The 125,174-nt window shown below is 42.3% G+C and overlaps 5 protein-coding genes and 1 pseudogene across 7 annotated transcripts; 2 read left to right on the top strand and 4 right to left on the bottom strand.

The window, feature by feature from the left end:
• Window positions 1–4,923: 4,923 nt before the first annotated feature.
• Window positions 4,924–11,183, bottom strand: LOC129814093 (uroporphyrinogen decarboxylase-like). Its single transcript, XM_055866877.1, has 10 exons — window positions 10,998–11,183; window positions 10,294–10,406; window positions 10,061–10,140; window positions 9,906–9,968; window positions 9,475–9,672; window positions 9,139–9,300; window positions 8,294–8,428; window positions 7,635–7,735; window positions 7,320–7,386; window positions 4,924–6,642 (listed from the first exon to the last, which is right to left on the bottom strand). Exons 1-10 carry the CDS (start codon window positions 11,018–11,020, stop codon window positions 6,481–6,483), a joined length of 1,104 nt encoding a protein of 367 aa, XP_055722852.1. The 5' UTR covers window positions 11,021–11,183; the 3' UTR covers window positions 4,924–6,480.
• Window positions 11,184–11,546: 363 nt separating this feature from the next.
• Window positions 11,547–26,273, bottom strand: LOC129814088 (tyrosine-protein kinase Lyn-like). The gene is made up of 13 exons (XM_055866872.1): window positions 24,723–26,273; window positions 21,596–21,732; window positions 21,376–21,430; window positions 21,105–21,210; window positions 20,825–20,923; window positions 20,552–20,655; window positions 20,271–20,420; window positions 19,890–20,042; window positions 18,079–18,261; window positions 17,838–17,914; window positions 15,088–15,241; window positions 12,870–13,001; window positions 11,547–12,448 (listed from the first exon to the last, which is right to left on the bottom strand). Exons 2-13 carry the CDS (start codon window positions 21,725–21,727, stop codon window positions 12,246–12,248), a joined length of 1,548 nt encoding a protein of 515 aa, XP_055722847.1. The 5' UTR covers window positions 21,728–21,732; window positions 24,723–26,273; the 3' UTR covers window positions 11,547–12,245.
• A 986-nt stretch (window positions 26,274–27,259) lies between these two features.
• Window positions 27,260–45,669, bottom strand: LOC129814091 (trimethylguanosine synthase-like; annotated as a pseudogene).
• Window positions 45,670–45,687: 18 nt separating this feature from the next.
• LOC129814092 (transmembrane protein 68-like) lies at window positions 45,688–46,625 on the top strand. Its single transcript, XM_055866876.1, has 2 exons — window positions 45,688–45,940; window positions 46,114–46,625. The coding sequence occupies exons 1-2, from the start codon at window positions 45,790–45,792 to the stop codon at window positions 46,623–46,625; spliced, it is 663 nt and encodes a 220-aa protein (XP_055722851.1). The 5' UTR covers window positions 45,688–45,789.
• A 725-nt stretch (window positions 46,626–47,350) lies between these two features.
• LOC129814089 (transmembrane protein 68-like) lies at window positions 47,351–50,920 on the top strand. 3 transcript variants are annotated; one of them, XM_055866874.1, is made up of 7 exons: window positions 47,351–47,385; window positions 47,836–47,890; window positions 48,885–49,052; window positions 49,226–49,419; window positions 49,636–49,696; window positions 49,794–49,933; window positions 50,050–50,920. In XM_055866874.1, the coding sequence occupies exons 3-7, from the start codon at window positions 48,902–48,904 to the stop codon at window positions 50,152–50,154; spliced, it is 651 nt and encodes a 216-aa protein (XP_055722849.1). In that variant the 5' UTR covers window positions 47,351–47,385; window positions 47,836–47,890; window positions 48,885–48,901; the 3' UTR covers window positions 50,155–50,920. The 3 variants fall into 3 exon arrangements, with proteins under 3 accessions (XP_055722849.1, XP_055722848.1, XP_055722850.1); XM_055866873.1 differs by lacking the exons at window positions 47,351–47,385; window positions 47,836–47,890 and adding an exon at window positions 48,202–48,560; XM_055866875.1 differs by lacking the exons at window positions 47,351–47,385; window positions 47,836–47,890 and adding an exon at window positions 48,470–48,710.
• Window positions 50,921–52,713: 1,793 nt separating this feature from the next.
• LOC129814085 (XK-related protein 4-like) lies at window positions 52,714–120,283 on the bottom strand. The gene is made up of 3 exons (XM_055866870.1): window positions 119,094–120,283; window positions 71,028–71,227; window positions 52,714–60,522 (listed from the first exon to the last, which is right to left on the bottom strand). Exons 1-3 carry the CDS (start codon window positions 119,783–119,785, stop codon window positions 59,564–59,566), a joined length of 1,851 nt encoding a protein of 616 aa, XP_055722845.1. The 5' UTR covers window positions 119,786–120,283; the 3' UTR covers window positions 52,714–59,563.
• Between the last annotated feature and the right edge of the window lie 4,891 nt (window positions 120,284–125,174).

Genomic DNA, 125,174 nt, shown 5'->3' with positions numbered 1-125,174 from the left:
CCCAGATTGATTGCCTCTCTAAATGAGCTTATTAATTATCGCAGCAGACCGCTCACAACTGTCTGATTCCCATTCTGTTCTTAATATAACACCACCTCAATTTGTTCTGTTACCTCCTACACATGGGATTGGACTGACAGTGAATTCTATGAATTGGTTTTGGGATTCAGTGGTGACCAAAAAACGGTATATACGTTGGCTGATATTGAACGTGCTGCACGTGCATGTTGACTGACAGGTTGGTTTAGCTCTAATTTTATCCTGGGTTAAAGGCAGGGGTGTTTTTTTTGCTGCTGCTGTACGAGCCAATCTGTTACAACTGTAAACACCATGAAGACCAAATGTCAGAGTGATTGGTAGCGCTGGTTGGTGATGCTGTCAACAAACCCAATACTCTTCGGACCTGCTTGTACAAACTACACGGCTTCTCCCCTGGCCTATCCATGGGGGAGTGCTTCACAGATGGGCTCTGTCATTGTGTTTTGGACAGGGAGCACAGAGTTTGCCTGCTGAAATATGGATGGCTGCTGGGCCCACCCCCCTCTGCTCCACTGGGGAGTGTTTGTGCTCCTGTAGAGGGGGGTGATTTAGCTGAAGTGACATGTAGGGAAGAGACAGACGAGTAATTGGCTCCCCCACCTTGCTGTGTGGTTCCTGTGTCGGCTGCTGAGGCTGTCAGCTGGGGGAAAGAGTGGAGAGAACAGGCATCGATGTGAGACGAACGCTGGGATGCACAGACATAGCACCAGATTGCTTATGTGGTCCTGAAGGTAGGTGCTTCGTTCGAACACTAGAGCTGCACTGTATGTTTATTAGTAGACAATTGGTCAGTCGAACCCCAGCAAGGACCAACAGGTGGAGGAAATTCCTCCGGTGGTCAAGTCCACTTCCAAATTGGCACACACTCATGCTTCGAGAGCACTCTGACTGTCTGTCCACGAACTGTTTGGCAGTTGAGTCTTAAGTTCTCTCTCTCTCTCTCTCTGCACCTTGGATGGTAGGTTGTGCTGTCAGCATTATCAAACATCTCGTTCTTCAGGGAGCTGATTTGGAGAGCTTTGTCCTGCCGCTCTGGCTTTCTAACATCCCTCAGTAATTGGGGTGTGTGAGGGGCTGGGCAGGGAGGGTGGGGTGAAGGAGGGATCAGAAGGAAGGGAGCTTGGGGGAGAGCTAATGAAAAGGAGTAACTGCAGTGGCCCTATGATTCTATCCATTCCAAATGATTCTTTCTTTGGATCATTTTGGATTGGATTGAATCTTTTATTGAGAAATGCTGGGGTGTGGGGACTGGGGAGATGAATGACTGTGGTCTTAGCTGTGGAACAATAGAGATGATGGTGATGGATGAATCAAGGCTGGACCACAGGGAGTTAGGCTCCCTCTGATAGTATCTGTGTCATCCAGCTCCACTATCATTTGGCTCCATGTTAACTAGTGATAAGGTGACAGGAACAAACAGCACATTACTCTCTGACCTAGTTGGGGACTGACAAGCATATTTCTTTCAACACCCACTTTGTGTAATGGCACAACTCATACAGTGTGGATATATTACAAAGGTTAAGGTTTACAAGTGACAGTGACCTTAACACAACGACATGGACATGTCAGTGGCTTTCTAAAGCACAGGTCCCAAGATGCAATCCACACAAAGGCTGTGTAGCGACAGTGCCAATATCACATTCCCACAAAATATTGTCTTCACTTTTTCCATAGCAGCTACAGTATGAAACATTGGAGCCAGCCAGCAACTCCTCACTGAGAAGTCTGATTTGGGTTTCTCCATTGCCCTATGTTAATATTTCAAATCAATCACAGTCAACGGCAGCCCATACGATAAAGTGCTGATGGTGCCAGTCCCTGACAAATGATGTACAGCCTGCTGTCTCCAGGAGCAGATTGGATTTTCAGGCCTGCTGATTTGCTGAGAGATTGTGCCTGAGACCCCCACAATCCATCCCCCTGGTCCTCTTTGTAAGAAGGCCTTGAGTTTTTTTTAAGCACCGGATTCATTGTTGCATTTAAAAAATAATGCCTGAAAAGTGACGTAACGCACGCACATGGGGAGAAACAAGAAAACATAGCCTTGCTCTACTTGGTCCTTAAACAGCGAAGTGTAAAATGACAGCACCTTTAGAAACCTAAAGCACTAATCAGCAAATTAATTGTTTTTTGTGTTGAATTCTTTTTTTTTCACATCGGCTTACAGGGAACAGCACCTAACAGCAAAGTCGGGCCAATCCTGCATTGTCACAACAATTTACCGTTTGGGTCCAGCTGAAAAGGAGTGCGCCACCGCCACGGTTTGAGGGTCAGACATCCAGCCAATCAGGAGACTCTTAGGCAGAGCTACTTCCTCCTTCCTCTATCAATGTTTCACACAGCAAATCAAGGAGCATCCGTAAAGGACAACTAACCAAAACATGATGCATTTTTGTGGAATCCTATTCCCACAATTCCAACAACAAAATCAACTGGATTTGAACCGCTCTACTTATCTCTAGTGCTTAGCTTCCTTTCAGAGAAAAACACCCGTTGGGATCAACTGTCTTTATTCCTCGTGTAAATATCAGTCTGTAATGACAATCATTTCCTTTAAAGCCAAAAGAAGTAATAAAATGAAGCCATTTTTTATATGTATGTTCAAAATGGAAACAAATGAAGTCTGGATAGATTTGTTCTGGTACTGGTTTGAACAAAATCATGTACAGTATGCCAACCATACCCATCTCCGACTCCCAGTCCCTCACTACATCCCCGACTCCCAGTCCCTCACTACATCCCCGACTCCCAGTCCCTCACTACATCCCCGACTCCCAGTCCCTCACTACATCCCCGACTCCCAGTCCCTCACTATATCCCCGACTCCCAGTCCCTCACTACATCCCCGACTCCCAGTCCCTCACTACATCCCCGACTCCCAGTCCCTCACTACAGTCGTGGCCAAAAGTTTTGAGAATGACACAAATATTAATTTTCACAAAGTCTGCTGCCTCAGTGTCTTTAGATATTTTTGTCAGATGTTACTATGGAATACTGAAGTATAATTACAAGCATTTCACAAGTGTCAAAAGCTTTTATTGACAATTACTTGAAGTTGATGCAAAGAGTCAATATTTGCAGTGTTGACCCTTCTTTTTCAAGAAATCTGCAATCCGCCCTGGCATGCTGTCAATTAACTTCTGGGCCACATCCTGACTGATGGCAGCCCATTCTTGCATAATCAATGCTTGGAGTTTGTCAGAATTTGTGGGTTTTTGTTTGTCCACCCGCCTCTTGAGGATTGACCACAAGTTCTCAATGGGATTAAGGTCTGGGGAGTTTCCTGGCCATGGACCCAACATATTGATGTTTTGTTCCCCGAGCCACTTAGTTATCACTTTTGCCTTATGGCAAGGTGCTCCATCCTGCTGGAAAAGGCATTGTTCGTCACCAAACTGTTCCTGGATGGTTGGGAGAAGTTGCTCTCGGAGGATGTGTTGGTACCATTCTTTATTCATGGCTGTGTTCTTAGGCAAAATTGTGAGTGAGCCCACTCCCTTGGCTGAGAAGCAACCCCACACATGAATGGTCTCAGGCTGCTTTACTGTTGGCATGACACAGGACTGATGGTAGCGCTCACCTTGTCTTCTCCGGAACAGCTTTTTTCCGGATGCCCCAAACAATCGGAAAGGGGATTCATCAGAGAAAATGACTTTACCCCAGTCCTCAGCAGTCCAATCCCTTTACCTTTTGCAGAATATCAGTCTGTCCCTGATGTTTTTCCTGGAGAGAAGTGGCTTCTTTGCTGCCCTTTTTGATGTAACCGATGTGAAATGGCTAGCTAGTTAGCGGTGGTGCGCGCTAATAGCATTTCAATCGGTGATGTCACTCGCTTTGAGACCTTGAAGTAGTGGTTCCCCTTGCTCTGCAAGGGCCGCGGCCTTTGTGGAGCGATGCTTCGTGGGTGACTGTTGTTGATGTGTGCAGAGCGTCCCTGGTTCACGCATGGGTCGGGGCGACGGACTAAAGTAATACTGTTACATTGACACCAGGCCATCCTCCAAAAGTCTTCGCCTCACTGTGCGTGCAGATGCACTCACACCTGCCTGCTGCCATTCCTCAGCAAGCTCTGTACTGGTGGTGCTCCGATCCCGCAGCTGAATCAACTTTAGGAGACGGTCCTGGCGCTTGGTGGACTTTCTTGGGTGTCCTGAAGCCTTCTTCACAACAATTGAACCGCTCTCCTTGAAGTTCTTGATGATCCAATAAATGGTTGATTTAGGTGCAATCTTAATGGCAGCAATATCCTTGCCTATGAAGCCCTTTTTGTGCAAAGCAATGATGACGGCACATGTTTCCTTGCAGGTAACCATGGTTGACAGAGGAAGAACAATGATTCCAAGCACCACCCTCCTTTTGAAACTTCCAGTCTGTTATTCGAACTCAATCAGCATTACAGAGTGATCTCCAGCCTTGTCCTCATCAACTCACACCTGTGTTAATGAGAGAATCACTGACATGTTAGCTGGTCCTTTTGTGGCAGGGCTGAAATGCAGTGGAAATGTTTTTGGGGGATTCTTGGGGTTCATTTGCATGGTAAAGAGGGACTTGCAATTCATCTGATCACTCATAACATTCTGGAGTATATGCAAATTGCCATCATACAAACTGAGGCAGCAGACTTGTGAATTTATATTTGTGTCATTCTCAAAACTTTTGGCCACGACTGTACATCTCATTTGTAATTTAAGAGTTTCCCCTGATAATCTCAAGCACCAGTGGTATAGTGGTAAACGTGTGGACATAGGATTGCTAATTCATCTCAAATTGGGAGCTTCCCTTGAGAGCTTTGGTGAACTGCAGAGGTCAAAATCTATGGAGCACAACAAGCTGAACCAACAGTCCTGAATGAAGGCTTTACCAAGGCAAAAACAACCAATATAAATCCAATATATAATTTATTCGATCTCATTTCAAATACAGGTCCAATTCCAAACACAATCATTCTTAAATTTGACTGAATAAAAATAAACAGGGAAATAAACACTAGTGCTTATGCTTTAGTACATGTCACAGTCAAACAACAGTGTTTTCCATGAGACCAACACACAACCTTTCAAGATAATCACATTAAACCCTTCATGTTGTTGTAAGATGAACTACCTGATGAAAAAACGGAGCAGAGGTACACATAGGAAATATTACAAGGTCGTGCACTACTTCAATGTCTTTCTTTTGTCCAATGATTATCTATAGAATATAACCAAAATATTATTTACAAAAGAAAAATCACATACACTACCGTTCAAAAGTTTAGGGTCACTTGAATGTCCTTGTTTTTGAAAGCACATTTTTTGCCAATTAAAATAACATCAAATTGATCAGTAATACAGTGTAGACATTGTTAATGTTGTAAATGACTATTGTAGCTGGAAACTGCAGGTTTTTAATGGAATATCTACATGCAACCATCACTCCTGTGTTCCAATGGCACAACGTGTTAGCTAATCCATTTTATCATTTTAAAAAGGCTAATTGATCATTATAAAACCCCTTTGAAATGATGTTAGCACAGCTGAAAACTGTTGTTCTGATTAAAGAAGCAATAAAACTGGCCTTCTTTAGACTAGTTGAGGATCTGGAGCATCAGAAGAATTTGTGTGTTTGATTACAGGCTCAAAATGGCCAGAAACAAAGACCTTTCTTCTGAAACTCGTCAGTCTATTCTTGTTCTGAGAAATGAAGGCTATTCCATGCGAGAAATTGCCAAGAAACTGAAGATCTCGTACAACACTGTGTACTACTCCCTTCACAGAATAGAACAAACTGGCTCTAACCAGAATAGAAAGAGGAGTGGGAGGCCCCGGTGCAAAAGTGAGCAAGAGGACAAGTACATTAGAGTGTCTAGTTTAAGAAACAGACACTTCACAAGTCCTCAACTGTCAGCTTCATTAAATAGTACCTGCAAAACACCAGTCTCAACGTCAACAGTAAAGAGGCGAATCCGGGATGCTGGCCTTCTAGGCAGAGTTGCAAAGAAAAAGCCATATCTCAGACTGGCCAATAAAAATAAAAGATTAAGATGGGCAAAAGAACACAGACACTGGACAGAGGAACTCTGCCTAGAAGGCCAGCATCCCGGAAACTTGTATTAGCTAACACAACGTAGTGATGGTTGCTGATAATGGGCCTCTATACGCCTATGTAGATATTCCATTAAAAATCTGCCGTTTCCAGCTACATTAGTCATTTACAGCATTAACAATGTCTACACTGTATTTCTGATCAATATGATGTTATTTTAATGGACAAAAAATTAGTAGCGTAAGTCTGGATTTGTCCTGGGATAACATACTTGATAAGACCTGTTGGTAGATTGGTTTTCTGTGAATACATGATACATTGTCTCTATAATCCAATGCAATGTTGCTTAGTTCTTTGGGTGCTGCTCTCTGCTAGTATGATGACTGTGGTCAATGTTGCCAGGTGACGGGGGAGTTACTTGAGGTTGAGGTGGCGAGAGTGAGTGTGGACAGCTTCTACAAAGGCAGCCACATTCTCTGGGTCCATGTCAGGGTACAGCCCGTGGCCCAGGTTGGCTATGTACCCTCTGGTCCCAAAGCCTTCCAGCATCTTCTTCACTATCTCCGATATACGCTCCTGCAGAAACAAAGACAAATGAGCATGACTTTTGAAAGTGTGCCGTATAAGTAAGAGCAGCAGTTTTGGGGTTAACAAGTGCCTGGTTCAAGAACACAACAGTTGCTGGGTCATGTGCTTGTACTGTACAGTACCTTTGTACTCAAACATCTCTCTGTACCATGTGTTTTCTATTGTCAATATTATAGATTTATTTTTAAAATAATATAATAAAATAATTTTCGGACGTTTTCAGTGTAAACTTAAACGACTAAAACCAGATATGAAGTATGTAGAAAAGATATTGGACTTATATATTTTTTAAATAAGATCATCTTTGAGAACAAACAATCTCCAAAACAAAAAACTAGACAGTCAGGGAGAATCAAGAATTCAAAAAAATGATGCATTCAGGAGTATTTTTGTCATGGGGCCCCCATTGATTTTGAGTCACTCATATAGCGTAAGAACACAGCATTAGTCATGGCAAGACGTGTATAATTGCAGGAAATTTGCTTTAAAACTGTAAAATGTTCTCTTCACCCCATGGCAAAATGTATAAAAAGGCAGGAAATTAGCTTTAAAACAGCAAAAAGTTTGTCTCTGCGGCAAAGAGGGCGGCTCTTAAATGTTCAGTTGGCGACTGCACCATTGGCCACGCCCGCCCCATTTTGATCCAGAAAAAACCCAGTGCTTACCTTGGGGGCATAGAGTGCACAGGGGTCCATGTTCCCCTGGAGACTAACCTTTCCTCCCGTCCGTTCTCTGAAATCACAGAGACAATAAGCTCATTAGGAAGAGTTCATTTACAAGGTGTTCAGTGGACAAAGCCAGGCATCCCCATTTTTATTGTTGACAGGATAAAATTTTATAAGAGTGATTCCAATACAATTTAAACATATGACACAAAACGTCTTTTGCAAACGTTGGCTCGGCCATTGACTGTCTAGGAAGCTAACTCTCTGGGAATTATTCATAAATTGCTTTCTGTGAAAAGGGTTCATGTCCATTACCGTGCTGAGCGTGGATCGATGGTCCAATCCAAACCAACAACCTCATAGTGGGACTGAGAGAGGTCCTCCAGACCATAGTGGCCGTCCTTGGCAAACACAATCTGGAACAGAACATACAGGACACAGGGGGGTTACAGAATGGTCCAGGGAACTTAAAAGACACACCCGTGAAAAACTAAAATTACAAAACAATTGTGAAATATTTAATTATGAGCAGTGATGTACAGAAAAAAAAGGCTTCAGGTCGGCGTGAAAAAAAAGGTAACTGTTTCAATGCGTTTTTCGGCAAAAAGTGGGTTAACTGTTGGGCAATAAAAAGTTGGGTGAACTGTGTTAACTTGCATTTACCCACCACTACACTGCTGATTATGAGACCTATGACATGCTATATAATGATTCAAGGCATAAAAAAAACCTCTAATGTATTTCTGACTATTCAAGATGATGTCTGTAGAGAAAAATCTTTGACCGTATAGTGCCATCTAATGGTGAAATATCACATCACACTGGCCAACATATCTCACTGCAATAAAGGCAAGCCTTTTATAAGGACAACGTAGAAGATGATAAACAAAAGCTTGTCTTGAAAATCTAGTGACATAAAATCCACAAAAAGGAGGTCTGTGTTGTTTTGTGAATGACAGTCTGTGTGGGCTCACCATGGGGACATCCTGGCCTGACTCCTTCAGCTGGTCTTTGACCTTACGGGCGATGTCTCGGAGGTAGGGCAGGGAGAACTCCTGGAACTCCACTGGGCCCAGACAGCCAGCATGGGACTCAAACACCTGCAAGGCCTGGGGAAACACAGGGATGGGGGATGTATCTACGTAGCACTACACTGAGTGTACAAAGCATTTGGAACACCTGATTTTTCCATGACACAGACTGACCAGGTGAATCCAGGTGAAAGCTATGATCCCTTTTGATGTCACTTGTTATATCCACTTCAATCAGTCTAGATGAAGAGGAGACAGGTCAAAGAAGGACTTTTTAGTCTTGAGACGACAGACATGGCTTGTGTGCCATTCCGAGGGTGAATGGCCAAGACAAACAATTTGACTGCCTTTGAACGGGGTATGGTAGTAGGTGCCAGGTGCACCGGTTTGAAAACTGCAACGCTGCTGGGTTTTTCACACTCAACAGCTTCCCGTGTGTATCAAGAATGGTCCACCACCCAAAGGACATCCAGCCAACTTGACACAACTGTGGGAAGCATTGGAGTCAACATGGGCCAGCATCCATGTGGAACGCTTTCAACACCTTGTAGAGTCCATGCCCTGACGAACTGAGGCTGGGGGGTTCAACGCAATAGGAAGGTGTTCATAATGTTTGGTACACTCAGTGTATGTCTTTTGTATAACTTTAAGTGTTGTAAATAAAATGATCTACCTTCTATTCACCTGATAATTTTCCCATGTGCAAGAACTCTGAGCTAGCAGTGCACCTGAGGATAAGCTGTAGTAAGATACAGCTGGAACTCAATCTCCCATGATGCCTAGCTTACCTGTGCCCCAGCAGCCACCTGTCCCAGCAAGTACTCTACGATGACATCAGTCAGCATCTTTAGCAGCTTGTGGCTGGCCTCAGGGTGGCGGTACAGCCAGCGCTTAGCCTTGGAGTGGGTTGTTGAGCCTCCCCCCTCAATCATATAGGCCATTAGGGTCCACTACAGGGGGAAACAGATGATGATATGGGCCACTTTACCGAAGCCACTAGTCTAAGAAAACCAAAATACAACACATTTTCTTCTTCTGACTATTGAAGCAACCAATAGATTCTTTATTGAAAAGTGTTGTCTCTCTCTGTGTGTGTGTGTATGTGTGTGTGTGTGCCATCTCACCGGGGCACCAGTGAAGCCGATCAGAGGGACCTTGCCATCCAGTTTGTGGCGTGTCAATGTGATGGCCTTGAAGACATAGCCCAGCTCCTTGTTGACGTCCACCTTGTGCTGCAGGAGCAGCAGGTCTTCTGGCTCCTTTAGGGGCTCTGGGAACGTAGGGCCCTTTCCTGCCACCATCTGGACATCCATACCCATGGCCTGGTAGCAGGAGCACACATAAACCCAGACATTCATTGGGCAGTTCCATTCCTCATACTGTATCTGAGTTATGTATTTCCTCCTCTGCACATACTACACAAAGAGATGACCTTCTTACTGTACCTCATGTCATCTCTTTATCTAGTATGTAGAGAGGAGGAAGAACACTTGTAACTGAATTGAGTAAAGTAATGGCAAATAAAAATATTTGTCAGACAAGGACTATTTTTTACCTGTGGGATAACCAGGATATCTGAGAAGATGATGGCAGCATCAAATGGGAAACGTCTCAATGGCTGTGAGAAGACAACAACAAAAAATAGGTGAATGTTATCAATCAAGGCTAAGATGTTTTGTAGATCGTTTTATACCTGTACTGCTTAGCTACCTGGAGAGTGAGTTCACAGCAGGCTGCAGGTGACCGACACGTTTCAAAGAAGTCCTTCCCAGCTCTGAACTCACGGAACTCTACAAACAGACATGTCAATACCAGCAACTCATTAAAAGATGGATGGGTCCAGTCAAACAATAACAACTTACTCATATTTGATTTAGCCTAGTGCTTGTTAATGTTAGTCTCTTATGTCAATGAAGAGAATATGAGGGTGTAGTGAGGCCCACCTGGCAGGTAGCGTCCAGCCTGTCTCATACACCACACAGGAACATGGTTGGTCTCCTGGCCTTGGCATGCACGGAGGAATGCATCATTCTTCAACTTAGGGAAGTCTTTGGGGCTAAAAACGAAATATCATGTCAAAGATGGAATGAGACCATATGAGGTCATATTCTTATCAGAGGCAAGGCCTACTCCTCCCCTTATCCTAGTTATCGTGTTGGCCACCCACTATAGCGTGCTGTAGGAGCATGTGATCGAAAAAGATAAGTCCCCCCTCTCTGTTCTCAGCTGCACATTGTGAAACGGTTGAATGAAATTATGCAGGTTCTCTCTTTCTCATGCAACTTCATAGTGACACTGTCACAAATGCTTTATGTACCAAGCCTAACCCCTGACAATACTTCAATGTGACATGCTGCAAGTCTTCATCGTGTTCCTTTAGTGCCTCAGTCAGCTGTTAGCAGTTAACTAGCTAGCTTCTTAGCACACAATTAAAAAAAGAACTAGCTAGCTACAATCAAGCATTAGAAGAACACAAACAACACTGCATGCACTTGAATGTCGACGTAATAGATAGATAGCTAATGGTTCAGTGTTTTGTAACGCTACGAATAAAATGTATATTATTCTATACAAGCTAAATGGTAAGCTAGCTAGTCGGCTAACAATTGCTTGCTTTAGAGTATCTAGGTATACAGAATATACGTACAGTATTAGATCGTCATTTTCCATGATGGGACAGATGATACAATGGTTGAGAAAGTGTAGAAATGATGTTTACTTGTCCTAGATGTCAGTGGCACAATGCTGTCTGCTTCTTAACTGTCATCCAGAATGTTGTACAACTAAAATTATGTCACACCCCTCGATTACAGGGCGCGGCCATCTTTAGAAAGTCACGTGACCACTATGGTTACGTTTCAACTTTTTGCCTCGCGATCCCCGAATATTGAATGTTGCGCACTGTGATATCGGTAGTTGTCCGTTTATAACATCTTTTGATTGATATTTTTCATGTTTTGTAAGTTAATTCACTGACTCAAATGATCTGATTTTAAATCAGATCTCACATCGCATGGAGAAGTGAATTAACTGAAAAGCGCTAGTACAAAAAGAGGACATGGAACGCCACTTGTCTTGTCTGAAGATAAATACTTATTTTTCTGGCATAGATAGTATATAATATAACTTTCTAATGCTGATGACACTTTTCAAATGACTTATTATGGGCCAAAATTATGAAATATCTGCAAATAAGTATTTTTATTGATACTTATCATTTGCATTTATTCAGGTTAATACAATCACAAACACGTGATGTCACACATCAATATCTCATTGCAAATAAAACTAAAATACAACAAATATACATGAAATAAATCATTAGTCTCATTATTTTCGTAATTCAGAAAATAACCCAAAAGACCAGCTCCTAAAATAAATCAATGTACCTTGAAATATAAAGAAAAATAGAAATGTAATAGATGAAAAGGTAAGCATCTGTACTGGTAAAATGTATGCTTGAATTCAACATGGCAAACAGATATGGCTAAAGTGATAATAAATATGTGGTAGAATGTCTATTTTGTGCTGTTCAATGTGATAATTATTCTACAGGTTTGATCAGAGTCAGTCAACAGTAAGCCATTTGTTATTCGATCATTTTCCGTGAAATGCTGAAATGCACAAGCAGGTCTATACTTCAATATGAAGTTGAATTCATAGATTCATCTTTAGCTTGCTTAACAAATAAACAAGCAGTCAACTTGTCCGACAATATCTACTTCCGCTGAATAGCTGATATTGTTGCTGGTGGATTGACTATTTCATAATGAAACTAGCACATTGGCAGATGTATGCACATTGGCAGATGTATGTACATCCCAAATGACACCCTATCCCCTACATAGTGCACTACTTTTGGCCAGAGCCCTATTGGGACTCAAACATTGACTTCCTAGGGCTGCTGTTGGTACTGGCCCTCTGTGGCGGTGTAAAAGTCATCTAGGACACTCTGGATGTAGTCAAATGTAGGCCTGTCATCTGGCTTGCTCTTCCAACAGCTGGTCATGATGTCATAGAGCTCGTTGGGACAGTTCTCAGGGCGGGGCATTCTATAACCTCTCTGCACGGAAGTCATCACCTCACCATTACTCATCCCTTGAAAAGGAAAAAGGAAACAGAAAGATTCAGAAGTGAGGCGAAGCAGATACTCTGAAATGCAGGTCGACCCAAATTGAAAAAAGCAAATATGAACAATTCTATTTTCTGTGGGGAAAATGGTTGATCAATAGCGGAAAAAATACAAATAAAGTCAGCAGGTATTTGGTATTTCCTGACGCATCACAATAAATACCATCAAACCAAATACTGGGTCCTTCTCTGGAGAATACCCCTCAACGATCTCATGCAATATCTGTCATTAACCAGCAGATGGCGATAAATATATGTTAACGCCTATTATTTCGTTCATTCAAGCTCTATATTTGGCAGCATATCGTGGGGAAATCAGGCTTGAGTAGCTAGTCTTAAATATGAAAGTATTGTGTGTGTTTATGTGTATACGGTTGCATGTAATTACCTGGGTACGGTATTTTTCCATAGGTAATGATTTCATACAGGAGGACTCCAAAGGACCACATGTCTGATTTGATAGTGAAGGAGCCATAGTTGATGGCCTCTGGTGCTGTCCACTTGATGGGAAACTTTGCACCTGTAATGGGCAAACAATCACATATTCAGAGGACGGAATAGTTTGACACTTATCTGCCTAACCAACCAACCAAGGTACAATTATATACACTAGTACATGTTTGGACTGCTGACAGAAGCATTCTTGTACAAACCAATATGCAATGATAACCAGTTTGCTTCTAGCATGTTTACATTGCTGAAATGTACCTCTACTTCCTCATTGGCATAACAAAAAACAAACACACTATGCAAAGCCTGATCCAAGTCCCTTAGATAAACATCAACATCATGTCCCTCAACAGTACTGGTCTCTACAGATACGATCTTACAAAATATACACAATTACACTACTGTAATAACTCTAGAGAGCAACAGGGAATTTCTCTATACTGTCGTGCTCAGCCAAAGATGCGACACTAGACAAATCGTTTTGGGAAAAACTCACGATGCATGATTAATCAGTCACAGAACTGATTAACAGTAGTTACAGAACTACCCACCACAAGCGGACCAAGCAGCGTGGTATGGAGGAGCAGAGGGTTCAGGACTCCTGGACATGGGAGGAGATATTGGACGGACAGGGACCCTGGAGACAGGCTGGGTAATATCGCCGCCCGAAAGAAGAACTGGAGGCAGCTAAAGCTGAGAGGCGGCGATATGAGGCAAGGCAGCGCAGCAGGCACGAGAGGCAGCCCCAAAACATGTTTTGGGGGGGCACACGGGGAGATTGGCGGAGTCAGGCGATAAACCTGAGCCAACTCCCCGTGCTTACCGGAAGCAGCGTGCTACTGGTCAGGTACCGTGTTATGCGGTAAAGCGCACGGTGTCTCCAGTGCGCACTCATAGTCCGGAGCGCTATATGCCAGCCCCCCCCCCCCAAGTGCAATGCGAGAGTGGGCATCCAGCCAGGGCGGATTGTGCCAGCTCAGCGCGCTTGTCTCCGGTGCGCCGTTTCGGCCCAGGGTATCCTGCGCCGGCCCTGCGTACTGTGTCTCCGGGGCTCTGGAAACGTTCAGGTCGTCCTATGCCTGCGCTCCGCCCTAAAGTGGGCATTGAGCCAAATGGAGAGGTGCGAGTGGTAAGCACCAGATCTCCAGTGCTCCCCCACAGCCCGTTTCGACCTGTGCCTGCACTCTGGAGGGGCCGGGCTAAAGTGGACATTCAGCCTGGAGGAGTGGTGCCAAGGGTGCGCACCAGGGCTCCAGTGCACCCCACAGCCAGGTTCATCCGGTGCCTCCTCTACGCACCAGGCCTCCTGTAGGTCTCCCCAGCCTGGTGGGCCCTGTGGCAGCTCCACGCACCAAGCTGTCTCTGTGTCTCCTCCCTCCAGAGTCTTCCTCCAGTCCGGACCCTCCAGCGACGCCCTCCAGTCCGGACCCTCCAGTCCGGCGCCTCCAGCGTCGCCCTCCAGTCCGGAGCTCCCAACAAGGGTCCCCAGTCCGGGGCCCGCTACGAGGGTCCCCAGTCCGGGGTCGGCGGCGAGGGTCCCCGCTCTAGAGGCGCCACCCAAGTGGGCCAAGCCAGAGGTGGAGCGGGGTCTATGTCCCGCACCAGAGTCGCCACCGCGGAGAAATGCCCACCCAGACCCTCCCCTATAGGTTCAGGTTTTGCGGCCAGAGTCCGCACCTTTGGGGGGATGTACTGTCACGCCCTGACCGTAGAGAGCTTTTTATGTCTCTATTTTGGTTTGGTCAGGGTGTGATTTGGGTGGGCATTCTATGTTCATTTTCTATATTTTGTATTTCTTTGTGTTTGGCCGGGTGTGGTTCTCAATCAGAGGCAGCTGTCTATCGTTGTCTCTGATTGAGATTCATACTTAGGCAGCTTTTTCCCACCTGTGTTTTGTGGGTAGTTTTCTGTTTTGTGTCTGCACCAGACAGAACGGTTTTGTGTTCCATTTTATTATTTTGTCTCAGTGTTCAGTTTAAATAAATAATCATGAGCACTTACCACGCTGCGCTTTGGTCCGATCCTTCTCATTGCGACGACGAACATTACAGTTATGAATATTATCACATGAATCACACATATGTATAACAGTATGGCCAAAGTACAGTATTAATATTGTACTAACTAATTCTAGCATGCAAATATGGAAGGCTCACCCTCTCTGGCTGTGTACTGGTCATCTTCTATAACTCTAGCAAGGCCAAAGTCAGCTATTTTACACAGCAAACTCTCAGACACCAGGACATTGGCTGTTCTCAGGTCACGGTGGATGTAGTTCTTCTTCTCAATGTAAGCCATTCCCTCTGCAATCTGAAAAATGATGAAAGTTCCCCTCAGGGATTAATAAAGTACCTATCTATCTGAAATGAAACTCAGTTCAGCATTCGACCCAAATCAGTAAAACTTTACGACTCTGACTTGTGTCGTTTTGTTCCCATAAAACAGCACTGAAAATGCTTAATAACTAGACTTCTCTTCTGAAAAAAATGCAGTATGGCAAATGTGCAATGCTGCACAACATGCACCACATGACCAAAAGTCTTTGGACACCTGCTCGTCGAACATCTCATTCCCCGTTCTGCCAGTCACATTCTCTTAAAGTTCCCCAAAGCACACATCCCTGGGTCGCTCCTCTTTTCAGTTCGCTGCAGCTAGTGACTGGCACGAGCTGAAAAAAACACTCAAACTGGACCGTTTTATCTCCATCTCTTCAATCATGGACACTCTTACTGACTGTTGTGGCTGCTTCGCGTAATGTATTGTTATCTCTACCTTCTTGCCATTTGTGCTGTTGTCTCTGCCCAATAATGTTTCTACCATGTTTTGTGCTGCTACCATGTTGTGCTGCTGCCATGTTGTGTTGCTACCATGCTGTGTTTTCATGTGTTGCTGCCATGCTATGTTGTTGTCTTAGGTCTCGCTTTATGTAGTGTTGTGGTGTCTCTCTTGTCGTGATGTGTGTTTTGTCCTATGTTTAAAAAATAAATACAAAAATGTATCCCTGTCCCCACAAGAGGCTTTTTGCCTTTTGGTAGACCACCATTGTAAATAATAATTTGTTCTTATTAACTGACTTTCCTAGTTAAATAATGGTTTTAATTTTTTCTTTAACATTCTCCAATCTTCTGGGAAGGCTTTCCGCTAGATGTTGGAACATTTCTGCGGGGACTTGCTTCCATTAAGCCACAAGAGCATTAGTGAAGTTGGGCACTGATGTTGGGCGATTAGGCCTGGCTCACAGTCAGCGTTCCAATTCATCCCAAAGGTGTTCGATGGGGTTGAGATCAGGGCTCTGTGCAGGCCAGTCAAGTTCTTCCACACAGATCTCAACAAAACATTTCTGTATGGACCTCGCTTTGCGCATGTCTGCATTGTCATGCTGAAACAGGAAAGGACCTTCCCCAAACTGTTGCCACATAGCCGGTAGCACAAAATCGTCTAGATTGTCATTGTATGCTGTATCATTAAGATTTCCCTTCACTGGAACAAAGGGGCCTAGCCCGAACCATGAAAAACAGTCCCAGACCATTATTCCTCCTCCATCAAACTTTACAGCTGGCACTATGCATGTGGGGAGGTAGCGTTCTCATGGCATCCGCTAAACTCAGATTCATACAGAATCTGCCAGATGGTGAAGCGTGATTCAGCACTCCAGAGAACACATTTCCACTGATCCAGAGTCCAATAGCGGTGAGCTATACAACACACCAGCCGACGCTAGGCATTGCATATGGTGATCTTAGGCTTGTGTGCGGCTGCTTGGCCATAGAAACCTATTTCATGAAGCTCCCGACGAACAGTTATTGTGCTGATGTTGCTTCCAGTGGCAGTTTGGAACTCGGTAGTGAGTGTTACAACCGAGGACAGGTGATTTTTACACGCTACAAACTTCAGCACTCTGTGGTCCCGTTCTGTGAGCTTGTGTGGCCTACCACTTCGCGGCTGAGCCGTTGTTGCTCCTAGACATTTCCACTTCGCAATAACAGCACTTACAGTTGACCGAGGCAGCTCTAGCAGGGCAGAATTTTGATGAACTAACTTGTTGGAAAGGTGGCATCCTATGACGGTGCCATGTTGAAAGTCTCTGAGCTCTTCAGTAAGGCCATTCTACTGCCAATGTTTGTCTATGGAGATTGCATGGCTGTGTGCTCAATTTTATACACCTGTCAGCAACTGGTGTGGCTGAAATAGCCGAATCCACTCATTTGAAGGGGTGTCCACATACTTTTGTATACATAGTGTAGGTAATGTTTGTATTTTACCTCTTGGTAGAATTGAATTAGCTAACAAATATTTGACTTGGTTATTACTCAACAGGTTTAAGTGAGCTGGCTGAGTCCATTCTGGGAAAGGGTTGATCTGGTAATCAGACAATTGTTTCATTTCCCCAACTGCATCCTCTTTCACTTTGTCTCACACGTTGTGCAACTGTGGCTAGATGCAGTTTTCCCAAGCCAGAACTGACCACACCTCTCAGTCAATCCACAAAGACCTGATTAGGAATTTCTATTGAACTAATCAGTATCTCAAGTGTACTGACCTACATGGAATGAGGTATTTTCCTTTCAAAATGTGTGACCTTTTTTAGGTAGTTTACTTCTTTGGGGAGGCATGTTATCAATGGTACCTTATGAATCATCATTTCTTATACTTCCATGAGACTCATACTTTAATAGGCGTGTGAGGCACCACTGGATGGTCTTCACTTGTCACTTCTATGTTCTTAGTTGGTTGCAACTCATTTGGAAAGTGTGTCACAAAATAGTATTTAGTTGCTATTCCTCTTTCTGGTTTACCAATGGAAAAACTGACATCATCATCTATTTCTTAAGTGGAAATGTCTGTAAAGTTGAGCAATAATCTTAATCCTTGTGACATATAGAGATGTAAGAAGAACATGAATTACCTGTGCAGAGAAATCGATGAGCTTAGGTAGCTGAACTTTGCAGCCTACCTCACTTTTTAGGAAATCTAAGAGGCTACCTAAAAAAGGAAAGAAACAAAATGTAGGAATAGAAACCAAACCAATGAAAATGTGCAAAGGTGACATACAGAACACTTATATAACTTATGTAACATCAAATGGTGTGTATTGATGAAAACATGTCGGCAAAATGATTAGGAATTGGACTTGAAGTGTGTGTTACCGTTGGACATGTACTCTGTGATGATGTAGATAGGCTCGACCTTGGTGACGACGGCGTAGAGGCGCACCAGTCTGTCGTGTTGCAGGGTCTTCATCAGGTTAGCCTCCTCAATGAAGGCCTCAGCTGACATGGTGCCTGGCTTCAGCGTCTTCACTGCCACCTTGGTCGTGTTGTTGTAGAACGCTGTAACAAGGAGGGGTTTACACAGTATGAAGTATTTAAAAATGTCTTCTGATCTCTAGGGCTACCTACTGTATTTTTTTGTCTTTTTATTTGAATGACATTTTGATTGGAAGATTTCACATAAACAGGTGACAGTGATTGCATGCAGTTTCACACGATTAAGTAACAAGGGAACCAATGGCAGTGACATAGAGTAGTGAAGCGTAGTTCATACTCAATAAATAGAACAAAGGAATTAAGCTGTAACAGTTCAGAAAAAAACTGTTTGTTTGAGAGAGCTAAAAGTAGACAGCAGGAGCCTTGAGACAGATACATTTTCATGTTTCAGCTTCACTGCCCTCTGAACAAACATCAACTGTAAGATGCCTCAGGGGAATGATGATAGAACTGCTAGAGAGACCATTGATTCAAAACAATAACTCTAAGTGTGCGTCCCAAATGACAGCATATTCCCAATATAGTGTATTACTTCTGACCAGGGCCCATAGAGCTTTGGTCAAAAGTAGTGCACTATGTAGGGAATAGGGTGCTATTTGGGATGTACATAATAAAATACAAGCTAGGGAGTTTCTCTGGATATATTACTGATTAACAAGTGGAGTTTCAGTACAAGTTTGAGCATTTTGAACCCTCTGTCCAGAATAGCATTTCTTTATCACATAAGTCTCCAACAATTGTATTGTTTCCACTGTGCTAGGTGAACAAGCCCTGAACTTCATCCTAATCTAAGCCTCTTAATTCCTCGTATTTATAGAGAAGAGGGGACTAAACTCTACAGAGACATAACAAATGCAAGGAGGTGAATGAGAGGAAACAGGACTGTCGACGGCTCCATCTGGCTGGCTCACTGTGCCATAGGAAAAGCCCTTAAAGCCAATGAGTTCAGAGAAAACAAAGGAAACATCTTGAGCGCCGTACAGGAGCCCCACAGTCCATTTGGATATTTGCAAAGATGACAACTTCCTGCAATTCATCAAGGCTGAGGTGCGTGAAGGGAGGACTTGAATAATAACAAAATCCAATGCAAATTCGAAGTCAGACATACTCACATTTCCTCTACAGATGCCTCTGATAACAGCGCCAACAGTTCCTTGTACCAGTCCCATCCCTCCACTCTCTAAGGCTGCTCACAATCTCATAGAGACAGTAGGATCAACATTTGACTGTCTGTCTGTCTGTCTCAACCGCCCTACCCCTGATACAATTACACCACAATAAAGTGATAATATTCAAAAACAATGGAGAATTCTGACCAAAGGCCTTCCATGACTCATGCATCCACTTACATTACAATAAAGATGACTTACTAATTTGGGATATCTGATAATCACCACTACTATGTTCTTGGTGAAATGACACACAGTCACATACTGTACAACCGTGGTTCCTAACCAGGGGTACTAGGACCCCTGGGGGTACTTGGCCTATCCACAGGGGGTACTTAGGAAGACTCATGAGACCATAGGCCTACTGATAAAATGTACATGAAGGGGTACTTCAGGGGTGCTCCAGGCAGAGCAAAATTCAGTTGGCGATACAGTAACCAAAAAAGGTTGGGAACCACTGCTGTACACTCACACACACAACACACTCCTCCAACAGACAGGGAGCATCTTTCGTTGACTCACCCATCCACACTTCACCAAATTGTCCTGCTCCTAGTTTCTTCACCATCTTGATGGACTCCTTGGAGATCTCCCAGGCATCTTTGTCCCATGGCTTCTGAGCTTTGGGTTTATCACACAGCTTCTCCAGCTTTCGACAGAGACCATCCGATTGTTCTGACAAGCACACAACAAACCAATGTTGAGACATAGCAGAGTGACATTACTATATTCTTCAGACAAGATATTCTTTATTTACTTTTAGTGAATAGAGAAGTTGAAAGTTTACATTTGAAAGAAGCCAAGAAAAGTTTAAGGTCATAAATGGTCAAAGAGAAGAGTAACCAAGCAAGATGTTTAAGTTGGTGTAATATTACAGGTGGGCTCAAATACAGTGGTACTCACTGTGATAATGATTTATCATGCTGCCAATATCAGGGAATGTGATCTTAGGAGAGATGTAGAAGCCTCCGTTATCCAGCATGCGGATCTTATAATGTTTCACAGTGTCCGTCCCTTGGGCATCCACATCTCTGATAGACATGGAATAACTTCCTGATAAAGAGAAAAAAACGATCACAATTATACTCATATATTCAGACATCCAAATACAATAGAGTGATTCATGCACCATCTATTTTCATTAGAAAGACTTTCTCCAGTGAGTTTCTCCAGTGGGTCCTTACCCTTTGATGTCTCACTCTCACGAATGAGGTAAGATCCTGCTTTGTTAGCAGGCGCCAAAAGTTGTCTCTCTGCGTCCTTCCTTGTAATTTCCTTAAAAAACCATCTACACAGAACAGAAAAACAATACTATAGTGACACAAATTAAAAATCCACTCTTCACCTGAAATGAACGAAAAATAACAGCTACAGAATGTGCATCTATTAAAAGTGAATAGAAAACCTTGTTGGCTCTGAGAGAAATGTGTAAAAGTAATTGTGATGACGACACTCACTCCTCTGTCTCCATGGTATTGGCCTCAGCAACATAATTGGAGGGTATGAACCCTTCTTTCTTAGAGGTCAGAGACTTAGCCTTCCACCATTCACCATGCCTGAAAACAGTTTTGATACATATGATGTCAATAAAGGGGCACAACAAGAATATACCTATTCAATGATGACACTATTATCTTTTTATAAAATGCTTGAACAAACAAAATTCCTCTTAGTCCTACATTGGATTGGTTTATGTATAAAATCCAACACACTCAAATATGGAGAACAGGCACTTACTCTTCAAGAACCTTAAGCCTTTCCCCCTTCTTGAATCCCAAATCATCTTTGTGTTTTGCATCATATGGGTATAGTGCAATAACTATTTTACCAGACTCAGATTGCTCTGTGTGAGATAAGAGGGACAGTGGGAACATTTGTCTGCAATCAAATAGTATTGGAATAATGCACTGCACAATGCACTGCAGAAGAAATGGAACCACCATACAATATTTGCTCTGCATCAAATATTACTGTAATAATGTGCAATAAAGAAATAAAACAAGCATACCTTCCATTTTCATGAATACCTGACCAGGCAGGAGACCTCCAGGAGGTGAGTTACTCTGTATCAAAAGATGATTTCAAATCACTACTCTGAACAGTAGTTTTTCAAATGTTGTCATGGTTTCATTGTGCTAATCTATGAACAGTAGTTTGGATCAAATGATAATCACTACAAGAATAATCACTACAAAAGAAATACTGTTTCCCCTGACAGTACTACTTACTGTAGCATTTGGTTTACTGGAGGTGGGATCTCTCACATATACAGTTTGGTCAGGACGTACTGGCCGTTGGTTCTTGCCATCAAGCACACCTCCATTCAGACCGTCATTTAGCTTGGATTTTTTACAACCCATGTTGTCTGTTGGAAAAGACACAGAAGTTAACTTTAATGTATTGACCTCGTCTTTTCCATTGGTTAAAACCACAGATGGCACATAGAATTTTGAGCAAAGCTTGCTATTCATGATTTCAATATTCCAACAAAACGGCCATGAAGGAATGAGTGTCGAGAAACGTAACCCAGATGATTATCAAGACACTAATATCAAACATAGATAAACATTGACAGTGTGGCTGTGTGTGTGAGACCTACTGTACACATGAGCACTGCTCATAAACACAAATGACTTGTTAATACATACAGTAGCTGAGAAGTCCTGATAAATGTAATGGCTTGGTTCTATGTCATAATGACAGTGCACAATAGAGTTGATAATTAATCAAAGTGCACTGATCAGGATTCAACTGTGTCAATACACTATAAATATAGACCTATTTATTTGCCTTAACATTAACAGCACTACAACCTAACACAGATCAAACCTCACTCGCTAATTTAACATTTATATATTCACAAACATTAACAGTGTTTGTACATTGTCAAGTCCTGTTAAGTCCTGATTTGTTAGGCTTGGAAATGAAAAAGGGTTTCATATTCAGACCATGTACACATATCTGAGCAACAAGCCTGTAGGAACTAACTATGGATATTTGAGTTAGGCTCTTTCTGTCTCAACAGCTGGGATCAGTTAGACATGAAAGCTCAGGGGAGTTGAGGTCTTCACTGTACTACACTACAACACCACTTGATTCAGCAGGGATTGAAAATTAAATTACATCTCAAAATAGAAGAGAGTGGGTTATTGTATATATACAACCAGCAGTGGTTGCAAATCAGTATCTTTCACTCACTCACTCACTCACTCTTTCTCTCACACACACACACACACACACACACACACACACACACACACACACACACACACACACACACACACACACACACACACACACACACATGTGCGTGGAGTTTGGAGCAGCAGTGGTTGAGTATAACAACAATACTGTGAAGGTAAAAATCTTAGATCTGTACATGTTTTGTTATGTACAGTACATTAATAGAATAGACATACGATACAAGCGGCGGTTTGCTATTACCGGCAGGAAACAGGGTTGTACAGCTGGTTCACTGATACCAGGGGCAACACATGATTTCCTGTGTCAAAACACATTTACTCACTCCAAAGACACTCCAATGCTCAGTATCCAGGAGAATTCTCCAATGATTTCAGTTATAAGTTACAGATATCGTCTTATATCAAGAGCTACAAAATAATCTAATTAACACAATAGGCCTATTGTTTGATCTTAAACCAGTGTGTCACTAAAACTGAGGGAGGGAAAACATTAATTTGTTATTATCTATTCCAGTCAAAATTAAAATTGATTTGATCAGAGTGTGAGGTATTTTTCTTCCTTTACTTTTTCCTCAAACTTTGGATCCCTAAAAAAATATTGATCAGTTTTTCTTTCTGGCCAACTAACAGCTTAAAGGCACACCATTCATTTGTCCTAGTCTTGTATTTAATTTACCCCAAATGGAAACCAGATCAGAAACTATACTGAACAAAAATATAAATGCAACATGCAACAATTGAGTTACAATTCATAGAAGGAAATCAGTACATTTAAATAAACTCATTTGGCCCTAATCTATGGATTTCACATGACTCGGCAAGGACACAGCCATGTGTGGGCCTGGGAGGGCTAAGGCCCACCCACTTGGGAGCCAGGCCCAGTCAATAAGAATGAGTTTTTCCACACAAAAGAGCTTTATTACAGACAGAAATACTCCTCAGCACCCCCTCAGACTATACCGCAGGTGAAGAAGCCGGATCGGGAGGTCCTGGGCTGGCGTGGTTACATGTTTGTCTGGGTTGAGAGAAATAAGCTTTTTGTGCATGTGGAACATTTCTAGGATCTTTTATTTCAGCTCATGAAACATGGGACCAACACTTTACTTGTTGCATTTATATAATGGATGTCTGATTGTGAACCATAGCATTTGTTTGTACTAATGCACTGTTGTTGGATGATATGGACAATGCATTAGACCATTAAGCAAGATATCTGTCATAAAAAGAACACATTCAACTCCTCTAGTGCTCTCTATCAAATGCTGAAAAACAAACCCAACCCTGTTGGGTCCTTTGGGTCTCAGGCTCTGGCTGTCACAAGTGTTGAGGCTGATCTTGCTTGGTTATTTATATGACAGCCAGGAAACGGCTGCAGACAACTTAGAAGAAGACAAATACAGAGGCTATGTGCTACTGTGGCTTCTGTACACTTCCTCATTTGACCAGCCACTGTCTTTTGTCAGACAAGCGAGAAACCCTATCTGCATGTATTTCTGTCTGGTGTTATTTAGGTCAAGGAATATTCCATTTTCTTTAGGAGTTAAGTTGGTTAAACAATACAGAAAATGCAATTCCATTTAGTAATGTTGAATACATAAAAATACACTTAGACCATGTCTCATACACTTTAGAGGGCACAGCCCATGTGGGCGTGCACACGTCAGGAATGTCCATCACACCATTGTGAAGTGTGAGCGGGGTGGTGATAGGAACCTATCGCATAGAAGTCTCCCACCGCAGACTGGTTGCCTCGCGCAATGTATCAACGCTACTAGGATCAGGTTTACGAGACTAGCTGCATAGTGCAGTCTACAGTTGAAATGATTTATTTAAAACACATACTTTGGGGTAATAATATGTCCACTCTTAAAACATCCCAAATTGAAAATATAGGCTACGCCAAGTTTGTACACACACCAATTTCTTTAGACAAAGGTTTCAGAACAATTTAAACTTGCGCCCTAAACTGTGGATCGTATCCCGATTTTTTAAAAGAGAAAATGTGGACTATTTTGCCAAATAAACGGACTAGCCTAATGTCTATAGAAATAAAAATGAAGTCATGCTTGATTTAAAAAAAACTACTGATAACTTTAAAAGACAGCTAGGCTATAGAATAGAGGTGCAATGCCATAATATAGGCTAGACTTACCTGTCAAATGTCACTAGGTATAGATGCGTTTTAGCCAAATAAAGAAAAATTGTTGTAATCCACAAATTTCGTATATCTTGCTCTTCATTAGAGCCGAGACTGGACTGTCATAGACTGTTACATTCACCGAACAGAATGAGGAACTTCATATGCTAAATTGTCGGGATTTTTTTTTTTACTGTAACTTCCTGGTACAATGTTCATTCGTCCAAAGTATTTGCATAATAGCGCACAACTGAACACATTTGAAAGTCCAACACCTTCAAACATCATGCTAATTACACAGGTAATTTGAGGTCAAAGTCATATATTTACTACATACCTTTTACCTTACATTGGGTTATTTATTTTATAAAGTCAGAGGCACTACAATTTATGAGGTGGACAGAAGGGACATTGTGGAACTACTGCCTGTGTGTTGTTATTAGTGAGAAGCAGTATGATGAAAAGTCAGCCAAAACAAGATATTTATTTCCCAAAAAGATACTAGAAATAAGGATGTGGCCATGTGTCTCTTGCAATTCTGCAGGGGCCAATATTATCATAAGACATACTGTATAATATAATAGCTGTCTGTATAACATGATAGTGTGATATGTGATTTTTATTGTCTGCTTAGATACGCATGCTGTCACGCCCTGACCGTAGAGAGCGTTTTATGTCTCTATTTTGGTTTGGTCAGGGTGTGATTTGGGTGGGCAGTCTATGTTCTATGTTCTATGATTTTCTATTTCTATGTGTTTGGCCGGGTGTGGTTCTCAATCAGAGGCAGCTTTCTATCGTTGTCTCTGATTGAGAACCATACTTAGGTAGCCTTTTCCCACCTGTGTTTTGTGGGTAATTATTTTCCGTGTGTGTTTGTGTGCACCTCGGTTGCGTCACGTTCTTTGCTGTTTACCTGTTTGTTTTTTGGTTGTTTCACTTTCATTAAAAGATGTGGAACTACATGCACGCTGCGCCTTGGTCGATTTATGACAGGGAGTTTGGGGATAGCGAGCGTGACAGAATTACCCACCACAAGAAGACCAAGCAGCGTGCGCCAACCTGGAGGAAGAGTTGGACCGGGGAGGAGAGAATGGTAGAGGACAAGACCCGGTCACTGAAGCCCTAGAGGCAGCTCCAAAACATTTTTGTGGGGCGGCACACGGGGAGTGTGGCACAGTCAGGTTGGAGACCTGAGCCAACTCCCCATGCTTACCGTGGCGAGCATGGGACTGGTCAGGCCCCGTGCTATGGGGTGATGCTCACGGTGTCGAGGCGGAGCATTCACACGCCGGTGTGCTCGGTGCCAGCGTCCCGCATTTGCCGGGTGGAAGCAGAACGGGTGGGGCCAGCTCTGCGCTCGAGACCGCCAGTGCGCCTCCACGGCCCAGTGTATCCGGTGCCTCGGCCAAGGAAGAGGCCTCCTGGATGTCTCCCCAGCCCGGTGAGTCCTGTGCCTGCTCCCAGAGCCAGGGCTCCTGCCCGGAGCTGCCAGAGTCGCCCTCCTGCCCGGAGCTGCCAGAGGGCCCGCTACGAGGGTCCTCAGTCCGGGGTCTACGTCCCTCGCCAGAGCGGCCACCGCGGAGAAATGCCCACCCAGACCCTCCCCTATAGGTTCAGGTTTTGCGGCCGGAGTCCGCACCTTGGGCAGTCTATGTTCTATGATGTTCTATTTCTATGTTTTTGGCCGGGTGTGGTTCTCAATCAGAGGCAGCTGTCTATTGTTGTCTCTGATTGAGAACCATACTTAGTTAGCCTTTTCCCACCTGTGTTTTGTGGGTAATTATTTTCCGTTTGTGTGCACCTCGGTTGCGTCACGTTCTTTGTTGTTTACCTGTTTGTTTTTTGGTTGTTTCACTTTCATTAAAAGATGTGGAACTACATGCACGCTGCGCCTTGGTCGATTTATGACAGGGAGTTTGAGGATAGCGAGCGTGACACATGCACTCTTCTTCGGGAAAGGCAGGCCCAGCCCACTGAGGACATACTGGTTGAATCAACGTTATTTCCACGTCATTTCAATTAAATTACGTTGAACCAACGTGGACTAGATGTTGAATTGACGTCTATGCCCAGTGGGAGGCTTGGGTGTCAGTGTGACAGAGATATCATAATAGCTATCAGCTCAACTGAAGCAGAATCAATAGGGCTTAACTGTTGGCCGGGCTGCAAACAGCAGGTCTGGTCACTGCTGTGATGCAGGGTGCCTGCCCAGCAGGTGCTGAGCTCACTAAGAGAGAAAGAGTCGCATATGTGGACCCAAGCATCACTGAGGCCAACTTCAGCAGGTCCTCACTCAGCTGACTGTCTATTTTCTGAAGCCTGATGACCATGTCATATTTTCCAAGCACTGACTATGCTGTTAAATACTTTGAGGGAAAATGTACTTGATGCAATTTTTATGTGTTGCCTCATCTAGCTATCTTAAGATGAATGCACTAATTGTAAATTGTTCTGGATAAGAGTGTCTGCTAAATGACTAAAATGTATATCCAGTGTGTAGCTAACATGTAAACAAATGTCCACACAAAAAAAGGCCAATGTTGAGACCAGGGCAAAGTAAGATGGCATGGTTAGCTTTAATACAACAATAGATCATCCAAGAAAATGTGTTCTTCGATCAGAATAGTAAAACATGTCTCACCGCAAAACTGCCAAGGCTATTCTTGACAGAGTAGCCAGCACGTCTTCAAAATAGAGAACTATTCTGTGCAGTGACATGTAAGCTTTCTTTTGGCTAGACCACAGTGGTCTGACAGTAACAGTTAAGGCCAAACACAGAGCCAGACTCCCCTAGAATGAAACAGACAAAGAACTAGACTCACTAACTCTAATAACAAATAAATAGGGGCCTAGTGCCATTATCTAATGTCAAGTAGTATCAATTGATCAACTGATGACTTGGGCCAATGTAGCTAGCTCTATATACAGTGGCAAGAAAAAGTATAGTTCGGCCTAAATTGGTCATAAAATGTGATCTTATCTTCATCTAAGTCACAACAGACAAACACAGTCTGCTTAAACTAATAACACACAAACAATTATACATTTTCATGTCTCTATTGAACACACCGTGTAAACATTCACAGTGCAAAAAGTATGTGAACCCTTGGATACATTTTCTTTTTTTAAATTCACCTTTATTTAACCAGGTAGGCCAGTTGAGAACAAGTTCTCATTTACAACTTCGACCTGGCCAGGATAAAGCAAAGCGACAAACAACAACACAGAGTTACACATGGAATAAACAAACGTATAACACAATCGAAAAAAGTCTATATACAGTGTGTGCAAATGGCGTGAGGTGGTAAGGCAATAAATACGCAATAGTAGCGAAGTAATTACATGTTAGCAAATTAACACTGGAGTGACAGATGTACAGAAGATGATGTGCAAGTAGAAATACTGGTGTGCAAAAGAGCAAAAATGTAAATAAAAACAATATGGGGATAAGGTAGGTAGATTGGATGGGCTATTTACAGATGGGCTGTGTACAGCTGCAGCGATCGGTTAGCTGCTCAGATAGCTGATGTTTAAAGTTAGTGAGGGAAATATAAGTTTCCAACTTCAGCAATTTTTTCAATTCGTTCCAGTCATTGGCAGCAGAGAACTGTAAGGAAAGGCGGCCAAAGGAAGTGTTGGCTTTGGGGATGACCAGTGAGATATACCTGCTGGAGCACGTGCTATGGGTGGGTGCTATGGACTCTGTACTATGGGTGGGTGTTATCGTGACCAGTGAGCTGAGATAAGGCGGAGCATTACCTAGCAAAGAGTTATAGATGACCTGGAGCCAGTGGGTCTGGCGACCAATATGTAGCGAGGGCCAGCCGACGAGAGCATACAGTGGTGGGTGGTATATAGGGCTTTGGTGACAAAATGGATGGCACAGTGATAGACTGCATCCAGTTTGCCGAGTAGTGTTGGAGGCTATTTTGTAAATGACATCGCCGAAGTTGAGGATCGGTAGGATAGTCAGTTTTACGAGGGTATGTTTGGCGGCGTGAGTGAAGGAGGCTTTGTTGCGAAATAGGAAGCCGATTCTCGATTTAATTTTGGATTGGAGATGTTTAATATAAGTCTGGAAGGAGAGTTTACAGTCTAGCCAGACACCTAGGTATTTGTAGTTGTCCACATATTCTAAGTCAGAACCATCCAGAGTAGTGATGCTAGACGGGCGGGCGGGTACGGGCAGCGATCGTTTGAAAAGCATGCATTTAGTTTTACTAGCGTTTAATAACTGGTTGACCATCCTTTGGCAGCAATAACCTCAACCAAACACTTTCTGTAGTTGCGGATCAGACCTGTACAACGGTCAGGAGGAATTTTGGACCATTCCTCTTTACAAAACTGTTTCAGTTCAAGAATATTCTTGGGATGTCTGCTGTGAACTGCTCTCGAGGTCATGCCACAGCATCTCAACTGGGTTGAAGTCAGGAGTATTTTCTTCTGTTGAAGCCATTTTGTTGTTGATTTACGTCTGTGTTTTGGGTCGTTGTCCTGTTGTATCACCCAACTTCTGTTGAGCTTCAATTCACAGACAGATAGCCTAACATTCTCCTGCAAAATGTCTTGATAAACTTGGGAATTAATTTTTCTGTCGATGATAGCAAGCTGTCCAGACCCTGAGGCAGCAAAACAGCCCCAAACCATGATGCTCCATCCACCATATTTTACAGTTGGGATGAGGTTTTGATGTTGGTGTGCTGTGCCTTTTTTCCTCCAAAGTGTTGTTTTCCTTCCAATTTTAGTTTAATCTGTCCACAGAATATTTAGCCAGTAGCGTTATGGAACGTCCAGGTGCTCTTTTGCGAACTTCAGACGTGCAGCAGTTTTTGGGGACAGCAGTGGCTTCTTCCTTGGTGTCCTCCCATGAACACTAACCTTGTTTAGTGTTTTACGTATCGTAGACTCGTCAACAGAGACGTTAGCATGTTCCAGAGATTTCTGTAAGTCTAGCTGACACCTCATTGAGCATTCTGCGCTGTGCTCTGCAGTCCTCTTTGCAGGACGGCGACTCCTAGGGAGAGTAGCAACAGTGCTGAACTTTCTCCATTTAAAGACAATTTGTCTTACCGTGGACTGATGAACATCAAGGATTTTAGAGATACTTTTGTATCCCTTCCCAGCTTTATGCATGTCTTCTGAGATCTATTTTGTTTGAGGCATGGTTCACATCAGGCAATGCTTCTTGTGAACAGCAAATTCAAAATTTGTGAATGTTTTTTATAGGGCAGGACAGCTCTAACCAACATCTCCAATCTCGTCTCACTGATTGGACTCCAGGTTAGCTGACTCCTGACTAGTCATTAGCCTAGGGGTTCACCTACTTTTTCCAACCTACACTGTGAATGTTTAAATTCCATATAGACAAGAAAAATACAATAATTTGTGTGTTATTAGTTTAAGCACACTGAGTTTGCCTACTGTTGTGACTTAGATGAAGATCAGATCAAATGTTATGACCAATTTATGCAGAAATCCAGGTAATTCCAAAGGGTTCACATACTATTTCTATGCTCAGTATACTTCTTATCTTCTAATAACAGCAAACACGGACTTACATTTTTATAGTAGTAGATATGCAATAAAAGGCTATAGCTAGATCTGCCACTGCTAAGTAACCAGGTCAATGTGTTACCAAATAGGTGATGGCCTGCTTTGTTACACTGCTGATAAAATACATGATGGTGGCAGAATACAATATCATTGAGGTCTACAGTATGAGGCCTGTTCCTGCTCTGGGAGCCTGTGATCTGACAGTGTGAACACATACAGCCCCAGGCCACTGGATAGCACAGAGCACAGAAATGGGAAGTCATCTAAATAAAGGAGAAGTATGGGTATTCCCAAGAACACGTTCAGTACAGGCTCAGCAGGGCAGGCTGACGCCTGGCATCATCAGCTCTGACTACAGCTAAGTCCCAATTCTCCACACTTCAGCCAAACTATGCACTTGCACACTCCCCGTCATGGATTTAAAAGCAATGGATTGGTGTAAGCATTGTCTGGAGGGAGTTCCCACCATTGTTAAATTGGAAGTGTGCAAGTGCACACTTTAGGAGAAGGGTGGAGAATTGGGACGTAGCCTTTATCCTCCTCCAGATAAGAGGCCCTGCAGAAACCTCACACCTCTATAGGCCTTCAGACTATTACTGTTATGTAATTTACACTGAAATATCAACAAATACAGTACATTCGGAAAGTATTCAGACCCCTTAAATTTTTCCACATTTTGTTACATTACAGCCTTATTTTGGAAGGATTAAACTCCAAACATCCTCATCAATCTACACCCAACACCACATAATGACAAAGCAAAAACATGTTTTTCGAAATGTTTGCATTTCTGAATACTTTCGAATGCACTGTACATCTTGACTCAATGGTAGACGATTAGCCAAGCATGACTAGCATGCACAAAGACTGTAAATCAAAATAAGATGCAAACAACCAATACTCCTCTACTTGTCTATCAGGGCACAAGGCGAGACCCAGATGCAGACACAGGAGGCAGATGGTTGGACTCTTAGATGTTTATTGATCCAAAAAGGGGTCAGCAAGAGAATGGTCGTGGACAGGCAAAAGGTCAAAACCAGTTCAGAGTCCAGGAGGTTCAGAGTGGCAGGCAGGCTCGAGGTCAAGGCAGGCAGAATGGTCAGGCAGGCGGGTACAGAGTCCAGAAACATGCACGGGTCAAAACCGGGAGGACTAGCAAAAAGAGAATAGAGAAGGCAGGAGCACGGGAAAAACACGGTGGTTGACTTGGACATACAAGACAAACTGACTGCTCTGCCATGGAAACCTATTTCATGAAGCTCCCGATGAACAGTTCTTGTGCTGACGTTGCTTCCAGAGGCAGTTTGGAATTTGGTAGTGAGTGTTGCAACCGAGGTCAGACAATTTTTACGCTCTATGCGCTTGTGCACTCGGCGGACCCGTTCTGTGAGCTTGTGTGGTCTACCACTTTGCGGCTAAGGAGTTGTTGCTCCTAGACATTTCCACTTCACAATAACAGCACTTACCGTTGACGGGGCAGCTCAAGCAAGGGCAGAAATTTGACAAACTGACTTGTTGGAAAGGTGGCATCCTATGACAGTTCCCGGTTGAAAGTCAGAGCTCTTCAGTATGGGCCATTCTACTGTCAATGTTTGTCTATGGAAATTGCATGGCCGTGTGCTCGATTTTATACACCTGTCTGCAACAGGTGTGGCTGAAATAGCTGAATCCACTAATCTGAAGGGCTGTCCACATACCTTTGTATATATAGGGTATATTAGCCACTTCTGAGACTCAATCAGATAATTAATTTGATGACAAAGCAGGAGCAATACAAGGATATAACATCTATTGAAAATACAGGAATGCTTATGGGGGAGGTGTTTCTGTATATATTCAGAGCCATATCCCTGTAATGCTTAGAGATGATCTTATGTAAAGTGTTATTGAAGTGTTGTGGTTGCAGGTTCACCTGGCACATCTAAAGCTTTTTATTTTAGGGTGTTGCTATAGGCCAGTGCTCACATTCAGTATCTAAATAATCTGTGTGAAATGCTTGATAGTGTATGCGATGTAAACAGAGAGGTCTACTTTCTTGGGGACCTGAATATTGACTGGTTTTAATCTGTAACCAGTGCCTGTAACCTGGTTCAGGTTATTAAACAACCTACCAGGGTGTTTACAAACACTACAGGAACAAGATCATCCACATGTATTGATCACATTTTTACTAATACTGTAGAACTTTGTTCTAAAGCTGCATCCATACCCATTGGATGCAGTGATCACAATATAGTGGCTACAGTATATCCAGGAAAGCCAAAGTTCCAAAAGCTAAGCTAAAATAGTGTATAAGAGATCGTACAAATTAATTAGCTGTGACTCTTATGTAGATGATATTTGTTGGTCTGATGTGATTAATAAGGAGCATCCAGACGCTGCACTGAATAAAGTTATGGAATAACTTCTTCCAATTATTGATTAACATGCACCTGTTTTGAAACTGACTGTTAGAACTGTTAAGGCTCCATGGATTGACGAGGAATTGAAAAACTGTATGGTTGAAAGAGATTGGGCAAAAGGAGTGGCTATTAAGTCTGTCTGCACATCTGACTTACTGCAAATTGAGAAATTATGTGACTAAACTCAACAAAAAGAAGAAGAAACGGTATTATGAAGCCAAGATCAATGATATAAAGATTGATGGGAAAAAAACTGTGGCCTACTTTAAATGAAATTATCGGCACAAAGACAAATTGAACTCCATCTTTCATCGAATCAGATGATTTACTCATCACAAAACCATTTGATGTTGCCAATTATTTTAACGATTACTTCATTGGCAAAGTGGGCAAACTTAAGCAGGAAATGCCAACAACGAACAGAGAGTAATCGTACTCATGCATAAAAAAACATATAATCAAAAGAAAAGCAGAGTTAGTGTGGGAGAGGTGGAAAAATTATGAATAATGACAAACCTCCTGGAATTGACAACCTAGATGGAAAGCTATTGGGGATGGTAGCTGACTCTATACCCACTCCTATCTGTCATATCTTTAATCGGAGTCTAGAGGAAAGTATTTGTCCTCAGGCCTGGAGGGAAGCCAAAGTCATTCCACTACCCAAGAGTGGTAAAGCCCCCTTCACTGGTTCTAACAGCAGACCTATCAGCTTGGTGCCACCTCTTGGCAAACTGTTAGAAAAAATTGTGTTTGACCAAATACAATGCTATTTCTCAGTAAACAAATTAATAACAGACTTTCAGCATGCTTATAGAGTAGGGCACTCAACATGTGCTGCACTGACACAAATGACTGATGATTGGCTGAAACAAATTGATAATAAGAAGATTGTGGGCGCTAGCTGTACTGTTAGATTTCAGAGCAGCCTTCGATATTATTTACCATAACCTGTTGTTGAGAAAACTAGCTAACACATGAGTTTTCTCAATCTCAGCCATATCATGGATTCAGAGCTTTCTTTAATGTAAGCTTCTTCAAATGTCAAACATGCAAAGTGTGGTGTACCTCAGGGCAGCTCTCTAGGCCCTCCACTCTTTTCTATTTTTACCAATGACCTGCCACTGGCATTAAACAAAGCATGTGTGTCCATGTATGCTGATGATTCAACCATATACGCATCGGCAACCACAGCTAATGAAGTCACTGAAACCATTAACAAAGAGTTGCATTTGGTTTTGGAATGGGTGGCCAGTAATAAACTGGTCCTGAACATCTCTAAAACTAAGAGCATTGTATTTGGTACAAATATTTCCATAAGTTTTATACCTCAGCTGAATCTGGTAATGAATGGTGTGGCTGTTAAACAAGTTGAAGAGACTAAATAACTTGGTGTAACCTTAGATTGTAAACTGTCATGGTCAAAACATATAGATTCAAAGGTGGGGGAGTAGTCTGTCCGTAATTAAGAGATGCTCTGCTTTTTTGAAACCACACTCCACAAAGCAAGTCCTGCAGGCTCCTGTTTTATCTTATCTTGATTATTGTCCAGTCATATTGTCAAGTGCTGCAAAAAAAGACCTAGTTAAGCTGCAGCTGACCCAGAATAGAGAGGCATGTCTTGCTCTTCATCTGTCCCGGTCTCTACCGCTCTGCCCTGGCCTCAACCACTCTGCCCTGTTCTCAAAAGCCTTGCCTCGGTCTCTACCGCTCTGCCTCTACCTCTACCCCTCTGCCTCTACCCTGCCCTGCCCTGAGTGCTGGAGTCTGGCCCGTTGCCTGACTATAAAAGCCTGAGAGCAGCTATAACGAGAGGAATAAAGGATATCCATCTGAAGTCATCATACTCTTGATATCGAAGATGTCTGCGCTGAGGTAGTCTGAACACCACATCCCCCCTAAGACGTGGTGCCAGCTTTAGGAAGTCTCCCTGCACAAAGTCGATGCGCTCGGCCACCTCATAGACCTGGGCATTGTGCAGGGCCAGACGCACTGGGTCGATGTCAATGGCTAGCACTACAAGGGGGAAGGGACAGGGAGGACAGAGAGTCAGACACACAGGGAGTACCACTCAGGACAATAATTGTTAACCTATAGGATATAACAAGTGCCCAGAGGTTTTCCTGGTCACATCACAGAATCAGGAAAAACTCTCTTCACAGTGAGGACAAACTGGATGGCATTGCCTCCTACTCCACAGAAGGTGTCTATGAGTGGAAACTGTGGTCGGCTATCTTCTCTGGGGTGATGGAGAACCAGCCCTCGACAGACAGACAGGACAGGACGGGACGGGACGGGACGGGACGGGACCAGACAGACAGACAGACAGGCAGACAGGCAGACAGGCAGACAGGCAGACATGCAGACAGGCAGACAGACAGACAGGAGTAAAAGGCTTTAACAAACTGAATACAAAGATACAATTAATATATATTCTAATTTCTGTCATTTTACTATAATACAAGGCAAATTAAGTGCATTTTAATAGTCACATTTTAATAAATCAGAATTTATCTGATTTGGGAGGTTTTGCAAAGAGAAATACTGTGGTCCCCAATGCAAAGCATAGCCACCAGGGGTCAGACAAGTGTCAAATGGTTTTGTTCAAACTGCCATTCTGATATTCAAGCCAAGTCCAGAAATATAATATATAATCTAGTTGATTTATTTTGTGGGCTTATGAAGTTATGCTAGTGCCATGCGCAACTTCACCAAAAGAACCAGAACACTATCAGTGACAGTTACATTTCAAAACAGCTGTCATTCACAACATTTTACTGCAGGCAAAATACTAATATTAGGCCTGCTGGAATATAAAGTAGATGTGGGTTTCACATCACACCAGGAAAAGCCTAGTTATGATTATACTATACAAGACAACACAAAAAGTATTCAAGAAGTATGCTGTGGATATTGAGATATATGAAACTATGTGGAGAGACTGGGATGCTTCATAGACCACGTCCTCCTGTCTCCCCTCGGAGACCCCTAGACCATCTGCCATCATTCTCTAACTGAGTCTAGCAGTCATTGCTGTTTTCTGTTCCGCTGCTTGTTTTCACAGCCTCCTCAGAGAATAAACACCTGTTAAGGCAAACAATGATGGGAGTGGTCTCTACTCTTTTAGCGCTTCACGTCTCTCACACTCTTTTATTATGCCTTCCTTCCCTCCATTCTGAGAAAAGTGACTGAGGAGAGGACAGATTTTCCAATGCTAATTTTACTAGGGCTCAAGGGAGGGTCCAACAAAATATTGAGCTCATGCATTCCCCTAATGTCTATTAGCAACTATGTCTATGGGCGAGTTGTATTCTCAAACAGATCTTGAAGGGAAGACAACACCATGTCGGAAGTTTTAAAACCGAGCTACATCAGTCCCAGAAGACTAGACTACCCCTCTTCACAATCTGCTATCTATCATTAGCCAGGCACTGCTACACAAGATGAAGCTGTACAGGCACTTTCTCAGACTTTACCCCTATGTCTAATTGAGCAGTAGACACCATAGGAATCTGATAGGAGTAGGTGTAATCTGCAGTGGGTTTCAGCCATGCTATGGTATGCATCTAGGCTCTTCTCTGTTGACATGAATAACTGAATAGTTATGAAGGCTCTGATCTCGTTTTCAAACAGAATTCAGAATGCTCTGTGAAAGACTTCTTATTTGAGCTAGGTAGACTAAAGACATATTAGTCATAATACTTTGGAGAATAGGGAGATTCGGAAGGATGAGATAGGCCCTCTGATAACAGATAAACTCTTTCCCAGAAATAGGTTGGAGAAGGCCGTCAGTGAGGTATAAACTGAGCTTTGAAAAAAACTTTTATAACCCTACTAACAGTAGGGCGGGATGCTATGCCTCTGCTTAGAACTATAAGTATAAATAAGAAATCTAAGATGTGTCAAATAAATGATATCCAGCTCAGGGCTCCAGCTATACATTTGGTTTGCTAACCTTCTAGCTAAATGTCAAGATAAAGCTTCTTGGTTACAATCAGGGGCATAATTGTTTTTGGTTTTAGTGAAATAGTGCCCCTTGTTTTTTCCGGTAATGCCGTATTCCCTGGTATGGTACAGAAATGGTATGAAAATCTGATACCGCCCAACCCTAACTAACAGTATGAATATTTGTCATTCTAGACTACAAGTTTGCTTTTATTTCTGCTATAGTCTCTGCTCTTTTTGTTGGGAGAGAGAGAGAGATTTGATTTCGATTTTATTAGGACCTCTTTTAGTTCTCATTTGGACTAATCTTCCAAGAGTCCTTAAACATTAAAGCACAATTTATAATAAGATCACATTTTCCCATTACATACTGTTACCAACAGACATAATACACTGACATATTGACCAGATAAATACTGTAACAGTCTGAATATAAAGTGATTCCTTCATCTACCATAGTTCCGCACAACCTTCCAATTTATTATATTTAAAATGGTTCTAAAGTATTGTATGAATGTATATATTGAAATGTTTCTGGTTTTCTCAGATAAATTATTCCATTTCTTTATTGCTCTAAATCAAAATGTTATTTTGCCTATTTCTCTTTTCTGTCTGGATAACACAGATGATGGACACTATATTCCTAGTATTTACTGAATGTCTGTCTCTTACCAACTGAATACAGTTGTGAATACTTTGGCTGTTTTAAATGGTGTACATTGTGAAATAAAATAAGCATGTTTTTTTTCAATTATCTTGTTGATTGATGACCAACCAAGAGCATTGAGCATGACTCCAACAGAATAACCATATCTCCACCTTAAAACAATTCTTGCTGCTTTGTTCTTTTCAATCTGCAGCCTCCTAATTTCACTTGCTGATGCATTTCCCCAGACCACAAAACAGTAGTTTACCTGGCTCCCAATTAGTGCTTGGTTGTTTGCTTAAGAATCTTTCCTGGTAAATATTTAGCTATCTTTCTGATCATGCATACCTTGGATTTCTTGGTGTTCAAAACAAGTTTGTTCAGACAAACCCACTCCCTGATATTTCCCAGATCTACTTGTAGAGCTTGCTGTACCTGTTGAACCAATTGTCTTGCTGTATAAATTGTAGCATTATCTGGAAATATAGTAGGTTGAGTTTCAGATAAGGCATAAGAAAGGTTGTTGGTATATATTAAGTAAAGAAGTGTCCCAAGACAGCTGCCCTGCGGTATTCCACAGTTAAAAGCATGAGGGGAAGAAAACAACCCATTGATATAGCTGGACTGTTTCCTGTCAGTTAGATATTACTGTACCCAATTCCATGCTGCTAAACACTGTTTAGCATGCTTCCATACATTTGTAAATGTCCCCTTTTCCAATTACCAATTAAATATATATTTCAGTGGAGCTGCAATCTGGGGAGCAGCATAGCGAAGTAAAACAATTGTCCATAAGATCATAACCTGTATATTTACCATCAGGTAATGACTTGAATAGGTTAAACACCTCCTCCACTGACACCGTTTGGAAACTAAAAGAGCAGGTGTTTTTGCTCATGATATGATCATCAATCCATTGGACAACTGCTTGTTTGGGAGAATGGGTGTTTACATTGTCGCTCAGTAAATTCATTTTCTTTGTAAAAAAAAATCTGCAAAATGATTGGCAATGTCAGCTGGTTTTGTTATTGTTCTCCTGTCAACCTCCACACTAGATGGGCATGATGAGATAGATGTACCAACCTCCACACTAGATGGGTATGATGAGATAGATGTACCAAGTAAGCCCTTAACTGTATTCCATACCTTTTTAGAATCCTTTTTACAATCAATAAAATATTTTTTGTAAAATAATGTTTTTTTCTTATGATTTAATTTAACTGCATAATTACGTAGTATTCTATAATTCTGTTCATCAATTTCTAGTTTAGATTTGGCTGCTAAGACTTTTGCCATATTATTTGAGAAAATGCCTCAGCCAGTTAATCATCAATCCATGGAGATAGACGAGCCCCAACAGTACTCTTTCTTACTGGGGCATGATGGTCCATTACCTCAGTGAGCAAATCAATAAAACATTCTGTAGCGTGATTTAAATCATCCTCTAGATAAATCAGCTCCCAGGGTACAGCGGCCAAATCATTTTGAAATAGCTCATGATTAAATCTTTTAAAATTTCTCTTGACCATAGTTATGGTCACAATATTATGGTCTGTCCAGCCCACTGGCATTGATCTGGCTTTTAAGCATTGCAATAGTATATTACAGAATATCAGATCAATGCATGTGTCCGAACGGTGACCTAACTTAGTTGATGATCTAGTAGTATCATTAACCATTTGTTTCAAACCACAGCTCTCGGAATATATCATTAATTTAGTTATATTTGAATTATTATGATCCTTCCAATGTATATTAAAATCACCCAATATAAATACATCTCTGCTACTATTTGTGGCCTGGTCAAATCCAGATCGAGCTCTAAGGTGTCCTGAGGTCTATCCACACATCCTACCAATATGGGTGCCTGGTGAGGCAGATGTACCTGAGCCCATAGTGCCTCTATTTGACATACATTAAGGTCATTCCTCCTCTTAATGGGTATATGATTCTGAATGTACAGTGCTACACCCCCACCATTCCTAGTCCTGTCCCTTCTAAGTACTCTATCCATGGATGTACATTTTCCCATCATTTACAGATGCATCCAAATGCGTTTCAGTCAAAGCTATAATATGAATATTATTTATGTTGACCAAGTTAAAAACCTCATGTATTTTGTTAGGAAGGCTACATACATTAACCTGAGCTATATTTAACCCTTTCCTTGCCAAGTGGAGATCAATAGATCATGTATTCATTATAGTTGAAGTTGTCATGACACACTACAACACAAACTCAGATTTAAACAATGGATTCAAATAGCCAGTGAGTTACTCTAGAGTCCCGATACAGTTGGATTCAAATAGCCAGTGAGTTACTCTAGAGTCCCGATACAGTTGGATTCAAATAGCCAGTGAGTTACTCTAGAGTCCCGATACAGTTGGATTCAAATAGCCAGGGAGTTACTCTAGAGTCCCGATACAGTTGGATTAAAATAGCCAGTGAGTTACTCTAGAGTCCCGATACAGTTGGATTCAAATAGCCAGGGAGTTACTCTAGAGTCCCGATACAGTTGGATTAAAATAGCCAGTGAGTTACTCTAGAGTCCCGATACAGTTGGATTCAAATAGCCAGTGAGTTACTCTAGAGTCCCGATACAGTTGGATTCAAATAGCCAGTGAGTTACTCTAGAGTCCTGATACAGTTGGATTCAAAAAGCCAGTGAGTTACTCTAGAGTACCGATACAGTTGGATTCAAATAGCCAGTGAGTTACTCTAGAGTCCCGATACAGTTGGATTCAAATAGCCAGTGAGTTACTCTAGAGTCCTGATACAGTTGGATTAAAATAGCCAGGGAGTTACTCTAGAGTCCCGATACAGTTGGATTCAAATAGCCAGTGAGTTACTCTAGAGTCCCGATACAGTTGGATTAAAATAGCCAGGGAGTTACTCTAGAGTCCCGATACAGTTGGATTCAAATAGCCAGTGAGTTACTCTAGAGTCCCGATACAGTTGGATTAAAATAGCCAGTGAGTTACTCTAGAGTCCCGATACAGTTGGATTCAAATAGCCAGTGAGTTACTCTAGAGTCCTGATACAGTTGGATTAAAATAGCCAGTGAGTTACTCTAGAGTCCCAATACAGTTGGATTAAAATAGCCAGGGAGAGACTCTAGAGTCCTGATACAGTTGGATTAAAATAGCCAGTGAGTTACTCTAGAGTCCTGATAAAGTTGGATTAAAATAGCCAGTGAGTTACTCTAGAGTCCCAATACAGTTGGATTAAAATAGCCAGGGAGAGACTCTAGAGTCCCGATACAGTTGGATTAAAATAGCCAGGGAGTTACTCTAGAGTCCCGATACAGTTGGATTAAAATAGCCAGTGAGTTACTCTAGAGTCCCGATACAGTTGGATTAAAATAGCCAGTGAGTTACTCTAGAGTCCCGATACAGTTGGATTCAAATAGCCAGTGAGTTACTCTAGAGTCCCGATACAGTTGGATTCAAATAGCCAGTGAGTTACTCTAGAGTCCCAATACAGTTGGATTAAAATAGCCAGGGAGAGACTCTAGAGTCCCGATACAGTTGGATTAAAATAGCCAGGGAGTTACTCTAGAGTCCCGATACAGTTGGATTAAAATAGCCAGTGAGTTACTCTAGAGTCCCGATACAGTTGGATTAAAATAGCCAGTGAGTTACTCTAGAGTCCCGATACAGTTGCCTGTTGATATAAAGTTTATCCATCACCAAGGAGACTCGTTGATTCCGGGAACGCTTTTCCTTCATGATGGGATATCCGTGGGGAAGTAATCATTCAATCCAAAATCTGTGTTTCTGAGTTTTCTGAAGCATCCAGCGTGTTTACAGGCAGAGTAAAACAACGGATGTATCTTTCCGGATCTGTACAGGCCGTTGGTAGATACACCCCCCAATTGTTTTTTACAATTGTGTCATCACTAGGACTGTTATATTGAAATATTTCCTGCAAACAATTTACCAAGGGAGAGAGGAGCCAAATTGAGTACAGCTCCCGGGGAGGAGAAACTGACAGGTGGGCAGATGCACTCGGAACAGAACCTGTGACACCTGTTTCAGCTGCAAGGGAGAGAGAGTAAAGGAAAGGAGAGACTCGAGAGTCATGAAAGAGTTGCTCTGCTGGGAGACAGGGAGAGAGCCTGATGCTGTCATGTCATGTGACACAGGGTGAAGTGTGAGGTGTTCTTCACTGGCGTCAGCACTTCTCCCTACAGACAAGAAGCGGAGTGCCCTGTCTGCCAGCCAGCAAATCCATGCACCCACATCTCAACCTCCCTGCCTCTCTTTCCCTCTGCTTCCCTGAAAACAACATGATGTTAGACTTCAAGAGCAGCAAAACTGTAGCTTTTACCTTGGACATAACAGCCATCCGTTTCTCAACTGAAGAGAAAGATAACATTCAGTCACCTTGAGGCAAATCCTTTTCTTTTCAGAATAAAGTGCATTCCTGATTCACATTTGACAACACTCCATTTGGGCTGCATGAATAGAAGTGGTTGGGAGACTACAATAGTTGTTCTCAAACTGGAGAAATATTAACACGTTAACAACAATAATAACGTAAAGTCGTTCCAAAATACGACTAACCCTTTCTGCTTGAGCCTGTATGAAGAAATTGGTTGTGTTTCCTGAAGTGTGTGTGTGTGTGTTCTGTTTGCTCTGTGACTCAACTTGTTCCAATTTGATGCCCTCATCGAACCTGGAGAAGAGGCGGTAGTGCTGGGCCCAGTACTTAGCCAGCTCGGGCTTCACTGCAATCTCAGCTGGCATCACTCCACATGTCCCTCTTTTCTTGGTATTATTTTTCTTCTATTTCTTCCCAGTAGCCTCTGGAAATAGGTAGTGCAAAAGTTGTACAAGACTACAACAATAAAACAAGAAATACACTAACGTAGATCTGACATGAATTGTTTATGAAGAAACCCTGGGTTAGAAAAAGGTCTAAACCGGCTGTTGACGCAAACTCACGTGTGTTATTGTGTTCAGGTGCTCCGGGGACTAAGTAGTCTGGTATGTCCAGTGAGTACACCTCTCTTCTGAACTTGATCTCATCATCCTCTTCATCTTCTATTCTGGTGAAGAGGTTCTGATGAGAGGGTTGCTCAGTAATATCCAACTCCAGAGGGGTATTCCCCCCTCCTATCTTCCTGCTCCTCTTCCTCCAGTCTTTCTTCTTTTCCCTCTGCAAATGGACAAGCAGGGCTCCCCCTGTTTGCCTGGTCAACTGGTGTGTCTGGGACAGCTGTGTCATTATCTTTCTGAACTTTCTGGAGGAATCTCTGAACCTGAAGACAGATCAGGACATGAGTGAGTGATCTGCAAGTACAAGACACAAGCATGAGCAATAAACACTAAATCAACAGAGAAGCATGACAAGTTTGACAACAAAATAATACTTTAAATAGGCCTAATCAGTGCTGAAGTCATTTCTAGCGGGCCTGCTGGATGATGGAGCCATTTGCTGCAGACAGTAAAAACGGCAAGTCTTGCCCAGAAGATCAACTCAGTGAGCTCATACAGAGAGATGAATAAAAAAGCACTGCATTTAAGACCTCCCACAGTGCGACACTACTTTATAATGTAGTAAGACATTAAGTTTCTCCTTATTTGAAGTGCTGTTTCTGCACACTCAAGTACTTTGACAAGTTTCAATTTCTTTGGGATAAGAAAATCCAGCACAGTCAGCAAACAGAGAAAAGCAGCATTTCCTAGCTTCTCTATTATGGTGTGAACAAGCATCTGAGTTTATAGCGACCAACTGAACCCTCTGAAGGTCAGCCAATGATGTGAACTTCCTACATCAGCTGTCCAAAGGTAGTCTTACCAATGAAATGTGACTGACTCAAATAAGCGGATGATACATGAACTTTAAACAGCACGGCTACCCTTGAACCAGTGCAGTGTGCCGGCGCATTGTAAATAAATTCAGTCGGCCGAAAACAGTGGCTGCATGTTTAAAGAGATGCAGTGTGTCAGAGGGTGTCAGAGGAGGGCAGCACTGACAGGGAGGGGGGTGGGGGGGATAGGAGGGGCTCCTGTGGAGTCTTGGCTGCTCTCCCATTCTCTCCTCTGCCAGTGGACACTGAGTGAACACTGAGGCTGAGGCTACAGGTAGCTGAGTTAGACATGATGCAGACCTCTCTGACAAAGCTTCCCCCGGTGTCAACCACAGCACATCTTCCTCCTCACCACACTCATCCATTTGCTAGTCAGAAGCTGCTATGAACTGTGGGTGTGTGCTATAACTGCCCAGCTACCACCCGGTTACTCAACCCTGCTGCCCTATATACATACATACTGTAGACATGGAATCACTGGTCACTTTAATGATTACATACTGCTTTACTCATTTCATATGTATATACTTTATTCTACTCTACTGTATTTTAGTCAATGCCACGCCAACATTGCTCGTCCTAATATTTATATATTTCTTAATTACATTATTTTACTTTAGATTTGTGAGCATTGTTGTGAATTGTTAGATACTGCTGCAGTGTTGGAGCTAGGAACACAAGCATTTTGCTACACCCGCAATAACATCTATTGTGACTATTGGTATTGCTATCAAAAATAATTTCAGAATAATTGGTCAAATGTTTACAAGGCTTACTTTTTGAAAGGTCCTGCTCAGCTTGGGCTCTGTGGCATCTCCCTCTTCAGTAAAGAAGGTGTGCTTGTTGATGTGGCAGGATGCTCTCCTACCTCCATGTAGCTTCCTATTCCTCCCAGCCTTCCCACCCTGGTGGTGACTGGGGCTTAAGTCTGATGTAGTAATGCTCACGTACATGGGGTCGTTGCTGCGCTTTAATCACAGTTTATCCCAGGCTTCCTCTACAGACATCTGAGGGTTCTCCTCCACATCCAGTTCATGACTGTGTCAATCAATAGATCAGATGACATCATTAGCCTAACAAACAATCACAATGATTGAACAAGGCTACATCCCAAATGGCACCCTATTCCCTATATAATGTACTACTTTTGACCAGAGCCCTCCCCATTCAGGGAGCATGCAGAACAATTTTGTTAAAATGTCACAAAGCATTGTGTAGGCTTAATCATAGATCAGTCCCCAATACCAGCCTTTGGGTTGGAAAGGACCATGTGATTCTTACTGATTTACATCTATACAGATTCTACAGAGTCTATTTACAGAATCCTTGGTTAATTGAAACATGATGGAGTGCTTATCATTGGACATAAACATCTCCTTAGATCAAACTGAAATTGAAAAAGACAGTGGATAAGCACTTTCATTCCTTCCCCAGGCTGACACTTTTACATTCAATGCATCATAGTCAATATTTTAAACCTTTACAGCTTGAAGCATAGTCCAATTCAAACCCATAGGAAAGATATGTCAGTCACTGACAGCATATGGCAGCCAATTGAAGCAGTGATATTCAGTAATACTATATTGGTTGAGCAATAGAGGACAATACTGAAAAATGCAGCAAGGGATGGATATATAGATAAATTATGTCATGTAGCTTACCTCCGCTTTACTTTTGCAATTCTTCTATGTGGCGTTTCTTCACCATCACTATTAGATGCTCTTCCCTCACTTGATTCATTATTATTTTTCTGGGAACACCCATCCTGTGTCTGGAGGGAAGAAACGTGTACATTCATTTATCCCTTCAACATTACATTCTACATTCATGTTTTCTGATCAAAAGGATAAAACAGGGAAAAGGAAGTAGGCATGTGGTATAAAACATTGCTACAAAGCCAGATAAAACAGATATTCTATGCCATATAAATGAGGGCAGTGTTGTGTTGTATGGGATCAGTCACGGACAGGATGGAAAATCCCAGAGAAAAGGGAGACGTTGAGTCAGGCAGTGGTGCACGCCACTGTTCTCTATGACAAGAAGAGCCATTAAAAATGCATGGGCCTGTGTCACATGGTCCTTTCATTCAAAGGAACACATCTTTTGATTGTATTATGCATTAAATACTCTGACAGAATCAATGCACAATTTGGAAAAAGCCCAGAAATACAAGGACTAAAATACATTTTAAAAATGAGGTCTGTTGTACATAAAGTCATTTTGAGTAGATCATTGGGCTGCCTGGCTACTCTAATGACATTGTTGTTCGAGAGATAGAAATCATTGATATGTCAATATAGTTTCAGTCTCCTCAACGATACAGGATAATTGACTAAACTGAAAAACAGAAAAAGCATGTATATAGGTTGGTGGGGGGACTCACCTCTTGACTCAGTGGGCTTGGTGTTTGAAGAGGCAGCTCTTTTGCAATTACCACCATCACAAGGTTTATCATCATTTCCACTGACATGGTCTGCTTGCTGTTGGCCCTAATCACACTGGCCAGCTACCACTGACAAAAGTCTGCCCAATCAGATCGATCACTTCACTAGTGCCCGCCTGACTTCACTTCAGCCTTCCTCCAAACTCTGACTCCCCTGGGTCACGACAGGGAGTCGGCTCTCCATCGGCTGTTTCAATGGGTGCGCTGCTTGATTAGTCAAGGACTATTGCCAATGCTTATATAAATGTGTCTATTTCAAAACAGGATATGAAATCCATGGTATGGAGAAGATCCCAGATGAAGGAGCAGCTCTTATAGTCTATTATCATGGGGCCATTCCCATTGACTATTATTACTTTCTGGCAAAGGTCATCATTCAAAAGGGACGGATTGTTCACTCAGTCGCTGATTACTTTCTGTTCAAAGTTCCAGGTAAGATCTTCACAGTTTAATTTCCCAGTATCTAAATATAAAAGTGAGATGTTACATTCAGCCCTCTGTATCTAGTTGATCAGTAAACTGTATAGCCTACATCTGCCGTAGTCCATTCTTACTACATGAGCTACTTAGACCCTAAAAGCAGGACCTTTTGTTGTTCTCTGTAGGGTTCAAGCTGCTGTTGGAGGTGTTCAGTGTCATCCACGGGCCCCAGGAGGAGTGTGTGAAGGCCCTAAAAAGTGGCCACCTCCTGGGCATCTCACCTGGAGGCGTGAGGGAAGCTCTCCTCAGTGACGAGACCTATCCACTGCTCTGGGGGAAGAGAAAGGGCTTTGCACAAGTGGCTATCGATTCCAAAGTGGTACATATTGGTTTTTGTCTCCCGTCTTTGTTCTCACAGGATGTGTCCCAAATGGCACCCTATTCCCTATATAGTGCACTACTTTTGCCTGGGAGGGTGGAGGTTCTGCTTTCCTCCTGGCCCCTCACTGAGATCAAATCAAACGCAGCCTTAGTGCTTTCAACAGTGGGATCATTCTTCTCCACCTGGAGTGAATGTAGCTCTTCTTCATCCAGATTCTCAGGAGCTGCTTCCCAGTGGATGGCATTCTTCCTCATCAACTTTGTCCCCTTCAAGAGAGAGAGCATCGGGGCAACATTATCTTTTTCTTTCTTTTAGGTGGACTCTATGGTGACGGACAGACATAGGCAATGTTAACTTGCTACTACGTACAGCTCTTTTCTGTGCAGAGGAACTTATGAACTCCACAGGCAGTCCCATGCTTGCCTTAAGTTGGGCTTCTTCATCGATCGGTCCATCCTCCTCTTCATCTTCTGACAGCTCTTCTCCATGCCCATCCTCTGCCTCAGAGAGTACAACAATAGGCAGAGTTACAGACAAAACCTTCAGTTTTCAAAGCTTGTGAGAAAGTAATCAAAATGCATGTCAATCATTAAAAGGTGTGAGGTATGCCCAATGATCTATACAAATTTATGATCCCTACACACCGGGAGAAAAAGAAGATAGTGAAAAGTAAAAACAGTGCAACACAGTTGACATTGAGTGTTGTACTTGTTGTGAGCTAACTTAACGTTACTTACTGTACAAAAGCTCTTGAGCACAATCAGTGTATTGTCCCATGATCATCTCCAGCCAAGCTCATTTGGCTAAAAATAATGTCGACAACCACATTCGATCTTCCATTATTAATCATCATGTGGTTCACATTTGCTATCTGATCAAATTCAGACATAAAATATACAAGCTAGATAACATAAAGCCTATTCCACTGCAGTTCATTCCACACAAGTTGTTTTGCCTCGATGACATTCGTTCCTGCTTGTGTCACATGAATAAGGAACCGGTTGAACAAAGAAGAAAATAATCTGTAATCTTCCTGCTATCGACTCTCCAAGGGGATCAAACCAGTGCTAAAAAAGTATGTAATTATTTCATAAAAATATGGTATTGTTATTTATGCAATAACTAGTATAGATGTTCATGCAATAGCTGTACTAACGTTAGCTCGTTATGCATTGATGTCAATGCTAACGTAATTGAGGTCATTCAGCCTCAAGAACTAGCTAACGTTACCACAAACAGAAGTATATCTTTGTACCTACTGTGTAAATTAAAAGTTTGCTAGGTAATCGAGGGAAATGCGATTCATAATGAGCAGCTTTTTCATTATTGTGTCTAGTTTGCTAAGGTGTCTAGTTTTAAATTGGACTTTAAAGTTGTAGCTCACTAGCTAGTATGTTATTCGCTAGCTAGCTAGTTATTACAGCGCGTTAACGAGTGGTGTCAAGACAGTACACAGCTAACGTAGCTAGCTAACTCAGCTGTCACAAGTGGTGAATGAATGGCATTTACTTTCATTTGTCTTTAGAGTCTGGCCCTGGAATGATCTGTCCCCAGTATTATTTACGCTGGAAAAATAAAAGGTTTGTGAAGTATTACCTTTTAAGAACTTATAGCTAGCTAGCTACATTTTATAATTTTTCATTCAGTGATGCTGCAAATACCATTTGATTACTTGCTATTTGGGTTGTTTATCAAATAGCTGCACTTCATCTAGCTAATTGTTAATTTATGCATGCTGATTTCATTATTTGTATATTAACCAACATGTGTAAAACATGCTCTCATTGTAATTTGATTTACTTTAATGTATTGCTATTGTACATTAGCCTTCTTCTCTCCATTCTATATTTCAGTCCTGCCCATTGGCAGATGGTGTCCTCATTCGACTTGGCTTCCTTTGGGAGAGGCTAACTGTGGCAGGCAGTATGTCAAATGGGAACGAGTCCTGCATGTTTGGTGATGGACATGATTTTCTAGCCTGCCTCTTTCACACATTTGAGGAATGGTCAGGACTAGGACCCCTGGAAGACTATCTGAGCTATCTGGAGTACCTGGCCTGGGTTTTCACTCCTCTGGTTGTCGTTTTCATCATGCCCTTCCTCATTGTGATCTTCCTCTACCTTTCCATCCTCTTCCTCCATGTGTACAAACACAAGAACCAGCTCAGGGAGGCCTACTCCAACAACCTGTGGGATGGTGCTAGAAAAACGCTGGCAACATTATGGGATGGCCACGGGTTCATCTGGCACGGTATTTATACAAGTGGCGAAGTGGTCTAAGGCACTGCATCACTACAGACCCTGGTTCGTTTCCAGGCTGTATCACAACCTGCCGTGATTTGGAGTCCCATAGGGCGGCGCACAATTGGCCCAGCGTCGTCCGGGTTAGGATTTGGCCGGGGTAGGCCGTCATTGTAAATAAGAATTTGTTCTTAACTGACTTGCCTAGTTAAATAAATATTGTGTGTATGCCAGGGGATGTTGCAGGGTGTTTGTTTATTGCTTTGTTTACTTCCGTTTTACCATGACAATGACTATTGCCAATGCTTATATAAATGTGTCTATTTCAAAACAGGATATGAAATCCATGGTATGGAGAAGATCCCAGATGAAGGAGCAGCTCTTATAGTCTATTATCATGGGGCTATTCCCATTGACTATTATTACTTTCTGGCAAAGGTCATCATTCAAAAGGGACGGATTGTTCACTCAGTCGCTGATTACTTTCTGTTCAAAGTTCCAGGTAAGATCTTCACAGTTTAATTTCCCAGTATCTAAATATAAAAGTGAGATGTTACATTGAGCCCTCTGTATCTAGTTTATCAGTAAAGTGTATAGCCTACAGCTGCTGTAGTCCATTCTTACTACATGAGCTACTTAGACCCTAAAAGCAGGACCTTTTAATGTTCTCTGTAGGGTTCAAGCTGCTGTTGGAGGTGTTCAGTGTCATCCACGGGCCCCAGGAGGAGTGTGTGAAGGCCCTAAAAAGTGGCCACCTCCTGGGTATCTCACCTGGAGGCGTGAGGGAAGCCCTCCTCAGTGACGAGACCTATCCACTGCTCTGGGGGAAGAGAAAGGGCTTTGCACAAGTGGCTATCGATTCCAAAGTGGTACATATTGGTTTTTGTCTCCCTTCTTTGTTCTCACAGGATGTGTCCCAAATGGCACCCTATTCCCTATATAGTGCACTACTTTTGACTGGAGCCCTATAGGGAATAGAATGCCATTTGGGGACAGACAGTACATGTCACTTCTTACTCTCACACAGGAGCATAACTTTATCTGAAATCATCTTAGATATTTAATGTCTTCTTTAAAATTTTCAGCCAATAATTCCGATGTTTACTCAAAACGTCAGGGAAGGATTCCGATCTCTCGGACGGTTAAGTATGTATGCTTAACTATTAATTTTAATTGCAGTGTAACTTATTTTATTTAAACCTCATTATAGCTCAAATTAACGTGAACATTTTATATTTCTCAGGCTTTTTCAGATGGTCGTATGAAAAGTTCCGCGTGCCGATGGCCCCTGTCTATGGGGGATTTCCTGTGAAGTTTCGTACATACCTAGGCAACCCCATCCCATACGACCATAACATTAGTGCAGCAGAATTAGCTGAAAAGGTAAGTCATTATGCAACTGTAATTTAATGGTTACTTACTGTCTGACATGTAGAGCACACAAAAGTCAAATGATTGGGAACGACGGGGTCAGAGAATGTTCCTTTTCTGATTTGCAGACACAGCAAGCAGTTCAAGCACTCATTGACAGACACCAAATAATTCCTGGGAATGTCCTTCGAGCATTACTAGAGCGATTCCACAGCAGGCAAAAAGACAAATAAATATCCTTTTGAATAGCCTTTTGTTAGTTAAATGAAGCAGTTACTTGTTTTTAAGACAAGCTGTTTGAGTATTATCATGTGATCAATTGAATGTTTAACTGATTCCCGGTTTCTGTTATTTCACTATATTAGTACTTTTTCCACTCAGTTTGTCACAAACCAAGTACAGAAAATAAGGTAAATTGTAAAGGTGTCATAGCCTACAAGTGTCATTATAATGGTTCATGTCAAATGTGCAAATTGAAGACATTTGTGCATTGTTGTCTGATTCCACAATTGATTTGCACAAATTGTTCAAAGTTCCACTTGCAACAATTTCAAATTAAGAGGCCTTTCTTTTGTTTAACAACTGCAAATATTGGAACAATATAGCAATTGATATACAGGGAACAATATAGGTATGGAGACTGAGCCGTGTTATTTTCTTTCGTCTGTGTAGAATGTTTGCCTTTTGATTGAAATAATTATATAATTTCTTTCATTTGTACATTGTTGTATTATGTAGGTATGTACTGTAGCCTATGCACTTTTAAAACCTATTGGGGTCCATTGTCAGTGTGATTCAAGACGGAAATTATTTGTAATGTTACAATAAACATGTTTTAATGAGTGTTGCTGGTTACAAGTAATTCCTTTAAAAATACTCTTTATACACTGAACAAAAATTTAAACACAACATATAAAGTGTTGGTCCCATGAACTGCAATAAATGAAAACAGAAATGTTCTATATGTACAAATAAAATAAAAAATGTACATCGCTGTTAGTGAGCATTTCTTCTTTGCCAAGGCAATCTATCCACGTGACAGGTGTGGCATATTAAGAAGCTGATTAAATAGCATGATCATTACACAGATGCACCTAAAGGCCACTCTAAAATGTGCTGTTTTGTCACAAAACCCAATGCCACAGGTGTCTCAAGTTTTGAGGGAGTGTGCAATTGACATGCTGACTGCAGGAATGTTCACCAGAACTGTTGTTAATTTCTTTACTGTTGTTAATTTCTCCACCATAAGCTGCCTCCAACGTCTTAGAGTTTGGCAGTTCATCCAACCAGCCGCACAACCGCAGACCACATGTATAGTGGTGTGTGGGTCAGCGGTTTGCTGATGTCAACGTGAACAGAGTGCCCCGTGGTGGTGTGGTTATGGTATGGGCAGGCATAAGCTACGGACAACAAACACAATTGCATTTTATCGATGGCAATTTGAATGCATAGAAATACCGTGATGAGATCATGAAGCCCATTGTGAGGGCCATTTTTTTAAGGTGTCTGACCAACAGATGCATATATATTTCCAGTCATGTGAAATCCATTGATTAGGAACTAATTTATTTATTTCAATTGACTGATTTCCTGTAACTCAGTAATCTCTTTGAAATTGTTGAATGTTGCGTTTTATATTTTTGTTCAGTACTCTTAAATGCAAATGGAGCCACAGACAGCCATTTCAAGATACACTATTTGGGAACTCTTTAAGGAATACCTAGGATAGGATAAAGCAATCCTTCTGACCCCCCCCCCCCCCCTTAAAAGATCTTGATGCACTATTGTAAAGTGGCTGTTCCACTGGATGTCATAAGGTGAATACACCAATTTGTAAGTCGCTCTGGATAAGAGCGTCTGCTAAATGACTTAAATGTAAATGTAAGTGGTTTCAAACAGAATATACAATTTTCTTGAATAAAACCTCTGGGTAACTTTTCTGCACTAGTGGTTTTCAGGGTTGTAATGCTTCAATAAGAATGATCAAGTAATTATTTCTGGCATATACGTCAAATGTAACTAATGTAAAAGTTCACTGTAATGTGTAGCCTATGATAAAACCCATTTAGTGTATTTTTCTGTACTAAGTTGTTGAATAAAAACACTGCGCACTGATGCCAATCCAAAGGTGAGAATTACATAATATTTCCAATAAAGAATGATGGGATTTCTTCAATGGCTTTTGGGGATGTTTCTCAGCAGACAAACTCCATCACACTTACATCTCACAGTGATGAGCAACACCACGAACTCAGTGTTATACTACATTGTTACTACTCTTATGAACAAAGCGAAACTGTTTTGGTTTATCTGCAGAGATGCTTAGAGCTCAAACTCAGGCCTGCAAAGATCTGAGTAATGGAACATTGTTGGCATCCACATCACATATTGTACAGCTTATTTCAGTCCAGTACTGTTCAAGCCTCTTCAATAATGAATGAAGAGGTAAATTGCACCTATTATCTAGTATGTCATCATGCAGAATGTACATTTTACCCACACCTACCTATTTGCATACTGTATACACACAGTATTCAAAGCCAAGAACTCAATGCACTTAAATGTATCGGTGTGTAAATGTGCTGATCTTTTGTTCATTCACTGCCCATTCTGCAAACACTGCATTATATCAATAACAATGCTGTTGGAATGCTGTATAACCAGTGGCTCTAGTGAAAATATATGAATCATGGTATAATACATTACCATTATATCCATATCTTTAGAGTTGCATGCACATAATGTGACAACCTGTGTTAACAAAACACAAATTAACTAAGTGGAGGCTGAAAAAATGGCCACAGTGTACTTTATTAAATTAATTTAGGTACTTTGTGTTGCATTAGAATCAAATAAAAATTTACAAAAATCCAATATATACAAAAATGTCATGTTCTGTTTTTACTGTTCAATTTACAATAACATTAGTTTAATTCTGATTTAATGCAGTCCAAGCACTTCAGACTTTCATTACACAATGCAACTTAAAATACCAATAATTAACAGTTTTTTAGTTTTTTTGCATTTTTGTCATTTAATACATCACATACACCACACTATTTTAATCTGTATTACATCATATGTAACTGCCGTCTTGTGGCGGCGACCTCCAGTCAACAGACACCCTTCACAATCAGGACTCTGAGAGGAATGTTCTTTTAACATGTACATTTGCATACATTTATTTACAGTTATATAGTTTGTTTTTCAATTACTATTGTGATCTTCCATTTGCAACTGAGACACTAATGACATCTGTACACTATGCTTTAGAAGTTAACAAAATGGCATTCCTGTGTTCATTTGTTACTGTGCTTGTACTAATGTTATATTGGCTACAGTAGGGCTGGAATAGTATGATACAATACATCACTGCTATTTGTCTACATTACTAGTATCTAATGTTGATGAATACCTCAAAACAAAACTCAACCCCCAATAATGGATCCAAATCAATACATAATATTAGTAGTTCCTTTTGTTAGAAGTCTTCAGTATGACCTGCTACAAGAAAGACAATTTAATTTCCTGGGTCAAGGGTTCTCATTTAAACTGTGAGCTTAATAGGTCTATCTTGCATTGTGGATAATTATATAATAGTATAAGCACAGTAACTGTATAGAAACACATTGCTATTGGGCCGTGAACAGAGAACTTTGATAAACCTAGAGACCTCACACCACTTTGATCATCATAACCACAAAACCAGAGGACAAAAACAAATCCTTATGAGATTGAAAGAAATTAAACAAAAGCATAGAAATATTTTCTTAAGGCAAACGAAACAGATATAGGCCTAAGCAGCTTAAATAGTCACAACCATGAATTCCTCTTAAACAATGAAGCGGGTTTGTTGACAAGTGCATTTTCCTGTTGTCTCAGTCTGCTTGCTGATGCACTTACAGTGGTAAACAGAATAGCATCCACCATCAAAACACTGAACGCCTTATCATTTGTTTCACATTTGGATTTATGCTCTTGGTAAGAAGATCAGTACAGTATCATGTATCAATGACGTCAGAGGAGGGTATTCTGTTCAGAAACCAAGTTGAGGTAGGTATATGTACAATTTACACACTTTTTCAGAGATGATGATGAACAAGGGTAGTCTGAGATTCATCCCTGGATGTGCTAAAACATTTATTTATTTTTATTAGAGAATAAGACGCCTTCCTGAAAAGTGTTTCTGTATAGATGGGTTTTACAGATGGTGTAATAATAATTTCATCATTATCACCCACAAGACCAAAGGAGATTTTCCCACTCCGTTGTGACAACAGGGAATGTATTTTTGATGTACTAATAATGACTCTTTTGACCTTTCCTGACACTCTGCCCTATAAAAGTGACTGACACATATTCATATTTGACCCTAAGCTCAACACTACTTTTTTCTAAAGATAGAAATAGTAGAACATTGGCTAGATTGTAAGTCTCGCACAAGTCTCGTATTTTTACAGTGCCTTGCAAATGTATTCATCCACCTTGGCGTTTTTCCTATTTTGTTACATTAAAACCTGTAATTTAAATTGATTTTTATTTGGATTTCATGTAATGGACATACACAAATAGTCCAAATTGGTGATGTGAAATTTAAAAAATTTAAAACGGAAAAGTTGTGTGTGCATATGTATTCACCCCCTTTGCTATGAAAGCCCCTAAATAAGATCTGGAAGCAACCAATTACCTTCAGAAGTCACATAATTAGTTACATAAAGTCCACCTGTGTGCATTCTAAGTGTCACATGATCTCAGCATATATACACACACCTGTTCTGAAAGGTCTCAGAGTCTGCAACACCACTAAGCAAGGGGCACCATGAAGACCAAGGAGCTCTCCAAACAGGTCAGGGACAAAGTTGTGGAGAAGTAAAGATCGGGGTTGGGTTATAAAAAAAATATCTGAAACCTTCAACATCCCACGGAGCACCATTAAATCCATTATTAAAAATGGAAAGAATGTGGCACCACAACAAACCTGCTAAGAGAGGGCCGCCCACCAAAACTCACAGACGAGGCAAGGAGGACATTAATCAGAGAGGCAACAAAGTCCAAAGATAACCCTGAAGGAGCTGCAAAGCTCCACAGCGGAGATTTAAGTATTTATCCATAGGACCACTTTAAGCTGTACACTCCACAGAGCTGGACCTTACGGAAGTGTGGCCAGAAAAAAAGCCATTGCTTAAAGAAAATAAGCAAACACGTTTGGTGTTCGCCAAAAGGCATGTGGGAGACTCCCCAAACATATGGAAGAAGGTACTCTGGTCAGATGAGACTAAAATTGAGCATTTTGGCCATCAAGGAAAACGCAATGTCTGGCGTAAACACAACACCTCTCATCACCCTGAGAACACCACCCCCACAGTGAAAAATGGTGGTGGCAGTATCATGCTGTGGGGATGTTTTTCATCGGCAGAGACTGGGAAACTGGTCAGAATTGAAGGAATGATGGATGGCGCTAAATACAGGGAAATTCTTCAGGGAAACCTGTTTCAGTCTTCCAGAGATTTGAGACTGGGACGGAGGTTCACCTTCCAGCAGGACAATGACCCTAAGCATACTGCTAAAGCAACACTCGAGTGGTTTAAGGGGAAACATTTAAATGTCTTGGAATGGCCTAGTCAAAGCCCAGACCTCAATCCAATTGAGAATCTGTGGTATGACTTAAAGATTGCTGTACACCAGCGGAACCCATCCAACTTGATGGAGCTGGAGTAGTTTTGCCTTGAAGAATGTGGAAAAATCCCAGTAGCTAGATGTGCCAAGCTTATAGAGAAATACCCCAAGAGACTTGCAGCTGTAATTGCTGCAAAAGGTGGCTCTACAAAGTATTTACTTTGGGGGGGGGGGGGGGGGGGGGTGAATAGTTATGCACACTCAAGTTTTCTGTTTTTTTTGTCTTATTTGTTTGTTTCACAATAAAACATATTTTGCATCTTCGAAGTGGTAGGCATGTTGTGTAAATCAAATGATACAAACACCCAAAAAAAATAAATTTTAATTCCAGGTTGTGAGGCAACAAAATAGGAAAAATGCCAAGGGGGATGAATACTTTCACAAGCCACTGTAGAGGTGGTGTACTGGGTGAGTCCAGTGGGTGTTAATTTGGATGAGACTGACAGCAGTTGTTGTATCTGTACATTTTTCGCAATATACATGAATACTGAGGAAACCTATGTGGATATCACTGGATAAGGACACAGTCAGACACACCACTATTCTGAAAAACAAGACTCGCGTTGTCTATTTGTGGCCGTGACCCCAATAAATCATCAACACTGGGACTCTCACTGAATATGAAAGAAGCAGTTGAAAGCAAATAATGGGATGATAAAATCTCATGTTAACATGGATCAGATTGACTAAAGGAAAGCAACACAAGCTAAAGACGTGCAACGTGACATTGAGAGAATAATTTACTACATGTTTTATTGATGAGGAGATGGAACCAGGCCAAGTGACCTTCAATGATTGACTAGTTAATGATGAGCAATTCATTTGACCTCTTTAAGTGTATCATCAATAGCAGACCTAAATAAGAGATCCCAAGATAAAATAGAACAAAAGCACCAGTGTTGTGCCATTCATGATAATTTGCTCATTTCTAAGCCTGTGCTTTCTTGATTTCCCCCTGTGCCGTTTGGTTTCTGTCTTCATTGTAAATAAATAAAAATCTGCTTTTTTTAAATTAACCTTAAAACACAGACAGGTTAATGCAGGGGTGTTAAACTCATTTTGCCCCACAGGCTGCATTCGGTCTTCACCAAGGTCCGGAGAGGCACACTTAAAATTGGTTATATTTCCTCGCCGTCAAAGTTTGCTGAAAATTGCCCTCTATCCATCTCCTTTGGAAATGTTTATGCTCCCTGACTGTCTAGCTTTTCGGTGACTGTTCTGTGGTATGTTTTACTCAACTCCATTAAATATTCAGAAGTGAATGCCGCTACACGTTCAAGAGACTCTCTAAAAAGTTTTTTTTTGGTATTACATGCAGAAGCACTGGGTAAAATCATGTCCACAGCTCTGTTTTCTTGGAGTTGAGTTGGTGTAGAGCAGCATAAAGAGACTATAAATGTAAGTCCATTATCATTTCTACCGTTTCATATTTGTTGTTGTTGTTGCCATTTCAATGTCGATTGCGATTGTTTTTCCTCAGAAATAATTCTACATTTTTTATTAATGAAAATATATATATACACACTCCAACAGGCCGGATTGGAGGGGCTCGCGGGCCGGATCCATATGACAGCCCTGGGTTAATGAGAGAAACTCAAAACATAAGTTGTAATAAAACGTGTTGCACCATTTATGCTCATCCACACTGAATTCAACTCTGAAGAAGTAAACAGAGCTGTGGACATGGTTTTACCCAGTGCTTCTGCATGTATTACCCCAAAAAACATTTTAGAGAGTTCCTTGAACGTGTAGCGGCATTCACTTCTGAATATTTAATGGTGTTGAGTAAAACATACCACAGAACAGAAGGGAACAGACATAACTAAGACAATTTGTGTGATGTCGCAACAACAAGGCAAATGATGTGAAAGCAAATTAAACCAAGAATTTCCCACATACGAACGGATATGAATAATTAAAATAAGACATTTCAACAAAAACAATTCAACAAAAATTAATCTGAACCATTCAGTAGAGATTTCAAATCTTGCTCTAGTCGAAAACAACAGGCACATCTTTCTGGACTGATCCATGGCCTTTTCTCACTCTCACATTGAATATCATCGTTTCCTTCCCTCAATGTGCTCTGATTAATTCCACAGAAGTTTTGTGCTTGTTTTTTTCCCTCCTCCTTGTCACCCTCTTCTCTCCATAGTTCAAACGAACAAGACATAAAAAAGAAGCGCTTGTGACCTAGAACTGAAAGAGAAGCTACACACTTTCTTTTTTGTGAAGACACCTTTGCAAGATATTTGAAGATATTTTTAGATATCACATCCACAGTCATAGTGCCTGGGGCTTAAGTCAGAGCATAAAAGGTGAAATACTTGTTGTTTCCTGCTCAAAAGACCATCTTGACACCATTGATGTTGGATGTTGACAGCTACAATGATAGTGGTATACACCCTAGAATTGGTACTGATCTTGTGTTGAGTATAGGCTACAGCAGCCTTTCACACCATAGTGCTGAAGTGCATGTCTCTAGTTCATTGCACTACAATATATAGCTGCAGACAAACTGACCACTGATTGTAGCATCTACACATACCATCCTGCGCCATGCTTTTCCTCTCTTAGAAGCACGCATGAGCGCGCACGCATACACACACACTCACACACACACAGTTCCCCCCCCCCACACACACGGATGGCAATACACTTTTACATCAGTTAGGTAAAACGTAAAAAAGAATGCGGCATCTATGATGACAGTAGATCCTGCAGGTGCTTCAGTTATGAGAGTAGTTTGGCTGAAGTGGCTGCTCGTTTGTCTCTTATCCTCTCCTCCTCTCCGTACAGAACAGCACTATGTGGCCCAGCAGACTGATCCTTATCAGCCATATGGACGCATGGCAGCCCAGACCACAGCTGGACGAGGCTGGACTGTAAATAGGAGCTGCCAGGAAGGTTTTCTTGGCATGCCGCCTTTTATCCAGGCGAGAACAAAGATGAGGTTTGTCCTTCAGTCTCTCCACAATACACGAACATTCCGGTTTTATTTAGCATATAAACAGCATGATTACCATGTACAGTACTAAGCTTCTTCAAAGTAAATAGCAGTTCTGCCCTGCCTGAATCTACTAATATCCAGTTACTGGCAGTCACAGCCACAAAATCCAGTAGTTTCAGACCTTTTGGCACTAGGACAACATGGCTGATGAAATCAGATCAGAACTCATGGGCCAGTACACATGTAAAGTATGACAGACACAACGCCCTACTCATGTCGCTAATTACATCACGGACTACGCGTGTACTACTTTGTCACCTGTTTTCTTTGAATTAGAAATAACTAGAACCATCCTAAATATGAATCAGGACCATTAACTGACCTTTTTTTTCTTATTTTTGTTAATCAACACGTCCACTATATCAGGGGATATTACTTGTATCCTACAAATGTAAAGTACATATTTGCAGGTCTAAGATGTTGGTAATAGAAATTCATGTAAATATGAGATATCGTAGGTAAACATTAATATGTTATAACCTGTTACGAACCTTCATAAGGATCTGTTATGAAAGGGCATGATATCATTCATTAGAACACTGCTTTTATTATGATAGACTATTGGGCTACATTTTTTTATATGTGTGTGTTCGCAATGGCCTTTTATCAAATAAGAGATTCCCTGACGAACGTAAGTAAAATAAAAAAAAAATGTAAATACAATAACGACAACATCAACCAAATAAACCCAAAAAGAGGAACTCTGTTCAGAAAACATTAATATATCCCTCCGTCACATCAACTAATAAATTGTGTCTATTCTTGCCCATGACAATCAACATCATGGTTCAATGCTAATATGTAGAGTGAGTGAGAGAGCTAATAACTTATTATTGCCACAGTCCTGCTGTAAATCCAAGTTGATGGTCATCCTTTGTTACGGTTTTTCATTTCCAAGGATCCAACATCCAGGCATCCAACATCCAGGCATCCAACATCCAGGCAGTAGTGTAGGGCTACAACGTGGTCTCATACTCCAGGCGCTCCTGAACTGTAGTGTCATCTTTGTACTGGAGTCTGGGTGGCGTAGGGGAGCAGTCGATGGCCAGGATGGCCTTGCGTATACTCCTGTCCAATACGTGCCTTTCCCAGGCCGGATAGCGGTTCCGACACAGGTCTATTTTGATGACCGTCTCCTCGATGCGTGGGGCACGGGAGGACGGCGTGGAGGGGGCGGTGGGTCTCACCTGAAACACGGGCATGCAGCCGTCCCTCTCTGTGTATTTGCCGTCCCTGCCAATGGTGCCGTCCCCTGAGATGAGAGGCGCACCACGGTTGGATCTCAGCGAGTTGGTGGCCCCCTCGGCAGGCAGCGTGAAGGCAGCCGTGGGGTCGTCCAGCACGAGGCTGGGTGAGCGTCCGAATCGGGGCCCATTGGGGTGAAAGAAGGCGTAGTACATGAGCATGAAGACGATGCCGGTGAGGAAGCTGCTGAAGATGACACAGAGGGCGGGGACGGCGAAGGCGTCGGTGCTCTGAGGGACGCGGTACAGGTACCACAGGGCACTCAGAGCAGTGTTCTCCAACAGGATCACAAAGTAGTAGATGAAGAGCCTACACCGAGTACGACCCTCCTTCACATTAAACCAACTGAAGATGTAGATGATCCCCACGACCATGTCGAAGACAATCTCCTCCCACTTGGTGATGCAGAACTCGGTCTCACAGTGGACTATCCAGAAGGTCATAATGCACCAGTGGAGGACGATGAAGATACCAAAGTAGAGCTGGAACACGGAGGCGAACAGGGCGAAGGTGATGACCCGGGCGGCAATGGTGAAGAAGTGCCAGCAGAACTGGATGATGACGGCCAGGTAGCTGATTGGCTTCTTATCATCCCGGGAGTCTCGTAGGGCTTTCTGATAGGATGCCAAGGCCCAGGCCAGAGACACCAGGGAGGCAGCCGCTGTCATTCCTACGGAGACACAGAAAGGACAAAAAAAACTCATGAGATTCGCAGTCACATTCACAGGTATAACATAATCAGAGAGTATGGTAACCCAAACTGTTATAGACCTATATCCATCCTGCCCTGCCTGTCTAAAGTCTTTGAAAGCCAAGTTAACAAACAGATCACCGACCATTTCGAATCCCACCGTACCTTCTCCGCTATGCAATCTGGTTTCCGAGCTGGTCATGGGTGCACCTCAGCCACGCTCAAGGTCCTAAACAATATCATAACCGCCATCGATAAAATACATTACTGTGCAGCCGTCTTCATCGACCTGGCCAAGGCTTTCGACTCTGTCAATCACCGCATTCTTATTGGCAGACTCAACAGCCTTGGTTTCTCAAATGACTGCCTCGCCTGGTTCACCAACTACTTCTCAGATAGAGTTCAGTGTGTCAAATCGGAGGGCCTGGTGTCCGGACCTCTAGCAGTCTCTATGGGGGTGCCACAGGGTTCAATTATCGGGCGACTCTTTTCTCTGTGTATCAATGATGTCGCTCTTGCTGCTGGTGATTCTCTGATCCACCTCTACGCAGACGACACCATTCTGTATACTTCTGGCCCTTCTTTGGACACTGTTAACAAACCTCCAGACAGGCTTCAATGCCATACAACACTCCTTCCGTGGCCTCCAACTGCTCTTAAATGCTAGTAAAACTAAATGCATGCTTTTTAACCGATCGCTGCCCGCACCCGCCCGCCCGCTAGCATCACTACTCTGGACGGTTCTGAGTTAGAATATGTGGACAACTACAAATACCTAGGTATCTGGTTAGACTGTACACTCTCCTTCTAGACTCACATTAAGCATCTCCAATACAACATTTTATTTAGAATCGGCTTCCTATTTCGCAACAAAGCCTCCTTCACTCATGCTGCTAAACATACCCTTGTAAAACTGACTATCCTACCGATCCTTGACTTCGGCGATGTCATTAACAAAATAGCCTCCAACACTCTACTCAGCAAATTGGATGTAGTCTATCACAGTGCCATCCGTTTTGTCACCAAAGCCCCATATACTACCTACCACTGCGACCTGTATGCTCACGTTTGCTGGCCCTCACTTCATATTCGTCGCCAAACCCACTGGCTCCAGGTCATCTATAAGTCTTTGCTAGGTAAAGCCCCACCTTATCTCTGGCCACCATAGCAACACCCACCCGTAGTACGCGCTCCAGCAGGTATATTTTACTGGTCATCCCCAAAGCCAACTCCCCTTTTAGCTGCCTTTCCTTCCAGTTCTCTGCTGCCAATGACTGGAACGAATTGCAAAAATCACTGAAGCTGGAGACTTATATCTCCCTCACTAACTTTAAGCATCAGTTGTCAGAGCAGCTTACCGATCACTGCACCTGTACACAGCCCATCTGTAAATAGCCCACCAAACTACCTCATCCCCATATTGTTATTTATTTTTGCTCTTTGAACCCCAGTATCTCTACTTGCACATCATCATCTCCACATCTATCACTCCAGTGTTAATGCTAAATTGTAATTATTTTGCCACAATGGACTATTTATTGCCTTACCTCCCTACTCTTACTACATTTGCACACACTGTATATAGATTTTCTATTGTGTTATTGACTGTACGTTTGTTTATCCCATCTGTAACTCTGTGTTGTTTTTGTCGCACTGCTTTGCTTTATCTTGGCCAGGTCACCGTTGTAAATGAGAACTTGTTCTCAACTGGCCTACCTGGTTAAATAAAGGTGAAATAAAAAAAAATGAAAAAATTGAGAAAAAAAAACTACATGGGAGTAATGTGTGGAGGTTTTCCTTCCTGTAAAAGTCTGCCATGATGTGATGACTCTTTAATAGATACTGTACCGGTACGTATAATGTTTTCAAAGAGCAACGCAACACCAAACAGAACCGGGAGCCAAACAAACGTTTTTTTGCACCAAAACACAAACACAAGCACATTTGGGAGACAAACAACCCTTCAGGAGGAACTGCATAACATTATATATTCCTCCACTCAGTGACTCTCTGCAGTGCAATTAGCTCAATATGAAACCCATTCTTTTCCAAGCTGCCTGTAAAATACAGCAATTCACAAGACCCACTGGTGGCGTTTAGCTCTGAAATATCTGAACTGAGGGACTGTATTGTTGCTTTGTACTCAGTAAAATCCAGAAAAGATGGCTGTGGTGATGGCAGAGGTCCAGGGATCCCTGGCTGTAGGACACTGGGTTTGACACTGGGTTTCTCTGAGGAGCTGGGTGCCATGGTTCAAGTGCCAAGTCCTCATGGCGCTGGAGTGATCGTCCTCTATCAAGAGTGAGAGGAGACCATCTCCTGGACTCGATACCAGAGGGAGACAACAGCCTACACACGCACTTGCATGTACACACACACACGCGTGCGCGCGCCCGTGCTTGACCTCCCCAAGATGTCTCTACGCACACATACACACAATACTTTGGTCAGACAGACAAGTGCAAGAGGCAAAGAGCACAAGTGGACAGACTGAATTGACTGCATTTTACTATCTTTGTTAAATCCTATTGAATATATCTACTGTTTATTATTCCTCCGTAACCGCAGGTACTGCAGGATTTTGTTCCAACTAGGCACCACACCTAACCAACTGAGCTAATTGATCATTTCAGCGCCTAAATTCAACACGCCTGGTCTTCCAGGTCGGTTAAATTAAAAGCATGAAGTGCGAGGGTTGCTTACCCCTGCCCTAAGGATTCAATGGAAACTGTTTAGACTACAATCTGACTGTAAACACTGAAAGTAGGAGCAATAAGGAGGTTCATTGGCAGCCATTCAAGTTCATGCGACCCTTTAATCACATGGAGGAGGACCCCATGAATATCCTGGGATACATCCAAAATGGTACCCTATTCCATATAGCCCTCCAACTCAACTCTGGACCTGGAAGCCAGTTCCACTGTGTTCTTTCATTGTTGCCCTCTAATCAGGGACTGATTTTGACCTGGGACACCAGGTGTGTGCAATTAATTATCATGTAGAACAGAAAACCAGCAGGCTCCGGACCTCATAGGTTAAGAGTTGAATACCCCTGCCCTATATAGTGCACTACTTTTGACCAGAGCCCTATAGAGCTCTCTGCTGCCAATGACTGGAACAAATTTCAAAAATCACTTAAGTTTGAGACTTATATCTCCCTCATTAACTTCAAGCATCGGCTGTCAAAGCAGCTTACCGATCGCTGCAGCTGTACACAGCCCATCTGTAAATAGCCCATCCATCCATCCAACCAACTACCTACCTCATCCCCATATTTGTTTTTTGTTTATTTCTGCTCTTTGCACACCAGTATGTCTACTTGCACATCCTCATTTGCACATCTATCACTCCAGTGTTAATTACTAAATTGTAATTACATTGCCACTATGGCCCATTTATTTCCTTAGCTCCTTACTTAATTTGCACACACTGTATACACATGTTCTATTGTGTTATTGACTGTACTGTTGTTTATCCCATGTGTAACTCTGTGTTGTTGTTTTTGTCGCACTGCTTTGCTTTATCTTGGCCAGGTCGCAGTTGTAAATGAGAATTTGTTCTCAACTGGCCTACCTTTTTTTGGGGGGGAGCTTAATAATAAACCATGCTATTCAATCATGTGCAAATTAAAAGTGAGGAACAGTCGTTATTACGGGGCATGACAGCTACTTACTGTTTCCCATAAAGTGAGCCAGAGTCCGCTCAGAAAACACACTTACTCCATTGTTTTATTACATCCTCAAGAGCAAAGAGACAGTGAAGCAAACTGGGAAATGAATACTGGTCGAGCTGTGCCACATGACCCCAGTTTATCCAATAGTCTAGCGGGCCTGGCTGGGTGGACTAGCTCTTGATCAACCTGTGAGCATATTATTGTGACTTTAAAGGTTATAATTGATCAGACCACATTTTAAACTGAGATAATTACTATTTATTGCAACGCAGCTCCCTTGGCTCATCTAATAACAAAGAATTACCCACAAAGACATCTGGCAACAAGCTGTGCTCTGTCTGGTGGTAGAGCTGTCCCGGATTTTTCCGTTTTACTTTTACCAGAGATGGCTTTGATGATGGGGCACAAAATGAAATCCATACTTGACATTCTCTAGACCAAAGACTGTTGTGGGCAGGATACTTGTCTGTCTAATCTAGATCATGGATTATGATGTGACTGGCTGCTATGGACATTTTGGTCCATGTAGCAACAACCTCATACATAAATCAATTAATTATCCTGGAGCTGGATAAATAAATCCAGCTTCAAAAGTTGAAAATGAAAGCCTTCCAAACACCCTTTCAAATGTAAATGAAGAGTTTAGATGATAGAGAAAATATAGGACAACTTCAATGTATGTGCATATCAAAGCATCAATATCTTATTTCGAACCTCACTTAAAACTCTATGGCTCCTTGTGGATGGATATGTATCTGGAACCAATGTCAATCCTGTCACCTCACTCAAGGAGTCCTACAGTACAGCAAAGTGTTACCCAATTACCCTTTCTGTAGATACCCTTTGTGTAATGTCTCCCAAATAGTCCCTATGGTCTTAAGTGTAACTGCAGTATATGCATTACTTATCTCCCTGTTCCTGGCCTTTAACACCCAGGACCATTACAGTCAATTGCATTTTGTAATCAGACGTTAACATATGGCTGACTCCTGTGCTTTTTAAATTATTTTCACTTCAAAGTCAAACCGAGTCAGTTTGTTGAGAGAGACCACTCTCTCTTTTCCAGGATGTCAAAACTGGATGGCGTGATGTATACAGTAGAAATATGACCGAAAATCATTGTGTTCCTCCACTTCTGGCTACACAAAAAAATGCTATCTAGAACCAGCTGTCCCCATAGGAGAGCCCTTTGAAAAACTAGTTTTGGTTCCAGGTAGAACCCTTTTCGGTTTCAAGTAGAAGCCTTTTGGTTGTGGAAAGGGTTCTACCTGGAACCAAAACTAGTTTTTCAAAGGGCTCTCCTATGGGGACAGCTGAATAACCGTTTTAGGTTCTAGATAGCATGTTTCTGCGTAGACAGAAGTGGAAGAACGCAATGATGTTCTGTCATGTTCCTACTTTTTTCTAAGAGTGTATACAATACATTGAGCTGAGAGAATCAGATCAGTCTGTCTGTCTCCTTCTGTTTGTATGCCTATCAATAATATAGCTATGCCTTAAGCAGATGCTTTTTATCAACTGTATCTATCTACTATATTGATTGGCCTATCTATTTACATGTTTGTATTTTTTTGTCATTGATTAATAACAGTCTTTAACCCAGTTAGATGCAGGCCAGGCCATTAGGTGTTGGGGCGTGATGAAAGGGTTTAATGACTACTGTGTGGAGTGGGATGATTAACAGGCTGAGGCCAGGAGTGGCAGGGGACTGGGAGGGGGATGCCATTCTTATTCTGGAGCTTAGCCCTGTGCGTGTGTGTTTGTGCACGTTTAGTTTAGTGCATGCACGTGAGTGTGTGGGTGTGTGTCTGAGGAAGGAAGCAAAGCCCTTCCTCTGCCCACACACACACACACACACACACACACACACACACACACACACACACACACACACACACACACACACACACACACACACACACACACACACACACACACACACACACACACACACACACACACACACACAGCACATCTCGAGGAGAAGGAGGAGGGGAGGGAAGCTAGAGGAATCTGCCGGGCTGCCACAGTCCAGCAGTGTGCTGCCTGGCTACTGGGTAGTGTGATTTAACTGGTGATGTAATGCTCCTCCTCTCCTCTCACAGAAGCTTCAGTCATTTGGGAAAGGGGGCGGGCTGGGGACCAGGGAGAGGCAGGGTTACGTAAACCACAGCAGCATCACTGCAGCACTGGGGCTGCAATGTACCAAATGGCACCCTATTCCCTATGTAGTGCACTACCTTTAACCAGACTAGTGCACTATATTAAAGGGAATTGGGGGCCATTTCAGACAGCAAAGGCTTTGGCCAAAAGTACTATACAGGGTACTATATAGTATAAGCACTATGTAGGGAATAGGTTTAAATTTCAGATGTAGCCTGTGTGGAAATACCTGCTTCAGCAGCAGCAGCAGGGTCATTACTGTTGGCAGCACTGGGAAATGGATATTGTGGCAATAAAACGTTGATGAGTGTCTGCTTCCTGGTATACTGTACAGTTGAGATTTTTCAGTGTGAGTGGTTTTCTCCTCATAGACTCATGCCTTTGGCATTGTCACTGTGTTGCTGACAGTTTCTTTCACAGATTTGTCACTGCTTTTATAAAAAGGCAACATATGGTATTCTCACTGCAAGCAACAGAGCTGGATAACTAACTCTCTGGATAACTCTCTCATTGCTACTTTTAGTCAGTGAGTGAGTGGGTGAGTGAGAGGTGAATGTCTGTGGCCATGGCTGTATGATCAAAATAACACTTTTCTTAACCTCAGGGATTTTTAAAAAACTGCCAGGATTGGCCTTCTAAAATAAAATCAGAAGAAGGGGAGAGAGTCAGACATACTGCTGTGGTAAGGAAGAAGACATTACCTCAATGAACTTATCTAGCAGAGAGAGGAATGAAGACAAGTGATTTGACGAGCACACAGAGAGGGCCTGGGACAGGCCTGAAACAGCCTTATCAAATCCATTAACACAAGCTTATTTGGAAAAGGAAAAAGCAAGCTCTTCCCAACCATGGTGGGTTTTTAAATACATTGCCCAGTTCATCAGATTATAGGATGTATTGTTTTACCTAAATACTTCAGACAAATGAATGGTGTGTGATATGCCACTGGGTTAAATGGTTTCTTAAATCAACACAGAAGGTATGACTTGACATTTCATAAAGCTCTCCATGTTAGCTCCCTGTGATAGTGCAGTGTGTTGATGCAAGAGGAGGATTTTAAAACAATATCTCTCATTTCTCTTCTTCTTTTCCAATATGAGAGTCACCAAGTCAAATGTGATTGCATATTCAAGCAATAGGTAACCAACAGTGATGTACCCTTGACTTAGGACCGAGAGGGATTGCTGAATACCACTTATTTGTCACCTGGGATAGTACTTACGATTGCAGTGAGGATAAAGTAGATATAATTCAGGAAAAGTGCTGCAAGAAATACAGTCAAGCTGAAGAATTGCTCACTTACAGGTGTTGGTTAGATAGGCCTCCTGGAGAATATTTATTTTCCCAGAAAGGAAGTGTGTCACTCTGACAGAGTGTAATAGAGGAAAAAGCTGACGACTGATGAGTTCTGGCTCACTGCTAGTGTGGGCTAAAACCACAGTAGCTATGGCAACTTCACTTAGAGAGAGAGAGTGGTAGGGAAATATAATGAGAACGAATGAGAGAGTGAGTGAGAATATGAGAGAGAGAGCAAGAGAGAGGGAGAGAGAGAGTTTGAGAGGAAGAGATAGAGGCCTCTATTTTTGGCTGGCGTTAAGGACGGCACTAGTGTCAAACGCACATTAGTTTGCAATTTCGTCATGTAAAAACTTGCGCACTGGCATTTTCCAGCCATAACGCCGGGTTCGGCAATTTACCTGTCTTACATGAGCTCGCTTGCGCTCAGATGGGCAGGGTGGAAATATTTGAGGTGTGTCCTTGAAGACATGATCCAAAGTGCTCATTTCAGGCAGCGCTGACAGGGATATTTAAGACCAACTGAAAGCTGGTTTTAGTGGTAACACAGTGTGTTATGGCATGAATTTTGACAGCGGAAACGCAGCCTATCTAGCCGTGACGTACACTGCACATGGAACAAGATCAGTGGTGTAAAGTACTTAAGTAAAAATACTTTAAAGTTCTACTTTTACTTTTACTTCACTACATTCCAACAGAAAATATTGTACTTTTTATTCCATACATTTTCCCTGACACACAAAAGTTCTCGTTGCATTTTGAATGCTTAGGACAGGAAATTGTCCAATTCACACACTTATCAACAGAACATCCCTGGTTATATCTGTCTCTGATCTGGTGGACTCACTAAACACAAATGCTTTGTTTGCAAATTATGTCTGAGTGTTAGTGTTCCCATGACTATCCGTAAATACATTTTTAAAAACACAAATTGTGGCATCTTGTTTGCTTAATATGAGGAATCTGAAATGATTCATGCTTTTACTTTTGATACTTAAGAATATTTTAGCAATTACATTTACTTTTGTTTATTTAATAAGTATATTTAAAACCAAATACTTGTAGACTTTTACTGAAGTAGTATTTTACTGGGTGACTTTTACTTGAGTCCTTTTCTGTAAAGGTATCTTTACTTTTACTCAAGTATGACAATTGGGTACTTTTTCCACCACTGAACAAGAGTGACCTAATGTGCTTTTGGTGCCTGTATACTTCGTATTTAGAAACATAAAAAAACAAGTCTTTTTTTGTCTGCAGATTGCAATTGCGAAGTAGTCAAGACTGTCGATAACAGGTTTGGCTCCCGAGACCGCTGGAAATAAATCTTAAATCACCAAAATGTATTAAAATATTAAGTTTGAGAGGAGTAAAACAGTGAGCTGACTGTTTTATCTATGCATTGTAGGCAGGCCCACATTATTTTAGCCAAGCAGGTCCCGTTTTGGATGTGCGTGAAACCCTCCATAGTCTGCGTTGTTTTAATATTATATGCCGACATGGAGAAATGATGGGGCCTGTAAGTGTGACATAGCCTATTAAAACAAGTTGTTGTTTTGTTTAGAATTTGATTAGAATTATTCACCTCTTTTTACGCCTTATCAATAATTAATTTAATCTTGCTTATTGACAATGTTTGGCATGTCCACGCTCAGCCATAATGTAATTTACAGTAGGCCTAGCCCATATATCAGTGTGAATGCTATTGAAGCCATGCAATTACTTAGAACAATGTGGACTGCAAATGGGTTCAAGTTAACATATTTAGCAAAGATAGGTCTACATTTTGTTGATTCATTTCTGTAAGTCATTTAACAAACTAACATTGGAATTGAAGTTGATCCCAAGACAATACATAAAAGACCGTAATTACACAACTTGAAGCAACCACATATTTCGCCATGGAGCATGTTCTGATTGGCCAGTAAGGGGCAAAGCCTAGACACACCCACAACTTGTTTATTCGTCAAAACCCATCCCGATATTGAACAACCATATTTTCATGTATTTTTATAGAAAAGTGTTAATGAGCTAAACTGAATGGGGGACTAAAATGGTTAGGTCAAGCGAAGGTCAGCGATGTCACATGGGAGTGTTTTAGGTGCTCTATAAATCCGCCATAATGTCCTCAAGTCTTGGTGAGCCGAGGATGGGATTTTCAGAGCAATTAACTTACCCCATCAATCCATCCACATTTCTCTGTCCCATTGTACTATACCAGCCTGTGAATATCAAATGGAAGAAGAGGAACCTATAAATACACTCTCTCTTCTTCTCCCAAGGCTCCTAGACTCAGAGTAGCTACAGTGATTAACATCCTGCATTATGTGCATTTTCCACTTGTAAATCTTATGCAACTCCCAGAGTATGAATAGAATTGTTTTGAAATGATGGCTGGAGAGAGACTGACAAGAGGAAATACAACCGAGTGACTACATCCAGAGACTCGTCAGCATCCTCTCCATTGTTTTCTCTCCCTCTCAAGCGCATCACAGATTTTTACAAACCCTCCTCGCCGCTAACGTCAGAGGAGGTCCAATCTTCTTTAGCGCAGCAGAAAGAGCATAAGTGCCTCTAAAGTGCAGCAAATCCTCTACTTTCCGCGGCTCAGCACAGCAGAGGAGAAGGTAGAGCAAAGCAAGGCTATGGAGTTGTGGGGACGATGGACAAGGGGAAGACTTGTGATAGTGTTCAAGCCTACAGCAGACCTGGAAGCCCTCCACTGGTCTAAATGTGGCCAGCCTTCTTCCCCCCCTGCGTGCGTTTGCTTGTGTGTGTGTGTGTGTGTGTGTGTGTGTGTGTGTGTGTGTGTGTGTGTGTGTGTGTGTGTGTGTGTGTGTGTGTGTGTGTGTGTGTGTGTGTGTGTGTGTGTGTGTGTGTGTGTGTGTGTGTGTGTGTGTGTGTGTGTATCCGAGCATGAGGCATGCGAGGTGTGTGTGTGCCAGTCCAGCCAGTGTAATTAAACATGATTCATTGCCCCGGAGAGAGAACCACACTCTTTCTGTACTTAACATTACATTAGGCCTGCATTTCTAAGAGCAGACTTTACATTGATGTGCTTCTGCTTACACTAACAAATAAGTATTCAACACAGGCCTGGACCACAATAGAACACATGGGTGGTGGTGTCCTTTTAAACCGTGGTATCCCAACTTGGGAAACCCTAACAGTGCAATGTGACTGATTTACAACAGACAGAGACAATGAATGGGAATAGTGGAGGATGGAGAGAGTATGTGAAAGTGTGGTTTCAGGAAGTACATTGGATGGCCTGTGTATTTACAGTATGTGTATAGTGGCAGATAGATGAGGTGAAAGGGAGAGTGTTAATACAGGGTGTGGTTCCAGCCAGTACCTTGGACGGCCTGCAGTTTGTGGGTCTGGATGATGATGCAGAGCTGCAGGACCAGCTGAGGAGCGCTCTCCAGGAAGGTGGCCAGGAGGTGCAGCATGCTGACGTCAGCAAACTCATACACCATCCTCCAGTAGAATCTCCAGCGGTCATGGTCCCCACTGCGCCGGCTCCGGATGCCCAGGTAGATGGCGTGGAAATACCTGGAACAAAAGGAAACAATACAAAACAATACCTTGTCAAAAAGTTTGGATCCATTGGCGTAGCAGCTAATGTGCTACCCCTCGACTCCACAGTATGACCCCCTTTGGTTGTGCATGTATATGGAGAGTCATATCATATTTGTGTTTATATGTGCCACTCAAATGTGTTTCATCCATTTTCATATTCTAATCCTATCTAGAATGAATTTCACCAAGTCGAACTTCGAAAATTGTGTCTTACAGCTCCTATCCAACAGACTGCATTCAGCAGTAAGAGGGTTTCTGATGTTGTGTTGGGTTAACCTGTGTGTTAGCTATGCCTAAGGATGCACATGAATTTGATGTGAATTATTTAGTGCTATTGCAGTTGATTCTGTGAATACAGACATAGTGTGGCTGTAAACAATAAACACAGAGAAAGTGATGTCATTGTTACATAACTTCAGCTTGGTATTGTAGCTAGAATAATGATTATGATACATTTAAGTCCCGGGGGGATGTGGTACTGTGTATGGCAAATATACTACGGCTAAGGGCTGTTCTTAGGCACAAAGCAAAGCAGAAAGACTGGACAAATTCCTTAGCCGTGGTATATTGGCCATATATCACAAACCCCCGAGGTGCCTTATTATTATAAACTGGCTACCAACGTAATTAGAGCAGTAAAAATACATGTTTTGTCATACCAGTGGTATCAGCCAATCAGCATTCAGGGCTCTAACCTCCCATTTTATAAGTACATTTAACCTGTCATTGCAAATTATTAAATAAATAAATACCGATTGTTTTCTAAAGGTGGACTTAATTGTTACACAGTGAAAATGTCTCAAGTGGCACTTAAGATTAGTTAACCTCAGCATTGGCAGAAACAGCTATCTGCTTGCTTGTTCTAGGGTGAGTTCTAAATGGCACCCTATTCCATTTATAGTCCACTACTACCCATAGGGCTCTGGTCAAAAGTAGTGCACTATAGGGAATATGGTGCCATTTGGGACTCAGAGCTTCAAGTGGATGGAACATCACTTTTAAGCTGCTAGCTATTCCCAGGTAATTAACTACATCTATATTTACAATGCTAATCTAACCATTTAAACATAAAGGCTTGAAAGAGCTTATTTCGCAAACATACACTTTTACTGTCAGAGAGACATGCGCAGAATTAAGATGAGGCTAGCTATTGACTACAGCTCCACCAATCTATGAAATCCTCACACACACAAAAATAATATGCTCCACTGGCAGTCTGGGCAACCGTCCAAACATAACCGTCCAGAATCTACCGGCTCACCACAGGGCTATTTGAGTACAGCACCGTACACTGCTTCTACTACTCCATTACCTGAGAACATGTTCAGGGGAGGCCGACATGGTGACCAATTAGTGTTTTTGTGCCCCTATAATTTTTGTAGCTCTCTACATTAAGAGCACGGATATTAAACTAATTTTGTCACAAATAACCACATACAAGTGCCACATCTGTAAAGTTAATGTGGAAATTATGGAACTGCAGTTGGATGTTTTCGCAAAACTGCTGCTTTCAAACTTAGTGTAGGTGTAAGCTTTGACTGATGATACTTTCCCTCAGTGCCTCATTAAATGTGGATTCTATGCAACACCATTTTGAAAGGACTGAGGTTGAACACTTAGATTTTGTTTATACATTTGTACTTATCACTACATCTCATCTACGATTGTACCACATTTATCACATTTATATTTCCCTAGCAGAAATACTACTACATCTGAACAGTCAGTGTTGCACATTTAAGTGATATCAATTAAAGGTTTCTTAAGATGAGTTAAACTTTCTATGACTCTGTGTAGGCCTTCAAGTCTCCAGGGTTAGCTAGCGATTATTAGGGTAACTGCACTTCAGAGGTTTCTAAGAATCACATTTCTGCTTTAAAACAGAACACAGTAGACAGGATGCTTATGAAATTCTGACTTGGGTAACGGTCTTTGCTAAAGGTCTAATGACTGAATATGGCCCTAATGAAACGTAGCCAGACTGTGAATTGATACACCGACTGATCCAACTCCTGTTTTTCCAGGACGCAGCTACTGAGGAGCCCTGAATTTGTCTCCAAGAGAGGCCCTGCCTACTGGCACCTGAGTTGTATTCATTTGGCCCCAAACAAAGAAAGAAAAGGACTGGAGCAGGGAGCAACTTCCTAAACTTGGACAATAAGAAGCACTTGTTTTCTGTTTTCAATTGATGAACGCTTTTTTTTAAAATGCTACGCTGTGCCCTAATGTATACGACCCTGCCAGCCCTGTCCCAGCACCAGTCCTGCCCCGCGGTGCCAGATGCCCCATTCCCAGGGTGTGTCTGGGGTCCTCACACAGACACATTATCCCCCTAACCCACCTAGGCACACAGCCAACCTACTCACGCTCACAGGCAACAGAGGTAAACCAATAGGATCCGCCCCTTTTTTCCTGTTTTCGCCTGAAATGACATACTCAAATCTAACTGCCTGTAGCTCAGGCCCTGAAGCAAGGATATGCATATTCTTGGTACCATTTAAAAGGAAACACTTTGAAGTTTGCGGAAATGTGAAAGTAATGTAGGAGAATATAACACAATAAAACTGGTAAAAGATAATACAAAGAAAGATCTACCGTTCTTTTGTATTTTTTTTGTACCATTATTTTTGAAATGCAAGAGAAAAACCATAATGTATTATTCCAGCCCAGGTGCAATATAAATTTTGGCCACCATATGGCAGCAGTGTATGTGCAAAGTTTTAGACTGATCCAATGAATCATTGCATTTCTGTTAAAAGATTTGTTTCAAGACTGCCCAAATATGCCTAAATTGTTTATTAATAACGTTTTATGTTCAAAATTGTGCATCCGTCTCAAACAATAGCATGGTATTCTTTTACTGTAATAGCTACTGTAAATTGGAGAGTGCAGTTAGATTAACAAGAATTGAAGCTTTCTGCCAATATCATATATGTCTATGTCCTGGGAAATGTTCTTGTTACTTACATCCTCATGCTAATCACATTAGCCTACGTTAGCTCAACCGTCCCCTGTATTATGACATGAATGCACTTCAAACCCAAATGCTTAGTCTCAGTCTTCAGCTACCATAAATCTTTGTTTTTAACGGTTGTAGTACTAAGTCAAAATATTCCCAAGTATGGTTTTTGGCGCTAATGATTTTATTTTGATGTTTGTACAATCAAATCAAATGTTATTTGTCACATGCTTCGTAAACAACAGGTGTAGACACAGTGAAATTCTTACTTACAGGCCCTTCCCAACAATGCAGAGAGAAGGAAAATAGAGAAATAATACAAAAGTAATAACACATAATAATAAAAGTAATAATAAATACACAATCAGTAATGGTAACTTGGCTATATACCACTTCCGTATTAGCCATGGTAATGGTACTTCCTGCTTGAGTTTTGCTTGTAAGCAGGAATCAGGAGGATAGAGTTGTGGTCAGATTTGACATATGGAGGGCGAGGGAGAGCTTTGTACGCGTCTCTGTGTGACGTAAAGGTGATCTAGAGTTGTTTTATGCTGGTTGAAATGAGATAAGACATTAAAATCACTGAACACTAGGAGCATCGCATCTAGATGAACATTTTCTAGTTTGCTTATGGCTCTATACAGCTCGTTGAGTGTGGTCTTAGTGCCAGCATCGGTCTGTGGTAAATAGACAGCTACGAAAAATATAGATGAAATCTCTCTCTGTAAATAGTATGGTCTACAGCTTATCATGAGGTATTCTTTGTATTTGTTAAAAATATATATATATACATTACCAGTCAAAAGTTTGGACAAACTTACTCATTCAAGGGTTTTTCTATATTGTAGAATAATAGTGAAGACATCAAAAAACATAATGTTAACTTTCACTGCTATGCGGATGACACACAGCTGTACATTTCAATTAAACATGGTGAAGGCCAAAAATTGCCCTCGCTAGAAATTGGAACCTATGATGTACATTAATTGAAATGATTAGCTGTATATTAGTCCTCTGCTGATTCATTAGACTAGTATAACAATGTCTGGCATGGAAGCTCTACATAATCTACATACATGCATGATTATGATAGTGGTGAAGTATTATGCAAACTACAATAATACTTCCCTCCTGCCCTGTCAATGATCCAATGACCTATTCATGATTTATCAATCAAAACAGGAATACTCTTACTGGTGTGTGTGCTAGTCAAGGTCCAGGTCTGCACTGGGGAGTCTCAGTGGAATCTTCCTGCCTGACCTTCTCAATGAATGGGCTCCAGGCCCTGAACAGCATAATGATGCACCCCACCCCATCCCCTTAACACTGCCATGAAGACAGAACGGACACTAGCCCTCCTCACTTACTGCTCCTCCACATTGTCAAGGCTAATTTAGAGATCATCTCAACAGATTACTGCTCACATGTTCTCTCGATGAAAAACAAAGCTAATCTTCCAGGTTGATCCAGGACACTACCATGATGAAACACTGTGCAATACCATAGAAGCAAATAGTACTGCAGTACTGAATTAATGGACATCAGTAGGACCATTTGTTTGCTATTTCCTTTGAAAACATATCCCGCTCATGGTAACTACCCATTTCATATCATCCCCAGCACCAAGCCCCCCAGTATGTGAAACGCTGGTTGTGGCTGGATAACTGGATGGGTAACTGGCCTCTGGATGATGTTATTCCTGCAGCGGAGAGCCGGGGCTTTGCATGGTGTGGTGATAATCGCCATTCTAAATGGGATTAGCCAAATGTTGCTGTGCATCCTTCCCTGAAATGGGATTATTTCTACCACTCAGCCAATGCCAGTCTGAAGAGTGGCTCAACAGACGTGCATAGAGCAACAATGCCTGTGGATGGGCCCATAGCTTACTGTACAGTGTACACACAACACGCCTGCCTGAGTAGACACCCATAATACAATACACACAAAGCAGGACTGCGTCTATGTTTGAGGGCTGAGCTAAGAAACACTGACGTTGTACAAATAGCACCAGACTAAGAAACGTGTTGATGACAGGCTCCACACAGGGCTGTGCGACTGACTGACTGTGTGAGGCGTGCAGGACAGAGAAGCATCCTCACAGGCCATGCATGCCAACTCACAGGATCAGTGGAGACCGAGCTCTGATAGCTCTACCAGCTCAGACCTTTGATCACCGTATTTCAAATCAGTAGGGATTCCTAAGAGTCTCCTAAAAACGTCTGTTTGCTCCTCTTAAGCATCAATCTCTCCAGCTTCTTTTAAGACTGGCCAATGAAGATTATTGTAAAGTATACTCCCACTCACTGCAAAGGCAGTTATTTGTTTGATTCATTTCTAGATACTGTATATATGTCTTAGATATGATTCCTTGCTGTGACACAATACAAAACAATCAAGTTATTGTCTGTTCAATGTTTCTATCAGTCCTTGAAACAAACTAAACAATGTCATAAAACACATACGCAATTCTCAAACATAACAGCACAAATGCTTAATCAAATACTTGTCTAGTTTTTCCATGTCTCTCATTGGCTTTTAATAACCATGATCGTGCTCATTAGGCACCACACAGGAGGAAACATTTCTAAACCGAGGAGGAGCTACTTGAACTTGTCTAACAAGAAAGCTCATCTTCATAGGTTTCCTGCTGTCTCGTGCCTCATTTTTTTATCCGTTATTTTACCAGGTAAGTTGACTGAGAACACGTTCTCATTTACAGCAACGACCTGGGGAATAGTTACAGGGGAGAGTAGGGGGATGAAAGAGTCAATTGTAAACTGGGGATTATTAGGTGACCACGATGGTTTGAGGACCAGATTGGGAATTTAGCCAGAACACCAGGGTTAACACACCTACTCTTACAATAAGTTCCATGGGATCTTTAATGACCTCAGAGAGTCAGAACACACGTTTAACGTCCCATCCGAAAGACGGCACCCCTACACAGGGCAGTGTCCCCAATCACTGCCCTGGGGCATTGGGATACTTTTTAGACCAGTGGAAAAAGTGCCTCCTACTGGCCCTCCAACACCACTTCCAGCAGCATCTGGTCTCCCATCCAGGGACTGACCAGGACCAACCCTGCTTAGCTTCAGAAGCAAGCCAGCAGTGGTATGCAGAGTGGTATGCTGCTGGCAATGAATGAGCACGACCCAAGATTGGTGCGTCCTGTTTGTTACTTTTCATGCTGCTGGCCTGGGCCTCTGGCTCTGTTCTAATGAACACGACCCAGGTTAGTTCGTCCTGTTTGTTACTTCTCATGCTGCTGGCCTGGGCCTCCGGCTCTGTTCTAATGAACACGACCCAGGTAAGTTCGTCCTGTTTGTTACTTCTCACGCTGCTGGCCTGGGCCTCTGGCTCTGTTCTGTTTGCTGTTTCTCTGTGGGTTCTGGGGCCGTTGGCGGTGGCTATTCTGTTCTCTCTCTGTGTGACAGAGCTGCTCTCCCGATGGCTCTATCCTTCATGTCTCACTGGTTCTGGCATCATACTGTAGGGTCCAGCCTCATCCCCTTCATCACTGTCTAATTTTACTCCATCCCTCCCCAGCCATCAGTGGCCCAGTGTGGTTATCACCCCCGTTCCCCCGCACATACACACTCCCACTCCCACTGACAGCTCCAGAAACACACACAGGCGCGCACACTTTCTCCCAACCAATATATCTCTCTCCTGCCAAAGCCTCATCTATTCCCCAAGCTCTGGGTCCTGTCAATCACCTCCAAAAGAACCAGACCACACTACACTATCTTTTAAAACGTTATACTGTCTGTGTTTGTGGTGTGTGTGTGTGTGTGTGTGTGTGTGTGTGTGTGTGTGTGTGTGTGTGTGTGTGTGTGTGTGTGTGTGTGTGTGTGTGTGTGTGTGTGTGTGTGTGTGTGTGTGTGTGTGTGTGTGTGTGTGTGTGTGTGTGTGTGTGTGTGTGTGTGTGTGTGTGTGTGTGTGTGTGTGTGAAATCAAGCCACTCAGACATTTCAACTGGTGATCCCATCTATACAGCACTGTATAGTCAAATATCTAGTTCAGACAGTCTCAAGTATTGAGTGACACTCATCTTTCACAGTTGGAGAGCACTTCACCTGCTAATGGTTGCTGGAGAATGGTAACTGGTCAGTGGAACAAGCCTTTGCTTTTATGGGGGAGACTGAGGTGGAAAGAGCCAGGCTCTGAGGTTGACTGGCAGAGACAGGCTACAAGCCCTGGGAGACAGAAACACCATGGAAGAAAGGAACAGAACAGGCAATGTCCCAAATGGCACCCTATTCGCTATATAGTGCAGTACTTTTGACCAGAGCCCTATGGGCCCATGTCCAAAGTAGTGCACTATGAAGGGACTATGGTTCCATTTGGGACGCAGTCACAGGCTGAGGCTGCAGTGCCGGAACACGCGTGATCTTTAAGCGCTCCCTCCGTTGCTAAGCACCACCCTCACCATCAGCTGCATGTATGCAATCCTCTCTAGAGGTCTGTGTTTCTATAGTGAATTATACTGTATAGTGGCACGATTTCATGCATCCACTCAGGACCCTCGGGGTAACGCAGAGACAGCAAACACTCATCATAATTACCAACACGGGCTTGGTTTGCAAGGACTATTTCCCTATCGATCTGAATGCCATTTTGATTGGTAACCACAGCAACCACTTTACCTCTACCGTCGTATTCATGAGGATTTCGATACAGCCAGGAGGAGAAGTGTGGAGGGAATTTCCATCTCTCACAGTAAATCAAAGCTTCACCGCCACATCACTGTTGACCAACTAAGTCTGCTAATTACTGCCTTTTCCTGCTTCTCATTGTCAATCAGAGAACATCAGGGAGAGACACACTACAACGAGACACACTGCACACTACAACCGTGGTCGCTGCAGTCAATTAGAAGACCAGGGTGAGATCACAACACAGAAATACTGCACCTCTAATACTACTAATCCTTTAAAGCTAAAATCCTTAGGTTCTACATCCATTTTTGGTTGATTCTTGAAGAATATAACTTATAAATGCCTAATAAGCTTAGTTCAACTGTCGTACCTCATCAAAACCCAAAATATACATTTGTTTAACTCCAACGTTTGTAAACAACATTAACATAAACAAACAGTGTATAAACTCAAAACACGTTTAAAACTATTTGATACAATGGATGGTCAGTCATTGCATCCATAGCTCTGTCTCTGAATTTGAGAGTGGTTACATTACCCCTTAGCTTTTTAGTGAAACCGGGGTGGGGACAATGCTTTGTTATTGTTTGAATTAAGGATTATATCTTTAAGGTCTGTCTGTCTGTCTGTCTCTGTGTGTGTGTGTGTGTCCCTCATGGCTCAATCAATGCCTCATGGAGCCGGAGCCAGCGACTCCCCAGCCTGCAGCTCAGCCCAGTCCAGTCCTGCCTCCTTCCCATACATGATGAATGCCTCCTGTGCCGCTGACAAGAGGAACCCAATCAATTGAACCTTGTTATTCAGCAATTATCAAAGGACCACTTTTTCTGCTTGATGCCCAATGAAGAAGGTCAATGGGATTCACCGCCATAAATAAAACTCTCGCCGGGATATTATTGTGCACTAAATTCTTGACACAGCCATATTTCTTGCATTTACCAGTCACAGCAGACACATAGGTTCCAGGCTTATAGCCATTGACGGTCTGGAGGTAGAATGTCACAGAGAAAACCTTGAGTGATTGACAGCCACACTTGATGTTAAGGATGCACCTGAAGCATAAACTGGACGGTGGAACCAGATGGCTTGTCACTCCAGTCTTTAAATGCAATCCATTAAAATAATACAGTACGTCACCTTCAATTGTTTTCATCACCTAATAATGGGTTCACTTGGTGGCACTGTATGCCATCCTGTCATTTAAAATCCCATTCACTTTATCAGTGGATGCATACAAGATAAATAAATCCTGCAGTTCTGTGGACTGGACCTCATAGTTCTCAACACTATTCCCACCAGTATTCCAGATCGATAGTCTGTAGCGTTTTCATGTTTTGTCCAAATGTGTCTTATCTATTGACAGAAGGACAGCCGTCGCAGTATGTGTTCAGGAGGACGAGGAGGAGGTAGAGGAGGAGGACGAGGACAAGGAGGAGGACAAGAAGGAGGAGGCAGTAACCATGAAGCCACGGAGAGCCATGTTGTCAGTCAGAGAGCTGGCTGGGCTGCCTGGGCCTCTGTCAGACTGCTCTGCATGCCAGGACCCACAGATGCTATCACTGCTATGTCACAGCGCATAAACTTCAGTCTACACTGAGCCCTATTCAGAGAGAGCGGCATGTAACTGTGACACTCTCCAGTGAGGCAGATAGAAGCCCAGCCTAGCACAGCCCCTCCTAGCCTGAGAATCAGCCGGCATAAAGGGGCTCTGCTGTCAGTGCTTTGCCTCCTGGACACATTGAGTCAACACAGGCACACAGGCACACACACATACACACTGCTCTACAAGGCATCCTCCTTTCCAGTTAATGTGTCCCTCATTAGGCACATGGAGAGCCTGTCCCCTCAGGTCAGACTGCCCATAGTGCTGAGTGTGGACTATGGGTGCTTCAGCACAATCGTCATACTGTATGGGCCACATTACCAAACTGTACAGATACTGTACTCTTATACCTGCAAATTTCCCTCCAATACCCTCTCCTCTCCCTCCATGTTATCATCCCAATTAAAATCCCTGAAACAAAATGGCTGAGTGTGTGAGGTGCAGCGTGCACATGGCATATGCACCCAGAGCAGTGCACACATGAGTAACCTAGAAGATTACATTCAGCCAGTAGTGACATCCAGGCATGTCCAGCAGCCGTAAGCCCCTCTCTCCCGTGGTTCCTCTGAGATTCACCCTCAAGGTGCCAAAGATGTTCCCCCTCTCTCTCCTGTGGCCGTTTGGTCTTGTTCATATTTTCTTGGTTATAGAGGACTAGATTTGAGAACATTTTATCGCCAGTAAAGATTAGGATTAGAAGATCGGTGAAGATAAGCAAATAATCCCAGTTGAAATTCATGCAGAGATGGAATCTATACTGAGGCTAGCAAATAGAGGTGTCTAATGCCTATGGTCCTGTACTGTACAGCCATTAAGTATAACATCACGTTATAGTAGGTACAATACACAGGGTTACGCATAGACACTCACAGTTTCCATTAGTTTCCAAAGCATTTATGGCAAACAGGCCTCCCTGAAAAGCACTTTTTTTTGCTGTGCAAGCAATGATTCCTAAGACCAGAGGGCAATTTGTCACTAAAGCAATGTAACAGATGGCCCAAATTTGTAACTGTGGTATTGGCTCTATGACAAATAGCTGGGCTATTGAGATCTTTTGGTGCAACCTGCAGAATCTTAGTTTGAAAACAAAAAGAAAAATCCTTGTTTCTTACATCTTCTTCCCCCTTGCCACTAACTTAATACTGCTTAAGGTTAATTTGAATAGCTTCCGATGGTACTACATTAAACACTATCGCATAGACTAACTCCTCTACATCCAATGTGGCTTATGAGCATCTACTGGACTCAAGAGTTGAAAGTTGATGATTACATTTACATTACATTTAAGTCATTTAGCAGACGCTCTTATCCAGAGCGACTTACAAATTGGATCACTGAGAGCATCCGTTTCGTACAGCAGTACATATATCAAAAACATCTGACACTTAATTATCCAAATTCATCGCATTAACATTTGTTAACTCAATAATAATAACAATAATTATGCATAGAACACCAGTATTTGAACTACACATAAAACACACATGGATTTGAGTCTTAAATACAAATACAAACCACATAGGGCCTACTGTATAATATCTTCATGCTTGGTATGCTGCATTTAACATTTAGTGATGTTTGACTATGGATGCAGGGGGTTTTGTGTGCGTGCTTATGGATGGTCAACCGAATACAAAAACGCTTATTAAACCCAGATGGATGGACCCGGATTCCTCTCCAAATCTGCCTTAACACTCGTTGTAATCCCAGATATGAGATATCAGGCCAATTCATTTCCTCAGGGGGGTAATGATAGAGATTAAAGAGATGAGAACACCTTTTGGTGCTTGCGCTGCTTTGGCTGGCTGAGGAGGACTTTCATTGAACCAGTACTGTCATAACATAAGATGCAGTGCTGCCCTCTAAACATTAAGTATTGATGTACAATATATCTTGGGAAGGAACACTGGTCTTCATAGACGTCATGCAGAGTGCCGGCTATAAAGTGAAAGTGCAGAAATCATAATTGGAATATGTATTGTTAAGTATAATTCATCTTAAAAAGGGCTGACGAAATGCAACCCTAGACAAAGAACAAGCTAAGGTACATACTGTACTTGCTGTGTGGCTAATCTACTACATCATCTATCCAGAAACAAAGAAATTCCATTAATTGTTGAAAGAAAACATTTCTAATACATTGTATTATTTCCCTGACTTCTCCTGTCCTGGGACAACAAAGGTTGACACAAATGCAATACTGTCTGCGTGATTTCAACCAGTGACACACTGACAATGACACCTTGAAACCAACAATAGAGTGTATTTGCATACATCAGGGTGTGGTGTATGTACATCCATCAGCTGTGACAGAAGATGTGATGGGGTAGGGTCACCCACGAGCGCTGATCTCATCTGAACGTCATTGCCAATACATTGTCATTACTGTGGTCATAATGTGTGTGTTTGCGTGTGTGCGGTTTTGCCTGTGTGTTGGAGTAGCTGACTCAAGAGGATGGGAGGGAGTGATCCCCCTGGAGGATGCTAGTCCGTCTGACCCATTTGGTCATTTCACTGCCCCTCCCCCACCCGCCCTTTCCCTTGAGAAGGGTGCAATTGCGGTCTGCAATTCGGGCGTTCCTGCATGTGGGCAGCTGCAGGAACCCCTCTTTATACTTCTATTGATACATTTTTAAAGCTATGACAGGCAGGAGGCGGGGACGCTCTAGTACAGTAGATGGTGTTAATGCACAATAACATTGGATGCCAGCCGTCGATAAACCCCACAGAAGAAGGGGCGGGGGCGACAATGGTAGCTAGCTAGCCGTACAATGATAGACAGTGTGCGTCGTCCCCGCCTGTCGGGCACTGTTTTCCTGCAGTTCTGTTAAGGACAGCGAGGGCAGGTGTTCGGCAGGCGGGAGCAAAGGACACTGTGTGCTAGTTTAGCCAGCTAGTCCGGTACACAGGAGGTGGGGACGACACCGTGTGCTAGCTAACTAGCATGCTAGCTAGTACATGGTGTCCTTAAATAGCAAGCTAGCTAGTTAGCTAACACACAGTGTCGCTCCCGCCTGCTGTGCTAGCGGGAGGCGGGGGTGACAGATAGACAGTGTCCTTCTCGCCCACATGTCTGGCACGGTTTTCTCCAGATAACAGCAGGTGGGAGGCGGGGGCAACACCATGTGCTAGCTAACTTGCAAGCTAGCTAGTTAGCTAGCACACAGTGTCGCCCCAGCCTCCCACCTGCTGTGCTAGCGGTAGGGCAGGAGCGACACCAATAGACAGTGTCCAATGTTTTCCCGCAGTTCTGTACGATGGTAAGGGCAGGAGTTCAGTAGGTGTGAGCGAAAGACACTCAGATTATTTCCCTTTTGACCCACATGCAAAAGTGTCACAAGCATGAGGGGGGATGCGTTCATGCAAATCAAATGTTATTGGTCACATACGCGTGTTTAGCAGATTTTATTGCGGGTGTAGCGAAATGCTTGTAAACCAGTGGGATGATTGAGAGGGAGTGTTCAAAAATGAACCAATGGGAGAATTCCCACATGCAGAAACGCCCCGAATTGCAGGCTGCAGTTGCACACCATTGTTCCCTCTTCCACCCCTCACCTCTTCCGTCTCCCTTCCCCCCTCTGTCTCCCCTCCCTGGCCCTTTCCGGCACACAGGCTGGGCTGAGGCCTTCCTCAGGGGGACATTACAGCAGCTGTCTGCAACAATTGATCCCAGCCGATAATGTCCCAGTCTGGGCACAGGAGGCCCATCACTGCCTGGTCCCCATGCCCAGTGCTACTCCATAAGGTCCATCCATCACAAAGTGACATTGGACGCAGCAGCTTAGTCCCATTTGATCAATGAAACTATGATTTGATTGATACATAATTTACACAACAATGATAACCATATAGCATGCCAACTAGATCCTTCTTATAAGATGAAAAACATTTTCAGGGTGAAACATTCTGACACTGAGTGACAAATTACTGGATTAAGACTATTTGTAATTTTCCTAATTGGTCCCTTTCTGTTCATTATGCCCGTTGTTCAAATGCTGAATTTCTGTCTAATTTGTAATTTGACTATCAGTCATGTAATAATAAAGGATACTGGACATTTTGTAGAGACAAAGACAAAGGGAATGAAACATTTGGCAAATTGAAAGTACTGCTTTTAAGATTTTGCTTTAAAAAAGGTCCATTGCAGCCATTTTTAGCTAATTTCAAATAATTTCTGGGTAACAATTAAATACGTACTCCAGCGATATTTTTGCTTTTACTGTTGAAAAGCGATATCCCAAGTATAAATACAGTAAAGTACACACACTTAAGGGTAAAAAAATATTTTTGAGCAAAATAATGTTTTTTTTACACACAACTGCAAAGTTTAAGGAGTAGGGCATTCAAGGAGTTGGTCTGATGGGAAGTCATAATGTCATCGGCCTCCCCCTTACTTGAGGAACAATAGAGGAGCAATAGAGAACAAAAGTGTGTGCTATGTCATGACTTAGCTGGACCACCTACTGAGATGTACCTTTTATTAAGTAAATCAGGTGATAAATGAGGTGAAAAGGAGACTAGAGTGTCACTTTAAGTGCTATTTTAATTGAAAACAAACAAAAATAGCTTTTTAGCAAAGAGCAATTTCTCAAGCAATAATTTTGCTAGGACTGTCTGGAAGTGGTCGGAGTGGGGTGGGGAAAACTGAAAACTATCTGTTATTGCCCAAAAGGTTTGGAACTCTCTTATTGCTCTATTAACTAATTTAATGACGTCACCAGGCAGGCCAAAACTCCGTCCCATCAAAAACGGAAATTTCAGGCGGTCTTTTCAAACACCTCTTACACTAAAAAAGCATTACCATCATTTTCACAATTTCACAGTATTATTCCACACTCATAGTGTCATATATATATATACATAAACTAAAAAAAATAAACGTCCTCTCACTGTCAACTGCGTTTATTTTCAGCAAACTTAACGTGTAAATATTTGTATGAAGATAAGATTCAACAACTGAGACATAAACTGAACAAGTTCCACAGACATGTGACTAACATAAATGGAATAATGTGTCCCTGAACAAAGGGGGGGATCAAAATCAAAAGTAACAGTCAGTATCTGGTGTGGCCACCAGCTGCATTAAGTACTGCAGTGCATCTCCTCCTCGTGGACTGCACCAGATTTGCCAGTTCTTGGTGTGGGATGTTACCTCACTCTTCCACCAAGGCACCTGTAAGTTCCCGGACATTTCTGGGGATGTCACCCTCCGATCCAACAGGTTCCAGACATGCTCAATGGGATTGAGATCCGTGCTCTTCGCTGGCCATGGCAGAACACTGACATTCCTGTCTTGCAGGAAATCACGCACAGAACGAGCAGTATGGCTGGTGGCATTGTCATGCTGGAGGGTCATGTCAGAATGAGCCTGCAGGAAGGGTACCACATGAGGGAGGAGGATGTCTTCCCTATTACGCACAGCGTTTAGATTGCCTGCTATGACAACAAGCTCAGTTCGATGATGTTGTGACACACCGCCCCAGACCCTCCCCCTCCAAATCGATCCCGCTCCAGAGTACAGGCTTCGGTGTAACGCTCATTCCTTCGACGATAAACGCAAATCCGACCATCACCCCATGTGATACAAAACCGCGACTCGTCAGTGAAGAGCACTTTTCCCCAGTCCTGTCTGGTCCAGCGACGGTGGGTGTGTGCCCATAAGCAACGTTGTTGCCGGTGATGTCTGGTGAGGACCTGCCTTACAACAGGCCAACAAGCCCTCAGTCCAGTCTCTCTCAGCCTATTGAGGACAGTCTGAGCACTGATGGAGGGATTGTGCGTTCCTGGTGTAACTTGGGCAGTTGTTGTTGCCATCCTGTACCTGTCCCGCAGGTGTGATGTTCGGATGTACCGATCCTGTGCAGGTGTTGTTACACGTGGTTTGCCATGGTAAATGGTTCATTGAACAAGCATGGGAAAGAGTGTTTAACTTCACTAGGGTAGGGGGCAGCATTCAGAATTTTGGATGAAAAGCGTGCCCAAATTAAACTGCCTGCTACTCAGGCACAGAAGTTAGGATATGCATATAATTAGTAGATTTGGATAGACAACAGTCTAAAGTTTCCAAAACAGTTAAAATAATGTCTGTGAGTATAACAGAACTGATATGGCAGGCAAAAACCCGAGGAAAATTCAACCAGGAAGTACTATTATTTTGAAAGGCTGTTTTTCCACCGAAAGCCTATCCACCATACAAAGACTTAGGACCCAGTTCAGGGAGGGAGATACAGCACTTTCAATGAGAGGCCAGTGGAAATTTCCAGACATCAGCCATGCGCCTGATCGGGAACGCACCTTTCTTGTTTCTCCTTTCCTATTGAGGAAGCTTTTGTCTGGTTGAAATATTATTGATTATTTATGACAAAAACAACCGGAGGTTTGATTTTAAACATCATTTGGCATGTTTCTACTAACTTTTATTGTACTTTTTTTGGACTTTTCGTCTGGACTTGTGCACGCGCCTTGTAGATTAGGATTACTGGACAAAACGCACTAACAAAAAGGAGGTTTTTGGTCATAAGGAGGGACATTATCGAACAAAACTAACATTTATTGTCTAACATGGAGACCTGGGAGTGCCACCAGATGAAGATCATCAAAGTTAAGTGATTCATTTTAATGCTATTTCTCACTTTTGTGAGCCCTCTTCTTGGCTGGAAAATGGCTGTATGGGTTTCTGTAGCTAGGCGTTGACCTAACATAATCGCAAAGTGTGCTTTCGCCGTAAAGCCTTTTTGAAATCTGACACAGCGGTTGCATTAAGGAGAAGTTTATCTTTATTCGTATGTTTAATACTTGTATCTTTTATCAATGTTTATGATGAGTATTTCTGTTATTTGATGTGGCTCTCTGCACTTTCACCGGATGTTTGTTTGAGACAATGCATTTCTGAACATAACGCACCAATGTAAACTGAGATTTTTGGATATAAATATGAACTTTATCGAACAAAACATACATGTATTGTGTAACATGAAGTCCTATGAGTGCCATCTGATGAAGATCATCAAAGGTTAGTGATTCATTTAATCGCTATTTCTGACTTTTGTGAGCCCTCTCCTTGGCTGGAAAATGGCTGTATGGTTTTCTGTGACTAGGTGCTGACCTAACATAATCGCAAGGTGTGCTTTCGCCGTAAAGCCTTTTGAAATCAGACACTGTGGCTGGATTATATGGCTGCAGGGGCAGTATTGAGTAGCTTGGATGAAAGATGCCCAGAGTAAACTGCCTGCTCCTCAGTCCCAGTTGCTAATATATGCATATTATTAGTATTGTATAGAAAACACTCTGAAGTTTCTAAAACTGTTTGAATGATGTCTGTGAGTATAACAGAACTCATATGGCAGGCAAAAACCTGAGAAAAAAATCCAACCAGGTAGTGGGAAATCTGAGGTTCGTAGGTTTTCAACTCATCGCCTATCGAATACACAGTGAGATATGGGTCAGTTTGCACTTCCTACGGCTTCCACTAGATGTCAACAGTCTTTAGAACCTTGTCTGATGCTTCTACTGTGAAGTGGGGCCGAAGGAGAGGGGTTTGAGTAAGGTCTGCCATGACCTGAACATGCGCTGACCATGCGCGTTCATGTGAGAGTGAGCTCTGTTCCATCGCACTTCTGAAGACAATGGAATTCTCCGGTTGGAACATTATTGAAGATTTATGTTAAAAACATCCTAAAGATTGATTCAATACATCGTTTGACATGTTTCTACTGACTGTTACGGAACTTTTTGACATTTCGCCTGCTTTTAGTGAACGCGCTTCGTGACTTTGGTTTTGTTTACCAAACGCGCTAACAAAAGTAGCTATTTGGACGTAAATGATGGACATTACCGAACAAAACAAACATTTCTTGTGGAAATGGGAGTCCTGGGAGTGCATTCCGACGAAAATCAGCAAAGGTAAGTGAAGATTTCTAATGCTATTTACGACTTTTGTTGACTCCACAATGTGGCGGGTAACTGTATGGCTTGCTTTTGTGGCTGAACGCTGTTCTCAGATTATTGAATATTGTGCTTTTGCAAAGCTTTTTTAAAATCTGACACAGCGGTTGCATTAAGAACAAGTTTATCTTTAATTCTATGTAAAACATGTATCTTTCATCAAAGTTTATGATGAGTATTTCTGTTATTTGATGTGGCTCTCTGCAATTTCTCCGGATATTTTGGAGGCATTTCTGAACATGGCGCCAATGTAAACTGAGGTTTTTGGATATAAATATGAACTTTATCGAAAAAAACATATATGTATTGTGTAACATGAAGTCCTATGAGTGTTATATGATGAAGATCATCAAAGGTTAGTGATTAGTTTTATCTCTATTTCTGCTTTTTGTGACTCCTGTCTTTGGCTGGAAAAATGGCTGTGTTTTTCTGTGATTTTGCGGTGACCTAGCATCATCGTTTGTGGTGCTTACGCTGTAAAGCCTTTTTGAAATTGGACACTGTGGTGGGATTAACAAGAAGTGTATCTTTAAAATGGTGTATAATACTTGTATGTTTGAGGAATTTAATTATGAGATTTCTGTTGTTTTGAATTTGGCGCCCTGCAATTTCACTGGCTGTTGGTTAGGTCCCACTTGTACCAGAGAGGTTAAACCCTTTACAATGAAGATCTGTGAAGTTATTTGGATTTTAACAAATTATCTTTGAAAGACAGGGTCTTGAAAAAGGGACGTTTCTTTTTTTGCTGAGTTTATAACATAGGAAATCAAGTTTTGACTTCACTGGGCCTTTAACTACCGACTTTTTCTCCCAGACATCCCTTGCAGCAGAGCTCTTTCAGTTTCAAAGGCAATGTAAGGTTACTCTACGAAATATCATTCATACACTTCATTCTCGATAAAGTATTTGAAAGTTAAATCTGTGAAAAGGTAGGAAATGTCCTTTAGATGGACATAAGGCACTTGGTATTATGTCCTTGGAAGCCCTTTCCCTGGGTTGATTTTGCCCAGCCTAACACTAAGTGCCCTTCAGCAGCGCATTGATAAAAATGTGCTATCACCATGGGATCAATTCCGTGGGAAGGCTTGGCACTGTGACAACACTACAAACACTTGCAGTTGGTTGCCAGTTTCGCCAGACAGCTTACATTTATACAGTATGTGCATGATATATGAGTGTAGGTTATAGTGACGTGTTTGGTGTTTGCTTTGGATCAAAGATACAAAACAGAACATCAATTGGGCATATGTGGTGAGCGGCGACACTTTCTGGATCAAGATGAATAGATATGGTTCAGATGATCTGAGATCAGTGGTGGACCGTTGCAGTTAAGTAAACAGTATACAGTGATTAGGGGTACTACAGACCCAGATAAAGGGACACAGCTACAGTCAGCTAAGCCCCATCCTGACAGGAAGAAATATAATTGTGCCCTCCGGTTGCCATTAAATGCAGCTTGTCTCCAGCTACAGATCAAGTTGAAGAACACAATTTCCATTGACTTGGCTGGAACACTGTGAGGGCATCACTCAATATCTGTTTATAGCCCAGGATTGTTAGGGAACATTCACCACCTCTCTAACCAACGCTTACTACACACCCAGACCGGAGATGATCAATGGTGCTACCAACACATAGAAGATAGTGATTTTTAGTAAGTGAAGAAAAAATTCTAAACATTGATTGAGTTATTTTGGAATTAAACCTGAATGTTATATTTGGAGAATACTCTACAACAAAAAGCAAGCTTGCAACCTAACCACTTCTATTCAGGATTCACTTCTATTCAGAATATTACTGAAGGTTAACTGAGGTTTTTGTAGCTGTAGCTATAGCCGTAGGTAAAGATGTTCAAGGCAAGCCATTCACAATTCCATGAACAACATAATAGAGAGAGTAAACATTTCTATAGATGTTCGTCATATACTGAAATATGCAATGTTCTTTTCAGTAAACCACTGAACATTTGAGGCATAAGAGACATGTATTATATCCTTACAAACTTTATTCAGAAAATACATTCCACATACCTCAGCTGTCCCTCATATTTCTCCAAGCAATGTATAAAACACTGTCTGTCAATGAATACGTCCAACAGTCCCCTTGACTAAAACCCTTTGATATCCATTGTCAAATGCAAGGACGTTTACACATCATCAAAGGCAACATATATAGCTCTCTATGACATCAAAAGGAAATCTGGTGTTTGGGATTCCTCCTAGACCAAGTCTAATCCCTGACTTGAGATGCATTCATATACCTCAAAGTTTGTCACTGCCTCGCCGCACACCGGCTAATAAACGCTGTATCCCCCCCTAAGCCATAAGGAGCATGGGAGAAAATAGTTGTGAGAGAAACATTGCATTGTTTGCTGACAGCCATTTGCTGCTCATGATTACATAGAACAATTTTATCCACAGGATGGAGGGAAGTAAACAACTTTATTCTACTTCAAAAGTTGAATAAAAGTACTATTTCTGGCAACCTCACCCCACTGTAAGTCTAGTCATCATGTCTTGTCATTAAGTATGGGAATAAGACTCAGCTAGTTAAGTAATAAGCCTTCTCTCTTCACTGACTCAGCACTCTGTCTGAGTAATTTGCTACAGCTGTTTCATTGTTAGATAAAGAGCTTTGTCCCCTATTTGGTTATTTGGTAAGGGTGATGGTTCTATGTGGAACCATAATGACTCAAATAACCCTTTGAGCCTTTCAACAGTTCTTTGCAGATCAGAAAAGTTTGCTTTCATCTTTTAGTGATAACTAAAATGAGGGGCGTACAAATATTTTGGGGCTTGGTCTGCTCACAGCTCTTTTTGTGCAACCGTGAGTGAGAATTTTACTCCAGTTAACCTAATCTGTTGTGTTATGTCATTACATGTTAAACGTCACTATGGCCAGTAATGGTGTTTTGTGAAAGACTCACATTAGGCCTTGTGTTTTGAGAAACAACTAAATCAGTGGTTCTCAATTCAATGTTTAGTGAGCCCCAGCCATTCCAGATCTCGTTCCAGTACACTGGATTCAACTTGTGAATTACAGTAACTGTGTCACGTTCGTCGTAGTGAGGAGACCAAAGCGCAGCGTGATGTGAATACATCTTCTTTAATGAAACGAAGAACACTTAACAAACTAATACAAAACGAACGTGACGCTAAGTATAATGATGGCAGACATGCAACATTTCATAGACAATCACCCACAAACCAAACTGGAAAATGGCAACCTAAATAGGATCCCCAATCAGAGACAACGATAAACAGCTGCCTCTGATTGGGAACCAATCTAGGCCCCCATAGACCTACATAATGCCTAGACTACACACACACACACACCTAGACATACCCAAAACCCTAGACAAGACAAAAACACACATACCACCCTCGTCACACCCTGACCTAACCAAAATAATAAAGAAAACAAAGATAACTAAGGTCAGGGCATGACAAACTGCCCAGTGAACATCTCACTTTCTATATATATTTTGTTAAAGACATGCTCTGGAACTTTGGCGACTACTAAGTATTTTTTTACTTTGGGCTGGATGTTCAAGTCCAAGCTCTGGCAGGGCCACTCAAGGAAATTCAGAGACTTGTCTCGAAGTTACTCCTGCATTGTCTTGGATGTGTGCTTAGGGTTCATTGTCCTGTTGGAATGTTTTTGCTCTGAAGCAGGTTTTCATCAAGGATCTCTCTGTACTTTGCTCCTTTCATCTTTCCCTCCATCCTGACTTGTCTCCCAGGACCTGCCGCTGAAAAACATCCCCACAGCATGATGCTGCCACCACCATGCTTCACCATGCTTTACATCACAGGTGTAAAACTCATTCCACGGAGGGCCGAGTGTCTGCGGGTTTTCGCTCCTCCCTTGTACTTGATTGATGAATTAACATCACTAATTAGTTAGGAACTCCCCACACCTGGTTGTCTAGGGCTTTATTGAAAGGAAAAACCAAAAACCTGCAGACACTAGGCCCTCCGTGGAATGAGTTTGACACCCCTGCTTTACATGCTTCGTAGGGATGGTGCCAGATTTCCTCCTGATGTAACGCTTGGAATTCAAGCCAAAGAGTTCCATCTTGATTTCATCAGACCAAAGAATCTTGTTTCTCATGGTCTGAGTGTCCTCTAGGTGCCTTTTGGCAAACTCAGAGCGGGCTGTCATGTGCCTTTTACTGAGGAGTGGCTTCCGTCTGGCCACTCTACCATAAAAGCCTGATTGGTTGAGTACTGCAGAGATGGTTGTCCTTCTGGAAGGTTCTACCATCTCCACAGAGGAACTCTGGAGTTTTGTCAGAGTGACCATCAGGTTCTTGGTCACCTCCCTGACCAAGGCCCTTCTCCCCTGATTGCTCAGTTTGGTCGAGCGGCCAGCTCTAGGAAGAGTCTTCTTGGTTCCAAACTTCTTCGATTGAAGAATGATGGCCCGTGTTCTTGGGGACCTATAATGTTGCAGATTTTTTTTGGTACCCTTCCCCAGATCTGTGCACTTCCCCAGATCTTAGAGCTCTACAGACAATTCCTTCAATCTCATGGCTTGGTTTTTACTCTGACATGCACTGTGAACTGTGGGACCTTACATAGACAGGTGTGTGCCTTTCCAAATCATGTCCAATCAATTTAATTTACCACAGGTGAACTCCAATTAAGTTGTAGAAGCATCTCAAGGATGATCAATGGAAACAGGATGCACCCGAGTTCAATTTCTAGTCTTATGGCAAAGGGTCTGAATACTAATGTAAAAATTGTATTATTATTATTTATTTTATTACATTTGCAAAAAAATCTAAAAATCTGTGTTTGCATTGTCATTATGTGGTATTGTGTGTAGATTGATGAGGAAAATGTTTTATTTAATCCCCTTTAGAATAAGGCTTTAACATAACAAAATGTGGAAAAAGGTTCATGGTGTGAAAACTTTCTGAATGCACTTTATATAGCACCAAAAAGGGATCCACTATGATTACAAGCCAAATAACCTTTTTTTGGTGTGTTTAGCACCATGTTCACAATGAAAACTCTTTCTCATCCATCAAATAAGCACAAGGGCCTATCTATTTAATTCATGCACATGTTCTTAGTAATGTTTACTGTCACACCCTGATCTGTTTCACCTGTCCTTGTGCTCGTCTCCATCCCCTCCAGGTGTCACCCATCTTCCCCATTATCCAGTGTATTTACACCTGTGTTTTCTGTCTGTCTGTGCCAGTTCATCTTGTTTGCCAAGTCAACCAGCATTTTTCTCCTAGCTCCTGTTTTTCCCAGTCTCTGTTTTTTCTCCTCCTCCTGGTTCTGATCCTTGCCTGTTCTGACTCTGAGCCTGCCTGCCTGCCCCTGACCCCGAGCCTGCCTGCCTGCCCCTGACCCCGAGCCTGCCTGCCTGCCCCTGACCCCGAGCCTGCCTGCCTGCCCCTGACCCCGAGCCTGCCTGCTACCCTGTAACGTTTTGGACTCTGAACTGGTTATGAACTCTTGCCTGTCCCCGACCTGCCTTTTACATACCTCTTGGACTATAATAAATATCAGAGCTCAAACCATCTGCCTCCAGTGTCTGTATCTGGGTCTCGCCTTGTGTCGTTATAGTTTACTGTGACAGTAGGGGTGAGTGGTTTTAAGGCAGGCATGATGAGGTCAGAATGGTTTGACTTGACAGTGGGGACTGCAGCAGTAGGATTAGCAGGAAGTGAATGTATCAACACCAGAGCCTTGGCCTGAATAATCAAACCCAGAGTTACATCTGTAGAACTGTCATGGTGAGATTCGGCATGCCTCTACACCGCCTGGAGACAAAGTCAGAGAACACAATCAACGAGAAGTGACAGCAGCAAACTAGACTACTGCAGCAGCGACAGAGCCCCTGTCACTCGCCTGCTATCGGTTGATAATGGAAGAAGTGTGGTGTGCTAGTTTCTTTCTTTACACTGGTCCAATCTTACATTTCTATTTTAGAAATGAGAACTATTTTGTATTTAACAGTTTGATATAATATTGGAAAAGTGTGCATTCAAGATCACACACACAACACACCCAAGGTCAGGGGGATGGTGTCCTGTGAGTGTAGGGTTGTCTAGTGAGCCTAAGGTGCCAGGACCCCTGACACTACAATGGCCCACCAGGCCCAGTGTTTGGATAGCAGCAGGCAGTAGTATCCTGGCTCGTATCCTGGCTCGTATCCTGGCTCTGAGGAGAGGACTGACTGCCTGCACATCATGGCTCACGCTGAAGCTGTCCTGCTGACAACGCACTGTTCCCTAGCCTGGCCTGCACATAGCCACAGTCACACACACACACAGCAGCCTTCCTCTGACTGAGGACTCAGGGAGTGACAATCTTCAAAACGCACATAGCACAGGGCCTCTTTAGAGAGCATCTCTGTCACACATACACAAACATGCACAAACACCTCATATGTTAGTACAGGTAAAGGATGGAATGACAGAAAGTGTCTGCTTATGAAGTGGCCATGTAAAATCTAGTATCTATTTTCGGTACAAAATTTAATATGTAAAACATGCAATACAAAAACTGCTTTGCTTTAGGCCATTTCATGTATCAGAGGAAGAGCCTTACTATTGTGAGCTTGAAAGTAGTGTGGGTGTTTGATAGCAGTATGTAGGTGATTGTACTCTGTTTCTGTGCAAACATTTTTTCCCCAAAATTTCTGCCAGTTACCATCAAACAACAGACAGTGTGTGATGACAATCACAGCTGATGTAATTCTATCACCACAAAATACCATTAACGAAGCACATTCTTACATATCAGCAATTATTTTTTACATTAGAGTCATTTAGCAGACACTTATCCAGAGTGACTTACAGTTAGTGCATTCATCTTAAGATAGCTAGGTGGGACAATCACATATAACAGGCATAGAAAGTAATTTTTTTGCCTCAGAAAGACACAGACAGACAGATAGACAGACATACAGACAGGTAGCTGTTCACTGTTCACTGCCAGGTTAATTTCTCAACAACATCAGAAATGAAAGAAATACAAAGAAAAGGCATAGCCATTAGTCTCTACCTCCATTGCCATGGAGACCAATCAACTCGGCAGGAGCCTATGTTAAAGACCATAATCTGAGATGCGCAGGACAGAAGCCTGCCAACCGCAAATATGAGCAATAATAATAATAATGTAATAATTTTTACAACTTTTATATAGAGATCTGAAGTCTTCATGCAGGCAGTTTATCATAATGTGATACGATTCTGAAGTAAAGAAAACTATTATCACTACATTCGTAAACTGTGAGCATAATGCAGAGGTTTAGGGATGAAACGATTAGTATTACCGTTTCAAATTTGAATTATCATTAAAACCGTGTTTCATTACCACGGATTGAAAAACTCACGGTAAATACTGTCCAGCATTCACTAAAGTTAGCAACAGTTTGACGCAGGCGCAGCATACAACGTGGGGTTTATTTCGTGTGAAATCATGGCGGAAGGCAGTGACAGGCTTCTAAGAGGACCAGGCTTCTAAGAGGACCAAATCTGAAGTGTGGTCGTATTTTTGGTTGTACAAGAGTGCTGAGGGAAACTTAATCGAAGATGGTCACCCTGTCGGCAGAACATGCGAAAACAATCGCTGCGAAAGGGGGCAACACTTCAAATCTCTTGAGTCATCTTCGTGATCACCACCCACTACTTTATAGCGAATACAAGGTAAGTTAACTTTTAGCTCAGTACATGATGTGGGGACTTCGGAATGGGGGAAAATGTCATGGTTTGTCTGTCTGACTTGCTAATAGCTTGTCAATAATGTAAACTGAAGCTTTCAGTGTTACCTACTGTTGTAAAAACACTACACGTTGTTCTGCTGCTGTATGTGTCGTGTGTCTGCAGACTCTATTCTCCCATTGCACACGATAACACGTTATGTAGTTTTAAGTCACCCAACCAACATATTTTGTTCATTTAAAATCCGGCAGACGTCGACTTGGTTGTAAAAGTGTTCCAACAGGAGAAACACTGTAGACTCCTATACAAGACTCCTGTATTTATGTCAATTGTTGGGCTCATTGCAATTACTATCTTCTTAAGACTAATTTGTATTTATGTAAATTGTGTGTTAATAATAATGTAACACATAATAATAATAATACATTTGCTACTCCCTTGTTTACAGAGTGGGCGAGCAGCAGGCAAACCCTGTGATGCTACTGGTCCCTCCTCATCTACAGTTGTGACAGACACTCGAGCAAGCATTTAAAAAGCTTCCCAAAAATGCTCAAGACCTCATTGCAAAGGACATGATGCCATTTCAATTTGTTCTGAGGCTGATGAAGTTTGGCGTGCCTCACTACAAAGTGAGTGCTGCTAATTTGATTTGTTGTTTGTTTATTAGATTTTCCTACTTAAGGTTGTGTTATTTTAAATCTGCACTAGGTAAACTGTTACCTCTCATAGCCACATGGTGGCATCTTTAATGTTAACGTTATTATTTTAATGTTTATGCACACAAATTTCATAGTGCTGCTAATTTTATTTGTTGTTTATTTGTTTTCAATATAAAACTTGGTGAAATGATTTCAGTGTGTATCAGTACTTTTTGAAAATGTCCATCACATTTTAATAATACTGTGATAAAACTGATAACCGTGATAATTTTGGTCACTATAATCGTGATATGAAATTTTCATACAGTTTCATCTCTACAAGGGTAAATATACTATGTAGTGGATCTATTCTGTAATGGTCCATAATTGAAGGTACTGCACTTATTAATAGATAAAGAAGCTCCTGAATGATGTCATCCTGACTATCTTGTGTCAGCTCTAAGCCTGGGGTATATTCAACATCCAGGTGGTGGAGAAAGATCCTAACATCCCATCACATGGTGGGCAGATTGTAGAGGCATGGACCCAGGACTGCCTGGCACGTTGGCCGATACCCAGGCCTCACACACCATAGATATCCTATAATTCTATAATGCACGCACGCGTGCACACACACACACACACACACGTGAGACAGATGTTTTCAAATGGAGCATCTGTGTGCCAATTCAAGACTCTGGCACACACACTCACACCGACATGGAGCCTGGGAGCTAATCTTTGAGAGATGTGCAACCTGCTGGCCAGCCTGAAGAGCTTGTTGGCACCATGACTGCTCTATTATTGGCTCAACTCTGGGAGGCCATTTCGGAGAAGTAGCTGTAGTAGTTTCAAATCAAATTTTATTTGTCACATGCGCCGAATACAACAGGTATCTTATAGTGAAATGCTTATTTACAACCCCTTAACCAACAATGCAGTTCTAAGAAAATCCCTAAAAATCCCTACCATTTGATTAGCTGTTCAGGAGTCTTATGGCTTGGGGGTTGGGGGTAGGAGCTGTTTAGAAGCATCTTGGAAATAGACTTGGCGCTCCGGTACAGCTTGCCGTGCGGTAGCAGAGAAAACAGACTATGACTAGGGTGGCTGCCTGTTTGATGGTTCGTCGGAGGGCATAGCAAGATTTCTTATAAGCATCCTTGAAAGCGGCAGCTCTACCCATTAGCTAAGTGCGAATGTTGCCTGTAATCCGTGGCTTCTGGTTGGGGTATGTACGTACAGTCACTGGATACTACGTTCTCAATGCACTTATTGATAAAGCCAGTGACTGATGTGGTGTACTCCTCCGGAAAAATCCCGGAACATATTCCAGTCTGTGCTAGCAAAACAGTCCTGTAGTTTAGCATCTGCTTCATCTGACCACTTTTTTATTGACTGAGTCACTTGTGCTTCCTGCTTTAATTTTTGCTTGTTAGCAGGAATCAGGAGGATAAGAGTTATGGTCAGATTTTCCAAATGGAGGGCGAGGGAGAGCTTGTGTGTGGAGTAAAGGTGGTCTAGAATTTTTGCCCCTCTGGTTGCACATTTAATATGCTGATAGAAATGAGGTAACACTGATTTAAGTTTCCCTGCATTAAAGAGCCCGGCCACTAGGAGCGCTGCCTCTGGATGAGTGTTTTCCGGTTGCTTATGGTGGAATACAGCTCATTGAGTGCGGTTTTAGTGCCAGCCTCGGTCTGTGGTGGTATGTAGACCGTTACGAAAAATACAGATAAACTCTCTAGGTAGATAGTGTGGTCTACAGCTTATCATGAGATACTTTACCTCAGGCGAGCAAAACCCTGAGACTTCCTTAGATATCGTACACCAGCTATTGTTTACAAATATGCATAGGCCCCCGCCCTGTGTCTTACTAGAGGCTGCTGTTCTGTCCTGCCGATTGTGTATAACCAGCTAGCTGTATGTTCTTAATGTCGTCGTTCAGCCACGACTCGGTGAAACATAAGATATTACAGTTTTTAATGTCCCGTTGGTAGGATATACGTGCTTTCAGTTCGTCCCATTTATTTTCCAGCGATTCAACGTTAGCTAGCAGAATGGAAGGCAAGGACAGATTAGCCTCTCGTCGCCTGATCCTCACAAGGCATCCTGATCTCTTTCCACGAAACCTACGTTTCTTTTTCCAGTGAATCTCTGGGCCTGGTCAGGTGTCCATAGTATATCCCTCGCGTCCTACTCATTGAAGAAGAACTCCTCGTCCAATTCGAGGTGAATAATCCAAGTTCTGATATCCAGAAGCTCTTTTTGGTCATAAGAGATGGTAGCAGCAACAATACAGTTGAAGTTGGAAGTTTACATACTTTTAAACTCAGTTTTTCACAATTCCTAACATTTAATCTTAGTAAAAATTCCCTGTCTAAGGTCAGTTAGTATCACCACTTTATTTTAAGAATGTGAAATGTCAGAATAATAGTAGAGAGAATGATTTATTTCAGCTTTTATTTCTTTCATTTTATTTCTTTACATACACTCAATTAGTATTTGGTAGCATTGCCTTTAAATTCTTTAACTTGGGTCAAACTTTTCGGTTAGGTTCCCACAATAAGTTGGGTGAATTTTGGCCCATTCCTCCTGACAGAGCTGGTGTAACTGAGTCGGGTTTGTAGGCCTCCTTGCTCGTACACGCTTTTTCAGTTCTGCCCACAAATTTGTGGTCAGGGCTTTGTGATGGCCACTCCAATACCTTGACTTTGTTGTCCTTAAGCCATTTTGCCACAACTTTGGAAGTATGTTTGGGGTCATTGTCCATTTGGAAGACCCATTTGCGACCAAGATTTAACTTCCTGACTGATGTCTTGAGATGTTGCTTCAATATATCCACATCATTTCCCCCCCCCATGATGCCATCTAATTTGTGAAGTGCACCAGACCCTCCTGCTGCAAAGCACCCCCACAACATGATGCTGCCACCCCCGTGCTTCACGGTTGGGATGGTGTTCTTCGGCTTGCAAGCGGCCCCCTTTGTCCTCCAAACATAATGATGGTCATTATGGCCAAACCGTTCTATTTTTGTTTCATCAGACCAGAGAACATTTCTCCAAAAAGTACAATCTTTGTCCCCATGTGCAGTTGCAAACCGTAGTCTGGCTTTTTATGGCGGTTTTGGAGCAGTGGCTTCTTCCTCGCTGAGCGGCCTTTCAGGTTATGTCGATATAGGACTCGTTTTACTGTGGATATAGATAATTTTGTACCGGTTTCCTCCAGCATCTTCACAAGGTCCTTTGCTGTTGTTCTGGGATTGATTTGCACTTTTCGCACCAAACTACGTTCATCTCTAAGACAGAACGCGTCTCCTTCCTGAGCGGTATGACGGCTGCGTGGTCCAAAGGTGTTTATACTTGCATACTATTGTTTGTACAGATGAAAAAAAATATTTTGATTTTCCCATGATGTCAAGCAAAGAGGCACTGAGTTTGAAGGTAGGCCTTTAAATACATCCACAGGCACACCTCCAATTGACTCAAATTATGTGAATTAGCCTATCAGAAGCTTCTAAAGCCATGACATAATTTTCTGAAATTTTCCAAGCTGTTTACATGCACAGTCAACTTAGTGTATGTAAACATCTGACCCACTGGAATTGTGACACAGTGAATTATAAGTGAAATAATCTGTCTGTAAACAATGGTTGGAAATTGTTGGGGGCGCTTTATGGGGTAAGGGTCTTCATTTTAATCGAGAGAACAAATGGACAGTGACAGGTCCATACAAAACTGGAGGGGGTGGGTTGAGGGGGGAAAACGGAGAAAGGCTGAGCATCTGGTTAAATGTTCATCCAAGGTGGACATCCCTCCCTGATGGAGACACTGTTCTCCTCTACTCTCTCTGTGACTCCTTCAGGAACAAGAAGTGCTGTGTTATGTCATCAGTGGGAGAGCAAATACTTCCTCTATCCTCCCTTTGACTCTTGTGTTCTGATTATAGGAAATAGAGGAAAAGAAGCACAGGTCATAGTCTTTATGGAACCTTGTGTGTCATTGGCTGGTGGGGAGATGATTTTAAAAAACTGACATGGAGGAAAGTGGCAGAGGGGGTGTTGGAGCAGTGTTGTTGATGGAACACTCCAGCCAGGTATCCCCCTGGGAGCCTTGTGCATTATGGGACTTAGAGTGTGTTGCTTGCTCCCGCTCTGTATTGACTGGAGCAGTGGGTTCCAATCCTATACAATCCTTCTACTCCTTGAATGGGGAGTATGTATCAGCTTTAAGTCCCCCATGCTGCTAAAGCCTACAGAATGCCTTCTCCATAATGGAGGAGCTCAATGGAAGCAAGCTGCTCCACTCATGACCACAGTAATACATTTAGGAGGCTTACTTGTTGGGCCATTCACTGGTATAAGAAGCAGTCTCTCTGAAATGTGGCAGTTTAAGGAAACAGCTTTCCTCTGTGAGGTAAGCAGCGCTTAGGAATTTTCCTATGTTTACCGATTTATAAATTGAATCAACTTCCATTTGCTTTGTAATTCCTCAAGTTAATATTCAATACACCATACTCAAACAAATATGGTTAAAAACAGAGGTTTAAATTTGTCACACCTTATTTTGGACATTGAGTCAGAGGTATAATATTGTTTTCACTATTTCCCACAGTTAACTAACAACTGCATTATACAGAATAACCATTATCTGTTTAATTTCTACACAATCTATGGTTTGACGACTCTCACAGGGGATGTTACGGTCAACCACGCAATCATACTTTATAGTCCACCTTGTACACGTAAGACGCAATCAAGCCATACAGAAATGAAATATTAAACTGCATATAAACCATCAGGAGCATCAATACCCACTAAAGAGGGCTGTAATGCATCACAAACATTCAGGACCAAGTTGCTCTTTAAGTAGAAATTCTTAATGATCAATATGGAATGCACAGGGTTAGCCTGCTGTGTCATTAAGTTGCCCCCACTAGGTCAGTCAGTCATTAAATGTATTAGCCTCACAGTGAATATAATAAACAAGTGGTAGTTAAGTAGGTTTGTCATCATTGTTTTGTCCAAAGGCTGACCATTCCAAAGCAGACAGGACATACATGCAGGGAACTGTAAAAAAAAAAAGAATACATGCATTTCACAGGGTGTTTCCTAGTAAGACATCCTTTTGGAAGGATGGGGGTCTGCAGTGAATAAATACACATTATGTACACAGCGCACCATGGCAGCACTGATTAACTTTGAAGTTGTGTGTTTGTTTGTTAAATGAGGCATGTTGCAACATTAATTAAAAGAAAGGCACTCAAAGTGCAGTACTGTAAGGGAGCGGAAACAACCTGTTTCACTATGGGGCAATTAGGAGAGAGCGACACCAGTTGTTGGGTTTTTTGTTTCCTGATGCTGGGTGGGCAGTATGAGCCCATCTGGTGTGTGTGGCCTCTCCCTCCCAGCACCATCCAGCATCACACCACAATACAGGTAGGCAGTTACTCAACCAGACTAACTAGCCAGCAGGTGTCAACAGGTAAGCATATAGTAACACGTAATCAGAAAACTACTAATTAAAAGTCTAATTGCTGTGGTTTATTTTCAGGTGCCTCTACAGCATTGCATTGCTGAGTTATCCTCTAGAATGATGTTCTGATGTTATAGCAACAGCTTGCCCCACACTAGGTAAATAAATACATGGTCTACTGGGATTGAGTGGGCAAGTACTAATATACTGCAATGTGTAAGTGAGAGGAAGTAGGTTTGACACAGTACACACTGTATTTTACACAAAAGACAGTTTGTGCACCTTTAGCTATACTTCAGTATGTGGGAGGGAATCATATAACCATAAGTAGCTTATGTAGCATCATATGATTCAATAAAATAAAATAGAATTTTATTAGTCACATGGGCCGAATACAACAGGTGTAGGTAGACCTTAGTGAAATGCTTATTTACGAGCCCCTAACCAACAATGCAGTTTACATTTTTTGGGATAAGAATAAGAAATATAAGTAACTAGTAATTAAAGAGCAACAGTAAAATAACAATAGCGAGACTATATACAGTGGCTTGCGAAAGTATTCACCCCCCTTGGCATTTTTCCTATTTTGTTGCCTTACAAACTGAAATTAAAATAGATTTTTTGGGGGGGTTGTATCATTTGATTTACACAACATGTTTACCACTTTGAAGATGCAAAATATTTTTTAATTGTGAAACAAACAAGAAAAAAAAAGAAAAAAAAAACTTGAGCGTGCATAACTATTCACATCCCCAAAGTCAATACTTTGAAGAGTCACCTTTTGCAGCAATTACAGCTACAAGTCTCTTGGCGTATGTCTCTATAAGCTTGGCCCTGGGATTTTTGCCCATTCTTCAAGGCAAAACTGCTTCAGCTCCTTCAAGTTGTATGGGTTCAGCTGGTGTACAGCAATCTTTAAGTCATACCACAGATCCTCAATTGGAATGAGGTCTGGGCTTTGACTCGGCCATTCCAAGACATTTAAATGTTTCCTCTTAAACCACTCAAGTGTTGCTTTAGCAGTATGCTTACGGTCATTGTCCTGCTGGAAGGTGGACGTCTGTCCCAGTCTCAAATCTCTGGAAGACAGAAACAGGTTTCCCTCAAGAATGTCCCTGTATTTAGTGCCATCCATCATTTCTTCAATTCTGACCAGTTTCCCAGTCCCTGCTGATGGAAAAACATCCCCACAGCATGATGCTGCTACCACCATGTTTCACTGTGGGGATGGTGTACTCGGGGTGATGAGAGGTGTTGTGTTTGCGCCAGACATTGTGTTTTCCTTGATGGCCAAAATGCTCAATTTTAGCCTCATCTGACCAGAGTACCTTCTTCCATATGTTTGAGGAATCTCCCACATGCCTTTTGGCAAACACCAAACGTGTTTGCCTATTTCTTTCTTCAAGCAATTACTTTTTTCTGGCCACTCTTCTGTGGAGTGTACGGCTTATAGTGGTACTATGGAAAGATACTCCAATCTCCGCTGTGGAGCTTTGCAGCTCGTTCAGGGTTATCTTTGGTCTCTTTGTTGCCTCTCTGATTAATGCCCTCCTTGCCTGGTCTATGAGTTTTGGTGGGCGGCGCTCTCTTAGCAGGTTTGTTGTGGTGCCATATCCTTTTAATTTTTTTAAATACTGGATTTAATGATGCTTTGTGGGATGTTCAAAGTTTCTGATATTTTTTAAAAACCCAACCCTGATCAGTACTTCTCCACACTTTGTCCCTGACCTGTTTGGAGAATCTCTTGGTCTTCATGGTGCCGCTTGCTTGGTGGTGCCCCTTGCTTAGTGGTGTTGCAGACTCTGGGGCCTTTCAGAACAGGTGTATATATACACTCAGATCATGTGACACTTAGACTGCACACAAGTGGTCTGTTATTTAACTAATTATGTGACTTATGAAGGTAATTGGTTGCACCAGATCTTATTTGGGGGCTTCATAGCAAAGGGGGTAAATACATATGCATGCACCATTTTTACGTTTAGAATTTTATGAAACAAGTAATTTTTTTCATTTCACTTCACCAATTTGGACTATTTTGTCCATTACAAGAAATCCAAATAAAAATCATTTTAAATTACAGGTTGTAATGCAACAAAATAGTAAAAACGCCAAGGGGGATGAATACTTTTGCAACGCACTGTACAGGGGGGTACTGGGGCACCGGTTAGTTGAGGTAATATGTACATGTAGGTAGAGTTAAAGTGACTATGCACAGATGATAACACCAGAGTAGCAGCAGTGTAAAAGAGGGGGGGGGGGGGGGGGTGCAATGCAAATAGTCTGGGTAGCCATTTGATTAGGTGTTCAGGAGTCTTATGGCTTGGGGGTAGAAGCTGTTTAGAAGCCTCTTGGATCTAGACTTGGCTTTCCGGTACCGCTTGCCGTGCGGTAGAAGAGACAACCGTCTATGACTAGGGTGGCTGGAATAGGTTTTGTCGTGCGCTGTTCATGACTGTCTTGGTGTGCTTGGACCATGTTAGTTTGTTGGTGATGTGGACACCAAGGAACGTGAAGCTGTCAACCTGCTCCTTTAGCTCAGTGCGGATGTTACCCGTAATCCATGGCTTCTGGTTGGGGTATGTACGTATGGTCACTGTGGGGACAACGTCATCGATGCACTTATTGATGAAGCCAGTGACTGATGTGGTGTACTCCTCAAAGCCATCGGAATAATCCCGGAACATATTCCAGTCTGTGCTAGCAGAACAGTCCTGTAGTTTAGCATCTTCTTCATCTGACCACTTTTTTAATTGATCTAGTCACTGGTGCTTCCAGCTTTAATTTTAGCTTGTAAGCAGGAATCAGTAGGATAGAATTATGGTCAGATTTGCCAAATGGAGGGCTAGGGAGAGCTTTGTATGCGTCTCTGGACCACCTTTACTCCACACACAGAGTTTTTTTCCCCCCTCTGGTTGCACATTTAACATGCTGATTGAAATGAGGTAAAACTGATTTAAGTTTCCCTACATTAAAGTCTCTGGCCACTAGGAGCGCCTCCTCTGGGTGAGCGTTTTCTTGTTCACTTATGGCGGAATACAGCTCATTCAATGCTGTCTTAGTGCCAGCCTCTGACTGTGGTGGTATGTAAACAGCTATGAAAAATACAGAAATTCTCTAGGTGGAGTGTGGTCTACAGCTTATCATGAGATACTCTACCTCAGGTGAGCAATAGCTCGAGACTTACTTAGATATTCCTTAGTTATTTATAAAAAATACATAGCCCGCCGCCCCTTGTCTTACCAGACGCCGCTGTTCTATCCTGCCGATACAGCGTATAACCAGCCAGCTGTATGTTGATAGTGTCGTTGTTCAGCCATGACTCAGTGAAGCATAAGATATTACAGTTTTGAATGTCCTGTTGGTAGTTTAATCTTGCTCGTAGGTCATCCATTTTATTTTCCAACGATTGAACGTTTGCTTGCAGAATGGAAGGAAGTGGGGGTTTATTTGATCGCCTACGAATTCTCAGAAGGCAGACCTCCCTTTGGCCCCTTTTTCTCTGCCTCCTCTTCACACAAATCACGGGGATCTGGGCCTGTTCCCGAGAAAGCAGTATATTGTTCGCGTTGGGCTCGTCAGACTCGTTAAAGGAAAAAAAGGATTCTGCCAGTCTGTGGTGGGTAATCGCGTGGTGAGTAATGTCCAGAAGTTATTTTTGGTCATAAGAGACGGTAGCGGCAACATTATGTGCAAAATAAGTTTAAGAACTAAAAAAACACAATTGGTTGGGCACACGTTAAACGTCTGCCTTCTCCAGCGGAATTTTTAGCTGTTGGTATTGTCTTGCTAGGGCAATTTAATTTAATTGCTGTCTTTTACCTAGTAGCCTACTTAAATCATTGCTCAGTACTTGTGACTGTTGCTGTGGACTAGTTTCAGGCCTATTTGTTTAACAGTCGTGATAATTTTGTGGGTGTATTGTATGTTAGGGGGTGTTTTCTTCACCTCTACTAGGCAAGTCTTTCACCTTTGCTAGGCAATTATTATTGGTACTTTGGTTTCCCCTGTTTTTTCAGTGGCAGCTGTAAACAGTGGTATTGTCAAACAACAATGTTGTCGCCGAAACAAAGACGTTCTTCCGAGTTGTTCTGGCGAGTTGTTTGAGGAAGTAAAGAGAGGAAGGCTCCACATCACTCTCTCACTTGAGTGTCTTACCTAGTTATTTTCTGATCTCATTTAGCTCTTTTGTAGCTTTGGCAAGTATGTGTGTGATTTCTATCCCAGTTCGCTCCTCTCTCCTCTCTGTAGGTCAATAAAGTGGAGTTAATCTCAGCCTATATTGCCCTCCAGTCCCTACATTTTTTGGCACCGACAGAGACATGGATTACCCCAGAGAACGCTGCTACTCCAGCTGCTCTCTCGTCATCTGACTAGGTGTTCTCTCATAGTCCGAGAGCATCTGGTAGTCGTGGTGGTTGCACCGTGCTACTCATTTCTGGAGATGTTCTATTTTCTCCCTCACTCATCTGTTCATCTCCTAATTTGAATTCCATGCAGTCACTGTCACTTGTCCACTCAAGCCTAACATTGTCATCTATTGCCCACCAGGTGCCCTTGGAGAGTTCCTCAGTTAGCTTGACACCTTGATAAGCTAATTTCCCGATGATGGCTCACCACTCATCGTACTAGGCGACTTCAACCCCCCGACGTCTGACTTCAATTAATTTCAATTTAATTAACTTTTGATCTCACTCTTTCCCAGTCACCGCATACTCACAACGCAGGCAATATGTTGTACCTCATCTTCACTAGAGGCTGTTCGCCTACTAATCTCACTGTAACCCCCTCCGTGTCTCTGATCCCTACTTTGTTTCCTTTTCTCTCCATCTCTCCTCCATCCCTACCCAGATGCGCCACTGCAATCTTCGCTGTCTCTCTCCCACTACTCTCTCCTCTTCTATCCTATCCTCTCTGCTAAATCCTTCTCCCTCCTGTCTCCTGACTCTGGTTCTTCGACCCTACTTTCCTCCCTGTCTGCATCTCAGTGTCCCATATCCTCCCGGCCGGGTCGACCTTCCCCTCCTGCTCTATGGCCAAATGACTCACTGCGTGCTAACAGAACAGGGCTGCTGGCAGCTGAGCGGAAATGGAGGAAAACTACACTTCTGGAGGACCTATCATCCTTCCTCTCCACCTTCTCTTTCTCAGTATCCACTGCTAAAGCTGCTTTCTATCACTCTAAAAGCTTCTGCCTCCAGCCCTGCGAAACTCTTCTCCACTTTCTCTTCTCTCCTTAACCCCCCCCCCCCCACTCTCTGCGAACGACTTTGTCAACCACTAATGAATAAAAAGGTTGATGGCATCCGCTCCTCATTCACTCAGCCTACTGAGCCCACTAATCCCACTCACACAGAACTACCCTACACCTTGACCTCTTTCTCCCCTCTCTTGCCAGATTAAATCCTGTGACTAGTGATGTCCGGCTGGCCAGGTGAACGGTGTTTCCTCCGACACATTGGTGCGGCTGGCTTCCGGGTTAAGCGAGCGGGTGTTAAGAAGCACGGTTTGGCGGGTCATGTTTCGGAGGATGCATGACTCGACCTTTGCCTCCCGAGCCCGTTGGGGAGATGCAGCAATGTGACAAGGTCAAAGTTTGGGCGAAAAAGGGGGTAATTTTTTAAAAATATATATCCCTTACTTATTTTATTTCCAAAACACTTGAGCCTGCTGTTTGACCAACTCTCTATCTCTCTCAGAATGATCTTCTTGACCCTAACTGGTCAGGCTTCAAGGCAGCTCACTCAACTGAGACCGCTCTCCTCTGTGTTACAGAGGCTCTCCGTTCTGCCTAAGCTGACTCTCTCTCCTCTGTTGTCATCCCCCTAGATCTGTCCGCTGCCTTCAACACAGTTTACTATCAGATCCTCCTCTCCACCCTTTCAGGGTTGGGCGTCTCGGGCTCTGCACACTCCTGGATTGCATCCTACCTGGCAGGTCACTCCTACCAGGTGGCTTAGAGAGGATCTGTGTCTGAACCATGTGCTCTCACTACTGGTGTCCCCTAGGGTTCGGTTCTAGGTCCTCTCCTTTTTTCTCTTTTCACCAAGTCACTCGCTATTTTTAAAACAAGCCATAGAAAGTTGGTTGCAATTTCAATTTAATCCACCAGAAAAGACAGAACAAACAAAACTCAGATATACAGAAGGAAAGTGGAAGTGGAAAAAAGTAAGGAACTTGTCTGTCGGCCCTGCATTAAAGACCATAATTGGTTCAAGAAAATTGTGATAAATAAAAATAGTATACCAGTTTCATTTAAGGACCAAAAAATTGACAGCTGTGCCATATAGATTGGAAAATAGTTGGGAAGAGATTTGAGGGACTGATTCCATGGCACATGGTTTCTGAACTGATGCGCAAAACTTGGATTTTTTATTATACAGAATTCTTTCAACCAATAGAATGTTATTTATATGGGGGATACAACCTTCCCAGCTCTGCAGATTTTGCTGCGAAGAGACAGAATCATTTGATCGTTTGTTTTGGTACTGTCCATATGTAGCTTATTTTTGGTCACAGGTCCAGGAATGGCTGAAGAATTGCAATATTTACCTGGAGCACTACTGGGCGATCTGAAAAGTCATAGTCAATCGATTAATAATATAATAATACTTTCAATTTAAAATTTGTAGAAACAATGAGAATAGAAAGGTTCAGAACTTTTGTGAAACATCACAGCACAGTTATGTCAAATAGAAATCCAATATGGATGGTGTTAAGAGATAGATGGGAAGGATTGAATGGAGCTGAAGGCTGGGAATAATAACAACAAGATAACTAATGTAAAACATATTGTGCCCGTAAAACATATATAGGTTAAGAACTTTTTTGAAAAGAGCACAGTTTGAAAGATATGGCAAATAGAAATCAAACCGGATGAACATCATAAATATATGGGAGAGGTTGAGAGTAGAGGAAGGACAAGAGTTAAAAACAAACAAAATGAAACTATTGTAAAATAGACTGTGTCCATAAAATGTATATAGTATGTATAAGCTGGAAATACAGGCCTAAGCGTGGTTGTTCACTCGTTTGCTCCAATTGGGGGAGGGGTGGTAAGGTTGGAGGGTAATAAAGGAAATATATATTTTTAAAGATATGTGTGCGGGTGCGTATGTATGTATATTTGCAAAAATATATGGGGGATTGGAAGTGATGGAGACAATTACATTTGTGGTAGCTATAGTCTTTCTGCAATATTAAAGTTGATCTACACCCTAATATTTTTTTAAGTCACTCGGCTCTGCCAGATCCTCACATGGTCTCTCCCATCATTGCTTTGCGGATTACACTCAACTACCCTTCTCCTTCCCCCTTCTGACACCCAGGTGGGGACACGCATCTATGCGTGCCTTGCATACATCTCAGCTTGGATGTCGGGCCCACCACCTCAAGCTCGACCTCGACCAAACAGAGCTGCTCTTCCTCCCGTGGAAGGCCTGCCCGCTCCAAGATCTCTCCATCATGGTTGACAACTCCACAGTGTCCTCCTTCCAAAGTGCAATGAACCTTGGCGTGACCCTGGACAACACCCTGTCGTTCTCTGCAAACATCAAAAAAGTGACTCGCTCCTGCAGGATCATAGTCTACAATATCTGTAGAGTACGACCTTTCCTCACACAGGAAGCGGCAAAGGTCTTAATCCAGTCACTTGTAATTTCCCGTCTAGACTACTTCAGCTCTGTTGGCTGGGCTCCCCGCCTGTGCCATCAAACCCCTGCAATTTATCCAGAATGCCACAGCCCGCCTGGTTTTCAACCTTCCTATATTCTCCCATGTCACTCCGCTCCTCTGCACACTCCACTGGCTTCCAGCCAAAGCTCGCATCATCTTCAAGACCCTGGTGCTTGCCTATGGAGCAGCAAGGGGAACTGCCCCTCCTTACCTTCAGGGTATGTTCAAACCCTACATCCCAACCTGAGCACCACGTTCCGCAACATATGGTCTCTTAGCCCTCCCACCTCTACAGGAGGGCAGCTCCCAACCCAGTCATAGCTCTACTTTTTCCTGGCACCCAATGGTGGAACAAGCTTCCCCCTAAAGTCAAGATGACAGAGTTCCTGCCCATATTCAGAAATGTCTGAAACCCTACCTCTTTGAATAGTTCTTAAATAACTCTCACAGCGCCCCTGGCGAACTAATCAAAACATGAAAACTATTACCATTGAAGACTATGTACGTGTTTTAATTCAGAACTCTGTGAAATAGTGTTGACAATTGTACTCCAAAAATAAATCAACAGCAAATATACCTCATTCTCTGTAACCAGAACTTGAAACTACAACCTGTGATGCATACTATGCACAGATTAGAAATACGACAGTCTTCCAAATACAAAATAGCCTACTAACATCATCCTACACAAAATGTAGTCATTAGTACAGATTGAAGATACACTGATGCTACCATAAATCACTTATACATGGGGTCCTAAGAATGATACTTCACACACAGACAAGGTTTGCGTCCCAAATGGCTCCCTATTACTAATATACTGCACTACTTTTGCTCATAGGGTAGTAGTGCACTACATAAGGAAATAGGGTGATATTTGGGAAGTATAGAAGGAGAGGCATCTCCATGACAGGATTCAGTATGAACACAATGGTTGACAAAATGAGGATGCAGCTAGAGAATGCATTGGATTCAATAAAGAGTGTTGTACTGTATACATTACAATGTACATAATAGCTCTATACAAGCTCTATACATAAGGGACTGACTCATGAAGTTAGAGTTGTATCGCAATATACAGTATGTATAGCAGAAGCCTGGCCCATTGACTCATTAAACTATACAAGCGTTATACGATCACTCTGATGATGATCAATCTTCCAGAGATAGTGTATTTCTACAGTAGTGAGAGATAACATGGACACTGGGCGTGACCAGAAAGCAGAACTCTAGATGTTTTCTTCCAGCGCCAGTGAATTCTGGGCTTAAATGATGTGTTCCGAACCCAATTGCCAGTGAGCTATCGTAGAAAAGGTGGGTGGATCTGGAGAGGATCTGGAGCAAAACCTCAACGGTTTGGTCCAGCTGGTAGACAGTGGTGGTAAAAGTACCCAAATGTTACACTTGAGTAAAAATAAAGATACCTTAATCGAAAATAACTCAAGTAAAAGTCACCCAATAAAATGCTACTTGAGTAAAAAGAAAAGCAGTATTTGATTTTAAATATACATAAGTATCAAAAGTACAAATCATTTCACATTCCTTATATTAAGCAAACCAGACGCCATGATTTACTTGTTGTTTTAATTGACGGATAGCCAGGGGCACACTCCAACATTTACACAATAATTTACAAAAGAAGCATGTGTTTAGTGAATTGGCCATATCAGAGGCAGTATGGATGACCAGGGATTTTCTCTTGATAAGTGTGTGAATTGGACCATTTTCCTGTCCTGCTAAGCATTGGAAATGTAAAGAGTACTTTTGGGTGTCAGGGAAAATGTATGGAGTAAGTAGACTATTTTCTTTAGGAATGTAGTGGAGTAAAACTAAAAGTCATCAAAAATAGAAATAGTAAAGTACAGATACACTAATAAATGACACCGTGCATTCGGAAAGTATTCAGAATCCTTGACTTATTCCATATTGTTACGTTATAGCCTTATTCTAAAATGTATTAAATCGTTTCTATTCCTCATCCATCTACACACAATACCCCATAATGATGACAAAAAAAAATGAGTTTGGCAGCGATTACAGCCTTGAGTCTTCTTGGGTATGACGTTACAAGCTTGGCACACCTGTATTTGGGGAGTTTCTCTCATTCTACTCTGCAGATGAACTCAAGCTCTGTCAGGTGGTTGGATAGGGAGTGTCGCTGCACAGCTATTTTCAGGTCTCTCCAGAGATGTTCGATCGGGTTTAAGTCTGGGCTCTGGCTGGGCCACTCAAGGACATTCAGAGACTCGAAATCATTGCTGCAGTGTTTTGGCTGTGTGCTTAGAGTCATTTTCCTGTTGGAAGTAGAACCTTGGCCCCAGTCTGAGGTCCTGAGAGCTCTGGGGCAGGTTTTCATCAAGTATCTCTCTGTACTTTGCTCTGTTCATCTTTCCCTCGATCCTGACTAGTCTCCCAGTCCCTGCCGCTGAAAAACATCCCCACAGCATGATGCTGCCACCACCATGCTTCACCATAGGTATGGTGACAGGTTTCCTCCAGACGTGACGCTTGGTATGCAGGCCAAAGAGTTCAATCTTGGTTTCATCAGACCAGAGAATCTTTTTTCTCATGGTCTGAGAGTCTTTAGCTGCCTTTTGGCAAACTCCAAGCGGGCTTCATGTTCCTTTACGGAGTAACTTCCATATAGACACTCCACCATAAAGGCCTGATTGGTGGAGTGCTGCAGAGATGGTTGTCTTTCTGGAAGGTTCTCCTATCTCCGCAGAGGAACTTTGGAGCTCTGTCAGTGAACATCGGGTTCTTGGTCACCTCCCTGACCAAGTTTGGAACCACCGAGACTCTACCTAGAGCTGGCCGCCCGGCCAAACTGAGCAAGCGGGGCAGAAGCTTGCTCAGTTTGGCCGGGCGGCCAGCTCTAGGAAGAGTCTCGGTCGTTCCAAACTTCTTCCATTTAAGAATGATGGAGGCTACTGTGTTCTTGGGGACCTTTTAAGCTGCAGAAATGTTTTGGTACCCTTCCCCAGATCTATGCCTCGACACAATCCTGTCTCGGAGCTCTACGGACAATTCATTTGACCTCACGTCTTGGTTTTTGCTCTGACATACACTATCAACTGTGGGACCTTATATAGACAGGTGTGAGACGTTCCAAATCATGTCCAATCAATTGAATTTGCCACAGGTGGACTCCAATCAAGTTGTAGAAACATCAAGGATGATCAATGGAAACAGAATGCACCTGAGCTCTATTTCGAGTCTCATAGCAAAGGGTCTGAATACTTATGTAAAAAAAGGTATGTTTATTTTTAATACATTTGCAAAAATCTCTAAATCTGTTTTCACTTTGTCATTATGGGGTAGTGTGTAGATTGATGAGGAAAAAAATATTTAATCAGTTTTAGAACAAGGCCATAACGTAACAAAATGTGGAAAAAGTCAAGCGGTCTGAATACTTTCCGAATGCACTGAATATACTGTATACACTGAGGCTGCCTGGCTGCTAATTTGAAATGCAATCGGGTGTATTCCATTGTGAGATACAGTACACACCTATTCATTCCTGGGTTTCTTTATTTTGACTATTTTCTACATTGTAGAATAATAGTGAAGATATCAAAACTATTAAATAACACATATAGAATCATGTAGTAACCAAAAAAGTGTTAAACAAATCAAAATATATGTATATTTGAGATTCTTTGAGGTAGCCACCCCTTGACAGCTTTGCACTCTTGGCATTCTCTCAACCAGCTTCATGAGGTAGTCACCTGGAATGCATTTCAATTAACAGGTGTGCTTTGCTTTGCTAAAAAAAAAATGGTGGAATTTCTTTCCTTCTTAATGCATTTGATCCAATCAATTGTGTTGTTACAAGGTAGTGGTGGTATAAGTTTGAAAGTTTCTTCAAGTGCAGTCGCAAAAACCATCAAGCGCTATGCTGAAACTGGCTCTCATGAGGACCGCCACAGGAAAGGAAGACCCAGAGTTACCTCTGCTGCAGAGGATAAGTTCATTAGAGTTAACTGCACCTCAGAAATTGCAGCCCAAATAAATGCTTCAGAGTTCAAGTAACAGACACATCTCAACATCAACTATTCAGAGGAGACTGCATGAATCAGGCCTTCATGGTCAATTTGCTGCAAAGAAACCACTACTAAAAGACAACAATAATAAGAAGAGACTTGCTTGGGCCAAGAAACACAAACAATGGACATTAGACCGGTGGAAATCTGTCCTGTAGTCTGATGAGTCTGAATTTGAGATTTTTGGTTCCAACCGCTATGTCTTTGTGAGACACAGAATAGAACGGCTGTGTAGTTCCCACCGTAAAGCATGGAGGAGGAGGTGTGATGGTGTGGGGATGCGTTTCTGGTGACACTGCCAGTGATTTATTTACCAGCATGGCTACCACAGCATTCTGCAGTGATACGCCATCCCATCTGGTTCACGCTTAGTGGGACTATCATTTGTTTTTCAACAGGACAATAACCCAACACACCTCCGGGCAGTGTAAGGGCTATTTGACCAAGAAGGAGAGTGATGAAGCGCTGCATCAGGTGACCTGGTCTCCACAATCACCGACCTCAACCCAATTGAGATGGTAGGAGATTAGTTGGACTGCAAAGTGAAGGAAAAGCAGCCAACAAACATTTTGGTTACTACATGATTCCATATGATATTTCATGGTATTAATGTCTTCACTATTATTTTACAATGTAGAAAATAGTAAAAATAAAGAAAAACCCTTGAATGAGTAGGCGTGTCCAAACTTTTGACTGGTACTGTAAGTGTCAATCCAAAGATGTGACGTATACAACAAACATCTGGACTACTGATGATAAATGTATGATAACAATGATTGTGGGGGCTGTCTTGTTAGACTTCAGTGCAGCTTTTGACATTATAGATCATAGTCTGCTGCTGGAAAAACGTATGTGTTATGGCTTTACACCCCCTGCTATAATGTGGATAAATAGTTACTTGTCTAACAGAACACAGAGGGTGTTCTTTAATGGAAGCCTCTCAAACATAATCCAGGTTGAATTAGGAATTCCCCAGGACAGCTGTTTTGGCCCCTTGCTTTTTTTTTATTTATTTTTTTACTAATGACATGCCACTGACTTTGAGTAAAGCCAGAGTGTCTATGTATGCGGATGACTCAACACTATACACGTCAGCTACTACAGCGACTGAAATGACTGCAACACTTAACAGAGCTGCAGTTAGTTTCAGAGTGGGTGGCAAGGAATAAGTTAGCCCTAAATATTTCTAAAACTAAAAGGATTGTATTTGGGACAAAACATTCACTAAACCTCAACTAAATCTTGTAATGAATAATGTGGAATTGAGCAAGTTGAGATGACTAAACCGCTTGGATTAACCCTAGATTGTAAACTATCATGGTTAAAATATTGATACAGTAGTAGCTAAGAGGGGGAGACGTCTGTCCATAATAAAGCGATGCTCTGCCTTCTAAACAACACTATCAACAAGGCAGGTCCTACAGGCGCTAGTTTTGTCGCACCTTGACTACTGTTCAGTCGTGTGGTCAGGTCCACAAAAAAGGACAGCATGGCTGGTGCTTGGATGTACACAAAGAGCTAATGTTAATAATATGCATGTCAATCTCTCCTGGCTCAAAGTGGAGGAGAGATTGACTTCATCACTACTTGTATTTATGAGAGGTATTGACATGTTGAATGTACCGAGCTGTCTGTCTAAACTACTGTCACATAGCTCGGACTCCCATGCATACCCCACAAGACATGCCACAACAGGTCTCTTTACAGTCCCCAAGTCCAGAACAGACTATGGGAGGCGCACAGTACTATATAGAGCCATGACTACATGGAACTCTATTCCACATCAAGTAACTGATGCAAGCAGTAAAATTATTTTTAAAAAACAGATAAAAACCACCTCATGGAACAGCAGCGACTGTGAAGCAACACAAACATAGGCACAGACACCTGCATACACACACGATAACATATGCACTACACACACACACACACACACACACACACACACACACACACACACACACACACACACACACACACACACACACACACACACACACACACACACACACACACACACACACACACACACACACACAGAGATTTAGTACTGTAGATATGTGGTAGTGGTGAAGTAGGGGCCTGAGGGCACACAGTGTGTTGTGAGATCTGTGAATGTATTGTAATGTTTTTTACATTTTATAAAACTGCCTTAATTTTGCTGGACCCATGGAAGAGTAGCTGCTGCCTTGTCAGCAGTTAATGGGGATCCATAATAAATACAAATACAAATACTGTATGGGGGGGTTTGACAGCCATATTATTAACCCCACAGCTGCAATTGAAAGGGGAAAACTTTACTGAAAAGCAATTTACATTGTGTGTGTGAAATATGAGTAAACTAATACAGAAAATGCATTTGAAAAAAAGGTTACTCATAATTCAGAAATAACTGAATTATTCAAACCATAAACCATATCCAACGTGAGTATTTGGAGAAATATATGATGGAAACCTGTTTGGACAAACAATTACAAAATCATTGTGATAATAATATACATGGTGATGATGTCATGTCATAACCGTTGTCAGGAACCAACATGGCTCACACTGGGTCTGATGAACTTCATTAACACACAGCCATTTATAAAACCTTGTCTGTCTCAAATGGCACCCTATTACTTATATATACTGCACGACTTTGACCAGGGCTTCTGGTCCAAAGTAGTGCACTACATAAAGAATAGGGTGCCATTTGGGATGCAGACCTCAACTTTGCCTGATTTCCCCAGACTACTGTGCTCACTGCCGTGTCTCAACAATACCCTGTCTACTCTCTGAGGATACACACCCTGGTGGAGTCAGATCTACAGTATTCTCAATGCACCAGACAATGTGACATAACAATGATGAAACTAAATGGGGCGGCAGGTTGCCTAGTGGTTAGAGCGTTGGGCCAGTAACCGTAATCTTTGTGGGCTATACTCGGCCTTGTCTCATGATGGTAAGTTGGTGGCTGAAGATATCCCTCTAGTGGTGTGGGGGCTGTGCTTTGGCAAAGTGGGTGGGATTATATCCTGCCTGTTTGGCACTGTCCGGGGGTATCATCGGATGGGGCCACAGTGTCTCCTGACCCCTCCTGTCTCAGCCTCCAGTATTTATGCTGCAGTAGTTTGTGTCGGGGGGCTAGGGTCAGTCTGTTATATCTGGAGTACTTCTCCTGTCTTATCCGGTGTCCTGTGTGAATTTAAGTATGCTCTCTCTAATTCTCTCTTTTTTTCTCTCTCTTGGAGGACCTGAGCCCTAGACCCATGCCTCAGGACTACCTGGCATGATGACTCCTTGCTGTCCCCAGTCCACCTGGCCGTGCTGCTGCTACAGTTTCAACTGTTCTGCCTGCGGCTATGGAACCCTGACCTGTGCACCGGACGTGCTACCTGTCCCAGACCTGCTGTTTTCAACTCTCTAGAGACAGCAGGAGCGGTAGAGATACTCTTAATGATCGGCTATGAAAAGCCAACTGACATTTACTCCTGAGGTGCTGACTTGTTGCACCCTCGACAACTACTGTGATTATTATTATTTGACCATGCTGGTCATTTATGAACATTTGAACATCTTGGCCATGTTCTGCTATAATCTCCACCCGGCACAGCCAGAAGAGGACTGGCCACCCCTCATAGCCTGGTTCCTCTCTAGGTTTCTTCCTAGGTTTTGGCCTTTCTAGGGAGTTTTTCCTAGCCACTGTGCTTCTACACCTGCATTGCTTGCTGTTTGGGGTTTTAGGCTGGGTTTATGTACAGCACTTTGAGATATCAGCTGATGTAAGAAGGGTTATATAAATACATTTGATTTGATTTAACCGAAAGGTTGCTGGATCAAATCCCCGAGCTGACAAGGTCAAAATATGTCGTTCTGGTCCTGAGCAAGGGAGTTAACCCACGGTTCCCCGGGCGCCATGGATGTCAATTAAGGCAGCCCCCCCGCACCTCTCTGATTCAGATGGGTTGGGTTAAATGTGTAAGACACATTTCAGTTGAAGGCATTCAGTTGTACTACTGAATTTCCCCTTTCCCTAAATGCTCAAGTGCTGAAGTGTGGCAGTGTCAAGGAGTTACATAAGGAGTCAAGGGTGCAAGCCCCCATGAAATGTACACTATTGTAGATGATGTGATGCCCTTATCATGCATGGCCAGGAGCTAAACAGAAAATCAATAAAACATTATATCACATGCAAATAATAATGCATGTGCGAACACACCCACATTAAATTGCCCAGTCGCAGATAACATGTGTGTGACTGGAACAGAATGGATACAAAAAATAGGATGGCACCAGAGAGAAATTGAATTGAGAATGGAACCAATATCCACTAATAGTTTGTTACGCCCCCTGTATTTAATTAAATACATTCTTAAGGTTAAAGCTCAATCTCATTAATAATGGATTTACAATGTGATTTTATTCAATATCATGCCCCGGTATATGTTTCTATCTATAGATTTTGAACTTGATGTGGGTGAATTTACAATCCATTTCTTCTGACATGATGTGCTTTTTGCAAAAGAGTGTGTATTGATGGCCTGGTCCCCACACACACACACATACACACACATACACACACAATAAACACACAACATACCCTCACCCTCAATGTTCAGATCCCAAATGTCTCCAATACACATTTGATATATTCTTAATTTAGGGAAATCAATGTGGTTTTTAACTGTTTCTTTCCTCACACATAATGTACTTGTTTGTAAATAATAGGCCTAGTTGTAAAGAGTTTCCCATTTGTAAACTAAGCTGGGCTACATACATCTAGCCCTATACTGTATGGTGTGAAGAATTCAATTGAACATGCACAACTTCTAGCTCGCCATTGGACCAAGCACATTCACAAGGATATCACATCATGAAACATGATACCATTTTGTTTTACGACAGACTATTTATCTACCTATGATTGTTTATTTAAGATATAACACCTATAACCCACCAAGAAGCTACTCAGGGTATGCTACTCAAAATGCTTTGCAGTGCGCGTAAAACCTGAAATGTTATACGTTCTATGGCAGTTGGTGCCTAATAATGAATAACAGTAGACCCTCTTGGGCATGATGGGAGCTAAGTGTAGGCTATGAGGTACGTGCAGTCAGAAGTTAACACACGTAGGCTAATGGGATGCTACTCTCTTCATTCGAAAGAGCATATCAAACGCTTACCTCCATATCTGTCCAAGCTGCAAGATGTGGGTGACGGATTGCGCGGACCATATGAATAATGAACAGGACGCCGAGCTTTTCTTATTCGTCGGGGTTGCGGTGCTGCTGTTGCTGTTGCTGTTGGTTGTGGTGTTGCTCTTGCTCGCGGTGGATGCCTGTCTTTGAGGTGTGGACGGTTGGGCGCCCACATCTCCATGTGAAGCAGAACCGCTCAGCAGCTTCCCGTCCATGTGGGATGAGCAGTTTGCCGCACCGGCGGCATTGGAGCTCTCGTCGGTGCTGAAATCGTGGACGAACCATCGGAAACTAAAGACTTGGACGGAGAACGACCCTAGCACAACAAAAAATAGCGTGAGCCCGAACCACCAGTAGTCGCGACGGAGGTAATAGTCGACAGAAAGCCAAATGTCGGTGCCTACATCGGCGAAATACACCACCACTGCAGCGAGAATCCATAGACAGTCCCATATCGTGTATTTTGTTTGCTGCTCTCTGCCAAGGCGAAGACATGTCGAATTAGAACCACAGCACCGCGATTCCCCATTCACGAATTCCCCATCCCCGGTACCCGAATCCGGCTGCGATCCTGGAACGAGTCCTTGTACTGAGCCCGAGTGGTCCGAATTCTGCAAAGGCGTGAACGCTACATCGCTCTTTCTAATTTTCAATACCCCATCAGATTTAGCGGCCATTATCGTAGCTTTTTCTTTCTCCTCCAGCCAACACCGTCTTTTCTCCTCCCGTTTTCTCGGCTCCCCCTCGGCTTCTGTGTTCCAGGCGTAGAGATACTGGGCTGGGCGACCTCCTCTTCCGCCAGCTACAGCGCCGCCTGTTCATAACAAAGCAACCCTACCGCTCGGCAGCGGGTACGAACCATATGCTCTCCCAAGGCACATACTTGAAACTATGACATCATTGCTTCGCAACTCTTCCTCAGTCGCTCCTCACCTCACATTTCTCCCCAATAGCGACAATAGAGCTACAGCATATTGCAATTCACTCTGATAGGCCTAATTAAACCAAATGTATAGGCTAATTTAAAAAAAGTATATGTATATATGCCAGAGGACTGCAATAAAATGAATCGAAGGCCTGGCCAATATTTCAGGTAGGTTATACTTGACCAACGATGAGCAAAATACAATAGGCTATTAACCTAATCCAGACCCACTAGGCAAAAACTGATTGAATCAACGTTGAATCGACATAATTTCAACCCCAAAATGCAATGTGATGACGATTAATCAACGTGGAAAACTGATTGGATTTGCAAAAAGTCATCAACTTCAGAGAATTTTGTATTTTTTTCACGCAACCTTTAACCTAAATCACGTTGAATTCATGTTAGTTAACAACTCAACCAAATGTAAATTAAAACTAGACGTTGAACTGACGTCTGTGCCCAGTGGGGAGGGAATAGGGCTCTTCTGCTGCCACTATGAAATAATACAATAGCTATAAATAACTGGAGCAGTGACGCACGCACCCACTAGAAAGTGTTGATTTGTGGTTAAGTAGTCAATTATCCCAATATTCACATATGTAGCCTATTTCTCATCTGGGTATTCTGGTGCAGTAGGTATAACGGTTCAGCACCATGGACAGCTCCCGCGTCAACTCACTTTCATACTGTATGTAGCCTACAGCTACCCTTATACAGAATGCACCGGTAAGCAATCAAGTCCCGTCATTTATTACTAGAGGGTCCCGACACAGTCATTGACTGCGATTTTAATGAATGATCTCCGCAGTTATAACAGGTTATGCCTTGACCGCACCATAGGCTATTTGAAGCACAGCCGCACAACCGCTATGATTTTGACACGCCCTCCTCGCAGCTTGGCTGCACGCATGGCCAGAGGACGACCACGCTATATACATGTACAACCTTAAAACACGGCCACAGCGTTGCTTCAATGGTATTTTGTTGAAATGCTGAACAGTGACACTAAAATATTATTATTTGCGATTTAAAACTGAGAGATTGATTGTATTAGCTGTCTAAAATGAGGAAAATAGTTAATGAATTGTGTCCATGTGTGAGAGATGGAGAGCATCCAGATATAAATATGGACCCTGTCACAAAGAAAAATCGATCCACGCCCAATGACTGATTGACAGACAGGTGATGCTACAGAGGAGTGAGAATGAGGAGATGGGGGAAAGAGGACAACTCTATAGCTCTATATTCCTAAACACTATAACACACCCATAATGGCTTATATAGTGGCACTGCGGCACCTAGGGGCCCCGAATGACAACCTTAGCCTCCCACCCAGGCAGCCAATCTGCGACGCATGGTAAATCTTCAAAGATGTGACCATCTGTCATTAGTGGTGCAGGGGAGGATAAATACCTTGGCGTGACTCGAACTGCTAGCGTTTGGCAGATCCCATTTCAAGCCCCACTGACGTGAAGATGAGCGTCACACATCTCCTTCCACCACTGGCCAGTGTTGTGCCGTTTTGCTGTACCTGTGGCCATCTATCTCTCTCTGACTGCCACAGCCACACGACCTATGGGTGACTAGGCCAGAATGATGGTGCTGTCACCTTGCCTGGCTACCCAGACTCCTTGCTCTGGCCAAACGCTACGCCACACCCACAGACGTTAGTTTCTTCTCCGCAATGAGTCTGGATCTGATAGGTCCAGAAACCGATGGGTTGGGCCAGAGCCAGAACACACGTAGGTAAAGCAGCGGTTTGGAAATGTGTAGCCTCTGCCAAGTCCACAACAACTGGATGTTCTGGTTTTCAGGGGAAATGAAAGAGAGCCTGTGGCGTGGCTTCCTCTTTTGGACATTAAGAAGGCAACACTCCATCTTAACTCCTCCTCCACATTTACTGGATTGGTTGAACAGTGCAGAAGAGAACCACCTGTGCCAGTTTTTCTTCCATCTTGTCAAGACCAGTATGTAGGGGATCTAGTTTCAGGCGTTTCTTTTCAAGCCTGCAGGGTTATAAAATGAGTCATTGGCTTTGATACTCTGATTAGTTAGAGACGATCCAATCACTGACAACGCCTTTCGTGCACCTCGTCACCATAAAGAACTTCAATGATGGCAGTCTCGGACTAAAGTATGTAGCGAACGACAGAGCAGCGAGAGAATTTAGTGTGAGTTGTCAGGCTAGCTGTCACCTGGTGCTGGATCCTCTCCTAGCTCACCTGTCACATCATAAGCACAACACACTGTGGAGGAATGGCTCACTCCGTACCAACCAGAAACAGACTTTCCTAAATGCAGTTTGGGCAAATGTCAGATGGGTTGGGCCATCTTTGGCCCAGTGGGCCTGTCTGAATTGCGGGGTTTTGCGCATAATGTTTATTTGGATAACAACGGGGCCCTCTTGAAAAAAATGGTCTGTTTGGTGGCCTCAAGGAAAGAAATGGGCCGGTGTGTTTGCAATGCCCGGGACGATTTCTGGTCCCGGGTACCAACACTACTGTAGTACAGAACCTCAACAATATATTTATTCTTATTAGATGGAACTCATTAAAGAGGAGGGCTGCTGTGAGCTGTTTAAGTTTTGCCTGGATGAAATAAGGACCACCTCACAGAACTAGGGACAGCCCCCACATTATCTCACTCATGTTTTATAGCTGTGCTTCCTACCTTTACCCCTCACCTCTTGATTTGAAGTAACTGAAAATGTACATTATTCATAACTGTCGGCAGCAATGAATTCTCACACATATTCATGTTTATCATGTGGAATTCTCACTTTCAATTACTCCACCATAAATCCCTTTTCAAATCTTTGAGCAGTAAGCATATTAGTTATTCAAGAGAGACTCCTGTTCTGTGGAGGAGACATCCCTCCCTATGCAACCACAATTTAATTACTGCTGTCTACTCTTATTGATTTGAACAGGCGCTCTGTCAAATGGATAGCTATGCCTAGCTCTGAATTCCATCATTAATTCCTCCTAATGATTTCCAAGGTACATTTTTTATGACAGGAGCAATCATACAACTCCACTGGCCTCTTGAATCAGTTGCATCAGTGGCAACCAGCAAATAAATACTCACCTGAATGTACTGGGAAAGGGAAAGGAAAGGGGGATACCTAGTCAGTTGTCCAACGGAAAGTTTTCAACTGAAATGTGTCTTCCGCATTTAACCCCTCATTGTCTCTTACTGTTAAGTACTTGACACAATACAAACTCACTGGAGTCTTTTTTATTTAAAATATGTTTCCAACCTAGATGATTTCTTTATCATAAAAGAAAGCAGTCGCTAAATATGCATGCTTCATTTGCACTGTATAGTAAAAGATCCAGATGACATTGTCTATTCAAAGCCCAGTGTTGCATCAAATATCTGGGCCATATCTACAGTATGAAATATTAATAGAGCAGCCCTCAGCATCATACATCATCAGAACCAGGCAGGCTGCTGTGATCCTCTCCTAAAACACATGGTATCAATTCAATGGATACAGTCTATGTACTGTAATTCACATGCTATACTATAGTTACTATACGTATATTCTACAGAATTCTATTCTATTCTAAAATATACCATCCTGTAACACACATGATACATAAACTGAGTTTCAGATCAGTCTGACCTTTTTGTCAGAAGGGTGTGGGTTCATTTTACACTTGCTATCTGCAATGATTATATTATGTAAAACACACACAAATGCAGAATTCAGAGGTGATGAATATTGAAAAAATGTATATCGATCAGCAGACCTGGCAGAAAACATGCTCATCATTCTGAATTTGAATGAAATGTGATAACTTTGTCAAGCGAAGAATCTTCTTCCTTTGTTATTAATGACAGCCGTAGTTGCTCAGCAACAACCCCCAACGTTCCAAACAGAGTGAGGACCTGCGGTGAGACAACATGCCATTGTGACAGGTCCGTTCGAATAGTAAGAGAGCTGACATGCTAAAAGTGGAACAGTAGCCTTTGCTATCTAGAGCCACTCTCAGACTGGCATCTAACTGTAAAGATGGTGACACAGGGAGGCTTGTCCACTGAACCAAACAAGGCTTGTCATGAGAAAAGGCTTCGTCTGAAACATTTTCAAACTGGGTTAGACGTCTTGGATTTACAGTGCCTTCAGAAAGTATTCCTTTTTTTCTCTCACTCATCTACACACAATACCCCATAACGGCAAAGTGAAACATGTTTTTAGAAATGTTTACAAATGTATTGAAAATAAAATACAGAAATATATTGCATAAGTATTCACACGCCTGAGTCAATACAAGTTAGAATCACCGTTGGCAGAGATTACAGCTGTGGATCCTTTTGGGTAAGTCTCGAAAAGCTTTGCACATGTGGATTGTACAATATTTGCACATTATTCTTTTTAAAATTCTTCAAGTTGTCAAGTTGGTTGTTGATCATTGCTAGACAGGCATTTTCAATTCTTGCCATAGAATTTCAAGCCGATTTAAGTCATCACTGTAACTAGGCCACTCAGTAATATTCAATATCCTCTTGGTAAGCAACTCCAGGGTATATTTGGCCTTGTGTTTTAGTTTATTATCCGTCTGAGAGGTGCATTTGTCTTCTAGTGTCTGTTGGAAAGCAGACTGAACCAGGTTTTCCTCTAGGATTTGTCCTGTGCTTAGCTCTATTCCATTTATTTTTATCCCACAAATCTCCCTAATTGTTGCCGTAGGCAAGCACACCCATAACATGAAGCAGCCATCACCATGCTTGAAAATATGAATAGTGGTAGTTCATTTCTTTGGCAGATTTTTTAGTAACTTATTGCAAACAGGATGCATGTTTTGGAATATTTGTATTCTGTACTGGCTTCCTTCTTTTCACTCACTTTAGGTTAGCATTGTGAAGTAACTACAATCTTGTTGATCCATCCTCAATTTTCTCTCATCACAGGTATTAAACTCCGCAACTGATTTAAAGTCACCATTGGCCTCATGGTGAAATCCCTGAGCGGTTTCCTTCCTCTCCAGCAACTAAGTTAGGAAGGTTGCCTGTATCTTTGTAGTGAATGGGTGTATTGATACACCATCAAAAGTGTAATTAATAACTTTACCATGCTCAAAAGGATATTTAATGTCTGCTTTTTTAATTTATACCCATTTACCGATAGGTGC

Source organism: Salvelinus fontinalis, chromosome 17, assembly GCF_029448725.1.
Source record: "Salvelinus fontinalis isolate EN_2023a chromosome 17, ASM2944872v1, whole genome shotgun sequence".
In the NCBI taxonomy this organism is placed as follows: domain Eukaryota; kingdom Metazoa; phylum Chordata; class Actinopteri; order Salmoniformes; family Salmonidae; genus Salvelinus; species Salvelinus fontinalis.
The sequence above is the reverse complement of the archived record's forward strand: the minus strand, read 5'-3'. Positions and strand labels throughout refer to the sequence as shown.

What these genes read in the sequence shown, in the direction of transcription:
- LOC129814092 (XM_055866876.1), top strand. Translation starts at nt 45,790, where the DNA reads ATGGAGAAGATCCCAGATGAAGGAGCAGCTCTTATAGTCTATTATCAT. An exon ending in CTTTCTGTTCAAAGTTCCAG is followed by an intron (nt 45,941 to 46,113) that starts GTAAGATCTTCA and finishes TGTTCTCTGTAG; the next exon opens with GGTTCAAGCTGCTGTTGGAG.
- LOC129814085 (XM_055866870.1), bottom strand. Translation starts at nt 119,785, where the DNA reads ATGGCCGCTAAATCTGATGGGGTATTGAAAATTAGAAAGAGCGATGTA. An exon ending in CAGCTTGGACAGATATGGAG is followed by an intron (nt 71,228 to 119,093) that starts GTAAGCGTTTGA and finishes CTTTTGTTCCAG; the next exon opens with GTATTTCCACGCCATCTACC. An exon ending in CAAACTGCAGGCCGTCCAAG is followed by an intron (nt 60,523 to 71,027) that starts GTACTGGCTGGA and finishes GTGTCTCCGTAG; the next exon opens with GAATGACAGCGGCTGCCTCC.
- LOC129814093 (XM_055866877.1), bottom strand. Translation starts at nt 11,020, where the DNA reads ATGGAAAATGACGATCTAATACT. An exon ending in GAAAATGACGATCTAATACT is followed by an intron (nt 10,407 to 10,997) that starts GTACGTATATTC and finishes TTTCGTTTTTAG; the next exon opens with CCCCAAAGACTTCCCTAAGT. An exon ending in CAGGCCAGGATGTCCCCATG is followed by an intron (nt 7,736 to 8,293) that starts GTGAGCCCACAC and finishes GTTCTGTTCCAG; the next exon opens with ATTGTGTTTGCCAAGGACGG.
- LOC129814088 (XM_055866872.1), bottom strand. Translation starts at nt 21,727, where the DNA reads ATGGGTTGTAAAAAATCCAAGCTAAATGACGGTCTGAATGGAGGTGTG. An exon ending in ATTTGGTGAAGTGTGGATGG is followed by an intron (nt 18,262 to 19,889) that starts GTGAGTCAACGA and finishes TCCTTGTTACAG; the next exon opens with CGTTCTACAACAACACGACC. An exon ending in TGGAAAAATACCGTACCCAG is followed by an intron (nt 12,449 to 12,869) that starts GTAATTACATGC and finishes TTCCTTTTCAAG; the next exon opens with GGATGAGTAATGGTGAGGTG.
- LOC129814089 (XM_055866873.1), top strand. Translation starts at nt 48,236, where the DNA reads ATGTCAAATGGGAACGAGTCCTGCATGTTTGGTGATGGACATGATTTT. An exon ending in CTTTCTGTTCAAAGTTCCAG is followed by an intron (nt 49,053 to 49,225) that starts GTAAGATCTTCA and finishes TGTTCTCTGTAG; the next exon opens with GGTTCAAGCTGCTGTTGGAG. An exon ending in CCGATCTCTCGGACGGTTAA is followed by an intron (nt 49,697 to 49,793) that starts GTATGTATGCTT and finishes TATATTTCTCAG; the next exon opens with GCTTTTTCAGATGGTCGTAT.